General features: G+C 36.0%; 3 protein-coding genes across 7 annotated transcripts in view; 1 reads left to right on the top strand and 2 right to left on the bottom strand.

The window, feature by feature from the left end:
• Positions 1-1030: 1030 nt before the first annotated feature.
• Positions 1031-87830, bottom strand: LOC148949578 (cyclic AMP-dependent transcription factor ATF-1-like). 3 transcript variants are annotated; one of them, XM_089093609.1, is made up of 8 exons: positions 87701-87830; positions 36139-36263; positions 24747-24878; positions 21259-21373; positions 14409-14546; positions 6353-6499; positions 3134-3272; positions 1031-1511 (listed from the first exon to the last, which is right to left on the bottom strand). In XM_089093609.1, the coding sequence occupies exons 2-8, from the start codon at positions 36241-36243 to the stop codon at positions 1274-1276; spliced, it is 1014 nt and encodes a 337-aa protein (XP_088949735.1). In that variant the 5' UTR covers positions 36244-36263; positions 87701-87830; the 3' UTR covers positions 1031-1273. The 3 variants fall into 3 exon arrangements, with proteins under 3 accessions (XP_088949735.1, XP_088949733.1, XP_088949734.1); XM_089093607.1 differs by having other exon boundaries at positions 21235-21373; XM_089093608.1 differs by lacking the exons at positions 36139-36263; positions 87701-87830 and adding an exon at positions 29024-29149 and having other exon boundaries at positions 21235-21373.
• CSN4 (COP9 signalosome subunit 4) lies at positions 37913-114599 on the top strand. 2 transcript variants are annotated; one of them, XM_089093606.1, is made up of 2 exons: positions 37913-38045; positions 113283-114599. In XM_089093606.1, the coding sequence occupies exon 2, from the start codon at positions 113283-113285 to the stop codon at positions 114480-114482; it is 1200 nt and encodes a 399-aa protein (XP_088949732.1). In that variant the 5' UTR covers positions 37913-38045; the 3' UTR covers positions 114483-114599. The 2 variants fall into 2 exon arrangements, with proteins under 2 accessions (XP_088949732.1, XP_088949731.1); XM_089093605.1 differs by lacking the exon at positions 37913-38045 and adding an exon at positions 103464-103527.
• Positions 114600-120505: 5906 nt separating this feature from the next.
• The window catches only part of LOC148949580 (neprilysin-4-like), a 122570-nt gene continuing 98896 nt past the window's right edge, over positions 120506-144179 (bottom strand). For both annotated transcript variants that reach the window (XM_089093611.1, XM_089093610.1), the window contains 3 exons: positions 129802-129908; positions 129150-129334; positions 120506-122713 (listed from right to left, as the gene is read on the bottom strand). In XM_089093611.1, coding sequence (XP_088949737.1) covers positions 122614-122713; positions 129150-129334; positions 129802-129908 — 392 coding nt within the window. In that variant the 3' untranslated portion in view covers positions 120506-122613. The remainder of the gene's footprint in view (positions 122714-129149; positions 129335-129801; positions 129909-144179) is intronic.

The following is a 144179-nucleotide window of genomic DNA, read 5'->3' on the forward strand; positions in this document are numbered from 1 at the left end:
CGAAAGTCAACTAGGGGTTTAAGCTTTTATAATTAACTTGATGATTTGGTTGGATTTTTGTAGATGGTGCTGGTGATTTTTCAAGGCAAAAAAGTTGGGTCATTATCAGTTTCCCATACTCTTTAATCAAAGCAAACTAGAAAAAAAAAATTAAAAAAAAGTACAAAACCAATGGGCGTTATATTTTCTTTTTCGAGCCATTAAGGGGCTGAATGGTTACTTTTAAAAGAGATTAAAACTTTGTTTTCTTGGAAAAAATCTTGTTTGAAATAATTTTCATTTCTTTGTTTTTGTGATGTAAAGGCAGGGTAGTCTTCCCATGGGCGTAGCTCGAGATTTTGATTAAAAAAATTATGAGAAGCAAAACATAAAATACTTGTTCGGAATAATGTGCATTCTCTTATCTGAGGCATCTTAAGGCAGGGTGGTCTTGCCATGGGCGTAGCTCGATATTTTCATTGAGAAAATGACAAGATACGAAACCTGAAAATTACTGGCATAAACATTCTTTTTTTTAGCCACTGCGGCATTTCACTAGCCACTGAATAAGCCGTTTTATAGTGACATCTGTGGAACTTAGTTTTGTTTTGTCCTCATTTTCATTAAGACAATCGCATTGTTCAATTCTTACGATAATTCAAAACCACCTGAATATTACTAAAAATTAAACAAATTTAAATTAAAAACTAAAAATTATGAGGAAAAAGTACAACAAGCATAAAAATAGATCAGTACAAAATAAAGTCAAGTTTAAATCACGAAGTTTCACTGGCTTAAATTACACGTCCGCCACTAAAGTCAACCACTTAAAAGTCAGCCACTGACCACTGGGGCATTTCAATGTTTACTTCCAAGGGGGACTAAAACTTTTATTATGTTATTGTTCAAAATAATGTTCATTTCATGATTTGAGTGATGCTACGGAAGTATGGTCATGGGCGTAGTTAGAAATTTTCACTAAGATATTTAGAGAATGAAACAAACACGAAAACGATTATTCTTGGTTATTTCTAACAACTGATACAAAATATTTATCTTAGTTATTTATTTTGTTGTACAAAATATATATTACTTATAATAATGATGCAAATTGCATATCCATGCAACAATAAAATCCAGTGACACAAAAGATGACACGAAACAAGTCAAAATTTATGTTCACACTAATACCATAACAAGTTTGAACACGTTTAAAAGAAACACAAAAGTTCTGATAACACAATGAACCAGGGAAATTTTCAAATCGATAGTTAATAAAAAGGCACAGCCAGGATCAATGCATTTCTTCTTTCTGTGAACAATAAAGCTCTTTTAGGGATTTCAGTTCTTCAATTAAGGTTTTGTTTTGGTTTTCTAGAACAGCAACACGATTTTCTAAACACTTAATATACTCTTTTTTCTTTCGGCGGCATTCTCTGGCAGCTTCTCTGTTTTTCAAAAGGCGAAGCTCTCTCTTTTGTAGCAATGGCTCAGCAACGTCTGACCACTCCCCGTCTGTGCTACCAGGGTTCCTAGAAGAAAGCAAATTCTTAAATACCAAGTCACTCATTACCTGAATATAATTTCAACATAATAAAAAAGACCCTTATTTTATCCCAGAATAGGGCGGGAGGAGGTAAGAGAGAATTTATATTAGGATTCTTGAAAGGGTATAAATAGGGAGGCTTTGAATAGATTGGGATAGTGGAGGGGTGTGCGCAGTTGTGTATGCCTCAGGTGGCTTGATGCTGCAGTGAGTTGTTAGTAGTAGAAATACCCCTAACTCAAAAATTAGGTAAAAAAAAAAAAATTGCGGAACATATGCCAAATTCAAGCCATATTGTTAATCAATATACTGTAACATCCTCAGATTTATATTTATATTATTTATATTTATATTTTGTTATAATTATAATATCTGATTTATAAAACCATCTTTAAGAAAAGCTTAGACGAAAAAGATGATTTTCAATATCTTTTAAACCTATTGAAATAAAAGATATGCTCTTCCATATAGGGTTGCTTAACTTAACGGTGGTTACTGATCATAATAGCGTTCAGGAAGAAAAACAAGATTCCTACCGTCCAGTTTCATCCAACTTGAACGCTACTGACTCATTATGACTAAGATAGTCAAATAAATGTACATTAAAACAGTTTTGAAAATTAAATAGTATGAGATTGCTTAGGTTATGTTTCCTGTAAGCCCCTAAAATTAAATCTAAATAACATGTAAAACTTTTAATAAAGAAAGGGAAAAATTAGGATAAAGAAAAACTAGGATTAAGAGCTAAAACAAACAAGAAAATGGCATAGCTAGAAATAAAAAATCGCTTAGCGTTAGAAAAAAAGCAAAAACAGAAGGAAAAAATGAGGTGATTCGGGTGCCCAACACAGTGGGCAATGAGGGCACTGGAATATCTATATTTTCCAGACATTTTTCTTTTCAAGAAAAAGTAAACAGTATTTTACATCACAAGTTTCATAAGTAAAATTGATCTCTGAAAAGCTGAAAAGGCAAAAAAACGATATACGTCAGAAAAAAAAAGAAAAACAGAAGAACAAATCAGGTGATTCGGGTGCCGAAGACAGTGGGCAATGAGGGCACTGCAATATCTATATTTTTCGGAATTTTTTTTTTTCAAGAAAGAGTAAAGATCATTTTACATCGCAATTTTCTTAAGGAAAATTAAACTCTGAAAAGGTGAAACACAAAACAAACTTGAGAGAAGAGAAGCAAATAAATCCAAAGTATCAGGAGAGCTTTATCTTTTATTTTACTCAGTTTTACTTATTAGATCATGAAAGAATGAAACTAAAATATCTATAACCCTATTCAAATTTTCAACTTTGTCTATACCATCGCACAACGATTTTGGTTTTACTACATCTGCTATGAGCAGGGTTGCCACCTCTAGGGATTTATAACTATCTCTAGGGATTTTTATATTGCCTAAAAAAATATCACTAAATCAGCCCATAAATCACTAAATTATTGAAGAAAATCAGTAAATCAACCCAAACATCACTGAAATTCAGTGATTTTTTTCCAGTTGGCAACACTGGTTATCAGTGAACCATTTTGCAAAAATAAGAAAAAACATAGCCGTGTAAAATCTATAAGGAGAAAGAAGGGTGCAATAAAAAATAATACCGTTTAACATCATTAGTCGTTATTGGCCTCTTTCGATCGTCAGGTGACGCTGAAGAGGCAACAACCAGACTAGGGGGCATACTCGCAGACGAGTTCACTGGGCGCAATGTGTAAGCTTGGAGGTCTCCACTCACGCCAACTGTAAAATAAATTTACTATAATTTTAGAATTGATAAAATATCGACTGGAGGCTTAAGGTTTTTTTAAGATTTGAAAAAACTGCAGCAGTACAATCCCTAAAATAGCAAAGGACTTCGGAGTCTTATAACAAAAACATGGTTAGTGAAGATGGAAGTATTGATTGGTGAAGTGTGCGAGCTAGCTAAACATCTCATTTTTCTTTACTCTTTTTTAAAACTATAAGTTTGGCATTTATGCACCATGTATGATCATCCAGTCCGCTGCAGCGATTGGGGACATATGTGAAAATACTGCATATCTCCTCATTCATTGTATATTAGTGTATACAACGAAAATTAAAAAATTCTAGTGCCCTTTTTAAGAGACCAAAAAACTAGAGGACAACCAGGCTCCCTTCTACGCTCCTTTTTTCTCAAAATCGTCTGATCAAATTTTTAAGATAGCCGTTTTGTTCAGCATAGTCGAAATACCAGATAAATATGCCTTTGTAGATATCAGGGCCCCCCACAGCCCCTGGGGGAAGGTTAAAATCGCAGCAGCGATTGGGGACATATGTGAAAAAACTGCATATTTCCCACACTGCCAAGAGCAAAGGAATGGATAAAAAAGAAATGCCAGGGGAGATGTAGCCAGGAATTAATGGGAGGGGGTTAACAGTGTAATAGGGGACGTAAGTTCCGTTCAAAACGCCAGAGGATAGATTTCGACCTAATTTTAACATCAGACATTAGCGCTTTAGTTTTTCCTATAAAAAGTATGCTTCACTTTTAAAATTTTTTCCAAAAGTATCAAATATCATTATGGCCCTTCAATACGGAAATTTCTTAAGGTCCTAAATTATGGACTTTTTGCATTTTAGCGTGTCATTCAAAGAAAATTTTCGGCCAAGACAGACCCTTGGTATTTCTTAGTTGGAGGACTTTACCTTGTCCATAAAAAGAGGGACTTCACCTTAATATCTTAATTATTTTAGACAAAATTTAGAGACAAATAATAGATCACAATAAATGTTCTGATGCCACAGAGAAATCTGGCCCGCCACGTCTCTTAGGATGGCGTCAAAGAAGAAACTGAACGGTGCCGTGATTAAACAATCGTATGCATTTTGCTTCACTTAACCTTTTAATCAGGGTTGCCACCGTCAGTAGGATTTTACTAGATCTAGTAAAAAAAAAAATCTAGTAAATTTCCCGAAATCTAGTAAAAACTAGTAAAAAGTCATGATTTATAGTAAACAAAACTTTTTTTATTTTCCATGAATTGGTTTCCGGAATTTTCAATCATACTATGAAAACAAAAGAAAAGAGGAAAAGAGAAAAAAAAAAGAAAAAAAAGGAAAAAAGATTGTGAAAATCGTATTGATTATCCTCCTATAGTAAAAATCGATGCTTGATGGTGCGCAAAAAAAGTTTTTTTGAGCATTTAGTAAAAACAGATGCGATCTAGTAAATTTTTCCTCTCCGAGTTAGTAAATTCTTCCAGGTCAGGGTGACAACCCTGCTTTTAATTACTGAACTTGTAAGAAAAAATCACAGTATTTTGACGTTTACTAGTATGCTAAAACTTATTAATAACGAAGAGAAGGAATTACATTTCATAATTCTTTCAAAAAGTGAATGTGAGCTACAGTTCCTCTGCCATAGCAAGATTATTAAAGCAAAAACTAGGTTTCTATTTGTTATTCAAAAGAAATATATTTCAACTGACAATATTTTTGGTCTAAGCAGGCCAATTCCAATACTCATATAAGATTGATTTACATAAAACTTCCCAAGTACTGAAAATCAACATCAATTGATGTTAACATCAATTCTTAAAAAGATTCTGTTAAAAACTTATGTTAAAAACAGAACAATAAAAATCACTAAATAAAACCAACAGTAGTAATATAATGAACAAAATACATGACTAAACGAAGAAAAACAGTAAAAAAAAAAAAAAAAAAAAAAAACAATGCTTCCCTCACAACTTGCCTAATCTACCCAGAGCTGTTCAAATGAGGGGGGGAGCAACCAGGGCAGGTGCCTCGGGTGCAGTGGCTGGGGTAGGGCACAGAAGGGGGGGTTGCACACCTTGATCAAACTTTACATTTTGATTCGGCTTTTTTGCTTATATTTGAGTCAGAAGAGAGCCGCTGTAATTTATTTTGCCCAGGACACCACCAACCCTAGCTTTGACCACCCTAATTACTTTGCCTACTTCTCTTCTTAATGAAAATTAAGCTTCAGCGAAAAAAAATATTTCACGTCTTAAACATGTTTTTTTTTTGCCAATATCGATGCACCCCTGACAGTATCCACCTCGAAGGATCACCCATTTTCCACAACCTTGAGTGAACCTCGCAGCACCACATGTGCCGGACAGCTCCACCACACATGGTGAAGTCTCCCCAACGCTTGGCACAGTTCCACCGCAATTGGCACACTTTCGCCACACTTGGCACCGGCCACCTGGTGTAGATAGTTTCGGAAAGTCATTGTCCCTTCGGTGCACCTATGCACGACTGATGGATGTACATTCCCAAAACCACGGGAAAGATTAAGAACAATTGCCCAGGGAGAGGTAGCAAGGAGCTAACAATGGGCTAACAGGGCAACAAGGGGTATATATTCTGCTCAAAACATCAGAAGAAGATTTGGGCTCAAATCTAACGTCAAAACTAGTACCTGAAAGTACTAGACTGAAAAATGATATGTTTTCGATGGAATTTCACCAAAATGAGACCACTATGAAAGTAATCTATGCTATACTGTAATATAATTTCTTTTAATTCCTTCGTTTTTGACAAAACAGGCTTCAGCTTCGGGATAAGGCATTGTACTACCCTTAGAATAAAGAAGTTTTCTTCCTTGGTAAGATTCCAAATTCATGACCAATAAAAATATCAAACTTGTTAAACAACCTTGTTAAAATGTGTTGATACACTAGTAAAAATGTGCCTATTGGCAATCCTTTTTAGACAAGTTTTCAGTTTTTTTTATTTTAGACCCTCTACGGACTCTTCAGACACTAAGAGTTTTCCGTTTTTTCAAAAAAAAAAAATAATTAAAAGAGAAAAAAAAGGAAAGAGACACGTACCAGGAACAAAAAATTGTTGAGAGCCATCTTGTCCCTGCGAGTACTGAACTAAAGTTGGATGATTATCATTAGAAGAAGATGTCATCGTAATTGCCTGCAGTCCGTTTGTTTGGGCGCCAGAAATATGGATAGCACTTGCAGGAATGACTAAAATTAAGACAAGATCCAGTAATATAAAGTTACTTCAATTCAATTACAAGATCTGCATTATACTATAGTGGAAAAAAGAAATACACATATCAGTGACAATCCTTCTCAAAATTTTTTTTTCAGAATTTCGCATTTATTAAGATGGGGGATTGAATTGTTCTCTGATATGCTGAATTTTATGGTATAATTTTCATCAAGATCAAGTCCCATTTGAGGTTTTTTTCCCTTTTTTCTTAATTTATGGAATTTTCCCTGGTTAATAACTTTTGATATGCTATTCCAAAACTGATGAATTTTACATATTTGGAACCCCATCCAAAAATTAAATTAATTTATATGCAATTAGTTTGGAAAATCACAACTTTTAGAGTTTCAGTTACTACTAGCACGAGCCAGAGCTGCATTCGGTTATTCTAAGAGCTGCATTCATTCGGTAATTAAGAATTACCAAATACTGCATTCGGTAATTCTAAGAACTGCTGTGCAAAGTTGCCTAATGCAAAGCCTTCTCGCTCAAGGAGTGGCAGCCCCTTAGGTATATATAGCCAAGAGCTAAACACGGCTTTTTCATGTATTGATCTCAGACGGATTAATACTGCAGCGAGTTGTTAGTAGGAGTAGCTAAAAAATCACTTATTAATGCAAAACCATATATCATTTCGTAAAAAGTCAGGTAAACGTATACCTTTCCATAAAATCGTCATAAAAACAAATGGCTTTTTAAGTGATCCCCACTCTTAATGCTAAAGTGTTACTTCTGCTCGCCTGAAAGCTTTTCAGAGTGCACAAAAATGTAACTGTTTAGTAATTGCGAGGAACCCTGCTTTTCTTTCTGTTCGATTCCGGACCAAAGAGTATGGGTAACTTACAAGTGAAAACTGGCGCTAGTGTAAAAAAAAGCCCTCAGTGCCATCTAGGCGACACCTGGCATTTCCCAAAAGTTAGATGACATTAATCATTTTTTCGGCACTAGCACCAATTTCCACGCTTATAAGTTACATATAGTCTTTGTTCCAGGCTTCAATATTTTTACCCGAATTATTTAATGAATATCACTTATGAGCCGATAACTCAAAGAACCAAGAACCGTCAAAATAAAATACTATTGTTTGAGTTGCTCATAAGTAGAGCCCATGCTCCTTAGCGCTTAGTTAATTTAAGCAATATAATTGTAGACCTTTTTGCAATAAAAACATAACCCTATATACCTTAAACAAATAGTAAAAATCAGAAATTCAATTGATTTCCGCATGTAGTCTTTGGTAGTAGCGGGCACTAAGTTTAAAAGAAATGCGTGGGCGCAAAAACCAGCAAAAAAAAGCTAAAACACAAGTAACCAAACCAACCTTTTCTTTAAAGGTGCAGATTGTCTTTGGGAATCAATAGATTATTAATATTTGGATTTTTACACATGAAAAGCGCTGTAAAGTTTAACTAATTAGTTTTTCTTATTGATTTCCATGTTTGTATGTGGCAACACTGACAAAAATATAGTATTGCCATGCAAACTTCCTCCTTTCAGAAATAAATATGGATACAAAGAACTTATTTGAAAAATTGTAAAAAGAAATTCTTTAGAGCACCACTCTAGCTTTTCTTTTTTTTTAGCAAACCTGCTCTCGTCATCGGTATCTCCGAGAACAATTCCCGCCTTGTCTTAATTCATGTATACCTGGCTCTTCTTAGCATTCTTATTGCCTCTCCTTTCCTGCCTATTCTTTCCTTTATTATTTTTTCCTTGTCTCTTCTTTCTCCTAAGAATGGTCCTGGAGGCAAAACTTCTTTTATTTTGATGTCCTTAGTGCTAAATTTGTCCTTGGTACTATGGTGCTACTGATATGGTGCTATTGGTGTCATTGGTTCTATTTTGATGTCCTTTTCACTAAATTTGTCTTTGACCCTATGGTGCTATTAATGTCCTTGGTGCTGTGGTGCTATTGATATGGTGCTATTTTGACATCCTTGGTACTATTTTGATGTGCTTGCTACTTTACTTTTTTAATTTAAGATTTTTTTTCAATCAATTATACTCCGTTTGTGCTTTTCTCTTCTTTAGTGATGGTACTTTTGTGTTTCAAAAGGAACAACACAAGTACAACTTCATAAGAAAAAGTCATTGATTTTTTACCTCGGCACTACTTCTGTACCATTTAGAGTAGGCTACCATTAAGAATGGTACCATTGTAAAAAAAAAAAAGTACTAGAAGAATGTACACTTGCACCAAAAAGTATCGTTGGCAGTGGTGATTCTAGGCCTGGGTGGGTGGGGGGTATTTCTCCCCCCCCCCTCCCCAACCCAGTTTTTCTGACTATGTCATTAAATTAGTTTTATTTTATATTTTTACACTCTTATGGTATAGCTTGCCTCCCAGATTATGAGGCCTGAAACCACAACCGCTTTTGTGAAAATGGTACCAAAGGTACTATTTTCCACCATTAAGAATCAGTAACTTTTTGGAAATATTAACTGGAACTATTTCAAGAAGCCTACATTGTTATACCGGAGATGTTTCTTAAAAAACCGTTTATGATGGATATTTTCAGATCCAGAAATTCAAGGAAATGGAGCATAGGCCCCAAGAAAACCTATGCGGTATAGGCTGTATCATACAGCCAGAGATAAGGAATTCAAAACTGAGTTTCTGAACTGATTACTGCGCTTCTCAACTTACAGGTTACATGGTAACAAAACAGGGTGATGAAGATCATTGGTCTGAGGATTTGCCACAGCGTATTAACGACAACTTATCACTTAACTCATATCAGTTTCTTAATACATTGACTAAAATCCCGAATACAAACTAAAATCCTGAAATGACATTCACCAAAATAACATTCACTAAAATCCCGAATACAAACTAAAATCATACAAACTAAAATCCCGAAATGACATTCACCAAAACAACATTCACTAAAATCCCGAATACAAACTAAAATCATAAACTAAAATCCCAAAATGACATTGACCAAAATAACATTCACTAAAATCCCGAATACAGACTAAAATCATAAAAACTAAACTCCCGAAATAACATTGACCAAAATAACATTCACTAAAATCCCGAATACAAACTAAAATCATACAAGCTAAAATCTCGAAACGACATTCACCCAAAATAACATTCACTAAAATCCCGAATACAAACTAAAATCGTACAAATTAAAATCCCGAAATGACATTCACCAAAATAACATTCACTAAAATCCCGTATACAAACTAAAATCATACATACAAACTAAAATCCCGAAATGATTAAGAATCGTTCGATATAAATGACTTACTTCAAATTTTAAGTTGTAGGCTTAAAAAAGGTGTTTTTTTTAAAACTCTTGAATCGATTAAGTATTCTCCTATGCATGCCATATTTCCGCGGTTGAATCCTTTTATTGGATATTCTAAGCTCCATTGTTTCGCCACCAGAAAAAAGAGGTTTATATCGGAAAAGTGGTGTAATCCCAATTAATATGCGTATCATAGGTGGCTTAGGCGGATACGACATGTGTTGCCTTAACCAAGACCCAATCTCTAGGAAAATTCTACTTTTTGGCCCGTCCCATCTCACACATAACTAACCTATCTCTTTCTTCTGGTGTTTTTCCTCATTTATTTAAAGTTGCTAATGTTGTACCTTTGTTTAAAAAAGGTGATTCATCTCTAATTTCAAATTATAGACCTATTTCTCTTCTTCCCGTAATCTCTAAAGTTCTTGAAAAAGTAGTGTATTGTAGACTCTCTTCATTTGTATTTAGTACTAATACGACTGCAGGAAATTCTCTCCTAACTAACCATTAGTATGGCTTTCGTCCCAGTTTTTCTAACTTGCATGCACTTTCAGATGCAACAGAGTTTGTGCGTGTTAATCTTGACAAGGGCTTGTGTGTTTTGGGTCTATTTCTTGACTTTTCAAAGGCATTTGATATGGTCGTTCACTCTGAACTTTTGTCTAAATTATCTTCATTTGGAGTGCATGGAGTCCCACTTGTATGGTTTAGGTCTAACCTCTCAAGGAGATCTCAGTATTTTTCGGTTAATGGTACTTCTTTCTCTTCCTTGCCTGTTTTGAAAGGTGTCCCACAGGGCTCTGTGCTTGGACCACTTTTGTTTTTATTTTATATTAATGATCTTGTTGATGGTCTTCATCCCCTTGTGCACCCTATTCTTTTTGCTGACGACAGTAACTTTTCCATTGCTGCAGAGGACCTGCCATCTGCCAATTCCGTAGCTCAAGATGTTCTTGATAAAGTAAAAGATTGGTGCTGGTCAAATGGTATGGCTCTCAACAGCCAAAAAAGTGCCATTGTACAATTCAGGACCCCTTATCGTATGAGAGACGCAAGGGAGCCAACCATCCTGAAGTATGGGAATGATATTATACTGCAAGTTACTATAGTTAAATTTCTTGATGTGTACCTTGACTGTTTTCTTTCTTTTAAACCCCATATAACTCATACCCGTTCCCTTGTCCTCCGCCAATCTTCAATGTTATACAGGGTTAACTCATTTCTTCCACCAGATGTTATGCTTTCTCATTATTTTGCTTTTGTTTTCCCTTACCTGTTTAATCGCTGTTCTGTCTGGGGTAGTGCTAATAAATCGCTTCTTTGCTCACTTCAAAGACCCCAAAATCGAGCAATGAAGGCCAATTTTGTTCTACTATGGTTCCACCCTTCCTCTGATCTTTATAATTATACTAGAATAGCTCCACTGGATCGTATTGTGGGTAAAAGTTACCTTTATTTAGTGCATTTTGCTTTTCTAGGTACACTTCCACCGCCTCTGCAGCAGTTTTTCTTTCTGTCAGGCTTAGGTAGGTACTCTTCTTTTCTACGTAGCTCTTATCGCAGATTCATTTTACCTAGACGATCATCAACAGTAGCTCAGAGGTCTCCTGTTTATCAATCAATTCTACTATGGAACTCCATCCCTCCTGATGTCCCTCTATCTCTTTCTTCAAAGGTAGTTTCTCGCTGGATATTTCCAGTATAGTATTTTTTTCCCTTTTTTCTTTTTTTGAATTCCATCCTAATTTATATGTCTCTCTTTTCTTCATTTAATTTATTTTTCTGATTTTAATTTTTTTTTTTTTTTTATTCAATCCTAATTTTTAATCTCTTTTCTTCGTTTAAATATTTTGTTTTTCATCTATATTTTAATTTTCATTATAAATCCCATATTTCATATATTTCCTTGTATTGATCCAGTTTTTTTTTTTTTTTTTTTTTTTATATGTATGTGTTTTTTTATGTGCTTTATACTAGTGTCTTATTTTGTTTTGTTGGCCCTTTACAAGCTGAGCTTCTTGGGCATGTAAAAACCTTATGTTTGTAATTGTTTTTTTTTAGTATTAATAAATTGATTGATTGATTGATTGATTAATAGGCAAGAAAACGGTTGATCATCTCGGGTTAGGGTTGGACGAGATGACAAACATAAGCTAACAAATCGATAGTTGTTTTTTTTTTAGAGTGGTCAAAGGAGGAGCTGTAAACAGATTGGGACGGAGGTGGAGCGTAATCCGGAATGGTGCCAATAAGATGAAAGACTCCTTGTTTTCAAGTACATTTCAGCACGTAGGCTATAAGTTTTTAATACTTCTCTTTAATTTCATGAGAAAAACTTGGTTTGTATTCGATAGTCAAAAGTAATTAGGTTGTAGGGCCGTATCTAGGATTTTTTTTTTTTTGGGGGGGGGGGGGGGGGTTCCAAAAAAAACTTTTAAAAAAGGCATCAAAATTTTTTTTATATGCATTTCGTTACGTTTTTACGACTCGAACAAACATTTAGGGGAGAGGGTTCAACCCCACTAGCCCCTCTTCCCTGGACGGCCTTAATAGTTTGTGCAGACATACAGATTTTTTTTGTTTGTTTTTCATGTATGTTTGTTTTTGTACATAACCACTGGCTTTGAATACATGCATGTATATATGCATATGCATATTTACTGAATGATCAAAATGTATTCGTTACTGATTATTCCTATTATTATATTATAGGAATAACCAAATAGGTGTGCCAATATTGACAGTTTATCCATCAATTTTCCCTTTCGCTGACATTTTGACATCTTTTGCTGATTTTGTAAATTAAAATTAAGTAAAACAAAGTTGCAGCCATTTCAACTTTGATTAGTTTCAATCACAAAACAAATTTATAAAAACCATGTAAATTACGAGCAGTAGCTTTTAAGCAAGACACCAAACATCTCTCTATGACTTTATGGTAACCTGGTAAAAACCATGTAAACCGTGTAAATTACGAGCAGTAGCTTTTAAGCAAGACACCAAACATCTCTCTATGACTTTATGGTAACCTGGTAAAAACCATGTAAACCGTGTAAATCACGAGGAGTACCTTTTAAGCAAGACACCAAACATTTCTCTACGACTTTATGGTAACCTGGTAAAAACATGTAAACCGTGTAAATTACGAGCAGTAGCTTTTAAGCAAGACACCAAACATCTCTCTATGACTTTATGGTAACCTGGTAAAAACCATGTAAACCGCGTAAATTACGAGCAGTAGCTTTTAAGCAAGACACCAAACATCTCTCTATGACTTTATGGTAACCTGGTAAAAACCATGTAACCGTGTAAATTACGAGCAGTAGCTTTTAAGCAAGACACCAAACATCTCTCTACGACTTTATGGTAACCTGGTAGCCCTGTTAAAAAAAAAGGGACACGTCACTGCTACCCATGTATAAAAGCAATTTTCATTGTTTCTCAAGAGGGGAGCTTAAAACCTGCGAGTAGGGTTTTCAACCATGAAAATTCCAATCTTGCACTTTTTACTTCGATCTACCGCAATTTTCGAAAGGTGTCAAGGTCTTTTTGCAAAATTCTTCAAAATATGTTTTCGCAATAAAATTTTACTGTGAAGATAAATTTATATAGTAATTACCATTCCTGAATCATATTTAAACGAAAAATTATTCTTACAAGACAATTTTTTTTCTATTATGTGTACTCAAACCTTCGGTTACTATGCGCCGTGGATCGCTGTTTACTTTACTTTACAACTACTGCTGCAACCATGATCAGAAAAAGCTTCACAACTCGCAAGACATAGCGTCGTGCAAAAAATGAGAGGATGCACCTCATGTTTTTTATAATTCTGGACAAAATTGAAGTTTTTTAAACTTTTCGCGGGAATTGACTTTTTGCGAAATTTAAATAAAGTCAGTACGAATTACTTTGTAGCTCAATATTACGACTTCATTTTGGCATATAGTAGATAAGACCCAGCTAATTCGTAAGTTAAATAAATTATATTAATTTGTATAAAATTAAATTAATTTACAAAAAATAAATAGTCCTGCAGCTAGAGGTGTAGAAACATTCCAACAGTGGCTTCAATTCACGACAATGTTAGGTGGACAAAATGTTTTTTTCAAAACCTAGAGGGGGGGGGGGTCTTTTTTTCCATATGAAAAATACTAAAAAATTGTATAATTATAATGACAATGCAAAAAAAGATATTTTTCTAAATTGGGTGAAGGGTACAAAAAATCTAGAGGAGGGGCGAAGTCCTAACCATGGTCAATCTCTTTAACCATGAATGAAGTAAATATGGATCATCAAATACAGCTCTGGATACGAGTCTGCAAGAAGAATCTTTCTCAAAGTGTGGCTAAATAGTCACACGTGTCTGTTTAGGTAAATAGCTAATTAGCTAATTTATCTAAAAAGCTAAAATGTGTGGCTAAATAGCTAAATAGCCACAAATAATCACGCTTTTTAAAATGTGGCTAAAGTGTGGCAACATCCTTTCGTTGTAGGCACAATTTTGTTATTTTTTAAGATATTTTTGTTTAAACTAGATTTGATTCATCTGTGGCCCTTCTTTTAACTGGATATTCGGGTTTTATTTCATAGAAAACTTAAAGATAAAAGTTAAAAAACATACCTTTCAAAAGGCCAGAAGAAGTAGCGTATTGAGATCCACTGATCGTAGTCATTCCACTTCGACTGGAGGGGGCAATGGAGGCCAGATTGATTACAGCGCTGTTGTCTTCTTCTTCATCATTTTGCAGTGATTCCTTTTCTTTAAACAAGAAAAGCAGACATTAAATTCACCTGTTCGTATGTATACATCAGTTTTAAGTCTGTCATATTATTTAGGACGAATTACCATCAACACTGGGATCTGCAGCATAAATATTACACAGTATGGAAAATTTCGTTCAGAAATGGGACACATCACAGCGCGCAGAAAGGTACGTTTCCCTTTGCGTCACAGCAGTAGCTTCAGTTGCTACTTGGCATTCCCTATGCAATATGCTAAAAACTTGTCATTGCGCGCGCGCGAAGGCGGAGTCATGAGAAACGTACGAGACTGATCTGTTCCAAAAATCTTTAACGGAGAAGATAGGAATTTTCCATACTGTGTAATATTTATGCTGTTTTGGCATCCATACAATTTTTATTATCATAATTTTATAAACTGAGCCTTTTCAGGGCGAATTGGATAAGTGCACTTTCTACATAGTTGATGTTTAACTCAACAAGAATAAGGGCTTTTCGAGTGGAAGAATGTAATTTAATTGATCTAATATATCAACCACCAAAATCGGTGAGAAAGATTTACAGAATTTAACAAATGAAAATATAGCGAAAATGGGTATAATATTTTAAACAAAGCAGTGGACAAAAAAAACTTTAAAAAATGAAGAAATCTGAATTTTTCAACTTCAAGTCCGGAAGCCTTTATCAAAATAAAAAAATAATAATAAATTGAGCTAAATTAAAAGAAAAAACATGCAAAGAAAAGGAGTAAAAAAGGCCTTTATCAAAGTAAAAAAAGAAAGAAAAATGAAAAAAGGAAGAAAAAACTTCTTAATAGCCTCCAATATCACCATATAGTTGTGCGTATTCGTGCTATTTGCATGGTGATTTTGGAAGTTATTAAGATGCGTGTTTTGTTTATTGTTTTTATTTTTCTTTTTCTTTTATGTTTCGTTTAATTTAAATTAATTCACTTTTTTGTTGTTGTTTCTTTCCGTTGATAAAGGCTTACGGACGTGAAGTCAAAATATTCGGATTTCTTTATTACTCAAAGTTTTTTGTGGTTTTTGTTTTGTCCACAGCTTTGTTGAGAATATTATACCCGTTTTCACTATATTTTCATTTGTTAAATTCTTTAAATGGAAAGAGTGCGGTCTAAGAAATTATTTAAAGATTTAAACGACAATCTTTTGGGTAAAACTTGTGCAAACAACTTTAACTAATAATTACACTCCTTTTTCTATCGTTTTATTACGACACTATTAGTTATGGGTTTATATCACAACTCAAACATACTAAATGTAACAAAAATTAACAACACACACAAAATGTAACAAAAAATTAACAATAAACACCTTTTATCAAACTATCTACAAGTTAAGATTAGAAACTAATACACTAATAATATAATCGTCACCGTCAGGTGGGGTTTGTCAGACCCCACCATGGGTGGGTTGGAAAGAGAATGTATTTCTTATTTTGATTATTCATCTTATTACACGAGGCTTTAAGAAATCAATTCGACCAAGTCCACAATAGAATATTTAGGTTTTCGCGTCAAAACACTTGTTTGACTCTTACTTTATGTAATATTGACCAAAATAAGGATTTAGTACCAAAAAAATGGAGAAAAGCTACTTTTTGTTCGAGCATTGTCATTTTTATATTATAGTCGTTTCATATTTTAGTTATTTAACATTAAGTAATTTTTTTAGAGCTTGATTCACTACTGATTAAAATTAACTTTTTCGAACCCTTCAAATCAGGGGTTTCTCTTCTAGATAATTGGCACATTAAAAAGAAAATCAGCAATGAATTTTTTTTAAGTTTTGCCTTTCCTTATTATATGAACTTAATCAAATCAACCTATGAACTGTTCATTTATTTGTCTTCAAGCACGAACACGAAGATTTGCATTCTACTCATAATTTCGCTACTAGATATTCAGATTATGGCTAACAAATATACGCATAGGTACAACCAGATTCAGGCCTTAGGGGGGGGGGATTAAATGTCATAAAAATTTGCCTTTATTATATTTTCATCGCATTTGGATTGAAAAAAATAGATAATGTAGCTCAAACAATATACGCCTTCAGGCCGTCTGAAGACATGGGGAACTACAACGGGGGAACTACATGGGGAACTACAATGGGGAACTTGAAGTAGCGCAAAAAGGAGCAAAATTCGACTGGAATCATTTTAGTTGTTCTAATCAGGTATGAAATTTTGAAATCCTAAGTAAAAAGAAAGGAGTTTTTCGAAATTTTTAGGAGGAGCAAAACTAAAATTCTAAGCTTTTCACAAGAACAGGTTTTCTTTTGAAGATTTTTATAGGAAAGAATTTGAAAAATTGATTGTGCAGATCAATAATATGGCTTATTTAATATATAGCATATTGTATATGTTATAATGTATTTATTATATGCTATATATAATATATTGTATTTATTATATTATAATCCAATTTATTTAATGCATTATTTTGGCAACAAAATAGGTTACTGAACTCCTACGACGAAAATATTTTGCCCAAAAGACACTCCCCCTCAGAATCCGCCATCCCAGGGTGTTTCTCAGCCTATATTCTGTTGCAGTACCTCGGGTTATAAAAACACATTTACCCCCGTTATCCTTTTATCTGTTTTTATAACCTGTTTTTAAAACATAACGGAAAAAAACTAAGAAACTATCCGCATGGTTTTCATAGTATTTTTCCACATTTCTCGCTTACTTTGTCTTTATTCTAACTTTTTTGCTTTGTTTTTTTATGTCTTTTATTATTTTGTTTTTTTCTATCTATATTTCGTACGTTTTTTTCCTTTTTATCTGTTGACATTGCCAATAAGATGAAAGACCCCTTGTTTTCAAGTACATTTCAGCACGTATACGTTTTTAATACTTCTCTTTAATTTCATGAGAAACTATCTATTTCTTTATCTACGATGGCGGCCTGATTTTTAAATATTTCATTTTGATGTGACTCAAATATGCCAAATCAGTCCCATAGGCTCGTCACGGTTAACTTTTCTGCAATAAAATCTTTATCTTATACACTACATGAACCTTGTGTTTATTTTTGGTGTTTTTGCGATTTTTGGTGTTCAATGGACTATTACAATAATTAAATTGTGTTCTAAAGCACTTAAAACCTATTGTAATTAATTATTTGTTTATTGTGCCCAATAAGCAGTAATTCGTTCTTTTACAGATAGAGAATTCTTGGTATATCGATGAATATAAGCTGACAATTTTTTGCTTGTCGTCAAAGGCTCTAAGGGTAAGCAGTTTCTTTTACAAAAAAAAAAAAATCATTTTGATGTTCAAACCACTTTCGATACAGCAAAATAACTACGCTTATTCAGTAAATTATTGCAAGTATTTGCAACAAGCTCTGTTGAACGCAGGGGAATCTGTTGAACGCGGGAAACAAGAGCGATATTCGGGATGTGGCGACAAAGGTAGGCCTTGCTTTCTTTACTTTCGCAGGAAACTGTCAAGCATGGGAATTCATAAGGGGGGATGGGCCGGGAGGCACCCCCCCCCCCGGTCACTTACATTTTTAAAGGAGAAATCGTGTAAATAAAGTATATACGGATATTCAAAGATAAAAAGTATTTTTATAGCCCCCTCCCTCAAAAATTCAGCTTATGGGCGCCCATGCTGTTAAGCAGACAAGCAAAATATTGTCAGGCTGATATTGGTGAGCTAGCGCGCATTAGCTCGACATGAAACGCGAATTCAGGACGATAGCGGAAAGCATTTTTTACTATTGGTTTTTAGCGCAAGTCAAATTATAACCTTCATGGCTTTAAAACAACAACGATTTTCTCTGTTTTCTTCATTTTGCAAATCAGTAACTCCGTGAAATGAATAATATTTTTGAAAATATTGCAAAACCCTAACTGAGACCCAATTTCTATTGCCCTTTTATAGAGATACGTTGATTAGGACTATAAAAATAAGGTCAAACTTCAGATAATGTACTTTTGAAGTTGATCTTTGCGATAGTTTTCTCTCGGCAAGCTTATAGGCCAACTTCACGGTCTATTGAACCGGTTTCACCAGTTCCTTCAAGCTCATCCAGTTTCCTTTAATACAATTTTTCATGGAATAAAATCGATTGCCCCCCTAAATTTTTTACCCTCCCCCCTTCCCCTAGATTTTGAAAAATACATTCTTTGGGTATTTGTTTGAAAATTATCTTTATTGGTATTTTCATATAAAAATTGAAAAAAACTAATTTTACACCCTCACCTAGTTTCTGAAAATTCTAGGGGGAAAATGTGAAAATTCCAGTTTCATATTGAATAGAACTGGATGAGCTGGGAGTAAATGCCCAGCTTCACGGATTATGGCTCACTTGCAGTTGGCTTAGAATCCTAAAGCCAATTTTGCGGTTTTCTGATTCCTGCAATATTTATGCACCTTTTCATCATTGATGCATCCTTTCACAAAATAGTGATTTCAATTACTTCAGCCAATATTATCTCTCGTTAGAAATAACATTATTATATCGCCAAATAGTTTTTATCACTGTTAAAAATTTTAGAAACGTTGTGTATCCCCAAGAACGTAGGCTGGGAGGGGCCTTTGTACATACAGAAAAGAGACAAACAGAATTCTGAATATTTTGATTCTATGCTTGAAAATTGTTGTCAGCGGACAAATCTCAAACCGTGGAAAGACTCGTATCCTAAAATATACACAAGCATATTTTAATAACGAAATAATGTACATTTTATACAGAGGTTAAGAAGGCGCAGGTATTGGCGAAAGATTCCGCTATTTCCTCCTTCCAAATTGGGGGAATTGCTGTTTTAAGATCAGCAGAATAAGACTGACACTCTTGGTAGGGCAATTCCTTTTCTGTTCTTGTAGAGTTCACTTCAAAAGGTTAGATTTTGTTTTTTTTGTTTTTTTTTTCTTATTAGCACTGAGGACGACTTGGCGGAGGTCCTTGTCGAAATATTTGCTTCTTTTTCGTCTTCATATTTGAGATACTGGCTGACAAAATCCTCGTTTTTCTCACATATTTGATTTTGATTTTCATTTATTATATCCTTTCTTTTCTTTGTTTCATACGTAAGGCAATTCCTAAATTTTCTAATTTTAATAAAGATGACAAATTGCCCAAACATACGTATGAACTTAATGCTGAGGTTAAGAAGGGGCTGCTAATGGCGAAAGGCTATGCAATTTCCTCCTTCCAAGTTGGAGGAAGTGTTGTTGCAAGACCCAAAGGCTAAGGCTCTTGGTAAGGCATTTCCCTAAATTTTCAAACTTTGATAACGATGGCAAAAGGGTACCCAAATAACCGAATAGGTAATTCCATCCCCGAGATCTTCCGTATGCGATAAAGCCATGTGACCAAATGCTCTTTCCCCCAAACCATCCCGGACATTGATTCCCCAAACATTGATGGGCTAAGCTAGCCGAACTCTGCTTTCGCTCTAGATTCCTCGAACGGGAAAAACTGCCCCTTATCTCTGTCATCAAACCAGATAGCGCTACAGAAAACATTACAGGCTTGTTTAGCCACACAATTCCTATTTCGTACACTTGGGAAGTCTTTTGAGGATTTATTTTACAACACTTTACAAATATCTTGAATAAAACAGGCTACAAAGTGATCGAAGCCATGAATTCCTAGAGAGACGGTCTACCCTAGATTACCTTGTACCTCGGCATCAGAAGTGGATCGAGCTTCTGGTTAAGGTATATGACCGTTACATACCGTTATACGACCGTTACTGACCGATATACGACCGTTACTGACTTTTGATATTCCAAAGGTCTTCAACAGAGTTAGCCATAAAGGTCTTTTAAAGCTTAAATCATCCGAATCAGTAGTCACTAAATGGTGGGGTTGAAATTGTCTTCTCTAATCATTCTAGAAAGGTTATCCTTGACAATATCGCATCCAAAGATCACCTGGTGAAATTTGGGGTTTCCCAGGGTATTACCCTGGGTAGCACCCTTTTCCTCATGTATATCAATGACATGGAGACCCTTAACAACACTTTCCTAACCACATACTTGCCCATTTGGCTGTGTAAAAGAACGGAGACAAAATAAATGCTTCCCCATCCCTTTAAGCTATTTCAATATAATTGGGAAAAAATACCAGTCAGTAGGCTTGCCGAAAACATTTTTTAAGGTTAAAATGGCCAAACATTGCGGATAATAAAAACCTCGAGAAAAATATAAATTTTTAAACATAGAACCACGAAAGATATGAAGAGAGATTACTTTCTTATACTTCCGAGATAAAAAGGGTGCATTAGTTCCACTGGCCTGTTTCTGTAACGAATTTTCAACCCCAGCCCTTTTAAAGTCATACTTAGATGTATCAAATAGTCTGATAGCTAAGCCTGGCACTATTATCAGCCAGCAAAAAGACCGCAAGACAAAATTGGTTGTAAAAGAAAGAACAAGTTTTAAGTCACAGCATTTTTACAAATCTCTGCTTCCCTGTTGAGTAGGGAATAAGGTCAATATAACGGAAGAACATAACAGACATTCCGGAACGATTCCAAGAACATGGAGGGATGTACACGAAGGCCTACTGTACGGCTTGCTAAAATTTCTAATATTCTTCTTACGATTTCGTAAAACGTCTTTATTTTTTGAATAATTAAACCGATTTTTTGCGCTTTTAACTTAGCTCTCTTCCCTACACATAAACACAGAATTAAACTACTAAGAAACGATATTTGATGTCTTACCCCACGAAATAGAGTATTCCTTACCGTCCCCAGCTAAATCATTTAAGATTTTTCTGTAAGATGGACGCCTTGCTAAAATTTCTCTTCTTTTCTTCGTTGCGTCGTCCTCATAAAAATCGTTCTCTGAATCACCAACAACCTAACATTAAAAAAAAGAATCAATAGCGTAACCTTTTTTATAGGACTAGAGCTAAACAAAATTTTCTCTAAATATAGAAGCAAAAATAAGCTAAATAATTACCAATAAACTTAGAAAGGCACTTAAACAAAATATGAATTATTACCATGGGAACTGTTTCTGCTATTTTTAGGGGACCGGGGCTCTTCGTATGGATTTTAACCTTTCTATAATGGATTTTTATACGATCCTTTGGAATGTAGTCAAACTTTTATACAATGACCGAGCCCCATTTTGTGGTTACTTTTACGCCCAAGCCCCTCCCCCCCCCTCTAGCGTTTGTGCCTATGGTTGCAACAGAAAAATCACTTAAAGAAGATGTGCAGAAGACACTAGTTTATTGCGTGGATACTCAGAGGAAAAATTGATTTTAAGTAAATAGAAGTAAAAAAGCTTGATATTTTGGCTTCATTTCGGGGGGGGGGGGGGTAGATAAATATGATTTAATACAATAAAATAAAAATAAAAATTGAGCAAAAAGGGCACACACATTCAGGTAAAAGCAAATGGAAAAAATAGACAATACAATTCTGTTTATTTAGAAGAAAATACGATGTCGAAGAAATGAATTTTCGAATCACTGTTTTGTCAGTTTCGCCACTTTACTACTACTACTAACAACAACTCACCGCAGCATCAAGCCGCCTGAGGCCAACACAGCTATGCACGCTCCTCCTTCATCCCGACCTATTCACAGCCTCCCCCCCTCTTTAGCCCTCCCAGGAAGTTCCCATTTCCCTTAAATCTTTCCTTATGACATCCTCCCACCCAAACTGAGGACGACCTGCTTTTCGTTTAGTCCTAGACAGTGGGCTGAAAAGGATAATCTTCAGCAGTCTGTCATCCTTCATCTACAGAACTTGCATTTGTTAGCTCAACCTTTCTCTCATTATAGCCCTAGAAAGCGGGATTGAACCACACTTTTCGCAAAGCCTACTGTTTGAAATACGGTCAGTCAGTTGGGTAAAAAACAATCCATAGACAATTTCTCTGAAAAACGTCTAGCAAATCTTCCGCCGTTTTTCTTAGCGCCCACGCTTCAGAACCACGTTTGATCACTGGCGCCACTGTAACTTCCAATATGCCAACCTTGGTTCTCAGATTCATCTTCCAATTCTTCCAAACTTTTTCAACTGTGAAAAAACACCCTGAGCCTTGGCTATTTTAATTTTAACCGTCTTTACTAATAATACTACCAAGGTAGGTGAAGTATTCCACTTGATCGATCTTTTCGTTATCCAACGTCACCTTTGGCTTTGATAATTTGGCTGAGTCATTAAACAAACAGGCTCAGACACCGCCCCCCCCCCCCCCGACGTTTGGCCACTTCTGATTTGATAATTAGGCTGAGTCTGTAAATAATAAGGCTCAGAGATCCCCCTCGAGGTTTGGTCACTTTGGACTTGATGATTTCGTTGCTTCTGTAATATAAACAGACTCAGCTGTACAATGCAGAACCTACAAGAATGTGAGCAAGTAGATTACAGCCCTTCCCTGTTGAAGCCCTAACTCCAGCTAGTCCACTTTCAAATTGCGTATATCATACCTACTTCTCTTAAACACCTGAAGCAAGAAGCCTGCTGGATTCGTGTCCGAACAACTTGAGGGTAACCTGTCGTTAAAACCTTAAGGGCTTGAAAAAAAAGTTCCACTGAGCATATGAGCATGAGCTTTGAGGGACAAGTTTTTTATAATTTCCAAAGTCTGTAACTTGTTTAATACACATATTTTCTATGTAATGCTCGAGCCACACTGTAGCTAAAACCTGTCGTAAAATAGCGACAATCTATGGTTCGTGATCCGTATTCTTTGTTCATTTTAACGTTACACTTGCACCATGGATGCCGGACAATTTAAACTGCGAAACCCTGCTTTGAAAAGCTTACATCCACACTAATTCACTCCTTATTATTTTCTAGGAGTACTTTGTCACTTTTTATTGGTTTTTCTTACCGTCTATTTTTTTTTTTTTTTTTTTTTTGAAAAAGTTGAGTGATTTTTCACTTTTATTAGTAGTTTTTCTTAGAATTCCGTAATAGCCCAGGTATTCAGTAGAGAAAAGCACATAAACGCTTGATCCGGAATAAAATTGGTGTTGGTATTTTAGTTTCGAGGAGACCGAGAGGGCACCCACTTCTTGCCACCTGGTTTAAATCTCATAACGCCACGTCTGCCACACAGTTTCACCACGCTTGGCCCAATTCCACCAAACTTAGAATAGTTTTTGCCACGCATGGCGCATTTCCGCCAAGATTGGCACCCGCCACCTGGTGTTCACGATTTGTGGAAAAGGCAGAGAAGAAAGTCTACAAGCAAGCAGCATAGATGGCCGTAGAAGATGCAATGCGCTTATGTTTCCATTCCTGCAACTTTTTCCTTCAATGCCTAATACATCTGCTTCCTTACTAATGCAACCTTTTAGCTGATCCGTACGACGAGATTATTCAGCCAGGTCAAAAGGGATGTGATAGAATACCCTATAATACGACCCATTTTTGATCCAGCCATGTTCACTTGAACTATCAGCTCTAAGCGATCTCGATCTAAGCCATGGAGCCAGGGTTGTCACACAAGAGGGGGTGCTGCCCTCAGTGTTTTGGGTGATTCGGTAAATAAAAACAATTCGGTAAAATTGTGCCGCAAAGCGCTATAGTTTTAGTAACTCATTATTTAAATTCAATAAACAAGAAGGACAAAATTACAACGGTGACAAGACGAATTAAAGAAGATGAAAATGCTTACTGACATGACAAACACTGAAATCTAGACCAGCCAAAATCCAGTTCCCATTTGGTAAATGCAGCGATTTTACCTAAATACACAGGCCAACGTGTTCCTCAATTACATTGGCTATCTAACAAAATTAGCCCGTCTGCGCAATGTCATTGGATTGTATGACGCTCCACCCGCGCTAGGGCTGGATTGGATAACGCTCCGCCCGCTCATCGTCAACCATTAAGAAGCCAAATCATCTGATCTTATGACTTTTGAGGTTTGCAAAAATATTGAAGCGAGAAATCTGTTTAAGCATCAAAAATCTGTGATTCGGTAGCAACTGGTTGGGAAACAGACGAGTGTAATCTCGAAGTCACTTTAACTAATAATTGTAAAAAAGACCAAATTAACTACAGAAAACATTAATATCAATTTCATGGACGAGTCAAGTTACCTCAATTGATGTGAAGTTACCTCAGATCTTTTTATTTGGATCAGAATGGAAACGCTTTCGCATAATCTCGCGGAATCAAATTCCAAACCCTGCAGCGTGTTGCTGCAGCAGAGGGGCCATTTATTAAATTCACAATAACAATTTAATATAATCGACAATACATACTTGCAAGGTGTGACCTCCGGCCGTCTGAATAACGGAATTAGATTTTCCGACAAGAATAAGATTGCCCTTTCCAATATGATTCGGACTTTGAATGACTGACTGTTGATTGGCAGCTTGAATCACGCTTTGGCTCTAAAAAAAATGTAGAACGTCATACCTATACCCTTTTTCGACGGTGTTGCAACTAAAGCTTTACATTCCAAAAGAAAATTTTTCTCGTCCGTCTCTTTATTTATTTTTTTTTCTGGTAGTAACACATAATAAAACCGGTTTATTTAAAATGCTAAGTGACCAATAAAAGGTAATTAATAAAACAAAACTAAGATGAGTCTAGATACATTAGTATATTTAAATACCTCAGGCATTAATGGCTTAATTCAACACATAATTACACTAAGTACAGAACGCATATACTTAAGCTCCGAACTGTGCTTTCCGCGAAATTATATATTCCTAACTCACAACTTTAATAAGGTCATCATCATAGTTCTAGCAGTAGCTCCAATCATCATTGCAGTAGGAGCTGCAACCTAATAAAGAGTAAACCATTGCCCATGGTGGCCGGAATTAAAAAGAGATGTTAAGGAAACTGTCTAGTGACCAGAGGCAGTTTTAGGGTAGGGACAGAGGGGGCACTTGTCCCTGGCGCAAAATTTTAGGGGCGCAAAATTGTAAATAGATAATCCAACAGTTATAATGATCATGGAACTTTATTAATAAAGTAGTAGGCACAGTTAATAAATGAAAATAATTATTAATTAGTTAATAAAAATAGAAAAAAGTTAAAAAATAAAATCAATTAAATATAATAATAATAATTAAATATTTAGCTAATTTAAATAATAAAATAAAAAATACTTAAAAATAAATTATTAACCAATTAATAAATTGAAAATAATTCTGTTTGTGAACGAAAATTTTGTTAAAATTTGGCCTGAGAATTTTGTGAGAGATAGAAGGAAGGCAGTAATCAAGATTTCGCCCCGGGCGAAAGAGAAGCCAAAACCGCCGCTGCTAGTGACCAAAGTTTCTCACGTTGCATTATTTTGAACAGTGATTCTTACACAGATTCCCTAGTACTGAAATTTTTAAGCGTACTTTTTTTTACCAAAAAAGTACGCCACTGAACTCGTTATTCTCGAGGACCAATGATTGGAGGTTTGCAGTCTCCCACCTTGAACTTCAATGAAATCACAAAAAAATCACCTTTCATCATGGGTAGCACTGTAGTCTCCCTTTTTTTTCATTCTCTCCAGGGATGATCGTACCGAGCCGGCTTAGTTGAACGGAAATTAAAATATCTAGGGCTTTTAATAAACAACAAAAATTAAAACGTCTGTTTCTGGCACCAAAAATCAACTTTGGCCCAAATAGGGCCATAATGCCGTAGAGTGCGAGGTGTGAGATAGCCAATCAACAGTTTCGGGTGATAAACATGACATTAAACATTTAATGAGCCAACTTAAATTTGAATCCAAAATTTCCAAACTCAGTGAATCACTCCAATAATTCCAGAGGAAGTAAATATATAATTATAGTGCGATAGTATATAGTCAGGCAGGTATACTATAATTTTTTGTCGGGAGGGGGGGGTTGACATTCAGTGGAAAACAACAGGCTGATGACAGAATACATTGGAGTTATATAATTTGGGCTATATGTTTTGCATATTAGGGGGGGGGGGTTAGGTTACCCCCCCCTAATGTGCAAATATATAGCCCATTTTTTTAAAGTATGTTTTCATCATGTTTTGGTGTTTTTCATTAGTATTAACCTAACTTGTTGAGTGTTGGCGGTACAATACATAAGTACCCGTCTTCCTGTCCGTCAGACTGATCATTGCGGAGGAAATTCCTACATTTTCCTTGTGGGCAGGTAAATCATTCTTTGTGCATAGCCCTGTGATAATCCGGTACAACCTTTTCTGAAGAAGAACGTTTCTTAGAAATTTCATTATTCCAAAAAATCACGGTTCGTGAGTTCATAGTAGCTTATATATATAGATATATACAGTTTGTGTTGGGATTACTGTGTATCCTTCTAGTTCTTCAAATAAATCTGAAAGCCGAAAAAGAAGTGATAGTCTTTAACATACATCGTAGAATCCTTAAATATTCGGTACTTACGTATTATACCAACCACATTCAAGAAGTGAAGTAAGGTTAATCATAATGATATATACTAAAAAATGATGAAAATATAATATTTTAGAAAGAAAATTATGGAAACTACAACAGAGAATTATGGGAAGCAGGCCGTCCAGAACGCATTATATTAAATACCTAACCAGCTCCATATATTAAATATTTGATTAAAATATTTAATCTAATTTATTAGAGTATATATAATTTTAAGGTAAATTTCTAGTGGGCCTTATAATTTAGCTAAAATGAAAGTGATAACGTCACTGGATGCCTATTTTCATGCTCTTTCATAATCCAATAATCGCTTCTGGGGCTAATTGTATCTTGAGCCCTTAAAGGGGCCTCAAAAGGTATTTGATTTTTGTAACCACAAAAAGAAGTTATCAACACTAGTTAAGTTATTGAAAAGCAGTTAAAAACATATCACTAGTTTATAAATAGGTTGTTGAAAAGTAATATATTACAAAAATACTTATTTATAACAATTTAAACCTCATTTATTAGGCAACTCAAATATAAACCGTTTTCCTACCGTTTCAAGTTTTTCAAATGCCGTCGACAAAAATAGCGCTGAATTTTGCGATTCGAATTTTTACCGTCGACAGTTCAGGGTATATTCCAATTCAGGATATATATTTGCACATTAGGGGGTGGGTGGGGGGTGGTTAAATTTCATGGTAAATTTACAGGGGGCCATATAATTTAGCTAGGATGAAAGTGAAAACATCATTTGATGTTTTTTTTAATTCTCTTTCATTATTCATATAAAATACCTTCGGTTCCCTTTAAGGGCTCAAGATGCAATTAGCCTCAAAGTAATTCTTGAATTATGAAAGAAGATCAAAAAGGGCATCAAATGACATCTTCACTTTCATCTTAGCTAAATTACACGGCCCACTAGAAATTTACCAATTTTAATAAATATATAAATTTAATAAACAAAATATATGCTATATAGAGAAATATTGGTACTTGTTTAGAATCCAGTAACCACACGAGAAGTTAAGTTTGGTTAATACTAATGAAATAAAACAAAGTATGATAAAAAATATACCGTAATAGTTAAGAAACAAATTTGGGCTATATATTTGCACATTAGGCGGGGTGGGGGTAAAGCATAGCATATATTAAATACGCGTACTTGGTTAGAATCCGGGCAACATGCGAGAAAGACCGCATCGAAATCTCAAAGATGCTATATGAAAAACGGGTTTTCGCTGCCTAGTGAGGTATTGCTCCCTCAGTGACAAAGATTTAAACTTTAGTTTTTGTGGTTGAAGGGGCCAAAAATGGTACCTAGGTTAGGTTAGGTTACGTATTTAATATATGTTATGCTTTAGCGTCCCCCGCCCTCACCCCCTAATGTGCAAATATATAGCCCAAATCTGTTTCTAAACTGTTATATTTTAATCCTAATTTGTTTTATTTCATTAGCATTAACGAAACTTCACTTCTCACGTGCTGCCCGGATTCTAAACAGGTACCTAAATACGTAACCTAACCTAGGTACCTTTTTTGCCCCTTCAAACCGAAAAACTAAAGGTTATTTCTTTGTCACGGAATGAGCAATACCTCACTAGGCAGCGAAGACCTGTTTCATATAGCATCTTTGATATTTCGATGCGGTCTTTCTCGCGTGTTTACTGGATACTAAACAAGTACTAAATATAATTGGATTCCTTCAATATTCACGTCGATGTATATACGGTACTTCATCTACTGAAAGATTGACAAAATTTACTAAACACACAGTTTAGCCATATATTACTTTTACCAATAGCTGGAATAGGTCCCTACCGGCACATGGGGGTAAAAATCCTACCCTTCCCCAAAAAAATTTGACTACATGCTCCTACATATCATATGGCTTAGACAATAGATCTGAAAAATATACGAAATTATTATATTTTGGAGGCCCTTGCCCCCACCCACCTAAGCATGTGCTTATGTCCTCCTATACCGTACATCATTTGGCTTAAACTTACTCATTCAATTAGGCCTATGACGATGACAATAACCAATAAAAGTAGCAAAAATGCGTTAGGAGTATGAATCTCTAGCTATAGACGGCTGAATAAGTCTAACTATTTGAAAAAAAAAAAAGAAATCGGCCTTCAAAAACAGCTGACTTACTCTTTTTCTTTTCCGATAATCACAAAGATCAACGGGCATAGATTTCACATCAATACGTTCATCAATACTAATCATTTTCATCACGAATTAGAACAACTATTATCATAGAATTTTTGAATGTTAAGTTACATCTTGACTGGTCCTGGCGTGAGTATTTTTCTCATGGGTTGACGTCATTTGATGACGCAAATTGTCGAAATTATCTATTCCCTTCTAGCTCATTTAGCCTGCTTCTCTTTTGAATAAGAATAATCAAAATAAATTCTGAGATAAAGAACCATTCTTGAGTTGGCATTATATTGAGTTTATAGCGCAAAAGACCGGTAAAAATGGGGGAATATGAGGAAATTTTGACTTAAATTATGGTTAACGAGACCCACCCCCCCAAAAAAAAGGTACTTATGTATTATACCAAACACAGTCGAGAAGTTTGCTCAGTATAAGATCTGAGAGGGTGTATCCCATTTGAGCGCTTTCCCATTTGAGCGCCATGGCGCGCAAATGGGCAGTTGCCAGTTGCGCGCCGTATTTTAATTAGTTAAGTTGTGTGCCATTTGAGCGCCAGATAATATTTTGCGTATGTTAGGTGATATAGCTAGGTGATCAGGTAAATTTTTCGCAAATCATATTATTGACTTACGAATAAAGTAAACACACCACTCGATGCCTTTTTAGGCTCTTTCCAAATATAATAATCATTTTTGTCGGAAATGAATTTTACCCCCACCCCTATGTATACCAATCCAGGGTATATATTTGCACATTAGGGGGGTGGGGGTAAATTTTAAACTTACCTCCCATTAACATCAGAAATAAAATTTACCCCCCCCCCCTAATTTTCAAATAAATAACCGGTATTGGGTTATTTTGGGGTGGGGGTAAAATTAAAATCAGAAAAAATTATTATTATATTTTGAAAGAGCATAAAAAAGGTATCGAGTGGTATGTTTAATTTATTCTTATGTCAATAATATCAACTGCGAAAAATTTACCGACGGGTCTTCATGTCTGTTTTCCTCATACAGTATATAGCGGTGGATACCGCATAATGCATAAGTACCTGTATATACCTTTAGTAGTAAATATATATGGTATACATAAATACTATATATATTTACTTAGTTTATAATACTATAAATGGAAGTTATTTTCACAACCATTGACCCAATAAAATCCTCAGTTTTGTTCGTTGTCTTCGTGGCAATAAATATTTCTACAGGTCAATGTGGCAGCAAACCACGCTTCATCCACCGCAAAATCACAATTTTGGGTTTGGCGCTCAAATGGTACTCCGTGGCGCTCAAATGGGAACAAAATTCCATGGCGCTCAAATGGAACAAAATTCCGTGGCGCTCAAATGGGAAAGCGCTCAAATGGGAACACCCCATCTGAGAGACTGGTTTCATAGCTACAAAGACAAATGACTGGTGACAGAACGCATTGGACTTGTATAATTTAGGCTATAAATTTGCACATTAGGGGGGGGGGGGGTAGGTTAAGTTACTTTAACCCCACGCGCTTCCCATAATGTGCAAATATATAGCCCAAATTATATTATTATATATACTAAAGTATTGTATTTTCATCATTTTTGGTATATTTCATTATGATTAACCTCACTTCACTTCTTGAGTGTGTTTGGTATAATACAAAAGTATCAAAAAAAATATGATAGTAAAACAAATGCATGTATTTTGTAACTTCCCCCGGAAAAAGCATAAATACCCCCATCCCCCCACACGACGGCTAACCCCTGTATAAGCCTGCGTCTTCTTTTTTTATTCTTAAATTCGCGGCGCCAGGTATAATTAAATATCTGATTTGCCGCTAGTCTTTTATAGAGTTTTTTATATTCTGTATATCATTTTCTCTCTAAATTATTGAGTAAGTGAATCGTGTGTCTCCCCCCTCCTTTACAGGTCAAATAGCCTTCAGGAGGATGAGTTAAGCGTATTAGTGTGTGTTGGTTTCATTAAGAACGAATCTTTTCTAATGACTATAAAATTAAGCGGATACAACCAAAATTTAAGGGTGGATCTCAGAATATTTTCTGGTGTTCGAGGGCCCATGAACGGTCAAAAAGCCTTATTCTATGTCACTGTTTTCTGGGGCTGAGTTTTCCTTCATTTGGAGGGCGTGGAGGGTAAATCTCTCTATCGTGCAGGTATTTAGTGGGGAGCATATTTTCTAATGAATTTGACATAAAGATGTTAATGCCTCGATGGCTAAATCTTAAACGTGACCTGCAATAGCATTCGATTCTGAGTCTTTTTTTTCTGTTCTTTTTCTTTTTTTGTTATCAATCGTTCTTATCTTCAATACGAGATGGTACAGATTATCTCAGTTGTTGTTGTGAGATACTGGCGCGTGTGTAATTCTGTTTGTTTTGTACTTTTTTCAGCCATTTTACTAATAGTAGTTCCAGTTGTAATAACGTCCATGTAAATAGATGTGACTAATGGAAAACAGCACATGAAAATGATCTTTTTTGGAAGCACAGGGTGCGCAAGACGTTTCTTAAGGAGAGTCCTTAGGACATTCCTAGTCCAGGACCTTAAGACAAAGAGGACACAGACCCTTTAAACTCTTTCCTTTCAGTACACCTGATATTCTATGTCTCAAACTTTTCCTGGTCTGTACCCCTTTTAAAATTAACTTTACCCTGATAAGAACAAGCTTGGATTTCCCTGAAACAGTACGATTTATATGTATCATATTAAGCGATTGTACATATAATTTCCGAAAAATCGATCTTCTCATGCACACACAGCTCCAGTTGGGAAACAGCAGAAATATAACAGACTAGCAGCAGAGAAATTCAGATACCTGCTTATCCTACTGGTTTCATCTGAGATGAAAAACCAAAGTAGCATACAAAAAAAAACAACAACAAACACAACTTGAATCCCACATCTGTAGGTTATCTGCTATAACAAATACCCGAGTCGCAACGTTGTCGCATCTGCTTACAAAATCCCAGGATTTATGAATCTCAGGATTTATAGGCCCGCCCACTAGCCCAAAACGGGGCTACCGGGTTTGGACCCCTCCCCCGAAATTTTGTCGAAGGAGTAACGAAAAAGTAACTAAAGTCGTAAAAAAAAGTAACTAAAATGCATATAAGCCAATTCCTGGTCCGTTTTGTTGTTCTCTTTTGCAAAACACTCCCGGAAAAATACCCCCCGAAACAAAAATCCTGATATGCTCTCGATTTTAACGTCACACTTTTACAGCAGAAGTCTAAAACCCAAATGACAATAAATTGGTTTGAAAGGTCTTTACAAATTTAAAGTTATACTCTAGTATTGTCTTCTAGCGCAATGGTTTTGAGTCATCATATAGATAGGAAACTAATGTTTTGAGCTTCTATCTTTCCTAATTAAATGAAAATCATGCCTCAGGTTAGGTACGCGTCCGGATTTTTTTTGGGGGGAGGGGGAAGGTAGTAGGCAATATTAAAAAAGATCATTGACAATTTAAATAAGAAGTTGAGAAATTCGATAAAATTTAGGAAAATGGAGGGCCTAGGACCCGAGATCCTCTACCTGCGTTTTATGTTAACTCGGAATGGTAAATCAAAGAAATTACGCTTGGAAGTTGAACATAGCCCAGCTCCCCAAATTACGCGTAGGGCAATGACAAGAAAAAAATTCATCGACGTTTTGAATAAGAAATGCCAAGAAATTCGATTCAATTTAGATATTGGGGGCGCTGCCCTAGGGTCCTTCCCCAGCGTTATATCTTCCCTCGGATGGATCAATCATACAAATTAGGTTTGGAATCTGAACATAGCCAAACTCACCAAAAGGATTGAATACATCAATGGTGCAGAGGTCGTGCGGAATTTGGTTTTATCCACAGCAATGACCATAATGTGACTAAGGCGCTAATTTCCTGAGGCGCTAGCACCAACTTTTTTCTGAGCAGTGTTTTCACTCAAGGATTTCAAAAATTGAGTAAAAGAGACAAGAAAATCAAGCTGTTCTGGTAAATTTTCATTTTAAAATCTGTTACTTTTTGGTTAATCTGACATGAAGGATTCCTTTTCTATAAGCTTTTAGAATACGTTTCATAAAATTTAATTTTGCTTTTAATTTAGCACGGGTCTTTCTAATCGGCACTAAGGGCGGCAACCCTGGTCGGACTGCGGCCTGGCCATATTATTGCTCAGCACGGTCACGGAGATGCAATTTTGTCAGTCTCCTTTTTTCTCGCCGTCATCACTGGTTTTACAACTTTCATGACTAATTCATGCGACCAACGTTTAAAACACAAACCAATGATTTGTCGTGAAAAAAAATCTTTTTTTTCTCATTATTTGTCATAAAATAAAAAAAAATAAATACAAGTATTTTGGAACTTCTCGTGGTGGTGACGAGACTAATGTGCTGAGTAGTAATGTGTCGAGACTACTGTGCAAGCACTAATAGGCTAGTAGGGCTGAACTCATCAAGGGTGAATTGAGATAAGAATCGACAATCCATTCCTTATTACAATCTTTATGTTTTTAGGACTTTTAATTTGGTATTTGTGAAGACTCGATTTATCTTTTGAAACTACATGTATTTCAAGTTGTACAATCCTCAAAAGATGCAAAAAAATCGAAACAATCTCAGAAGAAGTTTTCATGCCTCTCTAAAATTTATTATTCGAGAGGCTTGACTTTTTAGATATTTGTCTTTAAGGGAGGTTTAAGACTGTCAAGTTAGTCAGGGAAGTACCACATTGGAACCGATCCATTTCCCTGTTTTTCCACACTCAAGTTTAGAACCGATCTTATGCCACATGGCAGGTGAGGTGTCGTTGGTGGGTATATACAGCCTATCAACCATTGCTATTTCATGTTGAATATCCGTTCCCAAGAGCAATATAAGCAAAACAGGCAAGGTCCATTGTTCCTGTGTCCAAAGCCATATCAAAGGTAAACCCGAATTGGCAACCCCCTTTTCCCCTTAAGCATTAATAATTCCTAAAGTACACACTTCTTTGGTTATTCATGGGCAAGACATTTTTTATTACTGCCCCCACCCCATTCTCGAATAAAAATCATGGTTACTGGTCAACCATTCTTTTCCATGACTATCTGATAAAGACAGCAGGATGAACAAGAAATCCTCCTCCCTCTCCCTCGCACAGAACGTCACAATTCTTCGGCATAGAAGAGAATAGTCATAACTGATTTATAATAGACGACGTAGATATGTAACAGCCAGGGTTTTCGCGAGCTGCATGCGACTTTTTCTTCCATGCCAACAAGAAAAGGTTGTCTACGTTTTATTTTTCAGAAATTCCTCGATTATTTTACATTTCCTAGGATAATTCGAAAATTCCTGTCAGTGGCTCGGTGGCAGTTTATCTGCTCACGTACACGTATTGCAGCGCATCTGATATCTATTCAAGTAAAAAATCTATGGAAATATTTGAATTTGGTCAAAGAGAAGAACAGCAACATTCCGTTGTCTCAAATAGTTGTCTAGGTGAAATAAATTTTCAGCTTGAGACCTTAGGACAGGGATTTACGCAGGGGAAGAAATCTTATTTTTTTTTGATTTATGTGCACTTCTATTTCAAATTATTAAACACAATTTGCTTTTAATGCTCCCCCCCCCCAAACAAAAAATTAATATTGAGTCCATAGTCGTTCATAACTTACATGTAAGGAAGTAGTGGGGTTAGGTAATTCAAAATCCCTACCCGGACCCTAACTCCTGCTTGGAATCACTTCCTGAAAGTTCCAGTCGTAGCATTCTTTTACCTATCATGTTTTGCCTTGTTTCACAAATAGTTTTGACATGACAATTAGATAAGATGATGATTAATTAAGACGATTATTAATTAAGATGATCAACACTAGGCTTACAATGATCCCAGTTAATAGTTTTTTTTAGGCAGTTAGCATTTTTATTGCTCACTGAACTCTAACTGTGGCTATGCTTAATTAAAAACATAATTCCGCCGAGGCTGGGCAAAAAAAATATTATGATATGGCGTTTATGTGACGGATTAGGAGTCACGAATGGTATTACGAATCTTGACCGTGGAAAACAACAATCTTTAGTTAAAGGATCGACACCCTTCTGAATGGATTTATCACAGATAAGTAGGCTATATCTGAAATTTGTAAATGACAGATCACGAGATGAGCAGCACTAGAAAACTCCTTCGGGAGAATTTCTATAGATTTTCTCATTCAGATTATTCGGGTAAAATTGGAAAAAATCGGATGGAGAAATTCGGGTAATATCTTTCTAACTAGCCTAAGTTTTGCACACTAATTTAGTCCTAATTATCGGAAATCAATTGAAAAGTTTCAGGGCAAAAATAGGCTGCCAACTTTCTGAAAATTTAGGGTTCTCTCCAGATAAATTTTGACCTTTAACTGAAAAGCATGTTTCAATAAATTCAAATTCGGCTTGTTTTGAATTTTCTTGTTCTGTTGGGTATTATTGCACTCATGACCATATCCAGGGAGTTACCTGGCCACATCCAGGGATTTTCCCCCCCCCCCTCCAAAAAAAAACCTGACTTATACAAAAGTCAAAGATGCATGTAAAACAAATTGCACACATAAACTTTATTCACTGATTACTGATTATCAGTAATCAGTGACAATCATCAAACTTTGGTAATCAAACTTTGATAATCAGTAATCTTTTTGTAACCCCCCCCCCGGATTAAAACCCCAGATATGCTTCTTATTGCACTGTCAGTGGCGCTACTAGTTTTTATTCCATGTAAAACCCATGTTAAAGCAGCAAAGATTCCTATTACGAGTTTTCTATACTCTTCGCTTGTAAGCCAGAAAAATCTTCTTATGGGATGCTACCCAGGGAGAGGGTTCGGTTAAACACCCTTCCTCTACCAAATTCTCAAGTCAGTTATGATTTGTTATTAGCTTAATCGTAAAAACTGCCTATTTTTACTTCTTTTTTTCGAATCCCATCTCGACGATGCGAGATCTCCATACCTGCTTTAGATTTTGCAAATACGGGTCATTATATAAGGGCCTTAATAATTTATAGTACACATTCTTCCCTCCCTGTATAATATAAGTAGCCTATGTTAATTTAACACTTTTTGAAATACCGCAATTAAGTGAATAATAAGGAGATCACCTGTAAACTTGACACGTGAACAATATTTATATTTTGACTTTGGGAAGATGGTGGATCATTTGCCAAGGGATCATTTAGACGATCGTTTTCTTCTACCATTTCCATAGTTGTTTCCTTAATACGATCTGAAACAAAATAACATCAGTTTACAACATATAGTTATAATACAAACAAAATCAACATTCATAAGAAGTCCAAAGCGCTTAGATTTCAATAGAATAGCTCTGCATTCCGAACCCGGAAAACACAGACCCTTTGACCAAGTGTCAAAGGGAAACAGAGTCCGCCAGGAACGGCGCAGATTCTAGGATAGAAGACTTAGCGAGGTCTGGCCCTCTTTTTATCTCTTTTTTACTATCTCTACATGCATTCAGAGACATAAAACATACTTTTCTCTCAATCCCAAGTGTGACATTAAAAATAACCGAAGTTATTCCCAAAAACTAGGTTGCTGCACAACCACACTCAGAGGAAAAATCAGCAGGGCATGCTTGTTCAATCACACATTGATCCTGCAGATCTATAATATCATGCTAATCCTCCCTTTGAGAACAGCTTAGCAACTGTTTTGGCAATTATCTCAGATGCGTCAAACCGTTACATACGACCATAAGTTGTAACAGCGATGACTTCTGTAGCTAAATCTAGCTAAAAATTCTAAATGTACCAATTCAGTTACCTAGTAACACAGAGGGAGGGGTTCAGTAACCTAGTAGCCCATTTAAAGTGCCTTAATTTATTATCACCACACCTGTTCATTAACACCCCTCCCTGGCAAAATTTACTGGTAGCGACTTGGGAAGGAGAGAGGACAGAGAGAAACAATTTTCAGGTAATAGGCTTTAATCGACGAGTTAATTAGCAGGGTTCCGAACGCCATAACCTGTATCATGTTTTCAAGGCATTTTCATATGTACTTTTTTTTTCAAGGAATATTGTGCTTTATTTTGCCAGGGTATTGTCATGAATATTCGTACTTTTGCCACAGATTTTCAACTCTTTTCCTTGGATGTCTATATCGATCCCTTAGTAAATGTCAGTGGTAACTGAATCATTAATCGCAGAAAGAGGACATATCAGAAGAGCAATTTTACACCAAAATAACAAATAAAAACTAAAATCTTGTGTCCGTAATGTTTAGGATCCCCACTTTTCGGCGTAACCGCTTCGGACTGCAAAGAATATCGGTGTTACCTTGAATGTCCGAAATACCCTTTTTTTCTCCTTGGATTTAGTCAGCGTTGCCAGTCGACTTTTTCAATTCAATGCAAGGTTTGACGATGACAGGTTGGGTTAGATTAAGTTAAGTTAGGTTAGCATAGGTTATTAACCCATTTCTGATATTTATAACCAAATTTAACTTAGCCTAACATAAACTAACATAATCTACCTAACTTAGCTTTAACTTTTACCATTATAGCTTGCATAAGACTAAAAAAGCTGAGTCGCAAAGCTAATTGAATCCAAGAAGAGAAGAAGGAATTTCGAACCACCGGTGAATGTCGACATTAACCAGATTTCGGACATTCACAGTAGCATTGGTTTTGTTTTTTATGACAGAACAACATATCGGACGACGTGACAGATGAGCTCCAGGCGTGATTGTGAGTTAGATGAGAATTCGAATTTCGAATAGTGTCTACTGTCTAAGCAAGTTTTAAAGGTACATGATTCTACTCCATTTAGGTTTGATAAAGGGATGTAAAAAGGTTGGAAAAATGATGGAGGTTGTATAGTTGAATGAAAACAAGCTTTTAAGGAAAAAAAGTTTGTATATGTTATTAAGACATTTCCGCGGTTGAGGACAACAGAACAACATATCGGACGACGTGACAGATGAGCTCCAGGCGTGATAGTGAGTTAGATGAGAATTCGAATAGTGTCTACTGTCTAAGCAAGTTTTAAAGGTACATGATTCTACTCCATTTAGGTTTGATAAAGGGATGTAAAAAGGTTGGAAAAATGATGGAGGTTGTATAGTTGAATGAAAATAAGCTTTTAAGGAAAAAAATTTTGTGTATATATTATTAACACATTTCCGCGGTGGAGGGGGTTGTCTATGGTAAAAGGGCACCCTACAAAACTGGGAAGGGTTTCCTTTATGGTTTGGTAATTTGTAATCATTCTACACTAGGGTCAATAAGCTAAGAAAGAATTGAAATAATTTCTATTTCTGAAAAAAACATATTTTAGTTTACTACTTGAGTTTCATTGAATTTCCAAGGAAGTAGTTCCTGAAATTCAACAGTAAACTCAGTAAAACTCATATTGCAGGCCTTGTGCGCCAGATTCTTCCTTATGTGGACATATTCTCTTTCATTAGCTATTGCTATCTTTGGTATATATAAAAACTGAAAAATATTAAGCTAACAGTTTTAAATTACAAAAAGCTATAAATTTTATTGACTCACTACTTGAGAGTCAACTATTAATGTTTGTCCTAGAAATAATCATTTTGAATGTGGACGATGTTCACAATGCAGCCATTAGGGATATAATCTCTTTGGTGTGAGTGTAACTCAAACCCAATTTAATTCAACCTCATTGAGCTCAACCCCCTTCAATTCAACCCCTGTACATAAACTCTCATTTAACTCAACCCCTTTCAACTCAACCCTCGTTAATTCCAACCCTCACTCAGTCCAATTCCATGCAACTCAACGCCATTAACTTAGCCCATTTAACTCAACCCCTGTGCAACGCCTTTTTCCGTCCAACCGTTTTTCAACTACTTAAATTCTTGGCCCGTTCTTGTGGGCTACATCTTTCAATGCAAAATTTTATTATTCGTAGTAAAACTCAGGGAAGGGGGGCAGGCAACACATTTTCATTCCCACCGGACGACCAAAAGGCGAAGAATTTAAAAAAGATTTGATAGAAATATGCAAAATTTCAGGGGGGTCGGGGTAAATTTTTCATGTCAGCCTGAAATGCCTGGAAAACCACATTAAAAGCACCCTTTTTCAGTATATTTAACAAAATATGAAAGAGACTTTTCAATAACTGAGCCCTCTTGAGCCGCATCCCTCAATATAGTTAGCATAGCGATCAGTATCCCCAAAGAAAACCTGCCAAATTGAAAATTTCCTAAGAAAAATCGAGTAATGGCAGCAGATTGCAAATTACCTCTCCCCTCCTACCAATTGTCTTCCTAGGAAAAATCAGTACATACACCCATGATCCCACTTCCAGTGAATTAGAATACTGGGTACGGTTCTGCATTGTACAACTACAGTCGTTTATTATAATCCCCGCAAATTTTCGAGTTCCCAAAGAACGAATTAAATAATGGTCGCACATGAGTGATTTGAATATGCATGAGTATGTGCAACAAATTTGAATTGCGGGGCTTTTATTTTATATTGCTTTCAGATAATATTGCCCATTGGGTTTGGAATTTGAGTACACGAGGAAATTGAGTGTTGAATCTTCCATCAAAGATTTGTATGATTCAATTTACAGCATTGCCTAAAACACCAGCCAAGGAGTTATAAAAAAAACTGGTAAATTAGGCGATGAAAGAAAAAATATTTGTATATGTTTTCTAAAGCGCTCAGAGTTTTTTATGGGGTCTAGAATCTATTGGGAAGAGGAAAAGAATTAACATATAGCTTTCGTAAATTTTGAACACACTCTGCCATTGTAGTTAAACAAAAAAAAGGATTCGAAGATAGCCACACAAAGACTGATGTGCCCTTCCGCTCCCCCGGGGCAGTTCATGATTTTCAAGACATTTCCACATTGTTGAGTAGTTTTGGTATAATTTGTATATTGGTTTATGTTCTGACAAAATTGACCACCCACGCCACTGTATATAAATGTAAGATGTATAGAAATATATGTACATTATATTATCTATATACAGTGACCCACGCCGAAGTATATTCTACTGGCACTATCTTATTCGCGTCATTTATTATAGTGATTAAATAAAAAAACATATTTTTTCAACTGAAAGTAAGGAGCAACATTAAAACTCAAAACGAACCGAAGTTATTATTATATGAGGGGGTTCGCCCCGTCGTCAATACCTCGTTCTTTATGCTAAAGTTCGAATTTTGTTCATCAAAATCACAAAGACCGTTTAATTAGAATAAATAGCTCTTTTGAAAGTACTAAAAAAAAACTTAAGCGTAGAGAGCGAGGTATTGACAAGGGGGCAAACCACCTCATATACGTAATAATTTCTGTTTGTTTTAAGTTTTAATGTTGCTCCTTATTTTCAGTTGAAAAAACTTGTTTTTTTATTTAATTTCTGATCGTTTCAGGAAAAATGGAAAGATCATCCCACGTAACCCCCTCCCTCTCCCGACCCCCACCACCAGAAAAAATCCCATCTGAAAATGCCTGTATACTTCCCAATAACCAATACTAAATGTAAACAATGCGCAAAGTTCATATCCTGCAGCCCTTCCCCCGGGGACAGTGGGGGATCAAGTCGTCCTCAAAGACACAGTTTATAGATTTTTCGACTGTGCTGAGCAAAATGGCTATCTAAAAGTTTTTATGACTTTGGGGAAAATGAGCGTTGGAGGGGACCCAGTTGCCCTCCAATGTTTCTGGTTAATTAAAAAGGCCACTAGAACTTTTAATTTCCTTTCGAACGAGCTCTCTCGCGATATTCTAGGACCACTGGGTCGAAACGATCACCCCTGAAAAAAAAAGATGAATGAACACGCATCCGTGATCTTTCTTCTGGCAAAAAATACAAAATTTCGCATTTTTGCAGATAGGAGTTTGAAACCTCTACAATAGGGTTCTTTGATAGGCTGAATCTGATGGTGTGATTTTCATCAAGATTCTATGACTTTTAGGGGGTGTTTCTCTCCTTTTTTGAAAATAAGGGAAATGTTCTCAAGCTCGTAACTTTTGATGGGTAATACTAAACTCGATGAAACTGATGTATTTGAAATCAGCATAAAATTCTTTTGATGTATCTAATGGTATAAAATTTCGTTTTTAGAGTTTCAATTACTATTGAGCCGGGTCGCTCCTTACTTACAGTTCGTTGCCACGACGTGTTTAATTTATTTTTAAATTTTCTTCGATGTCTTGAAACACAGAGCACACTGTTCAATATACAAAAAAAGTTTTCAATAAAACGCACCATAAAATGTTAATATCGTTTAAAAAAAACGATATTTCTATAAAATACCGTTTTGGTGTCTTTTTTTTGGTGTCTTTTTTTTTCAGGTGTCTTTTTTTAGGCAGTTCAAAGAATAGTTCCCATTTGATCTTTTACTTTGTTTCAGAAGATATTTTGTAAGTTCCTAACGCCACAGTAACTAAACAGTATTTCGAATATAAATGAAGGTTCAACTTAAATATAGCAACAAAGTATTCTTACACACAATGAACAACGCTAGTCATAAATGCTTCAAGAACGATAATCGTCTCCTAGTAAGTCAGGGCTGGTTATTGTTACTGTTTGATTTTAGTGATATTGATTTTATAGTTAATTAATTTTTATTTTTTACTGGCTGAGACTGATCTTCTTTCATTGACTGATTTCCCAAATATGATCCAGAATGTCATCAGGGACATCATTTCAATAGTATTGAAAATAATCTAGTTTATTGTCTGGACACAGGACTTACCCCTAGGAGAGGGGGGATGTCTGCACAGAAGTGCAGACGTGTTCAATTTTCAGGGGAGGAATCAGAGGATTTTTTCCCCGGGATTATGATTATATGGATTCAGAGTAAGATTATATTTACCGCCAATATTTCAAATTGAGCGGTAAAGCTGTACTAAAATTACTTTTATTAAAATTGCTTTATTGATTTACCAGGTATGTGAGTACGAGGAGGGGGGAGATTCTTATTATTTTCGATATAATATCGATATAATATAATAACATCGATATAATATCGATATTTAATTTCGATATAATATCGATATAGTATTCGATATAATATAATAATCCATATAATATCCTCACCAGTGAAATGCAATAATGTAAACAGAAGGCCTGAAATGGTCCGACTACGAAATCTGGCCGCCTCAACCCGTGAAAATTATTGCTGCAAAATACTTACTGATCCTGCAATGACTGCATTAACTTAATTGTCTTCTAAAAAGAGCTTTTTTAAAACAGTATCCTTTTTTTTCTATTTCTCCTTTTTTCAATAACTTGAATGCATTAAATGGCATTTCAATTATAACAGTTGCGACTGATTGTTTGCAAAACTTTATCTGTCTTTAAGAAGTGCACGATTATCCCTTTCTTGTTCTTCTTCTCGATTATGTGGAACGATAAGCTCAAAAGCATTAAATGACATTTCAGTTATAATTGTTTTAACTCATTGTTATCAATACTTATCTGTCTTTCAAATTTCATATGTTTTACAACCTGCCAAAACAGAAAAATTCCAGATGGAAAAATCCGTGCACCTGGAAAGGAATGTTATCTTTTCCATGTTAATCGCAATATTAACCCGTGTTAATCGCAATATTAGTTGCTGTTAGCCGTTTTCTTTAATACCTCAAAATCACTCCTATTTTGTAAAATCAAATTGTGCATGCCTGTGCAGAGTTGAGAGTTAAGCCCACACCTTAAAGATTCACCCCATATCTTCCATTATAAAGCTTTTTAGTTTGTGTGGCCAAACTATTTAGAATTTAGTGGGCGCTCTTGCAAAACTTGCGGAGCTTGGAGAATTTCCAGAAAACCATAAGTCGACATCTACTTTATCGGAAATCTTAGAAAATCATTTAAATTACCCAGTTTTTTGCCGGAGATAGAGATGTTCAGTTGTATTGAAACTTACATGTATTTTTTTTATTATTATTATTGTTAAATGGAGCAGAGTTTTCTTTCTGAAGTTCAGGAAAGGGTAGTCCCTAAAAATGTTCTTGCATGCCTATTCAGAAAAGGCTAAAAGTAAGTTCAAAGGGATTATCATTTGAGTAATTTGGCTACTTTGGGAATTCCCTGTGGGGCCACCTGCTTTGATTGACAAACTCGCAGACAAAAGATAAATAAATTTCACTATTTTTTTGGTAAAATTCCACAATCAAACCATAAATTCTCGAAAGCATTCGATGATAGCTACTCCCCTGGTAGAATTCGTTAATGGACCCTACTATGTTTGAGACGGTCAGCCAATACTGAGCACAGTTCATATAATTATCCAGTATGATCATTCCCTATCTTACCCATTATAAAAACCCGGACCGGGGTGCGAGTGCTCCGGAGAACGTTTTTGCAGATAGAAACATAGGCGGTATCACATCTTTTCACGGGTAGACAAGTCAGATTTCTCTTGGACGCGAAACTTGGCTTCAACGTTGGAACACTAATTTTGAAGAAACTAATTTTAAATTAATTTATTCCAATACATACATGAAAATCGGTAGTTAGTAGTGTAATGTTATTATTAGATGTTTTCAAAATGATTTTTTTGGTAGCGTATCGCCTTAAAGCAAAATCTATGCTAAATCTCGCAACAAAGATAAGAGATGTTCAAGTATGGAATGGAAACAATTGACCCGAAACTGTGTACACAATTCAGTAGTTGATATCTTATTCTCTTTTTTGCCCAACGTGTGTTTGTACTTATTGAGCGCTGTACTTAATGATTCGCCAAAACAGCAAAAAAAATCGTATGGAATCTATAAGCAATTATAAAGTAATATCAGCAACTTTTCTAGGGGGGGGGGGGCTCTTGCTCAGGCAAGATCTTACGCAGCTTGGGAATTCAACCTTCGCCAATAGATCACGACACACATAGCCAATGGATTCCGTCCTTCCGATGAGGATTTTAATAATTTTTCCTTTATACGGTATTTTGTTTGAAAAAAAAATAATTTATCCAAATTTGTTGTGGTGTAAACTGCAGTGTATGTACAAAATGTCATATTGTTTGCCCCATTAGTGCTGGAGTGCATCCAACATACAAGCCCGCACAAACAGATGTATATATTACCGCGTGAATGTCCGAAATTCCTTTTTCTCAGCTTGGATTAAATTAGTCTTATCCAAGCTATGGCGGTAAAAGTTAGGTTAGATTGTTAGTTTAGGTTAAATTGGGTTATAAATATCAAAGATGGGTTAAAAACCTGATCTAACCTATCATTAAATAAAAAAAACAAGTTTAAGTAAGGAGCGACATTAAAACTTAAAACGAACAAAAATTATTCCGTATATGAAAGGGGCTGTCCCCTCCTCAGCGCCTCGCTCTTTATGCTAAAGTTTTTTATTGTTTTAAAAAATAAAGTTGTGAGACAGAGTCAAACTTTAGCGTAAAGAGTGGGACATTGAGGAGGGGAGAGCCCCTTTCATATACGGAATAATTTCTGTTCGTTTTAAGTTTCAATGTCGCTCCTTACTTTCAGTTTAAAAAAATTGTTTTTTTTATATTTAATTTCTGATCGTTTTTTAGTTAATGAAGCTTTTATTTTGGCTCACCATCATTGAATAAGTAAACAAAATTTGCATAAAAATTTTACTTTTCTTTTGCTAAATGGCTGTCAGTAGAGAGGCCTCAGGAGGTCCGGGACGAACCACGTGGTTTATGGATTTTGTCAGTGAGAATTTGAAAAACAGGAATTTTCTCACATTTTTGTCTGTTTTTATGGTTTGTTGTCAGTGATAATTTGAAAAAACAGGAACTTTGTCACATTTATGTCTGTTTTTATGGTCTTTGTCAGTGAGAATTTGAAAAAACAGGAACTTTGTCACATTTTTGTATGTTTTTATGGATTTTGTCAGTGAGAATGAAAAAACAGAAATTTTCTCACATTTATGGATGGATGGATGGATGGATGGATGGATGGATGGATGGATGAATGGATGAATGAGACCACTTGGTTAATGGGGTCAATGGTCTCTTTCTCCAGGTGTGTTTTTGGCACGCTCTCAGCTAAGGCTATGATCCGAGTATTTGTTGTTGTTGTTGTTTTTGGCACGCTCTCAGCGAATGTTATAATCCAGAAATAGGAAATAGATTGTTTCCGGGCAAAGTTAATTAATGTCTGACAGATGACGTCAAGTTAATTAATGTCTTTGGATTTCGAACAGAAATGTTTCCGAGGCAAAGTTTAGATCACACATGACAGATGATGTCATGATTGATTGAATTGTCTCCGGCGCAAAGTTTATTAATGCCTGGAGTTCTTCCAGAAGAATCGTTTCCGAGGCAAAGTTTAGATCTTAGCGATGAATGGTTTTAGCGCGGGAATCAGGTTTCCAAATAATTGAAATGCGCCAGCGCAGGGATGCCAAACAAAAGGAACATGCTGAAATTCCGTTTAGGGATAATTTTGGCGAAACCGTTTTAGCTATTTTATGGAATTATTTCGACGAAACAGTTAGAGACATTATAAAATATGATTTTTGAAGAGATTTTGAAGAGAGAATTCGAAAGAGGACCCTTGCAATAATGATGTGAAATGCGCACTATGCAGTTCTGCGGACCATCCTTGCTTTAGTATCAAATGCCCAGTAGCAATGAAAATCATGGCTAGTAAATGATTGCTCCCCAACTAAAGGTTTGCTCGTGGAACATTAACGGAAATGTTATTGAAAAGCTACCGTTTCTCGAAAGTGCGCTATGTTGCAACGATGTGCTCTGTTTGCAGGAGCACTTTCTGTCGACATCCTCGGTTTCTCTTCTGAAGTTCAGTGACAATATTCAAGTATTTTCGGTGCCTGCTGTGGCTTCGGGTCGAGGAAGACCATCAGGTGGCGTTGCCATACTCGTTAATTCTCACCTGGCTGTCCAGCTGTTTAGTCAAAATGAATGTTTTGTGGCTGTAAAAATCGGTGAAGCTTACGTATTCTCTGTTTATCTCCCAACCGATTACCGCGACATTGCTTCAGAGGAGAGATTCAGTGTTGCATGCTCCCAACTGGTGCGTTCCGTTCAGGACTGTCATGATAAGCATGGGCAGGTGATTGTTGTGGGAGATTTCAACTGTGACTTAAACGATAGTAATAGCGCAAGGTCTCAAATCCTGTTGCCCGCTCTTGTCGACATGCACCCCGTACCAAATGACTGCTGTTTCACATATGTGCACAATTCAGGCTCAACAAGCTCTTTGGATTTCTTCGTCTGCTCGAACAGTGTGAAATCACTTAGTGTTAGCCGTGTCGATACTGGCTTATCGGTATCCGATCATTTCCCTATAACCTGCTCATTTGAAATTGCTATGCCTGAAATCAGCTACCCAAGGAAAAGGAAGTGGTATTTTAAATCTGAATGGAATAAAGTCAACCCTAGTGCATATTCTAGTGTTCTTGATAGCGTGTTGGCGAAAATCAAGATACCGGTCCAGTTACTACAGCAGAACGCTAAAATATCAGTCAGTGAAAAGCAGATTCTTCTAAACATATATTGCTCTGAGCTTACCCATGCGATGCGGTGTGCCGAAACAGCTGCTGTACCCAAACGCAAAGTGCGCGTGGGGTCTGAAGTTCCTAAGTGGTCTCTTAATCCAGAGCTGGCTCACGCGTGCGAGTCTTCCAAATTTTGGTACCGTTTGTGGAATAGCTGTGGTAGACCCCGTTCTGGCGTTGTGAATGATGTAAGACTCTACACCAAGCGTCAGTTTTCTAAAATTCTTACTAAACACAAAAGAGCTGTGATTGATGGATATAGTGAAAGATTGTCAGGAAATCCCAATGAAATATGGAAGTTCATTTCAAAAAAGAAAGGTGATTGCGAGTCAAGTGATCAAAAGATACCATCAGAGCAAGAATGGGTTAAATATTATACTTGTGAATTTTCACCCCCAGATACCGTTTTGGAAGAAGATTTCTCTACGCAGCTTGTTGCGACTCTGGGTGATTGTGTTTCGGGTCCCAGTTTCACGGTTAGTCTGGAAAAAATTAAACAGTGCATTCTAAAACTGAAAAAGAAATTGTCATGTGGAATCGATCAGTTATGCGGTATGCACCTCGTGCACGGAAGTATAAATCTGTTGCACCACTTGGGTCTACTATTCCAAACTATATTCAACTGTGGGTTAGTCCCCGATGTGTTCTGTGCTGGTGTTGTAACCCCGGTGGTTAAGAAAGGAAAGGATAAAAGTAAATGCAGTTCATATCGGCCAATCACGGTTTCCTCGGTAATGTGTAAATTGCTAGAGCTGATAGTTATTGATGAGATAATAGAAGTCTGTTCGACACCAGAAAATCAGTTCGGTTTTAAAAATGGTTACAGTCGTGAACATGTACATAGAGTTATTGCTAATGTTTTAGTTGATGTTGAAGAGAAAGACGATATTCTTCTTATGGCCGGTCACGACGTTTAGCGTGCGTTTGACTCGGGAATTCATCCTCAGCTTTTAATCAGCGCTAAGGATCGTGGTCTTGATCGCTCAATTTTACGTGTTTACAGGAATATGTACAGCAAACTGTATGCTGTTATTAAAGTGCCGACACGAGATGGCTTTGCAATTTCGAAGTGTGTAATACGTGTATGGAAAGGTATTAGGCAGGGGGGTGTATCTTCACCCCCACTATATAATAACAGTGTCCTGGAGGCCCAGAAGAAAGTTCGCACGACATTTATCTACCGAGGCCTTGATATGTCGCTTCTGAACTACGCTGACGATATATTGAATCTCAGCAGGACTGTCTCGTGTATAGAGGAAAATTTTGATATTTTATGTATTGAGTATAGGAAAATCGGATTGAAGTTTAATGCTGAGAAGAGTGAGGTTGTCGCATTTGGTAAATCGCGTAACCGGCCCTCCCCGAATAATGTTTGTCTAGATGGTCATCCGATACCTCTATCGCCAAGTATCAGTTACCTTGGACTTCCGATTGGGAGTGATCTGAGGCATACCCGATCGCTTTTGCTAGAATATGTTGGTTCGAAGCTTCGTAAGACATATGGTATGCTTGTTCCCTGTAAAGCTCGATACAAAAGAAGTATATTATCAAAAATTTACAATGCATTTGCTATGCCCCTTTTGCTTGCTTTATCACCCTTTTGGAGTATATTAACTATCTCGGATAAGAAGACGCTACGAACGTTGTTTTTTTCGGTATGCCAAGTTCCTCCTTGGCATACCTCTTTGGGCCAGAAACCGGTGCCTGGTTTCTGTATATGGGGTCACAGATCCTCTTAAAGCAATCGCGGAACGGAGACTGCGATTTGAGAAGTCGCTGGATCCGACGAATACCTTGTTTAGTGCCTTTATGTAATTTGTTACCGTCTAATGTTTTACTCCGAGTTTACATAATGTGTTTATTTCGGGAAATAAATTTATTGATTGATTGATTGATTGATAATTGCCCCTATTTGTATTTTTTTTTTTTTTTTTTTTTTTTTGTCGGTTGTGGTGTGTTTTGGTTTTGTTTGTTTTTTTCAGAATTTATTTGTTTTTTTTTTTTTTTTTTACATTTTCTTTCTTTATACTCCATCAGTGTTGTATTTTACATTTATGATGGGAAATAAATTTATACATACATTTTAGAAGAGAATTTAATGGTGAAACTCTGTGGTCGTTATAATACACAAGTTCCATTTGAACAGTGTTGTGAGGTCCTCTACCACAACCCCAAAGGGCTCCGACCCCCCTACCCCAACCCCAAAGGGTTCGAATCCCCCTACCCCAACCCCAAAGGGTTTCAATCTCCCTACCTCAACCCCGAAGGAAGCCCCCGGTCCTCAAGGGTCCCCCCAAGCTCCCAAAGGGCCCCCAGACCCCCAAAGGCTCTCCCCGGGCCCCCAAAGGCTCTCCCCGGGCCCCCAAAGGCCCTCCCCCGGTCCCAAAAGGTCCACCGGGACTCCCAAAGGACCATTCGACCCTCAAGGGCCCCCCAGACCCCCAAAGGCCCTCCCCCAGTCCCCAAAGGTCCCCCGGACCCCCAAAGGCCCTCTCCGATCCTCAAAGGCCCCCCCAGGCTCCCAAAGGGCCCCCGAACCCCCAAAGACCCTCCCCCGGTCCCCAAAGGTCCACCGGGCTCCCAAAGGGCCCCCGGACCCCCAAAGACTCCTAACCCCAAATTATAATACTTTTTTAAGGCTTTATTATATCTTTTCAGAACAAATTATTATTTTAGGGAATTATTTCGGCGAAACAGTTAGAGACATTGTTAAAATATGATTTTTGAAGAGATTTTAGAAGAGGATTTGAGAGTCAAACTCCGTGGTCGTCATAATACACAAGTTCCATTGAACAGTGTCGTGAGGTCCTCTACCCCAACCCCAAAGGGTTCCGATCCCTCTACCTCAACCCCAAAGGAAGCCCCCGATCCTCAAAGCCCCCCAAGCTCCCAAAGGACCACCCGGCCCTCAAGGACCCCCCCCTCCCGACACCCTCAAAGGCCCTCCCCGGGCCACGTCTTTCGTTGATGTGTGTTGTCTGAAACTTATGATTTGGGGTGTATGGGTTCCTATTTTTGACTTTTCTGAGCTCGATTTCTTAGTCTTTCATAGGTACGTGTTGTCTGAAACCTATGATTTGGGATGGGTGGTTTGCTATTTTTGACTTTTCAGAGCTAAAGTTTCTTAGCCTTTCGTTGGTGTGTGTTGTGTGAAACTTATGATTTGAGGTGTGTAATTTGCTATTTCCGACTTTTCTTAACCAGATTTTTTAGTCATTGGTAGGTGTGTGGTGTCTTAAACCTATGATTTGGGATGTGTGGGTTGCTATTTTTGACTTTTCTGAGCTAGGTTTCTTAGCCTTTCATAGGTGTGTACGGTCAGAAAATTATGATTTGGGATTTGTAGTTAGCTTTTTGGACTTTTCAGAGCTAGGATTCTTAGTCCCACATAGGTGTTTGTTGTCTGAAACTTCTAGTTTGGGATGAATAGTTGACTATTTCAGGCTTTTATGAGCTAGGCTTCTTAGTATTTCGTAGGTGAATGTTGTCCGAAACTTACGATTTGGGATATGTAAAATACTATTTCGGGCTTTTCTGAGCTAGATATCTTAGTCTTTCGTTGGTGTGTGTTGTCTGAAACCTATGATTTGGGATGGGTGGATTGCTATTTTTCACTTTTCTGAGCTGGATTTCTTAGCAATTCATAGGTGTGTGCTGTCAGAAAATTATGATTTGGGATGGTTAATTTGCTATTTCAAGCTTTTCTGAGCTAGGTTTCTTAGCCTTTCATAGTTGTGTGCTGTCAGAAAATTATGATTTGGGATGTCTAGTTTGCTCTTGGGACTTTTCAGAACTAGGATTCTTAGTCCATCACAGGTGTTTGTTGTCTGAAACTTCTTGTTTGGGATGTGTAGTTTTCTATTTCAGTCTTTTATGAGCTAGGTTTCCTAGTATTTCGTAGGTGTGTGTTGTCTGAAACTTATGATTTGAGGTGCGTAATTTGCTATTTCCGACTTTTAATAGCCAGATTTCTTAGTCTCTCGTTGGTGTGTGTTGTCTGAAACCGATGATTTGGGATGGTTATTTTGCTATTTTTGACTTTTCTGAGCTGGATTTCTTAGCCTTTCATAGGTGTGTGTTGACTGAAACCTATAGTTTAGGATGAGTGGTTTGCTATTTTTGACTTTTCTGAGCTAGATTTTTTATCCTTTCATAGGTGTATTGTCTGAAACTTATGATTTGAGGTGTGTAATTTGCTAGTTGGACTTTTCAGAGCTAGGATTCTTAGTCTCTCATAGGTGTTTGTTGACTGAAACCTATAGTTTAGGATGAGTGGTTTGATATTTTTGACTTTTCTGAGCTAGATTTCTTAGCCTTTCATTTGTGTGTGTTGTCTGAAACTTATGATTTGAGGTGTTTAATTTGCTATTTTTTGACTTTTCAGAGCTATGATTTTTAGTCTCTCATAGGCGTTTGTTGTCTGAAACTTCTAGTTTGGGATGAATAGTTTGCTATTTCAGGCTTTTCTGAGCTAAGGTTTCCTAGTATTTCGTATGTTTGTGTTATCTGAAACTTATGATTTGGGATATGTAAATTACTATTTCGGCTTTTCTAAGCTAGATTTCTTAGTCTTTAGTTGGTGTATGTCGTCTGAAACCTATGATTTGGGATGGGTGGATTGCTATTTTTGACTTTTCTGAGATGGATTTCTTAGCCTTTCATAGGTGTGTGTTGTCTGAAACCTATGATTTGGGATGCTTAATTTGCTTTTTCGACTATTCAGAGCAAGGATTCTTAGTCCCTCATAGATGTTTGTTGTCTGGAACTTCTAGTTTGGGACGAGTAGTTTGCCAATTCAGACTTTTCTGAGCTAAGGCTTCTTAGTATTTTGTAGGTGAATGTTGTCTGAAACTTATGAATTGGGATATGTAAATTACTATTTCAGGCTTTTCTAAGCTAGATTTCTTAGTCTTTCATAGGTGTGAGTTGTCTGAAACCCATGATTTGGGATGTGTGGGTTGCTGTTTTTTGACTTTTCTGAGCTGGATTTCTTAGCCTTTCATAGGTGTGTGTTGTCTGAAACCTATCGTTTGGGATGAGAGGTTTGCTATTTTGACTTTTCTGAGCTAGAGTTCACAGCCTTTTGTAGGTGTATTTTGACTGAAACTTATGATTTGGGATTTGTAGTTTGCTTTTTGGACTTTTCATAACCAGATTTCTTAGTCTTTCGTTGGTGTGTGTTGTCTGAAACCTATGATTTGGGATGTGTGGCTTGCTATTTTTTACTTTTTTGAGCTAGATTTCTTAGCCTTTCATAGGTGTGTGTTGTCTGAAACCTATGATTTGGGATGTGTGGGTTGCTATTTTTGACTTGTCTGAGCTAGATTTCCTAGTCTTTTGCTGGTGTGTTTTGTCTGAAACTTATGATTTGGGATTTGTAGTTAGGTTTTTGGACTTTTCAGAGCTAGGATTCTTAGCCTTTCATAGGTGTGTGTTGTCTGAAACCTATGATTTGGGATGGTTAATTTGCTATTTTTGACTTTTCAGAGCTAGGTTTCTTTGGCATTCATAGGTGTGTGTTGTTTGAAACTTATGATTTGAGGTGTGTAATTTGCTATTTTTGACTTTTCAGAGCTAGGATTCTTAGTCCATCATAGGTATTTGTGGTCCGAAACCTATAGTTTGGGATGAGTAGTTTGCTATTTCAGGCTTTTCTGAGCTAAGGTTTGTTAGTATTTCATAGGTATGTATTGTCTGAAACTTATGATTTGAGGTTTGTAATTTGCTATTTCCGACTTTTCTTAGCCAGATTTCATAGTCTTCCGTAGGTGTGTATTGTCTGAAACCTATGATTTGGGATGTGTGGCTTGCTATTTTTTGACTTTTCTGAGCTGCATTTCTTAGCCTTTAATAGGTGTGTGTTGACTGAAACCTATGATTTGAGATGAGTGGTTTGCTATTTTTGACTTTTCTGAGCTAGATTTCGTAGCCATTCATAGGTGTGTGTTGTCAAAAAATTGATTTGGGAGGTGTAGTTTGCTTTTTGGACTTTTCAGAGCTAGGATTCTTAGTCCCTCATAGGTGTTCGTTGTCTGAAACTTCTAGTTTGGGATGAGTAGTTGGCTATTTCAGGCTTTTCTGAGCTAAGGTTTCTTAGTATTTCGTAGGTGAATGTTGTCTGAAACTTATGAATTGGGATATGTAAATTACTATTTCGGGCTTTTCTAAGCTAGATTTCTTAGTCTTTCGTTTGTGTGTGTTGTCTGAAACCTATGATTTGGGATGTGTGGGTTGCCATTTTTTTACTTTTCTGAGCTGGGTTTCTTAGCCTTTCATAGGTGTGTGTTGACTGAAACATATGATCTGGGATGAGTGGTTTGCTATTTTTCACTTTTCTGAGCTGGATTTCATAGCCTTTCATAGGTGTGTGCTGTCAGAAAATTATGATTTGGGATGGTTAATTTGCTATTTCCATCTTTTCTGAGCTAGGTTTCTTAGCCTTTCATAGTTGTGTGTTGTCAGAAAATTATGATCTGGGATGTCTAGTTTGCTATTAGGACTATTCATAGATAGGATTATTAGTCTATCAGAGGTGTTTGTTGTCTGAAATTTCTTGTTTGGGATGTGTAGTTTTCTACTTCAGACTTTTATGAGCTAGGTTTCCTAGTCTTTCATAGGTGTGTGTTGTCTGAAACTTATGATTTGAGATGCATAATTTACTATTTCCGACTTTTCATAGCCAGATTTCTTAGTCTCTCGTTGGTGTGTGTTGTCTGAAACCGATGATTTTGGATGGTTAGTTTGCTATTCTTGACTTTTCTGAGCTGGATTTCTTAGCCTTTCATAGGTGTGTGTTGACTGAAACCTATAGTTTAGGATGAGTGGTTTGCTATTTTTGACTTTTCTGAGCTAGGTTTTTTAGCCTTTCATAGGTGTGTGTTGTCTGAAACTTATGATTGGAGGTGTGTAATTTGCTAGTTGGACTTTTCAGAGATAGGATTCTTAGTCTCTCATAGGTGTGTGTTTACTGAAACCTATAGTTTAGGGTGAGTGGTTTGCTATTTTTGACTTTTCTGAGCTAGATTTCTTAGCCTTTCATAGGTGTGTGTTGTCTGAAACTTATGATTTGAGGTGTGTAATTTGCTATTTTTGACTTTTCATAGCTAGGATTCTTATTCTCTCATAGGCGTTTGTTGTCTGAAACTTCTAGTTTGGGATGAATAGTTTGCTATTTCAGGCTCTTCTGATCTAAGGTTTCCTAGTATTTCGTAGGTTTGTGCTATCTGAAACTTATGATTTGAGATATGTAAATTACTATTTTTGCTTTTCTAAGCTAGATTTCTTAGTCTTTCGTTGGTGTATGTCGTCTGAAACCTATGATTTAGGATGGGTGGATTACTGTTTTCGACTTTTCTGAGATGGATTTCTTAGCCTTTCATAGGTGTGTGTTGTCTGAAACCTATGATTTGGGGTGCTTAATTTGCTTTTTGGACTTTTCAGAGCTAGGATTCTTAGTCCCTCATAGGTGTTTGTTGTCTGGAACTTCTAGTTTGGGACGAGTAGTTTGCTAATTCAGACTTTTCTGAGCTAAGGCTTCTTAGCATTTTGTAGGTGAATGTTGTCTGAAACTTATGAATTGGGATATGTAAATTACTATTTCGGGCTTTTCTAAGCTAGATTTCTTAGTCTTTCATAGGTGTGTGTTGTCTGAAACCTATGATTTGGGAGGTGTGGGTTGCTGTTTTTTGACTTTTATGAGCTGGATTTCTTAGCCTTTCATAGGTGTGTGTTGTCTGAAACCTATAGTTTAGGATGAGTGGTTTGCTATTTTTTGACTTTTCTGAGCTAGATTTCATAGCCTTTCGTAGGTGTGTGTTGACTGAAACTTATGATTTGGGATTTGTAGTTTGCTTTTTGGACTTTTCATAACCAGATTTCTTAGTCTTTCGTTGGTGTGTGTTGTCTGAAACCTATGATTTGGGATGTGTGGCTTGCTATTTTTGACTTTTCTGAGCTGGATTTCTTAGACTTACATAGGTGTGTGATGTCTGAAACCTATGATTTGGGATGTGTGGTTTGCTATTTTTGACTTGTCTGAGCTAGATTTCCTAGTCTTCCGTTGGTGTGTGTTGTCTTAAACTTATGATTTGGGATTTTTAGTTTGCTATTTTGGACTTTTCAGAGCTAGGATTCTTAGCCTTTCATAGGTGTGCATTGTCTGAAACCTATGATTTGGGATGGTTAATTTTCTATTTTTGACTTTTCTGAGCTAGGTTTCTTTGGCATTCATAGGTGTGTGTTGTCTGAAACTTATGATTTGAGGTGTGTAATTTTCTATTTTTGACTTTTCAGAGCTAGGATTCTTAGTCCATCATATGTATTTGTTGTCTGAAACCTATAGTTTGGGATGAGTAGTTTGCTATTTCAGGCTTTTCTGAGCTAAGGTTTCTTAGTATTTCGTAGGTATGTATTCTCTGAAACTTATGATTTGAGGTTGGTAATTTTCTTTTTCCGACTTTTCTTAGCCAGATTTCATAGTCTTTCGTAGGTGTGTATTGTCTGAAACCTATGATTCGGGATGTGTGGCTCGCTATTTTTTGACTTTTCTGAGCTGCGTTTCTTAGCCTTTAATAGGTGTGGGTTGACTGAAACCTATGATTTGAGATGAGTGGTTTGCTATTTTTGACTTTTCTGAGCTAGATTTCGTAGCCATTCATAGGTGTGTGTTGTCAAAAAATTGATTTGGGAGGTGTAGTTTGCTTTTTGGACTTTTCAGAGCTAGGATTCTTAGTCCCTCATAGGTGTTCGTTGTCTGAAACTTCTAGTTTGGGATGAGTAGTTGGCTATTTCAGGCTTTTCTGAGCTAAGGCTTCTTAGTATTTCGTAGGTGTATGTTGTCTGAAACTTATGATTTGGGGTATTTAAATTACGATTTCGTGCTTTTCTAAGCCAGGTTTCTTAGTCTTTCGTTTGTGTATCCTCTCTTAAATTAAGGAGTCGAGATTGGGGGGCTGCTATTTTTTTACTGTTATGTAATGGATGTCATAGACTTTCGTAGGTGTGTTGACTAAAAACTGTGATTTGGGATGAGTGGTTTGCTATTTTTGACTTGTCTGAGCTAGATTTCATTGCCTTTCATAGGTGTGTGCTGTCAGAAAATTATGATTGGGATTTGTAGTTTGCTTTTTTGGACTTTTCAGAGCTAGGATTCTTAGTCCCTCATAGGTGTTTGTTGTATGAAACCTACAGTTTGGGATGAGTATTTGGCTATTTCAGGCTTTTCTGAGCTAAGGTTTCTTAGTATTTTGTAGGTGTGTGCTGTCTGAAACTTTTGATTTGAGGTGTGTAATTTGCTATTTCCGACATGATCAATTCTATTTCTCCAAAATAATATAAAAAGTTTCCACTTCAGTTCAGATTTTTTCTCAAGGAGATGAAAAAATTTAAAGTTCTGTTCCAAATTTTTCAAAGAAGATAGAAAAGTTCAAGCTCTCTTCTGAATTTTACCAAAGAACAAAATTCAATTCTAATTTCTCCAGAGAAAATAAAAAGCTTCCACTTCAGTTTTAAGCTCACTAAGATAAAAAAAGTTTAAAATTTAGTTAGAAATTTTTCGTAGAATATAGGAAAAGTTATGGTATGATTTGTGATTATTTTCCATAAAGATAAAAAGTTTCACTTTAATTCTAAATTTTGTTAAATTCACTTCTGACTTTTCTCAAAGAGATGAAAAAATTTAAAATACTGTTCCAAATTATTCATAGAAGATAGAAAAGTTCAAGTTCTCTTTTGAATTTTACCAAAGAACACAATTCAATTCTAATTTCTCTAGAGAAAATAAGAATCTTTCACTTCAGTTTCAAGTTCACCAAGACATGAAAAATTTAATGTTCACTTCTAAATTTTTCCGTAGAAGATAGGAAAACTTATACTATGATTGTGATTATTTTCCATGAAGATAAAAAATTTCACTTTAATTCTTAATTTTCTTAAATTCAATTCCGACTTTTCTCAAAGAGATGAAAAAATTTAAAGTTCTGTTCCAAATATTTTCTCAGAAGAAGAAAAGTTCAACTTCGATTCTGAATTTTCGCAATGAAAATGAAATAAGTTATTGATCTAATCTATTTTCCCAAAAGTAACATAAAAATTTCCACTTCAGTTAAGATTTTTTTTTCTCAAGAAGAAGAAGAAATTTCAAGCTCTGTTCCAAATTTTTCTTAGAAGATATGGAAAGTTATACTTTGATCATGAGTATTCAAGTTCTATTCTGAATTTTACCAAAGAACACAATTCAATTCTAATTTCCCCAATAAAAAATTTAAAGTTCAGTTCTAAATTTTTCCGTAGAAGACAGGAAAAGTTATATTATGATTGTGATTATTTTCCATGAAGATAAAAAGTTTCACTTTAATTATAAATTTTCTTAAATTCAATTCTGACCATTCTCAAAGATATGAAAAAATTTCGAGTTCTGTTCCAAATATTTTCTCGGAAGAAGAAAAGTTCAACTTCGATTCTGAATTTTCTCAATGAAAATGAAATAAGTTATTGATCAAATCTATTTTCCCGAAATAACATAAAAATTTCCACTTCAGTTCAGATTTTTCTCAAGGAGATGAAGAAATTTAAAGTTCTGTTCCAAATTTTTCATAGAAGATAGGAAAAGTTATACTTTGATCGTGAATATTCAAATTCTATTCTGAATTTTACCAAAGAACACAATTCAACTCTAATTTCCCCAATAAAAAGTTTTAAGTTCAGTTCTAAATTTTTTCGCAGAAAATATGAAAAGTTATATTATGATTGTGATTATTTTCCATGAAGATAAAAAGTTTCACTTTAATTATAAATTTTCTTAAATTCAGTTCCGACTTTTCTGAAAGAGATGAAAAAATTTAAAGTTCTGTTCAAAATTTTTCATAGAAGATAGGAAAAGTTATACTTTGATTGTGAATATTCTTCATGAAGATATGGAGCTCCACTTTAATTCTGGCTCCACTTTAATTCTGGGTTTTCTCGAAGAACTACAAAATTTACAAGTTCTCTTCTGAATTCTCTTAGAGAAGAGAAAAAAAGTATGCTCAGTTCTGAAATTTACCAATTAAAATGAAAAAGCTGTCATTTCAGTTCCTATTTTCTAAAAAACATAAGAAATTTTAAGTTCAATTATAAAATTTGCCATAGAAGATAGGAATTGCTATACTATGATTGTGATTATTTACCATGAAGGTAAAAATTTTCACTTTATTTCTAATTTTTGTTAAATTCAGTTCATTCATCTAACCGCCAAAAACAATAGGCTAGGTTAGGTTGGATTAATTTAGGTTAGGTTAAGTTAGGTTAGGTTAGGTTAACTTATCATGAGCGTTATGATAAGTTAACCTAACCTAACTTAACCTAACCTAACTTAATCCAACCTAACCTAACCTAGCCTATTGTTTTGGGGCCGATCCCCGGGCCCCAAAGGCCCTCCCCCGGTCCCCAAAGGTCCACCGGGACTCCCAAAGGACCATTCGACCCTCAAGGGCCCCCCAGACCCCCAAAGGCCCTCCCCCAGTCCCCAAAGGTCCCCCGGACCCCCAAAGGCCCTCCCCGATCCTCAAAGGCCCCCCAGGCTCCCAAAGGGCCCCCGGACCCCCAAAGACTCCTGAGCCCCACATTATAATACTTTTTTAAGGCTTTATTATATCTTTTCAGAACAAATTATTATTTTAGGGAATTATTTCGGCGAAACAGTTAGAGACATTTTTAAAATATGATTTTTGAAGAGATTTTAGAAGAGGATTTGAGAGTCAAACTCCGTGGTCGTTATAATACACAAGTTCCATTGAACAGTGTCGTGAGGTCCTCTACCCCAACCCCAAAGGGTTCCGATCCCCCTACCCCAACCCCAAAGGAAGCCCCCGATCCTCAAAGCCCCCCCCCAAGCTCCCAAAGGACCACCCGGCCCTCAAGGACCCCCCCCCACTCTCACAGGCCCTCCCCGGGCCACATGTTTCGTTGATGTGTGTTGTCTGAAACTTATGATTTGGGGTGTATGGGTTCCTATTTTTGACTTTTCTGAGCTAGATTTCTTAGTCTTTCATAGGTATGTGTTGTCTGAAACCTCCGATTTGGGATGGCTGGGTTGCTATTTTTGACTTTTCTGAGCTAAAGTTTCTTAGCCTTTCGTTGGTGTTTGTCTGAAACTTATGATTTGAGGTGTGTAATTTGCTATTTCCGACTTTTCTTAACCAGATTTCTTAGTCATTGGTAGGTGTGTGGTGTCTGAAACCTATGATTTGGGATGTGTGGGTTGCTATTTTTGACTTTTCTGAGCTAGGTTTTTTAGCCTTTCATAGGTGTGTGCGGTCAGAAAATTATGATTTGGGATTTGTAGTTAGCTTTTTGGACTTTTCAGAGCTAGGATTCTTAGTCCCTCATAGGTGTTTGTTGTCTGAAACTTCTAGTTTGGGACGAATAGTTGACTATTTCAGGCTTTGATGAGCTAGGCTTCTTAGTATTTCGTAGGTGAATGTTGTCCGAAACTTACGATTTGGGATATGTAAAATACTATTTCGGGGTTTTCTGAGCTAGATATCTTAGTCTTTCGTTGGTATGTGTTGTCTGAAACCTATGATTTGGGATGGGTGGATTGCTATTTTTGACTTTTCTGAGCTGGATTTCTTAGCCATTCATAGGTGTGTGCTGTCAGAAAATTATGATTTGGGTTGGTTAATTTGCTATTTCCGGCTTTTCTGAGCTAGGTTTCTTAGCCTTTCATAGGTGTGTGCTGTCAGAAAATTATGATTTGGGATGTCTAGTTTGCTATTAGGACTTTTCAGAGCCTGGATTCTTAGTCCATCACAGGTGTTTGTTGTCTGAAACTTCTAGTTTGGGATGAGTAGTTTGCTATTTCAGACTTTTATGAGCTAGGTTTTCCTAGTATATCGTAGGTGTGTGTTGTCTGAAGCTTATGATTTGAGGTGCATAATTTGCTATTTCCGACTTTTCATAGCCAGATTTCTTAGTCTCTCGTTGGTGTGTGTTGTCTGAAACCGATGATTTGGGATGGTTAGTTTGCTATTTTTGACTTTTCTGAGCTGGATTTCTTAGCCTTTCATAGGTGTGTGTTGACTGAAACCTATAGTTTAGGATGAGTGGTTTGCTATTTTTTACTTTTCTGAGCTAGATTTCTTATCTTTTCATAGGTGTGTGTTGTCTGAAACTTATGATTTGAGGTGTGTAATTTGCTAGTTGGACTTTTCAGAGCTAGGATTCTTAGTCTCTCATAGGTGTGTGTTGACTGAAACCTATAGTTTAGGGTGAGTGGTTTGCTATTTTTGACTTGTCTGAGCTAGTTTTCATAGCCTTTCATAGGTTTGTGTTGTCTGAAACTTATGATTTGAGGTGTGTAATTTGCTATTTTTGACTTTTCAGAGCTAGGATTCTTAGTCTCTCATATGCGTTTGTTGTCTGAAACTTCTAGTTTGGGATGAATAGTTTGCTATTTCAGGCTCTTCTGAGCTAAGGTTTCCTAGTATTTCATAGGTGTGTGCTGTCTGAAACTTATGATTTTAGATATGTAAATTACTATTTAGGCTTTTCTAAGCTAGATTTCTTAGTCTTTCGTTGGTGTGTGTTGTCTGAAACCTATGATTTGGGATGGGTGGATTGCTATTTTTGACTTTTCTGAGCTGGATTTCTTAGCCTTTCATAGGTGTGTGTTGTCTGAAACCTATGATTTGGGGTGCTTAATTTGCTTTTTGGACTTTTCAGAGCTAGGATTCTTAGTCCCTCATAGGTGTTTGTTGTCTGAAACTTCTAGTTTGGGATGAGTAGTTTGCTATTTCAGTCTTTTCTGAGCTAAGGCTTCTTAGTATTTCGTAGGTGAATGTTGTCTGAAACTTATGAATTGGGATATGTAACTTACTATTTCGGGCTTTTCTAAGCTAGATTTCTTAGTCTTTCATAGGTGTGTGTTGTCTGAAACCTATGATTTGGGATGTGTGGGTTGCTTTTTTTTTAATTTTATGAGCTGGATTTCTTAGCCTTTCATGGGTGTTTGTTGTCTGAAACCTATATTTTGGGATGAGTGGTTTGCTATTTTTGACTTTTCTGAGCTAGATTTCATAGCCATTCGTAGGTGTGTGTTGACGGAAACTTATTATTTGGGATGTGGGGTTTGCTATTTGGACTTTTCATAACAAGATTTATTTGTCTTTTATTGGTGTGTGTTGTCTGAAACCTATGATTTGGGATGTGTGGGTTGCTATTTTTTACTTTTCTGAGCTGGATTTCTTAGCCTTTCATAGGTGTGTGATGTCTGAAACCTATGATATGGGATGTGTGGGTTGCTATTTTTGACTTGTCTGAGCTAGATTTCCTAGTCTTTCGCTGGTGTGTGTTGTCTGAAACTTATGATTTTGGATTTTGAGTTTGGTTTTTGGACTTTTCAGAGCTAGGATTCTTAGTCTTTCTTAGGTGTGTGTTGTCTGAAACCTAGGATTTGGGATGGTTAATTTGCTATTTTTGACTTTTCTGAGCTAGGTTTCTTTCGCATTCATAGGTGTGTGTTGTCTGAAACTTATGATTTGAGGTGTGTAATTTGCTATTTTTGACTTTTCAGAGCTAGGATTCTTAGTCCATCATAGGTATTGTTGTCTGAAACTTCTTGTTTGGGACGAGTAGTTTGCTATTTCAGGCTTTTCTGAGCTAAGGTTTCTTAGTATTTCATAGGTATGTCTTGTCTGAAACTTATGATTTGAGGTTTGTAATGTGCTTTTTCCGACTTTTCTTAGCCAGATTTCATAGTCTTTCATAGGTGTGTATTGTCTGAAACCTATGATTTGGGATGTGTGGCTTGCTATTTTTTGACTTTTCTGAGCTGCGTTTCTTAGCCTTTCATAGGTGTGGGTTGACTGAAGCCTATGATCTGAGATGAGTGGTTTGCTATTTTTGAATTTTCTGAACTATATGTCGTACCCATTCATAGGTTTATGTTGTCAGAAAACTATGATTTGGGAAGTGTAGCTTGCTTTTTGGACTTTTCAGAGCTACGATTCTTAGTCTCTCATAGGTTTTTATTGTCTAAAACTACTAGTTTGGGATGAGTAGTTGGCTATTTCAGGCTTTTCTGAGCTAAGGCTTCTTAGTATTTCGTAGGTGAATGTTGTCTGAAACTTATGAATTGGGATACGTAAATTACTATTTCGGGCTTTTCTAAGCTAGATTGTTTTTGGGGTTGGGGGAGCGTAACCCTTGGGGTTTGGGCTAGGGGGATCGGAGTCCTTTGGGGTTGTTGTAGAGGACCTCACAACACTGTTCAAATGGAACTTGTGTATTATAACAACCGCAGAGTTTCACGATTAAATTCTCTTCTAAAATCTCTTCAAAAATCAAATTTTATAATGTCTCTAACTGTTTCGCCGAAATAATTCCATAAAATAGCTAAAACGGTTTCGCAAAAATTATCCCTAAACGGAATTTCAGCATGTTCCTTTTGTTTGGCATCCCTGCGCTGGCGCATTTCAATTATTTGGAAACCTGATTCCCGCGCTAAAACAATTCATCGCTAAGATCTAAACTTTGCCTCGGAAACGATTCTTCTGAAAGAACTCCAGGCATTAATAAACTTTGCGCCGGAGACAATTCAATCAATCATGACATCATCTGTCATGTGTGATCTAAACTTTGCCTCGGAAACATTTCTGTTCGAAATCCAAAGACATTAATTAACTTGACGTCATCTGTCAGACATTAATTAACTTTGCCCGGAAACAATCTATTTCCTATTTCTGGATTATAACATTCGCTGAGAGCGTGCCAAAAACAACAACAACAACAAATACTCGGATCATAACATTAGCTGAGAGCGTGCCAAAAACACACCTGGAGAAAGAGACCATTGACCCCATTAACCACGTGATCTCATTCATCCATTCATCCATCCATCCATCCATCCATAAAAGTGAGAAAATTTCTGTTTTTTTCATTCTCACTGACAAAATCCATAAAAACATACAAAAATGTGAGAAAGTTCCTGTTTTTTCAAATTCTCACTGACAAAGTCAATATGAACAGACATAAATGTTAGAAATTTACTGTTTTTTAAAAATCTCACTGAAAAAATCCATAAAAACAGACAAAAATGTGACACAATTCCTGTTTTTCCAATTCTCACTGACAAAAACCATAAACCATGTGGGTCGTCCCGGACCTCCTGAGGCCTCTCTACTTCTGTCTCTAAATTTGGTTCTGACGTATTTTACAAATTCACTTACGTAACGAACTTCTATATTCGTATATTTTTCTTCTGGCAAAAAATACAAAGTTGCAGATTTTTGCAGATATGAGCTTGAAACCTATGTACTAGGGTTTTCTGATACGCTGAATCTGACGGTGTGATTTTCATTAAAATTCTTTCACTTGTAGGGGATGTTTCCCCCTCTTTTTAAAAAAATCACGTAAATTTTCTCAGGCTCGTAGCCTTTGATGAGTAATACTAAACTTAATAAAATTTATATATTTAGAATATTTAGAATCATTCTTTTGATACATTTATTGACATCAAAATTCCGTTTTTAAAAGTTTCGATTACTATTGAGCCGTATCGCTTGTTTTTTTTTATTGTTTTTTTTTTATTACGTATATGAGGGGGTTCTCCCCTTAGTCAATACCACGCTCTTTACGTTAAAAGTTAAAAAAAAATTTAATTCACAAACCCCTGAATCACAAAGGCCGTTTAATTAGAATAGATAGCTCTTTTGAAAGCACTAAAAAAAAAACTGTAGCGTAAAGAGCGAGGTATTGACTTGGGGGAGAACCCCCTCATATAAGTAATAATTTCTGTTCGTTTTAATTTCTAATGTTGCTTATTACTTTCAGTTGAAAAAATTTGTTTTTTTTAATTAATTTCTGATCGTTTTCACGGAAAGATTCTCCCGAGTAACCCCCTCATCCAGCCCCCCCCCCCGGCCAGAAAAAAATTCTTCCTGAAAATGTCTGTATACTTCCCAATAACCAAAACAATATGTAAGCAATGGGCAAAGTTCACAACTTGCAGCCCTTCCCCTGGGAGCTGTGGGGGATTAAGTCATCCTAAAAGACATATTTATTAGATTTTTGACTATGCTAAACAAAATGGCTATCTCAACATTTTAATTGGGTGATTTTGAGAAAAATATAAGCGTGGGAGGAGGCATAGTTGCCCTCCATTTTTTTTTGGTTACTTAAAAAGGGCACTAGAACTTTTAACTTCCGTTCCAATAAACCCTTTTAAGATATTCTAGGACCACTGGGTCAATACGATTACCCCTGGGAAAAAGGAAAAAAGAAACAAATAAACACGCATCCGTGATCTTTCTTCTGGCAAAAAAGGAAAATTCCACATTTTTGTAGATAGGAGCTTGAAAACTCTACAGTAGGGTTCTCTGATACGCTGAATATGATGGTGTGATTTACATGAAGGTTCTATAACTTTTAGGGGGTCTTTCCACCTTTTTTTGAAGATCGGCCAAATTTTCTCAGGCGCGTAACTTTTGATGGGTAAGATTAGACTTAATGAAACTCATATATTTGAAATCAGAATTAAAATATAATTCTTTTGATGTATCTATTGGTATCAAAATTCCGTTTTTTAGAGTTTCGGTTACCATTGAGCTGGGTCGCTCCTTGCTTACAGTTCTTTACCACGAACTGTTTGATCATTAAACCTTGCATTAGATTTAAAAAGTTGTTGGTAATGCTGACTAAATTCAGGGAGATAAAAAGGTATTTCGGACATTCACCGGTGAAGTCACCATTCACGAATTTTGAACATTCACGGTAACATATACGCATTAAATGTATTTTCCGCTCCCTTGTGAGATTTAAGACGTGTAACGTACCACCTTTAGAATTAACGCTGCTGGCCTACAAGCAGTTAGAAGAACGCAAGAACTAATTGACCGACAAGCTTCATTTAATATAGGTCAAGGACAGAAGCCACACGGTCCTAAAGATGTATTCTTCTCACGAGTAGAAATGATTATAAAGGTCCGAACAGTACATAATTCGGTTATCAAAAGAACGTATCTCCGATCAGTACACCTAATATGGGCATAGAGTCCCTAGGGAGAAAGATTGCGTAATCGGTCAATGACCTCTTTTTCCAAGGTCGATTTATTTGATGTTTCTATGTGTAATAACTCCGGAACGAAGGTTGCACATGCGCATTGAATTCTAACGGGAACAATGTTATTGATCTAGGACTCGAGGGGGAAGTGAATTTCCGAGAACTTGATTACGTAATCGAAGAGGAAGTGGATTTCCGAGAACTTGATTACGTAATCGAAGGGGAAGTGAATTTCCGAGAAATTGATTGCATAATCGAGGAGGAAGTGGATTTCCGTGAAATTTATTGCGTAATCGAAGGGGGAGTGGATTTCCGAGAACCTGATTGCGTAATCGATTGGGAATTTTATTGATCCGATAACGGGAAACAGTTAGATTACGTGTTTCCTTCTCAGCCAATCAGCGAGTCGGATACATCTTCCTTCTCAGCCAATCATAGGGCTGGTTACATATTAGCAGCGGAGGGAATATGAGGAAAGGATTTTTGCTATAGTTTTATTAGTCTGTGAATAGAATTCAAAGGAGTGAGAAATTATCTCTTAAACGCAGGATATTCTTTTGTCGGGGAACACTTGACAATATAATGAGGAGTGATTCTCCCCCATTGGACTATTGTATGAAACTTTTAAAATGTGATTCAAATGCTTATAGTCAATTTATTGATTTATTAATTGGAACAAACCAGAATCATATTGTTGATATACTTTTGAAGATATTGCCAATGGATTTAATGTAGATGGCTCACCCGTTAATTGAAAGAAGTAACGTCACAGAGTTACTTCTCTTCTCCATTCCTCCACCTTGAATTTATGGAGTGAGGACGCTTAGTTTCGTTTTTGCTGTGAGTGAGTCAAGTGACATTGGAAACCAAAAAAAAAAAAATGTTCTATATATGCCCATTGTGCATGTACACTCTTGGCAGTTGGAATCAATGTGAGAATTGTACAATTATTGATGACTATAGTGAAAAGTGCAAATTATGTAATCCTTGTAAATTACATAGAGGCTATGCAGTACAAATTAAAGGATGTAATTCATGTCTTGAAGAGGTGTGACTCTCACCCTAGAGGGCACCTGCGCTCCAATTGTCACTATGATAAATGTGATCAGTGGGAGAATACTTACCCCGCTATGATTGGACAGAATCCCAAACGTGATTTTAGTTTATTTCTACGAGATTAGTATCATCGTGGATTTAAATTATTCAGGGAAGAGGAATCTGGTCTACGATTCAACTGTTGGGCTAACAAGACAATTTGGTTTCTACATCATCGTTGTGACGACACTGCCTACTATGACTATAAACCAAGTTATTTTTATTTGGCAGTTACCGAATGCGATTCACCATTTGAAAACACTGTATGTGATATTGCTTCAAATAGACAGATTGAAATTTGTGAATTTCATAATATGAGTATAAAAAGCATCATTGACTATACAAAGAGATATGAGAAGAGTGCAGTTACATTATACCGTAGAAAATGTGACCCCGACTTTGCAGCCTATCAACATCAATATACAGTGAATACGAATGATTTACCGACATTAGTGGTTCACGACAGTTGCCTATACATCGATGAAGAAATCTAAAGTGAAGATTTAAAGACATTGTTGTATATACATGCATTTTATTAATGAAAAAATTCACAAACATTTTTTTAGCACTTTACACTTAGGGCACTGAAATCAATACTGAATAGGTCCGAGAGGATATTTTCCACTAGAAAGTCGTTCAGACGAGGATTTTCACTATAAATGTGGAGAAACTGCTTGTAAGTATATTCGCGACATTGGAACACAAAATATAGTACTGCATGGAAGCCGCAGCTTTTAGTCGTTAAATCCTGTACCCTCTTCCAATTTTGAATAATAGTTTTCCCACTGCTCTCTATATAGTTGTTGATGTATGGTGTGTAGAATGTGTAGGGTAGGCCAAGAGAATCAAAAAATTAAATCGTCTTCTTTGTTTGATAGATACACACCCAATGACCCGTCAACACAGTCGACGGACTGCTATTAACAATAATCAAAGTATTGTTAACACTTTGAATTTTTCCAAGAAAGTCCGAGGGCAGACAATAGGATGTGTACTGGGACATGTAGGGGTCTCTATTAAATACAATGGTTATTTACTGGTGTTCATGGCGCCAAGTCTAGTAAAACACTGCTTTCAGTAGTGATTTCCCTATAGGTTTCACATTGATTTAGTGAGAATAGGGCAATACTCTCAGCTAACGGGTCGACAAATGTACACTCTAAACGCACACTCCCCGTACGTACTATACTCATATCCTGTGTACCAGACAAATCCAGTACAATGATACCATGTGTTTTAGCAAACACATCTTCGGTTATACCATTTTCAAATAGTTGCGAATCATGATCTAGGGTTTGCATGGTCAACTCATACAATGTTCTATAGGATTTATCAAAAGATAAATTGTAGAGTGAGATGCCGTTTACTTTGCACACAAGAGATGAAAGTCCAAACATCTCGAATTTTTGTGGGCATCCAGTCCACGAACCTCTTGCACTGGCGCTTTTCACAAATGTCACAGTGAATTTTGAAGGAATTTCGTTATTGATAAATTATGAATCGGTGACGGTGCGTGAGCCCATGGCACTATAACGTTGAGTTGTGATTGTATGAGTAACAAGTAGTTTAATATTATTTCCATTGGCTCTCAGTTTTTCCACGGCCAAAGCAACAGAACTCATGACCTGTTGTTTGCGTACATGAAGTATTGCCAAGGTGAGGGAGAGACTCACATCAGGATTGACAGCAAGTTCTTTTCTCAATATGAAATTGGAGGGTTCAAGCGTTAGTTTTATATCCACTTTAACATTGGGTGGTAGCCATTGGTGTATATTAAATATTTCATGATATATTTTTACAACTAGATGTAATTCACTAGATGTAGCATTTTTAAGTGCATGTGTACTATCAGTATTAGTAATATATTCATATCAATTGGAGGTGCCTCTCAATTCCTTGAATGACTTGGGTGTCATCAGCATGAATTGAATATAGCTTGTATAATTTGAGAGATTGTTGCTTGTGCTCACCAGCATGCCATTGATGTAGACAATGATTTGACGAAATAGACTATGTAATATACAATTTTCATAGGATATTCCATCGGCCCGAATTGGCATTGTTTTATCGGATTTCCGGACTTTCATTTGTAAATCTATAAATGTTGAAGACATGTCAATAAAGTAGTCTTCATTGGAATAAATTTGAAAGTGGATATTATGCTTGACACTGATATAAACATTTTCGGCATTGAATAGATTCAATGAGGCGGTGATTGAAGGTTGAGAATCCGTATGCGGTAGGTAGGACATTTTAGGAGAAGAAATCTAGTTTCGATCTAACAATTTTCTTCCTGGGACTTCTTCTTCTGTTTACAGCACGTGTCGGCTTTTTCCTTCTTTTCTTTGACAAGAGGGATGATGTATTTCGTTTCCGACCTGAGTGGAGACTGATGAGTGATGCATTGTTTCTCGATCTTTTCAAGCTTCTACCATTCTGTTTTAATCTTTCGCCAAGGGTTCGCGCACTGGATCTAAGACTTTCCGTAGCACTTTTTTGAAAATCCTTGCCAGAGCCCCAATCGTATAGTGTAGAGGATGCAAAATCCGTCGCAGCCGGTACAAGATATTTTCTAGCCAGTGGTAGTGAAAAGCAAAACAGCTTAGCAAACCAACTGCCAAGGCCAAATCCAGACATTGACAAACGACCCTTGTAATAGTCCATTTCATTGCCCTGTTGTCTTGGGCCAAGAGTATTAACATAGCAGTCAATATCAGGACAAGTGAATACCACTTTTTTATTAGACATCTTGCTTTTGAACGATGGGACGAAAATGATATGTAATCACAGCGAAACATTTTGTAAGTGCTATGGGATCGCCCAATTCAGTTCGTAGTGTTAACAGACAGGGTTCCAAATAGGAAGTGTTTACGGGAATATACTGAAGATGTTTTATATTGTAGTGATGAATATGTTCTTGATTGGTTTTTCGTTCAAGAACGCGTAGGAGGGGAACATTTGAATTACGAACCCGAGATGTTTCCACAAATGAAGCGTAGAGAAATATACAAGTGTCTGTGGAGAAGGCAGGCGGAAAGTCAGCAAAAATGAAATTAGTGTTTCCGGCACTTTTACCATTGATTTTATTGAGCTTAAAGCCAAGAACATCCTTTACGTTATCATTGAGAATAACCTTTTCACTGGCAATAGGTGAACTAATGTAGATCTTACCCTCCTCCTTTGAATAGTTGAAATGAAAAGCTCCCTTTTTACGAGCGGAAATTCTTTTATTAATAGAACGAAATAAATCATTCATACAGGTGAGTTCCTCGTAGGGTAATTCAATATATGGATAATCCATCCAATTAATTTTTTGAATTTGTTCTTAATCACTTGAGGATGGTGGCGGCCAATCATAGGGTCTAATTTTTATTTCATATTTACGATCCTTTCTCAGGATGTCATAAGTATTTTTGAGAATACAGTCGACAAGAGCCACTTCATACTTTCTATTGTCTTCGAATTTGATGGTGGGGGAGAGTTTGGTCCAAAAATCACTTGTTCTATTCAAGTCACTGTAGAGAGGATCAGAAACATTGGACATGAAAGTCACATAGAAATCATTGGGCATTGTTGATATCTTCAGTACTGACCCAAGAATCAAAATCTGAGTTGTATCCTAGCCAGCAAACAAGCAACTGTCTCTTGCCCCTACGAGTACGTCTCTTTAATATCTTTTCAACTTGATACATTTCACTAGTGTTTCTAACTTTTTGCAGTTCATATTCATAAAAACCGCCGAGAATCTCATCATCATCTTTGGCGTCTCGCAGTCGATAAGTCGTGGGCTCGGTTTCCAGGATTTTGGACACTTTGAAAATTTTGGTGCTCCATAAATAATTCTCCTTTTCAAAAATATTGGTGGTTCTATTAATTAGAACAGTATCACCAACAGTGAATTTCTTCACATTTTTTTTTCCTTTTTCACCATTGGAATATTGCTTTAGAAAAGCATCGAATGTATTTTCATTGTAGTGAACATCCCGAGGGCTTGAGTTGGACAGCGATCGATGGGGTCGATGGTTGTATAACTGCATGATTTTATCTAAATCATGAATAAAAGCCGGTGTATTTTTCAGTGTACAATATCTTGAAATTAATAGACGAATCGTTCTTATTAATCGTTCAGCCAATGCAGCCTTTATCGGGCTGTGACTATGATAAAGTGTTGATTATATTTCAAAAGAACCTTTTGCACATGGGGATTAACAAATTCACTGCCACGATCCGATTGAATTTTGCTATACGAATCCTGCTCAAGAATACTTTCAATGTCCCGTGCAACTTCAACACCTCTCTTTGACCGTAGTGGAATGGCATAGGCATAGCGACTAAAAACACTGATTGCCACCAGAATATATTTGTAGGATACATTGTGACGCCGTTGAATTGCGTCTAAAGTTAAAAGATCCGTTTGTATTATATGCAGAGGGAAAAAGGCTTTAGTTTGTCGATATTGTTTGCCGCGCAGACTGTGATTTTTATGCTCTGTGTAAATCGGCTAATTCTCTAGATATTCTTTAACTGTTTTCAATGTGGTGGTGCCGGGTACAGCTTTAGAATGCGTGTTGGGAGAACTTAAAATCCCCGCTTCACCAACATTTTAATAGACACCTTTCAGAACTTCATCCATTTTGAGCGTAAACACGTGGTGTAATGTCCGCTCCCCTTTTGCACACTGGAGGGTGAATCAATTCGTCTTCACTTTTGACTAGCAGCCACAGGGGTTGTAAAATCCGTAGCGCTGATAGTATTTTCAAATATTGAGTCTTCTTCTTTTTTAAATGATGTTGGTGTTGGAGGAGGACTATATTCTCTTAGTTTCTTTAGAATTTGCTTATTGCCAATAAGACTTTTGGGGAAGTTTGATACACTTAGAAAGGTACATAGATTATTGTCAAAGGATAATAGTCCTTTACGATTTGTCACCATATCACAAATTAAATCAACTAGATTATAACTTTTTCCCTGAATTATAATTCGTTTCCCTGTGCTATTGACTTGAACTTGATGTTCATCAGCAGTTTCCAACATGAGATATGATAATACTCTTTTACTCTGTTCTCGATAGGTGAGTGGCAATAGGTTTCCAATTTTTGATACACTTGAATTCAATTCCTTCTCCTTTGATTGCAGTGCTGCAGAATCTTGAGGAGATGTTTCCTGTTTAGAGGGATCGGTGGCGGTGACGGCGACGGTGGGTCTCTCACGATAAGGTTTATGTTTGTCCACACGTCGCAATGCATCTTGAAGTAAAAGCAGTTTTTTGTCATCGGCAATATTCTCATCATTAATGAATTTGCTTAGATTGTCTTCAAAATGTTCGACGGGCAAGAGGACAAGTTCAAATGGTGTCAATTTATAGGGTTTTGCCATTCTCTAGAGAAAACTGTTTACAAGTCCTGCAATTATTGGCAGTAAAAGTGTGAAAAAGCTACCGCCCGCTTGAAGGAGTCGTTGTCTTTTAAAATATTTTACCTTGTTTTTTAAAACCAAGGCGCGTACAGTGGTACGATGTTGGTTTGTCTGTTGTCTAACACCTTGTGGCAGTTGAACATTGCCCTCAGTTAAATTTAAACAAAGTTCAGATATTAGATTAATGAAATCATGGTCAACACCATGTTTGAGTATGGCCTTCCTAAGCAAGGGTTTTGAAGTGCTTAAAACAGAAAATAAATGCCGTTGTTCGTATAGTTTCTTCAGTGTCATAATGGCAACTAATTGCCTTTTCTACTGTTCACCGGAAGATATACTGTAATTTAATTGTTGAAAATGTCGGTGACTACACGTAGATCCTCGTGTGTGCTCTGATTAAGATCCAGCAAAATGTAACCGTAGGGCTTGTTAGTCACCTGAGTGTAAGCTGACAACAGAAATTTAGGGGCGCCGGGGTATATCTGTTTATTGAGAGTTATGAGCGAGCTAGAATCACGAACAACTCGATAGATAATATAGATGGAGCAATTCAAAGCAAAGGTTTGCATACATTTGCTCTGATGAAACAGATTGTGTAGAACTAGGGTTATGGAAATGTGTCCATGGTGGGAGCGAACGGTGAACAGTTGTAGCATTTCCTGTGAGAACTGTTCAATGGATTCAGCCAAATCATCAATACTCAGCCACGATTTCAAATCAATACTATTGAAAACATCAGGCCCCCTTAGGAATTTTACTGGAATGGCTGCGGTAATTGACTTTATTTGATAATAGGACAACTATCAAATGATACTGCAACAGTAGATTTTTTTCGGCTTTTCCGAAAACATTTTTTCGCAATTTTGAATTATTTTAGCTAAGATTGTTGTTTTCCCCGACATTGAGGGACCACACAGAAACGATCTGAAGGGTGTTGTAAATTGATACATGTTGCTGCTGCTGCTGCTGCTGACAACAGTTGAACTACAACTAACTGTAAATCACACGTGTCCAATGAATAAGTAGTAGTAATAATTTTCCCGTAGATCTATCTAGTACTGGTTAACAACAACAAAAAACAATATTTCATGTCAGTATTTATTTCGGCAACATGAAAGCAAATATTTGTTCAACGTGAACTGCAATGATATGAATAACACTTGTTCAACAAGAAAAACAACAATATTTCATGTCAGCATTTATTTCGGCACTGTATGAAAGCTTTATTTGTTCAACGTGAACTGCAACGATATGAATAACACTTTATGTTCAACAAGAACAGTTGACAATATTTCATGGCAGTATTTATTTCAACACTGCATGAAAACTCTATTTGTTCAACATGAACTGCAATGATAAAAATGACACTTATTGTCTTTAAAAATACTTTTTGTGCATGAAGAGCAACACTTATTGTCAACTTAAAAACACTGTCCATCAACAACAGCAGCACTTTATTTACATTAGTAGCAAACACACACTTTTCTGTACAAAACATGAGCACTTGAAAAAACAACACTGGAAAAAAAGCACTTGGAACATGAAAAGCACAGTTGAACATTACAGTGAATTTAAAGGTGGGGTCCCCCCCCAGGGCTGTGGGGTCGAAGGCCGGCCGCAGGCGGGGACCCCCACCCCCCCACCCCGGGGAGCGGCGAGGGTGGAAAAAACTGTACAATAGTTTTCGTCACTGCTGCTACAGGTTAGGTTGGGGTTGGGTTAGTTGAGGTTAGTTAATTAATGAACGGGTTGGTGATGGTTAGTTAATTTATGAATGGGTTGGTAATGGTTAGTGGTTGGGTTAGTCAAGTTAGGTTAATTTATCCAGACCAAGTTGATTGCGATAGTCTATGCATTCAACTCGGTCTGAAATACGGTAGTGGCCATGAGGTAGGACACTCACACCATTCTCGAGCACATAGACTTTGTCGGATATACACGACATTGCATTCTTTTCCACTCTCACAGTATAATTTCTATACTGTAGAGAGCGAATTGCAAGCACTTGTGCTCTCGGCACTAGGCTACTTTCTACACAGTCTCTGTACACGCTCATGCTGAAATCGCTCTTTACAAAGTGTGTAGGCACCCCTTTACACGCCTTCTTTTCATCCCCACTATGAGTTTCAATGCAATAAACTTTGGGGCCCGGGAACACCCCCCTGGATATCAACTCACTCCCCGTCTCTGATTTTAATATTAATAGTTGGTTGGGGGCTTGACGTTTCACCAGCTCGGGGTAGAGAGATGGATTCCAGTTGGTGAAATCCATCCGCGAGCTGATGTGCTCCCTATTTTCCAGATCACCCAACAAATCTTCAGTACCATTTACCTTTAACAGCAGAGAATCTGTATCCCCATAGTAAACTTGAACCTCCCCCTCCCGCGGCCATTGAACCTTGCACACATTGTAAAAGAACGACAACATGAGCTTTTTGGAAATTTCCAGGACTGAACTACCACCTACTATGTTCTTGATCACAACCACATTTCGCTTTTACATGTTTAGAAGAACCGTGCCGATCACTATGCTTGTGAACAAGGTAAAATTGTGTTTAGCAATGATTCGCAGCCCCTCTAATCGGTCAGTCCCAACGTCACAGTGAGATCTGTTACGTACGCTTTCACACATTTTGCCAAACGCTGAATTTAGAATGAGCTTATACATTTCCTTTTCCAAATTTGAGTTTGCCCTAGAGCGTTTATCGACAAAAGTGTTGATAAACGTTTTTAAGTAAGGTCGCTGATTGAACTGCAGGACCCTGTGTATTTTGGTGATTTTGAAACCATTGCTCACCATCCAGTGCAAAAGCACATGGTGAACAACGATATTCTCCTTAGGGTCCAAATCAGCAATCAGTTTTTGTTTAGAGGGAGTCCAGTGCATCCCCATATCCTCAACAAATGATCGAGTGTAGGGACTCAGAGAGTCCCTGCTCACGGGTCGATTGATGCAGGGAAAGACAAAATCTTTGACTGAGTCGTGAAGCGCCAGCGGAATGTGACCGTCAATTTCGAAGAACCATCCTTGTGGCCCATTGTCCTCGACGGTGGTAATGTCGGGGAACTCACAAGGATTCTCAAGCCATTGATAGTTCCCAAACGGCAAAGAGTAGTGAGACATTGCCGAGGGGTACAATGAGTTCATGTCCAAGAACACTGCATTTGACTTTACACCGGTGCTTTGTCCGCTCGGATCGATTGATAAGACGCGGTCCCCATGAAAAACATACACTCCCCTCATTGAACGCTCTAAAAAAAGGTGTTGATCTACATCGGTGATTAGGCCTATTTCCTCCCTACTAATTTTTAAAATCAAATCCATCACTAAATGGGGTGTGGAAAAATAGTAGCCTATATCTAACCCGAAATCTGAATAGATTTGGTCTGTGTTCTTAAAGACTATATCCAACAGAGTTAGAACGTCACTGGCCAAGTCCATTCTACAATAATCCCACCCATTTTTACATTCCCCCCTAGACCAAACCTTCTTCGCAAACCCATACTCCTCGGTTGTGCATTCACTGCTGGTCGGTGAATTGTAAAAAACTTCAATTGGAGGTAGTTTCACCTCCCTTAAGCGAGCGCCAGAACAGTAATAGTCGTATGTGTATACACCTTTCAGGTCAACAGCTCATACATTTCACCGTCTGGAAAGTGCTGTTTAAGCAAGGGAAAGCTATCAAAATTGTCGCTTTTCTGCACTTGAATCAATTGACTCAATGCCTTGGGAAAAAAACTAAAAGAATCTAAAAACCTGATTTTATTCCAACACGTATGCCCATTATCCACTGCCTGCCATTTCAGCTCGAGAAGCAACAACTTCTCGGCCGATTGGGAATAATGTTATAGGTAAATGAACTATTGACCCATGGACTATCTACTCCCCCTCCCTCCCTATGCATACGTGCCAGTGCCGGTAAAATAAATTTTAAGTTATAATTAGAGTTGTGGATAAAAACAGGAATAAAAAACTGCTGACTAACATTTAAATTACACGATTGATGCGCAACCCCCCTAAAATTACTACCCCCAGAGGATATTACCTGCCACAAGTGATTATGGTCTCTAATTGTCCTCCTCCCCCCTCTTGTTCCTGTAGCCCCCTTATCCCCCTCAACAAACTCTTCGTGACCCTCCCACCATATTTTTTGATCTTTAATTGCTACATAATACTCGGCAGACAGAACCATTGTGTAAAGGGTATTTCTCAAACGACAAATTGCGCCAGTAACCTTGCCAATTAGTTTAGTTAAAGCTTTGACCATGTACTTGTTCTCATCCAATGTCTCTACTATTTCTAACAACCGCATGATGTTAGAACTGTCTCTTTCCGCGTGAGTATAGGACACAGCAATAGCCTGGTGTTCTTTGATTCGATTTGGAGATCGGGGGTCATTCAACTCCACCAGCTTAGGTTCATAATCTAAATATATTATGTTGCACCGGAGAAGTGTGTTTTGGAAATTTTTAAATCGTAAAAAGGTCTTATACCCTCAAACTGTTTCCACTGTTTGATAGCCATACCGGCTACAATGCCTCATATGATTTTGCAATTTTAATTTAGTCCAAAATCTAGAGAGACATGTTGGACAGTAGAAACGTATCCCCCTCATGCTTTCCCTCCCCCAGAACTCTACTAATGTCATTGATCGGATTAAAATTACTAATTGCATTCGGTTGACTATGCGGTGTGTATAACAATTAAACCCAGTGTCTGACCAAATCAACTGACGGGCCCGCTACGGGGAAGACCACCCCCATCTTTTTAGAACGAGCCCCATCTTCAAATTCAGTTTCATACTGAACCACAGTAACGCCGATATTTAAATGGGCATTAGCCATTTCAAAAATATCAATGGTTCGAAGCGTTACTGGCTATTTTCCTTCTAAACACGAGAAATCTACACTGGGAAAAATGGACCCGTCCTTCCCATGCACAGCATAATCTTCTAAATTCGTCTTGGTAGCGTCACGTGCTAGAGGCTCGAATGCTGATATGAGGAAAGATTACCTGAAAAATTTTTGATCTGTTTCAAAACAGATCTTCTGGAAACTTTGACAACCTACTAGATCTGGATTATATTTTAATTCAATTGCCCCTGGTCCACTCCCACCTCTTAAAATAAAATCTTTCTTAAATTTACAAATATTTATACTTAAATTTTCAACACAAAGAACTCGAGACCCGCTCCCATTTTCGTTATAGTTCTCGAGATGCACAATAATTTAATCTACCCAATCCATGAAAACACCCTCAAAATTATCAAAATTCGAGTAAATTACGCGCATCTCGGAGTGTACATAATGATAATAAACTTAACTTTTCCCCTCATTTAAATAAAAAACCTTTAAAACAATAGAAACCTCAATTGAATCCCTCCCCCGAAATTGAATTTGAGTTTCCAGAAGCGCACGAATTTTATCTACATAGTCATGCACAATTTCTACGGGGTCAAACACAAATTTTCCCCCCATTAGTGTATTAAAAGGGTCACCAAACGTTGCAGTGTAAACAACTATTGCATTTAAAATTGTGTTGGTCAATTGAAACTCGGGGGAAGTTGTACCCCCTCCCCCTCTTGTATATCATCCCCGCCCCCAGGTTGTTCAACAATATTTGGAGTATTCTCCACTTCAGTTGTTTTTAGTGGACACGGTAGGATATCGGAGGCTGGAGGAGGAGAAGGGTTCCCCGTTAATTCGTTTGTGAAATCCTCCAAAAGCTGTAGTGTATTTGGGCTCAAGTCCCCCCCCTGCCCAACTGTGCTATTATCTACATTAAAAAGAAAATTGTTTATAAAATCATCAATATTTAACGGTATTTCCAGTAGAGAGTCGCTCCATGGTGAATTGCTCTTTAAGTCCACCGATGCGTCCTCTCCTTCACCAGCTGATGAGGACGATGGTGAATATTGGACCAATGATCGTCCAACCTATAAATGAAAAATAGCTTATTTTCAAAGTGTTCAATCATCCCTACTGTTTTTAAAATTTGGATTATTATTTAAAGTCAGCGCTTAGTAGTAGCATTTGGTTAATTCAACTGAAAGTTCCAAAATATCAAACTTAATATAAGATATTTACAATCTAAAACATCACTTTACAGAGAAGGCGGCAATTTGATTTTGTTCAAAAAAAAGAGAGTCAAGTATTTAAACTACTAAAACTAAATAATTATGTGCTATTTTTTTTGCGGAACTTTCCGGGCCCGTGGCGCTCCCCGCAGCGCTTCTCGGGGTCCGCGGCGCACCCCGCCAGCGCTTCCCCGCGGTGCTTCTTGGGCCCGCAACGCTCCCCGGCCCCCCCCCTTTACCTAATGCCCGTCAAAAGTTGAAATATTCACTTGGACTACATAAGTCGCTATTTTCTTACATTCCACACCGATTCAGTGAACTTATGAGGTTAATTATGGTAACCTATCGTGCGTGAGTCATCAGATTTCCAAGATTGAACTTCAGACGAGGAAAATGCCGGGAACCGTTAGCTTGGTTTCCCCTCGCTAAAATCTATGCAATGGTTTGTAAGCTATTTTCAGTGCAAATTAGAACGCCAATATGTGCAATAGATAAAAGGAATAATCTCTCTCTTAAAACTATGTGAAGAATAGCATTCACAGAGTTTCAAAGGTACCTAAAAATATTCGCTTATGAGATGGCGGCGAAGAGATATGGGGGAATGTATTTAAAATAGTAAAGATTAGAAAAAATAGCATTTTGAGTTTCAAAGGCGGTGATTATTAATTGACTAGAAATTACATAAAAATATTCGCTTATGATATATCGAAGCGATAGCAACAGATAAAATAGCAAAGCTTTGATAAAAGAGTGGTTTCTTTGCAAAAAAAATTACATTAGATATCTCCGAGGGAGGGGGGATACACCAATGTTTGGGGGGCGAGGGGTTAAGATTTTAAGATCTCGCTGAGATAAGTTTATAGTGGGTAGAAAAATAGTGAAAAGAAAAAAACGTTAGATGAAATAAATATATATATTTTTATAATATGGGTATGAAAAAAATGCTCATATTTCCAAATCCTGGCTGCACTTGGGGGCCGGAGGGTCCAGGTAGTAGATGCTGGATGCTGGACGGAGTGGCAGTGCTATATTCTTGCGCATCTGTGCCAGCAATGTCACGGGCTTGCATAGATGAGCCCGCGAGGTTCACCATCCTTATGGCCCATTCTCTTTTTGGTTTATGCCCAGACTGTATGGGGGCTGGCACTGATGGGGCTGCCTCACCCTCTCTTGCTCTCTGACTGGGTGGCGGCGACGGACATTCTTCACAATTTGCCTTAAAAAGAGAAAAAAGTTAGTAATAATTTCCCACGTTTTACAGAAAGAAAGTTAGTATCCTCATCCATATAATTTTGTCTAAAAATGCACTTATCACTAAGAAAGGCTCCCCTTCATTAGGATTTTCAGTAAAGCAAAAATTAAAAACATACTCAACTCAGAAATCAAATGATAATTTAATTAATTAAAAAAGGCCTATTCATAGACATCTCAACCTAACCTTACTTTTCATGCAAACACTGTTTTCATTTTACAATATTGGCGATAGAATTGAGGCATGTCAACCCCCCCCCCTTTCATTAATGTCCTAAATATATTGTTAGTAATTATTTTTGGAAATAATCCCGTTTCACCGGTTCTCCGGCAAATACAGGTTACGAATCCACAAGCTTAATATACAGCAATCTCTTTTTGCTTAAAACCGTTTTAATTTGAGAAAGAGGGAAACAAATCCTTTTTATCATTGAAACCTTTTGGTTAAGTCACTAACGTAAAGGATTAACAAGCAGGAAGTGCAATTGTGGGGTGTCAGCTAATTATCACCTTTTTAAATCATTGCGGAAAAATGTTTTTCATTAAATTAAACGACTGTGGTGGCTTAAATGGAAACGGTTTATTAATAGCTATTATGGGATAGACAGAAGTTGATTGTCACTTTTTGATAGGCTTACAGAAAGAATAAATTTATTGAAAAAAGAGAAATATTTCTATTGGCAAGAATTATACTTGTAAAAACAGTGGGGGGGGGGCGGTTGAGGGGGTTTAGGTAATAACAAGAACATATTTTATGTTTCCTAGTGACTATAAGGATTGCATGGTGGTTAGGTTTGTGGGGGGAGGGGGTACTTACCTAAATATACTAGATGGTAACCAAGGAAAATAATTTTATTTTGAAAATAAAAAATGTACTAAATCAGAACTTACATTGCTAATTGTGGCTAGTTGATTGTCACTTTTTGATAGGCTTACAGAAAGAATAAATTTATTGAAAAAAGAGAAATGTTTCTATTGGCAAGAATTATACTTGTTAAAACAGTGGGGGGGGTTTAGGTGTTTTAGGTAATATAAAGAACATATTTTATGTTTCCTTGGGACTATAAGTGATGCATGGTGGTTAGGTTTGTGGGGGGAGGGGGTACTTACCTAAATATACTAGAGGGTGACCAAGGAAAATAATTTTATTTTGAAAATAAAAAATGTACTAAATCAGAACTTACATTGCTAATTTTGGCTGTCAAGGCTTCTAATTCATCAAATTTATCCATTGTTGTTTGAACTATGTCAAAATACTTTCTGAAAATTTAATCACATTGCATGCCCGTTATATACAAAATATCAATGGGTGAATTGTTATGTAACTGGGGGGAAACCCATATGTAAGAAAGTCTCTGATTGGCTGAGAAAGGATATGTATCCGACTCGCTGATTGGCTGAGAAGGAAACGCGTGATCTAACTGTTTCCCGTTATCAGATCAATAAAATTCCCAATCGATTACGCAATCAAGTTCTCGGAAATTCACTTCCCATTCGATTACGCAATCAAGTTCTCGGAAATCCACTTCCTCTTCGATTACGCAATCAAGTTCTTGGAAATTCACTTCCCCCTCGATTACGCAATCAAGTTCTCGGAAATCCAGTGCCTCTTCGATTACGCAATCAAGTCCTCGGAAATTCACTTCCCCCTCGAGTCCTAGATCAATAACATTGTTCCCGTTAGAATTCAATGCGCAGGTGCAACCTTCGTCCCGGAGTTATTACACATAGAAACAACAAATAACTCGACCTTGGAAAAAGAGGTCATTGACCGATTACGCAATCTTTCTCCCTAGGGACTCTATGCCCATATTAGGTGTACTGATCGGAGATACGTTCTTTTGATAACCGAATTATGTACTGTTCGGACCTTTATAATCATTTCTACTCTCACGGTTTCGATCCCCCCCCCCTTGCAAACTGGAAAAATACCCTGATACCCCCTTAAGGGCCAGATATTTAATCAATTAATAACAGATCAGGTCATTCATATGTCTCCTGTTAAAAATACTGTTTAATTATGATTCATCTCATCACATTAGGACCACCTCTAGACCCTGAAGAGTTTTTATACGAGAAGGGTTTTACACCGCCAACTTTAGAATGATTCAAAAGTTGTTTTTTCTTCCTCTTTTTTTCCCAGGGGTAATCCTTTTGAATCATTAATCGTAGAATATTGGGCGCTGGCTCATAAATTACAGCATCTCACGCCCTGTGCCCTTTTCAAGCAAAACAAAAAACATTGTGCCGCATCAAAAAGGCGTTCTCAGCCATTCTGTCACGGAACAACAATTTTGGAAAAGGGGGATCAAAACGCCGGGGATTCCATATTCTAATACAGCTAATCAGTTTGCCAGACTAGAAAAATCGCTTTTTGCATAGTTTAAATGCATCTCATTATTTATTTCTAATTCTTCGTTCTGCCAGGGCTAGCAGATTACTGCATGATCGCAGAGATGTTTCATGGCACATTTAAGAGCTACTGTGCTTTTCTTTAAGTGACTAATAAATTCAGCTTAATAAATTCACCATACAGTGCCCCATAGCACCTTCTGGAGTGGAAAGACTGAGAAGCATAATAAAGGTACCATTATAATCTCCCTGTTTGTAAACCCTTAACCAGGGGCTTGCAATCACCCCCCCCCCCGGTTGTATTTTCCATCTCTTAGCCTCTTAACAGAGAACAAAAATTTGAGAACAGAGAAAAATGCAGTGGGCCTTATAATTAAGCTAAGATGAAAGTAAAAACGTCATTTAATGCCTTTTTTATGCTCTTTCATAATTCAAAAATCGCTTCTGGGGCTAATTGCATCTTAAGCTCTTTAAGGGGCCCAAAAGGTATTTCATTTTTGTAACCACACAAAGAAGTTCGGCTGTCCTCTGCCAAAACCAAGTATCTAAAAAAAAAGCGATTTCGAGTTAAGGATGGATCTCCCCTAATCTTAACACGGCGAATCCAGGGGTGAAGTCAGAATTTTCCTATCTGCTATAGTTGCTGAGATACCACTTAGTATCTACATTCATAGAAACGGATTTTATAGGTTTTTCACAGCCAAAACCTAGTATGCACATACTAGAATTTTAAAACCTAGCATCTACATCCCGCAGGAAAATGGATGACAAAACCTAGTATCTGCGGCGAAAACCGAGCAGACGAAACCAAGTTTCTACGGCTTTCGCGGATCAACAGCAAAATTGGATCATAATCATCACTTTCTTCTCTTTAATTTTTAGAAAGAACAATAGCGAAGCCTGAAGAATAATGAAGGGTTTCACTAATAGTAGAGGAGAATTACTTGCAAGACTCGCGGTGCAAACTGCAAAGCAAAGAGCTGAAAACAGAAATACAGAGTAAGTAGAACTTGTAGTTTTGCGTCTGTGAATACGGATCAACCCTCGAAGAAAAAGAAACAGAAGTGAAGAGGCAAAAAAAGAAAATGCAAAGTGCAAGCATCCTTTTATTGAAAACTACTGTGATATTACATATAAAAAAAAAATGTAAGGAGCTTGACACTGGGACCAGAAAATACATCTGGGAAAGTTTTTGGAAAGAAAGCTATGCATCAAGAACCAGATTTCTGGCCGGCTGTGTGAGACTGGAGTGCATAAGAAGACGGACGGTAGAAAGTGACCCTCAATCGGTTAAAGTCTGCCGAAAAAATGAAACTATACACTTCTACTTTCCGCAGAAACATAACACTGTGGTAGTGAGAAGGTTTGTAAGAAACAGAGGAAAAGGGGGCTAGTTGGTGAGCGCATTATGGGGTTCAGGGGTAGGCAGAGTCCTTACAACAAGCTACCATCAGAAGTAGTTGAAAATGTGAAAAATCATGTCATTTCTTTTAGACCCTCTACGCCACATTATCGTTTCAAAAATGCACCATAACTCAGATATCTGTTATCTTCTTTGACGGTTGATCTGATGCATCAGGACTTTGTTACTAAGAATCCAGTACCAGTTGTGTCGCACGAGACTTACAGACGTGAGTTGAAAGAAATGAACATTTCGCTAAAGATGCCAGCATCTGATGTTTGTCCTGAGTGTGTGCAATCTCATGAAGAACGATGATAGCAGCAAAGAAAACAGCAGCGATGAAGGTGTTAATGGAGAATTTGAACCTTTTTTTTCTGCAGCAGATAGGACTCACGATGTTTTTGTTTCCAGGCAACACTTGCAAGAACATATTGAACAAGCACGGAAGGCTGCACATGCTTACCAACGTGACGCAACTAAAAGTGGAGAAATTGGAACATGTGTATTCGCAGTTGACTTTCAAAAAGTGATTCTGTTACCCGACTTGTCAGGGAACGAAGAAGCAATATTCCTTAGTCGTCTTGTTGTCTTCAATGAAAATTTACACGTGTCGACCAGTATGATGCAGCGTCTGTAGGAGATGGCCGTTTTTTTTGTGCGATGTGGCACGAAGCTTTCGGGGACAGGGGTGCCGAAAACATAGTGGACTCTATTCATACTGCAGTTAAAGCAGAGAAGGATGTCCAGGAATTCATATTCTGGATGGACAATTAGTCAAGTAAGAATAAAAGATGTCTGTTTTAAATCTCTCTTGTGATGATGGTCAACAGAGAAGAAGGGCCCAAGAGGATAACTCTAAATTATACGACAAAAGGTCACACACACAATGCAGCAGACGGCATACCCGGCAACAATGAAACGAAAACGAGAAAAAAGAGGAAATACTATGACTTTCCTGACTTTGTTGAGTGTGTTGCAAACTGCAGGAAGGAAGTTTCTGCAATAGAATTGAAGGATTTCAGGGATTGGAAATCCAAGAAAAGAACTCCTGGAAAAAAGGATTCACCCCTACCAAAGTTAAAGTCAGTTTTAGCAGCTACCTTTCAAAAGGGGTTCCGCGGCATGAAATTCCTCCAAGATTTCGACGGAGAGGAAAAGCAATGCTTGTTTCTTCAGAAGAAATTCAATATCAAGAAGCTTCCCGAGCCCAACTCTGTTCCGAGGGGTGTTCAAAGCCAGAAGAAATTTTCAATTGTTAACAAATTGTGTCTGATGATACCGGCAAATCGAAGAAAATTTTGGAAGGATCTTCTGGTTTCCGATGAAAGTCTAGATCTCATCGAGGATGAAGACGACCAATATGAAGAATAAACCTCTCTGATAAGCTATGGGCTCAGTTCTTCTTTTTTTTTATTTGAAGTAGCAGTTTATCTTCATTGTTACTTGAAGATCTTTTTTAAAATAAAATTTGGTGTAGATACTAGGTTTTGGCGGTGGAATATTCAGTTTATTAGCAAAGAAAACCACTGCCAAAACCTAGTATCTACATTTACTGAAGTTTAAAAAAAAATATTGCGAAAAAAATGCTTCTCCCTACTAGGCGGACTCTGGAATACCTATTGACGAAGTTTTGTATCGTCATCAGCTATTCCAGCTTAGAAAATGAAAAAAAATCACTATTTTACGATTTTCTCGGAAACTTGAAAAATGTAGATGCTTGTTTTGGCAGAGGACAGCCGAGTTATCAACACTAGTTAAGTTATTGCAAAGTGGTCAAAAAAATATCACTAGTTTATAAATAGGTTGTTCAAGAGTAATATATTCCATAAATACTTATTTATAACAATTCAAATTTCAATTATTAGGCAACTCAAATATAAACCGTTTTGGGTACTGTTCTATTTGCTGGAAGACACGTGACATTTCATATAGCGAAGATGATAAAAGAAACGATTCAAACAGGTTCTTTCAACGGAAAATTCATGCCGAGCCTTGCAAACATTGGTTTATCTCTCCGTTTACAATATCTAAACTTTTTTTTTTTTTGGTTTAGGGGGAAATAAGGTAACTAGGTTAGGTTGCGTATTCAATATATGCTATGCTTTACCCCCACCCCGCTAATGTGCAAATATGTAGCCGAAATTTGTTTCTAAACTATTATAGTTTCATTTTATTTCATTAGCATTAACCAAACTTTACTTCTCGTGTGTCTTTCAGCCAATAGAACAATACCCCGCTTTCCTACCGTTTATAAGTTTTTCGAATGCCGTCGACAAAAACAGCGCTGTATTTGGCGATTCGAAACTTGGTCGTCGACAATTCAGGGTATATATTTGCACATTAGAGGGGTGGTGGTAGGTAACTTTCATGGTAAATTTGCAGTGGGCCATATGATTTAGCTAGGATGAAAGTAAAAACATCATATGATGTTTTTGTATGCTCTTTCATTATTCATATAAAATACCTTCGGGGCCCCTTTAAGGGCTCAAGATGCAACTAGACCCAGAAGAAATTATTGAATTTTGAAAAATCATAAAAAAGGCATCAATTGACGTTTTCACTTTCATATTAGATAAATTATACGGCCCACTGCAATTGACCCATTTTTGTCGGAAATGAGCTTTACCCACACCCCTATATATACCAATTCGAGATATTTCCAATTCAGGGTATGTATTTGCACATTAGGGGGGGGGGGTAAAGTTCATTTCTGACTCAAACGAATGTTAAATTTGGATCCAGGTTGCAATTCTGACTATAGGGGTAAGTTTGAACTTTACCCCCCCCCCCTAATGTGCAAATATATTCGGTAAATTTGAAGGTGGCACAATAGTTTAGCTTCTGACTATTGACTGACTATAGTCAGTTGCTATACTATGTTACAATTCTGACTATAGAGGTAAGTTTGAACTTCACCCCCCCTAATGTGCAAATATATTCGGTAAATTTGCAGGTGGCACAATAGTTTAGCTTCTGACTATTGACTGACTATAGTCAGTTGCTATACTATGTTACAATTCTGACTATAGAGGTAAGTTTGAACTTTACCCCCCCCCCTAATGTGCAAATATATTCAGTAAATTTGCAGGTGGCACAATAGTTTAGCTTCTGACTATTGACTGACTATAGTCAGTTGCTATACTATGTTACAATTCTGACTATAGAGGTAAGTTTGAACTTTACCCCCCCCCCCTAATGTGCAAATATATTCAGTAAATTTGCAGGTGGCACAATAGTTTAGCTTCTGACTATTGACTGACTATAGTCATTTGCTATACTTTGTTACAATTCTGACTATAGAGGTAATTTTTAACTTTACCCCCCCCCCCCTAATGTGCAAATATATTCGGTAAATTTGCAGGTGGCACAATAGTTTAGCTTCTGACTATTGACTGACTATAGTCAGTTGCTATACTATGTTACAATTCTGACTATAGAGGTAAGTTTGAACTTTACCCCCCCCCCCCTAATGTGCAAATATATTCGGTAAATTTGCAGGTGGCACAATAGTCTAGCTTCTGACTATTGACTGACTATAGTCAGTTGCTATACTATGTTACAATTCTGACTATAGTGGTAAGTTTGAACTTTACCCCCCCCCCCCCCTTATGTGCAAATATATTCGGTAAATTTGCAGGTGGCACAATAGTTTAGCTTCTGACTATTGACTGACTATAGTCAGTTGCTATACTATGTTACAATTCTGACTCTAGAGGTAAGTTTGAACTTTACCCCCCCCCCCTAATGTGCAAATATATTCGGTAAATTTGCAGGTGGCACAATAGTTTAAATTCTGACTATTGACTGACTATAGTCAGTTGCTATACTATGTTACAATTCTGACTATAGAGGTAAGTTTGAACTTTACCCCCCCCCCCTAATGTGCAAATATATTCGGTAAATTTGCAGGTGGCACAATAGTTTAGCTTCTGACTATTGACTGACTATAGTCAGTTGCTATACTATGTTACAATTCTGACTATAGAGGTAAGTTTGAACTTCACCCCCCCCCCTAATGTGCAAATATATTCGGTAAATTTGCAGGTGGCACAATAGTTTAGCTTCTGACTATTGACTGACTATAGTCAGTTGCTATACTATGTTACAATTCTGACTATAGAGGTAAGTTTGAATTTTACCCCCCCCCCCTAATGTGCAAATATATTCGGTAAATTTGCAGGTGGCACAATAGTTTAGCTTCTGACTATTGACTGACTATAGTCAGTTGCTATACTATGTTACAATTCTGACTATAGAGGTAAGTTTGAACTTTACCCCCCCCCCCCTAATGTGCAAATATATTCGGTAAATTTGCAGGTGGCACAATAGTTTAGCTTCTGACTATTGACTGACTATAGTCAGTTGCTATACTATGTTACAATTCTGACTATCGAGGTAAGTTTGAACTTTACCCCCCCCCCCCTAATGTGCAAATATATTCGGTAAATTTGCAGGTGGCACTATAGTTTAGCTAGGATGAAAGTGAATACATCATTTAATGCCTTTTTTATGCTCTTTCATAATTAAATAGTCACTTCTGTCGCAAATTACACCTTGAGCCCTTAAAGGGGCCCCGAAGGTATTTTATTTGAATTATGAAAGAGCATAAAAAAGGCATCAAATGGTGTTTTCACATTCATTCTAGCTAAATTATTGTGCCACCTGCAAATTTATCATATCTTCAAGGAGAAGTATTCACCTGGGAGAAAGGTGAATTTCAGCGGGGGGGGGGGGTCGAATTCGATAAATAATGTCAAAAAGAAATCATAGGCAAATTATAGCCAGCGAAAGCTGAGAGGAAATGACAAGAAGCATGACATTTGTGGGGGGGGGGGGGGTGATGATAATACCTTATTACGAGTTGTTTGTTTCTGTCTTTTAGACATAATTTATCGAATTTGACCCCCTCCCACCAAAATTCACCTGCCTCCTAAGTGAATACTTCTCCGCGAACCTGTCTGTTTATGACGTTTTTCTACTACTCACACTGAATTGAGAAACGTTTATTTTTAGTTACTATTTGTATTCGTTTTACATTTCGCTATTACATCTAGGCTAGCCCATTACCATAGGTGAGGCACATATGCGGAAAGGGGGGGGGGGGGCTCAGGTCCCATCGGATTCCTAAATTTCTGTGTAGTTTTTATTAATACTGTCAAACAAAGTATTTTTTTTAATAATCCCGTATAACCTGGCTTCCATAGGTACACACAGTCAACTGAGGAGGGGAGGGGCTGGATTTTTTTGGTTCGATGATGCAAGTGCTTTTTTAGGTTCAATTATCTTGATTTTTTTTTCTGCTAAATATATCAGGCTAGCTTAGGCCTAGGCTATGTGCAAAAATAGAAGACAATTCCTGAAATGGCGTAAAGCTACCCTGCAAAGCGTCTTGCCTTTTGGCCACTCAAAGGAGAATTAGCCTATAGCCTTTTCCAACCCATCCCTTTAATCTTTTGCCAAGGCAGAGAAACAAAACTAAAATGTTTATTCAATTACTGTTCATAAACATACTAAAGGATCAACACAAACAGTCAATAAACCATAACCCTCCCCCACGGCCTAAGCGTAATTGAAAGAAAACAGGGTAGACTTACCAAAACTACGTAAAATTCGTCACAATTTTAATGGAAACCTACTGGATATACGTAGACAAACGTCAAAAGACTCGCTTCGATTTCGTCACCACAGAGAATAGCTTTAGGTCTTCGTTGTCATGACAACCGCGAAATCAGCTCTAAACTGGATACAAATCAATTGGAACCGTGCCTGGTTTTTCTGGATTTTAGCAGCGTTGTCACAAATTTGATCATTTTGATTTCGGGTTCGGATATATTACATTTCTTAGAGAAAATATTTGCTTTATTTTGTGTCAAAAATCGTGAAACACATGAATCAATGCATAGTATCTTAATTTAGATGCTAGAGGAAACGAATTTTCGTTTTATGGACCTGACTAGTGTCTAACAATTTTTTTTAGCTTAAATTGGTTTTGTTATGAAATAAAGCTATGGCGACCCTGCTAAAAATTGCTACTCTTTTTTCATTAAATACACATACGTAATAAATGCAACCAAGACTAAGACATATCTGTGAGAGAAGGTTTATTGGCTAAAATATAGAAAGATAATGGAATGGATAATACAAATAAAAAATGAGTTCAAATACTAGTATGCAGTAGGCAGAGCCGTTCCTAGGGGTGGTGGTGCCTGGCAGGGGCGCCGTTTGGGAGGGGCAGGGGGGGCATTTGCCCCTCCAATAATGTGAAGAAAAATCTATTATATAGACCATGCCAATTGAATATCCGGATCTTGACTCCTCTTGCCCCCCCCCAATGAAATACTGTAGATTCGCTCCTGGTGCCCGGGGGAAATTGATTGCCCTCGTTGCCCCAACCCCCCTTAGGGACGGCTCAGGTGGTAGGGGAGCAACATTTGGGCAAGGTCAATGCCAAGGTCAACATTTGGGAAAGTTTTCAAAAAGAAAATTTTCCTGAGAACTTAGTGAAATCAACGGTCTTTTTGGTACTTGTTAATTAGCTGGTACACACGCAAGATAGGTGATAGAAGAAACTAGTCAAACGGGTATCTGTCAATAGAGAAATGGAATGCAAAGCAGGATTTTTCACTGCGTTTACAATATCTAAACTATTGTTTTTTGGGGTTTAGGGGGAATAAAGGTACCCAGGTTAGGTTACGTCAAGGCCGTACCCGGGAGGGTTAGGGGGGTTTGAACCCCTCCTGAAATGTTATTTTGACTCGTAAAAAAGTAACAAAAATGGATATAATGAAATTTTGTATGCGTTTTTGAGTTTTTTCCGTGTAACCCCCCCCCCCTCCCCCGAAGAAAAATCTTTGAGTAAACCCCCTCCGAAAAAAAATCCTGGGTACGTCCTTGGGTTACGTATTTAATATAAGCTATACTTTACCCCCCCCCCCCAAATGTGCAAATATATAGCCCAAAATTGTTTATAAACTATTATATTTTCATCATATTTTGTTTGATTTCATTAGAATGAATCAAACTTGACTTCTTGCGTGTGTACCAGCTAATTGAAAAGTACTGTCTTTTTGCTACCTTTTCGGACGAGCTTAGGAAATGTATGACCTAACAAAAGTTGAATTGGTATCTATGGAGGAGGAGTGTCATGTAGGAGCTCAGCCGAAATTAAACCAGTGGGATGAAGAGCCATGATTTTTGCAAAGGATATGAAAGGAACGGATGTGCTATTAAACAGTTGTGTAAGTTTCTTCGTTTAGGGATTAAACATAGGAATCATGTTTGAGGGGATAGCCTGTTACTATTTTTAGGATTTGAATTTTATTATATTGTGTTTGTTGGTTAAAATGTTGAAACTTGTCGGGTTTCTTTTTTTTGTCGTTTTGTTGTTCTTTTTTCTTTTTTTTTTTTTATTATCTAGGGTTGTATTTTGTTCCTGAGCTTTGTTCTTAGACTGTATTATGTGTTGCTATGGCCCACAGGCTTTTTGCAATAAATCTTATCTTATCTATACCCTGCTCATGCTTAAAATCAAAATCACGCCTGAAAATATTAGGTGTCACTGAACCTGACCTGCCACCGTCAGTATCATACAAATCCCCCCCCCCTGCTAAATTTGAATTTTGTTCTTTACATCCATCTGCATGACCTTTTTTGTATTTTAAGAGAAAATATTTTTGACCTATTAAGACTAAAAAAGCCCCAATATAAACTGTATCATTGTTAAGAATATCAAGCTTATCAAGGAGACACTGTAGTAACTTCTAAAAGAGGTAATAAACGACAATCATTGCAAAATTTGGGTCACAGAGGGATTCGAAAAATCCCCACCCTAGATTTTGAAAAGTGCCTTTTTTGTATCTTCACAGAAAAATCGAAGAAAAACTTGCCCTCAAAACCCCCCCACCCCGACTCTCCCCCCGTAAATTATCGTGAATTGACGTCCCTTTCTACGCGGGTAAAGTCGAGCCATACGTTTTGACCCACAAGCCTCGTTCCCTGCTATAAAATTTGGTACTTGTTTGGAATCTAGTACACACGCGAAATGTAAAGCTTGGTTAATGCTAATGAAATAAAACAAAATAAGATAAAAATATAATAGTTTAGAAACAAATTTAAGCTATATATTTGCACATTAAGGGGGGGGGGGTAAAGCATAGCATATATTAAATACGTAACCTAACCTAGGTATTTTTTTTGCCCCTTCAACCCTGAAGAACTCAATATTAAATAGTTGCCACGAAGTGAAAAACGACTCACTAGCTAGCAGAAACTCAGTTTTGAATAGCATCTTTGACATTCTATATGCGTTTCTCTTCGTGTGTGTGCTAGATTCCATACAAGGTCCTAAAGTTTACAGCTGTTTCACGGCCAAGCGCAGGATTCTTAGAAGAGGAGGGTAAATGAAACCTCTTAACAAAGTTACGAATCTATTTAGAATATTAGGTTGTCTGCTATCACTTCTTTTTTCTTAACTGCCACTCAACACATTGACGTCAATTGGGGACAGCGGGGCCATTGCTACCTCAAAAGTGTTTCTACTGCCTAGATTTTGAGAAATACATTTTTCTTTGGGGGGGGGAGAGTAGTTCCCTAGATATTTAATTCGAAAAAGAAGAAGAATCCGCCTATTTAACTCGAAGCTATAAAGTATTTAATGTTAACAAACCCATTTTTTGTTTGTTTTTTAAGCTTTAAGTCAGAATTTAAGAAAACTTTCAATACAATTTTGCATGTCTTCGAAATGAATGTCTTCTCACCATCTCAGTCTCAGAATATCTTAATTAATTTTTGATCAATTAATTTTTTTTAACATACGCATTAAATCTTATAAGAATTTACGCACCTTAACTAGAGAAGTAAATTTTTTTTTATTATTAAAATGTTATTATTATTAAAATAGTATATCAAATATAGATATTAATTTCTACCTCCCTTAACCATTCCCACAAAGTATGTGTGACTTTGAAACGTAACTAAAATGTCCAAGGGATAGGTTGTCACCGATATCTTTGTGAACTTCCCGCAAGAAATGCAGTTATTTTCATAAAAATGAAAATAAATAAATATTTATTTGCCAAGTTTTTTATTCAAAACACGTTTTTTAGATTTGTAAATATTCAGTTAGCAATTTTTTTTTATTCGAAAAGGTTTTTTTAGTTTTACTTGCTTGGGGGGCGGGGGAGGGGCTGGAAGGAGAGTATATAAGAGGGGAGATTAAAGCTTTTGATTCTTTGACTCATCAGATTCTTCTTTGGAAATTATCGCATATTGGTATAAGATCAAATGTTTTCTCTTGGTTTGAATTATATCTTTCTGGTAGACTTATTTCAATTGATCCGCTTTTCCAGAGCCCTTCTGAAGTAGAATATGGTGTCCCCCAGGGATCTGTTCTTGGCCCCGTTTTATTTCTGATTTATGTCAATGATCTTATTTCAGCAGTCAAGAACACCAGTCCTCTAGTATGCTGCAATCTTTGTCATCCGGATGGTCCTTTGTTTCCCAATGCTACTTCTAATGAAGATTGCCTCGTTGCTTTTGCTGACGACAGCACTTTTGGGACTTTAGGGAGGACGGAATGTGATGTCAGATCTAATCTGGTGGCAATATTTGAGAGAGTAGTTTCATGGTTTGAGGCGAATTACTTGGCCTTGAATGTTACCAAGTCACATTTTCTTATTTTTTCTCGAATTGGTGTAGCTTTCCCTCAACTGACACAGCTTCAGGTGTCACAAGGCTCTTTGTGTAGACCAAAGAATCAGTTGGTCCGGTTTCTTGGTATCCTGCTTGATGAGAACCTTTCGTTTAGACACCATATAGCCATGATTAGGGTTAAGGTCTCACGAAGTTTGGGTGTCATTCGAAAACTCAAACACACCTTTCCTGGATCTATTCTGAAGCTTCTTTTTTTCTGCCTTGTCCAGTCATATGTCTCTTATTGCCCCATAGTATGGATGTCTACTTTTCCTTCTACACTGCGGTCGCTTTTTTTCATTTATAATAAAACACCGCGTCTGGTTATTGACACCAACTGTTATTAAACAAGACCGCTTCTAAATATAAAGTCTATCTACATTCTTTCTTGTGCTTCTTTTGATTTTCATCAGCTTCATGGCAATCTTCCAAAATCTCTTCAAAAAACTCCTCAGTTTATTTCTGATTCAGCTCCATATAACCTTCGTTCGTCACATAATATCTGCATTCCTCCTACTCCCACTGTGCGGTCAGATTTCAATCCGCTCATCGCTTGTCATCAGGTTTGGAACTCCCTGCCTTCTTCAGTACAGAAATGCCACTCGTTTGGCACTTTCAAGAGGATTCTTAAGGAGCATTTAGTTAACAATCAAACTGAATAATTTTTTTTTTTTTTTTTTTTTTTTTTTTTTTTTTTTTTTTTTGTGGAGTTTATGTCCCCTGAATGTTTATTTTTGTTTTATGGTGGTCTTCTCTGCGCTATTACTCCCTGACCTCAGGTATGACTATCAATATTTATTGCTGAAACTTGTATAGTTCACTAAGGAGTAGCATTCATGAAGACGGGTTAAATTTTATTGCTTTCGCACCATTTTATTACAGTCCAATAATTATAAGCCTTATGACTGAATTAACCCATAAACCTCAATTTTGCTACCTAGCCTTAGAAATAAGCAGAGTTGATTGAATTGGAATTTATATAGTTTTAAATACAAGCTAAAAGGGCTGTACATGGCTTAAGTTTTGATTTTTAATATTTTGGATAAGAGTTATGAATAATATCGTAACAGCTATTATGATGTTAGTTTTACCTGACAATACACATAATTCTGTTTCGACGATAGGGATTCGCTTATAGTAATAATAATATAATTTTTTTTTTTTTTTTTTTTTTTTTTTTTTTTTTTTTTGTGAGTCTATTTAATATAATTAATAAATTTGGTTTATTTATTCTAATTTTTTCTATAGTTTCCAGTTTATCTATATTTTCTTTTCTTCTCCTTCATATGTGAGTAAGTGATCATTTTAAATTTTCTTTTGTTTTTTATCTCTGAGTATGTAATTCATATGTCGTCCCTCTTTGTACAGGCCAATGAGCCTTTGAGGGATTAATAACATGTAATATTATATGTGTATTTAATGAAGAATAAATCTTATCTTATCTTATCTTATCTTATAAAAATAGGTTACTCTTTCTTCCGCTCTAGAAATGACAACAAAAAGTTTCATTTTTGGTGTCATATGGCACTCTACGAAGGAATTAAAAAGAATTAGAAATAAAAATGAAATGCATGCTAGTCATACATAAAAGCTATTTTTCTTGTTTTTCAAGATGGGAGGGGGATCAAACTCTCCAGTTGAGGTTTTTATACCTTGACAAATCGATTGAATTTCCGACGGTTTGTATCCAGTGGGATTTTGACGGTCTTTGGGCAAAAATTGATGTTTCGTGCCACAAAATGACAGAAAATGCCACTATGTTGTGGCACTATATCTTTTGTTACGTAAAAAGGGCGCTAGATATTGTAATTTAATTTTAAATGGGCCCTCTCTCATTATTTTATGATAATTGGTTCGATCCAATCACCCCTGGGATTAAAAAAGAGACACATCAGTACCTCCCACGTAAAAAAGTGATTTTCCTTGTTGTTCAAGTTGGTGGGGGGCTGAAATTCACCCTTCAGGGGTTTCTGAGCATGTTGGCTCCATTAGTGCTTTTTTTCATCCCAACGCTATTTTCAAGGCGCTTAGGGCCCTTTTTATAAAATCCCGCTAATGTGTTTTCACAAGGAACTTTTCAGTTACATATAATCAAAATAATAGTTATTATTCCTAAATTAACTTCAAATGGCCACTGTTTCTCACCAGACAGTTGAACTTTCAGTTACTATGGGCCGTGATTCGTTCTTTACTAGACTGCGGCTATCGCTGCAACTCGCTGCATTATGTATGCTCAGCTTACGAAGGCATCCTAAGTGGCTAAAACCACTTTCTCAGGCTTGATCGATCTGTTTATGGTGCTATGCTTTTCAAAGGGCTCTATGCATTTCTGAATTTTAATCTCGAAAAGGGACTTGTCAGACTCATTCTGATGCATGAAATCACCTTTCATTTTATTTAACGAGGCTCTCATGTAGTAGTCATTCAGACAGTATTAACGTTTAGGTACTTACATGTTATGCAACCACACCAAAGAGGTGAGGTTAGGTTAATCCTAATGAAATATACCAAAATTTAATGAAAATATAATACTTTAGTAACAAAATTATGGAAACTACAACAGAGAATTATGGAAAGCAAGCCCCCCAGAACGCATCATATTGAATACCTAACCACCTCAATATATTAAACATTTAATTAAAATATACCTGCATAGTACTTTATCTCGCTCAGGTTAAGCTGATTATCTCCGAGTGGACATAGAAAATCGGTTTCATTTCGGATCAAGGACAAAATGAGGTCACTATAACACGTAAGTACCAGGCTTAAGCTAAAGTGTATCTCTTCTGTATTAAACACCATTGCTTCTACCATGTCATCTAAAAGAGAGGTGATAAATGGCTGAATGAAGGAATTAGTGCTTCCATTCCTAGTGATACATCGTGAGATATCGTGATTTTTTCTTAATATCACGATCGTAAGTCCAGTGACAGATCCAAGGGGGGGGGGGGGTGAGGGGGGCGCGCGTCCCTCTAACGTAGTCTAAAGTAATGTAATTTACTTAATTAACGCAAGTTTGCGTTAATTTAGCTTGATCCTAACACAAGTTTATCGGATCAGCTTATCCCCCCCCCCCAAAAAAAAAGTCCTGGATCCGCCCTTGTGGAATTCAGATCTCCCCGCCTACCGATTGTTAATTCTGAGCTAATTTTGGTCAATGAAATCCATAAAACTTTACGTCTTTTCTATTTTAGGCTTTCGAAAATTTGCTCAGGCTTATATAGCGTAAATTGCAAACCTTAAACTGTAAAATACTAGTTTTTCAAGTGATAGCAAAGACCGAAATTAAATTTCAAAACAATAATAAATTATTTTGTATATGAGAGGATCTGCCAGCCCTAGCCTTCCTCAAACTCTTTCCGCTAAACTTTTATTATCTTTTTACTGAAAGCCAATTTGAGCACAATAAATATAAATATTAGAAAATTGTATTTAACTTAAATTTTGTACCTATATTTTCTTTGATTGAACCAAAAATCTAGTGATTTTATGTGACATCTGCCCACTTTTTGAGAAAGAGAAACGGAAACACTGGAAAGAGGTACCACAGCAAGTTTGTTCTGTTTTCTACATTCTGATTCCCCCTCTACATACATCATAATTTAAATAAAAACGAGTGACCCAATTGGAACAAATTGTCTCATGATTGTTATGAATCAAACAGTTCGTGAAAACGAACTATAAATAGTGACCCGGCTAAATAGTAACCGAAAATCTAAGAAACGGAATTTTGATACCAATAAGATACATCAAAAGAATCAAATTTTTATGCTGATTTCAAATATAGTTTTGTCAAGTTTATAAGTTTTGTCAAGTTTAGTCTTACCTATCAAAAGTTACGTTCATGAGAAAATTTGTCTTTTTTTCTAAAAAAGGGGGAAACAACCATGGGCGCCCATATGGGGGGGCAGGGGGGGCTCTTGCCCCCCCTGGCAAAATGATGCTGCCTTATTTTTATATTTTTGTTCTGAGATGTCTATTATATAGCATTAAAAGTAGCAATTAGACGAGGTTTGCCCCCCCCCTGGAATTCAGCTTATGGGCGCCCATGGAAACAACCCCTAAAGGACTAGAGCCTTAATGAAAATCACACCATCAGATTCAGCGTATCAGAGAAGCCTACTGTAGAGGTTTCAAGCTCCTATCTTCAAAAATGTGGAATTTTGTATTTTTTGCCAGAAGAAAGATCACGGATACGATTTTATTTTATTTTTTTTCCAAGGGTGATCGTATGTGGTCCTAGAATATCGCAAGAGGGCTCATTCGAACGGGAATTAAAAGTTTTAGTGCCCCTTTTAAGTGACCAAAAAAATGGAGGGCAACTAGGCCCCCTCTTTTTTTCCCAAAGTCACCCCTGCAAAATTTTGAGATAGCCATTTTGTTCAGCATGGTCGAAAATATATAATAACTAAGTCTTTGAGAATGAATTAATCCCCCACAGTCCCCGGGGGAAGGGCTGCAAGGTATGAACTTTGCCGAATGTCTACATACAGTATTGTTTATTGGGAAGACCAGGAACTATACAGACGTTTTCACGGGGATTTTTTTCTGGTACTGGGGGGGGGGGGAGGGGGGTCGGTTGTTACGTGGGAAGATATTTTCTTTCAATGGAGGAAGTTTTAAGGGGGGAAGGGATATTGTTATGAAGGAAGCGCTGGATTTCCCATCATTATTTAAAAAAGATCAGAAATTAAATAAGAAAAACAAGTTTTTTCAACTGAAAGTAAGGAACAACATCAAAACTTAAAATGAACAGAAATTATTACGCATATGAAGGGGTTTGCCCCCTAGTCAATGCCTTGCTCTTTACTCTAAAGCTTTTTAGTACTTTCATAAGTTATATTTATTCTAATTAAACGGCCTTTGTGATTAGGGGGTCATTCTTAAAGAATTGGAACAAAATTTGAACTTTAGCGTAAAGAGCGAAGTATGTACAAGGGGAAGAATGCTCTAATATACGTAATAAAACATACGAATATTGAAGTTCGTTACGTAAGTTAATTCGTAAGATATGTATTACTAATAAAAACGTTCATAAATAAAATTAAAAATTCTAGTGCCCTTTTTAAGTGACCAAAAAATTGGAGGGCAACTAGCCCTGCTCTGCCTTTTTTCTCAAAATCGTCCGATCAAAATTTTGAGAAATCTATTTAGCCAAAAAAAAAGTACAATTAATATGAAAATTTCCTTTTAATTATTCATGTACGGTGAGCCAAAATCAAAACCTGCATTAATTCAAAAATGTTGAGAAATTAAATAAGAAAAGCAAGTTTTTCTACCCTTTTTTTGCCATGTCCATTAGTAACACTTACTCCGTTCTTTTTTGTATGATGTCACATCATGTTCCAGTTATGACTTACATCATTCTTCTAGTATATTCTCATGACGTAAAAGGTAAATTACTGAACGTATCAGTTAAAAATAGAAAATTTTGATGCAAAAGTGGTTTTATTAAAACAAAAAAAAACTAGTTGTTTTAAAAATAATATTTGTGTTATTCATTAATGGTTTTGAGGTTTGACAAAATTCTCAGAGACAATAAATACAATTGTGTTCATCAGTAAGCTTGTTCTATTATAAATGGTGAATACAATAATAGAGAAATGAATCATAGTGATCTTGAAATTCAGGAAAGGCTTGCAGAAATTGAACAGATCGTAGAAAGGCTTGAACGTATCAGGGCTGATTTCTATATTTCACCTAACCATACACAAGAAGAACGTGAAGAAAAGCTTGCAGAGCTTGAAGAGCTTGAAGAAAGGCTTCAACGTATCAGTGCTGATTCCTGTATCGACTTTGATACCATAGATAACATTTCTGATTCATTCGATAGTCTAAATATATCTATAGCAAGAATTGACAGTCAAGATTCTGAAAATGAAACAGAAAGTGGGAACTCTGAAGACAGGCGAGAAGAAAATGTATTCCAAGAAAACCGTGATATCATCATTTTAAGCAGAGAAAATAACTCTGATGCATCGATGATGCGATTGGTTGAAGGGATAGTAAATATGTCCCCGACAGCAGCTGAGGGTCAGGAATATGAAAATGGTGCGGAAAATGATAATTCTGAAAACCTGCAAAAAGTAAGTGAATCCCAGACAGACCCATCTAACATAAACAGACACAGGCCCCGGCTTTTTCAGAACCCAGAATCTGAAAATGATGCAGAAAATGGAGATGTTGGTGTCATGGCTAGATATTTATTTTTTTTATTTCTACTTATCACCGATGAATTAGAATCTGGAGATTTTATGGAGGAAAATGACGAAGAAGAAGACGAGCAACAATTATTGAAGATAACATTAATTTATGTAAGCTAAAAATGTATCAGGTGTTGTGGTGAAATTTGAAAAATATGATGAAATGGGGAGAAATGTGTAATGAAATGTGGAAAAATGTGGCGAAATGTATCAGTCACCACAGATAGAACAGACACACAAAAGCAGTCCGTGAGCAGACAGAGTTGAATTTAAAACTTCAGGGTTGGTGTGCATTTTTTTTTTTTTTTTTTTTTATTTTTCAACAAATATCAGGCAGTTCTTAATGAATTATAAGTAAAGAGCGACCCGACCCTTTAAAATGCGAAGTAAGAATACTTGCATTTTCTGTGATTTTTAAAATGTCAAATCTATTCAGTTAAACATATCCATTAAACTTAACAGCATATGCATTGTAATAGTTTCAGAAAAAGATGAGAAATATCTCTTAAAAGAGATTCAACCTGGGTGATGATTGCTTTTTCAATTTCGGGACGCCTAGGAAGCTTCTGCCAGAACTTTCAAGCTTTAACTATGCAAAATTTCGTGGTTTTGTGTCATGGGTGCTCGTTTATATATTTGTTTTTGGCTTTTCTTTTGTTATTGTTTCATATCGAACCAATGGTAGCAGATTTTCGGGAGGTGTCAGATTCAAAAGAATACTACTACTTCTAGCTCCCTTATAGAAAGCTTAGAGTTATCAGCAATTAGGCCTCCTTCCATCACATTTTCATCCCTTAAAGCCCTCATAGCAGTGAAAAACTTTGATGTATATAAATTTCAGTGAAGGTGAAAATACAAAAAAAGAAGAAAATATGATTTTCCTCGGTCTTTAATACGGGGAACTTCAAACCGCTAGGTAAGGGTTTTAGACCATAGAAAATCAATTGCCTCCTTCAGATTTTGGTTTTTCTTGCCTTTTTGCCATATTTAGACAAAAGCCTTTTTTCTACTGAAAGTGGTAGGTTACTTTGACAAATTACAGCACTAAAAACGTTATTATTTATAGCTTAACATTTCAATTTGGCTCGTTTTGTGTGGTTTCAGGTTCTTTTTTTTAGAAATTATCAAAAATAACAACAAACAAGTGACATCGGTTGAGAGGGGGTCATTTACCCCCCTCCCCTTTCTCTCTAGGCTTTTTGAGCCCTGGATTTTGAAAAATATATGTTAATAGTATTTTCATTGAAAAATACAATCTTTTTTGTTTTTATTGAAACTAATCTTTTTTGGCATTTTCTTTGGAAAAAAACAGCTGCTGCCCTCCTAGATTTTGAAAAATTCAGGTGATTTGAGTGGCCTAGATCAAAACGTCAGCAAAATGAATGAATTTTTGAGGTTTTGAGCTCACAGGGCAAGAATTGGCTTGGAAATCAATCAAGTGCCCCCAGTTGGGGGCACTCAGAAAAAACTGTGTGACTGGTGTGGCACCAAAACAGCGGATACAGTGATGTAAGAAAATAGAATAACCAAGGTCAGGGGTGTTTTTTCGTAGTTGAAAGTTCTTTTAGAAGAACAGGAAGATAAATCTATGAACCAAGACTATGATGCTAGTAACCCCAGTAATGACACTGGTGAAATACGACTCTCAAACTTAGGAGTTTCAAAACGCAGGGGAAAATTTGTCAAATAATTTCTAGAAAAAGTGTCTAAGGATAACTTTAGGTAACCGTTTGTCTGAAGTTATGTCAAACATACTTTCTAGGGCTATAGTAAAAGAAAGGTTGAGTGGAGAAGGACTCGTTTTCTGGATGAAGGATGACAAATTGCCCAAGATTGTGCCTCAATCTGGAGACAAACAAAAATCAGGTTGTCCCCAAATGGGATAAGGAGACGTCCTAAGAAAGGATATAAAAAAATTAGAACTTCATGGAAGGGGGTGAAGAATGAAGCTTTGAACAGACTGGGGTGGAGGAAAAGTGTGCACAGCTGTGGCCTCAGGTGGATCAGTACTGCAGTGAGTTGTTAGTAGTAGTAGTATTTAGAAAGAAAAGAAAAAGTATTCTCTCACCATTTTTCCAGGAAATGCTGAGCTTATGGTGGATAAATGATTTAGGGTTCGGTGGCCGAATCTGGCACAGATTTTAAAAATACATTTTTGGGTTATATTCATTGAAAAATCCTTTTTTAACATTGAAAAAAAAAACATGAAAAAGATAAAAACTTACCCACCCCCAGAATCAGAAAAAAACGTTTGCCTCCCCCTCCACTAAATTTTCGTGAATTAACGCCAGTGTTTGGTGGTAGTTTAACTGGAAGAAGTTTACTATTAATCTTCTATCGTTATTAAATAGAAAGCAGCTTTCACTACAATTCACAAACCGGATACAAGAAAACCATTAGTAATTAAAGCATATCGTCAATACAAGTTGTTCAAATTGAAATGAGAAAGCCATATATGGGCTCAAATGGTGGCAGTCAGTGGAGAAAATTTTCTGGTAGAGGCTTCAAACGAGTTAACCAAGCAAATAGCTTCTAAGACCACACCGGCTACATGTGATAGATGAAAAAAAGAAGAAAAATAGAAAGAAAAATCAACAACGAAAACAATTTGTTTTTCTAAGGGTTTTTGTTCTTGAATACTTCAAAAGGGTAGCTGGTTTTTTATGTTCATCTCTCTTTCCTTAAAAAAGAAAATGCGACAATAAAGTAAGTCTATACTTTTTAATTGAAGAAGAATCTAAAAAGGAGAAGAAGCGTCGCCTTTATTGATTAATTTAAAAAAAACAAGTTTTTTCAACTGAAAGTAAGGAGCGACATTAAAACTTAAGACGAACAGAAATTATTACATAAATGAGGGGGTCGCCCTCTCCTCAATACCTTGCTCTTTACGCTAAAATTTGATCTTTTTTTTCAGTTATTTAAGAATGACTCCTGAATCACAAAGGCTGTTTGATTAGAATAATAAGCTCTTTTACAAATTTTTCCAAAGATATTTAAAGAGCGAGGTATTGAGGAGAGAGCGACTCCCCTCATTGATGTAATAATTTCTGTTCCTTTTAAGTTTTAATGTTGTTCCTTAAGTTTTAATGTTGTTCGGGCATAATAAGCAAAATTCCAAATTTTTGTACATAGGAGTTTGAAACCTCTACAGTAGGGTTCTCTGGTATGTTGAAACTGATGGTGTTATTTTCATTAAGATCACTTGATGTCTTAGGGGTGTTTCCCCCTTTTTCAAAATTGGCCAAATTTTCTCAGGCTCTTAACTTTTGAAGGGTAACATCAAATTTGATGAATTTTACATATTCTGGATAAATATCAAAATTCGATTCATTTTTGCTATCAAGACTCTGTTTCTTAGTGTTTTGGCTACTATTGATCCGCTTCGCTCCTTACTTACAGTTCGTTACCACGAACTGTTTGAAAATCACTTTTTGCATGGGTGGCACTGATATGTTCTTGTGCTTTCTGCTGTATTTATCATAGTTTACCTCTGTTATAGTGTTGACGTTGCCATGTGAAACTGAGCCTTATTTTCTTCTCAACCGATGAAGCTAAGAAGCTGAAAAGAAAAATGAGGCTCTAGTAGCTATGCAAAAGGTGATTTCTTAAAGCTCATAAAAATTATTTTGATCTGGTTCCTAGTCTTGAGTCAGACCTGATACTGGTAAACACCATTCGGGGTTGTCACCTTTAGAAAAGTTTGGTTTTAAGGGCTGGTTTAACTGTCCTTAAGTTGATCATACAATAGAAAACTGTTTGATTTCAACAATTATTGAATAGTTGGAATAACAACCAAATTGTTAAGTGCCAGTGCCTGATCAACATTTTTTTTTTTACTCTGCTAAGAGGAACCGTGTGGGAACGTAAGTATCCCTGCTGAAACCTTAAGAACCTGCGAAAACTAGTCAGTTTCCAAAGACAGACTCCAAATTTAGCATGGGAACTGCTGTTGAATGTTTTTTTTTGCAGCTTGTTGCCTTTACAACTTCGACATGATTAAGCAAACTAAATGTTCACGATAAAAAAAAAATAAGAAGGAAAGAACAATTTTCCTAATAAAAAAAAAAAAAAAAAAAAAAAAAATGTTTTTGCCTTTATTTCTCGGCTTTTTGTTTTTTTTGTGAAAATACAATGTTGTTCCTCCCACTAGTGAGAAGAACTGTCATTTCTTTTGGTCAAATATTCATTTTCAACACTACTTGTAATGTTTGCTTCATTGAAAACAGAAAGTAATCCTAAAACGAAATATTTGTCACTTAGCATTTTAATGTCAAGGACTACAATAAGAAATGCTGCCTAATTAGTCTGATTATCTCATAACACTAGAGGATCTTGCAACTTCTTGAAAGAAAATTTGCCTGTATTTCACGTCTTCTCTTTCGTGGAATATGCAGCGTAAAAATTTCTCTGGTAAAGTATAATTGTTAAGTTGAAAATACTAAACCGACGAAATGTTGTCGTCCAGCATCTTGTGAGAGCGTCTATGGGCATTCTTCAATAACTTCTAGTTCAGCTGGCATTAAATATCAACACATTTAATAAAATACGGCTGTTTTTAGCTTGAAAACAGAACGTTATCTAAGGGGTTTTTCCGCCGTCCAACAGAAAACTGTTAGCTAACATTTTTCCCAACAATCGTTTTTCCACCGTCCAACTAAAAATTGTTAGCTAACATTGTTAGAAGATTTCTCTAACAAATCGAATGCTTGTTGAAGGAAATTGTTGGGGAATTTAAAGCAAAATATTCAAAAATGAGCAGGACGGGTATTTCTTTTGTTTACAATATTGATAGAGAATCAAAGACTGCTACTATTTCTTATTTTTTTTCTATCCCTTTTTAGTTTCTTAGAAATATCTTTTCTGGTAATCTTATTGAAAAAAAAAAATCAATTCCTCCGTTGAAACAATAGGAAAACAACGAGATTGTCACGTAGTCATAGCAATTTGATATGATCAAAAATCGTTTTGATATGATCAAAACGATTTCACTTATGCAATCAAATTATATTTTTTATTAGGTTGATCCACTCCTTCCATACATGGGATAATTTATGTAAATGCACTAAACAGTTACTTTAGGAAAGCTTAAGGACTGGTATTTTAATTTCGCCTAAAATCAATGTACTTTGCCAATTAATAAAATGTTTTGTGTCTTTGTTTCACTTGCTCGCATTAATAGTTATGTTTTTTTTTTTCTATAAGATATGAACAATTTGAAATATTCTATTAATTGAATTTACAAGCTTTGGTATCAGTTTGGTATTATCAAGCTGAGATAAACTCACAGCAACACTATCTTGGTCAGAATTTTCTTTGAATTTCCTGCCCAATATCATGTTTCTGCGAATTGTGAGCTAACCATTTCTGTTAGCTAACAATTCTGTTTCTGCCGTCTAAACAAATTTTTGTTAGCTAACAATGTTAGCCGGCGGAAAAGCCCTCTAGTTCCTCTCAGATATTAGTTTTAGATGACGTTCTAAGAGGCAAATTAGTTCAAAAAGCTTTCTAAGTCTTAGTTAGGATTTAGAGTAAGTTTAAGAAGTCAGTTTGTCATTTTACACCTTCTCAACTAATCTTAAAACTCCACAATCTTTTATGGGATCAACTGTGTTCAATATTTAAATCATAAGAGCTTATAGATGCCCAATGTGCCCTGGAATTCCTCTAGGCCTACTGCTTTAGCCTAGCTAGTTGTTTTATTGGAATTGCTTTTTATAATGTAGTCTAGCCTACTAGTTTATGTGTTGTGGTAGTTAGAGTTGGAATCAGAGTAAGATATGCACATTATCAGATGCCATTGTGACAAACTTCAAATTTACTACCAAGTTACCCAGTCACCCTAGGCTATGGGATACCACCAGATGGCTAATTTGACAGTGTATATATATACAAATCTTTAAATTAACCAACCAGTTTTGGTAAATTTCTACCAAATCATATTATTGAGTTAGGAATAAAGTGAATACACCATTTGATGCCTTTTTGGTAAAGTTCTAGGAAATCATATTATTTAGTTAGTACTAAAGTGAATACACCATTCAATGCCTTTTTTTATGCTGATTAAAAATATAATAATCATTTCTATTGGAAATTAATTTCAGCCCCCCCCCCCCATATAAAGGCCAATTCAGGGTTAGGTTAGGTTAGGTTTAGCCTATATAGGGGGGGGGGGCTGAAATTCATTTCCGATAGAAATTCTTATTAAATTCGTAATCAGCATAAAAAAAGGCATCAAATGGTGTATTCACTTTATTCCTAACTCAATAATATGATTTCATAGAACTTTACCACCTTTTTTTATGCTGATTACAAATATAATGATCATTTCTATCTGAAATGAATTTCAGCCACCCTCCCCCCCCTATATATGCCAATTCAGGGTTAGGTTAAGTTAGGTTGTAGAAATATAGGCCCTGAATTGGCATAAATGGGGGGGGGGGAGCTGAAATTCATTTCCTATAGAAATGATTACTATATTTGTAATCAGTGTAAAAAAGGCATTGAGTGGTATATTCACTTTATGCATAAGTCAATAATATGATTTGGTAGCAATTTACCCCAGTTTTTTCAGTTTAGGAGTCAAGCTGGACAAAAGGAAACATGTTAAGGAAACAATTCTCACTCCATAATATGTAGAATAATCCTAGTTAACACATTTTGCAGGGGAGAGCCTTTATCTTCACTTCTTTCCGTGTTTTTCCAGTTTTTCTAAGAAATTCATGAATTTCTTAGAGCCTATATATTCACTGAATATACACCCCAACCCTCCTAATGCACAAATATATACCTAGAATTGCATCCTCAATCTAAATATAACATCCATTTGCATCACAAATGAACTTTACTCCCATATTAGCAATGTGGTGGATGTCCCTAGGCTATTTGTCCCCTAGGCCTTTTTTTCATCATTTATGAAAAATGTCATTTTTCAGGTCAAACTAGACTTCAGGCAAATTATTTTAATTTCAACAGTTCTTTAGTGGTTACTCTCTTCAGAATTAAAGACTATACAAATTGGGAAATTACTTTGAGGCATTCTAAAATGCTTATTTGTACTATGCCATTACTAACAACTCATTGTAGCACCAAGCTACCTATGTAAAACACAGGTATGTATGCTCCTCACCCAGTCCATTCTCCTTAAAACCTCCCTCTTTATACTGTCCTAAGAAGTTCTATTCTGCCCTAAATTCTTCCTTACAACCTTCAGTAAATGTGCAGTTTTCAACATGATTCAATTAGGATAGAAGTAGATACATTGCTTGGTAACTTTTCTAATGTTCTTTCATAGTTCAATAATTGTTTCTGGAGAGTGTTTCATTTGGGCTCTTAATGGGGCCTCAAAATGAAAAAATAGTCCATAGTAGCCAAAAGTTTAAAAATATGTTTCTAAAAAACTGACTAGTGAGAAAGACTTGCTGTTTATAGCTGATTTGGGAATGGTAATTATTATTTTTTTTAGTCTTAAAAGTAAAATGTTATCTGAAAAACAGATTTATAGTTTTTTTTAAAGAGCCTGAAACCCCTTTAAAATGATGTCACAGCAAAACTGGTGTCATTTTCAGAGGTTTCCAGGTCTTCAAAAATTCCTACAAATTTGTTTACACAATAGAATTTTACTATTAAGACTAAGGATAATAATTATCATTCCTGATTTAGCTACAAATAGTAGTTCTCTCTCAGTAGCCAGTTTTTTAGGAGCTTGTTTTTAAACTTTTGGTTAAAATGGGCTGTTATGAGCCCTTTTGTACAACTTATTTTCAGGGAAATAATTTGCTATAGGGTAGGTGGGAAGGGGTAACTGCTCCCCAAGCTGAAATTTAGCATCTTAAAATATCTTGTCAAAACTAAGATAAGCCTACATAATTCAAGCATCCACAGTTTTCTTTAGTATACCTTTTCCTTTATGGTACTATATAGCATATTTTTCATTTGGGTCATTTCACTTGACTTGTGAAAATCATCTCCAAAATTGGCCCCCTCCCCCCTGAGATTTTGATGAAATTACACCCCTGCTTACTGTTTAAAATACAGTAAGTCAAATCAGTACCAAAGACAATTCCTCTGGAAACCATCTAATAAATCCTCCTTCATCTTTTAGAGCACACACATTTCAAAACCATACTTTATTACTGTCATCACTATAGCTTCATATGTTATAATCTTTGTTTCATCTTCCTATTCTTCCAAACTTTTCCCAGCTGTGGAGAAAACACAGTGGTCCTTGGCTATTTTACTTTTAACATCTTCACTACATCCACAATCTTTACTAATAATTCTACCTAAGTAAATGAGGCTGTACACTGGATTGATCTTGTTGTGACCCAACATTGCCTCTTCACCTTCACTAAAGCAACTTGGTCTTCTTAACATTAATTTTCAAACCTATTCTTGCAACCTGAGCTCTCAAAACATCCAAAAAATCATTTGTTTGCTAACACTCATCTAGGATGCTCAAACCATTATCATAATCTAAGTCTAGGAGAGTTTTACTTTCCCACTTGATTTCATACACTCACATAGACTTTGCTGTTTCCTTAGTGCAAAATAAGTGGGGATAGAATACAACCCTGCTTAACTCCTGACTCAATACAAAACCAGCTACTAACCCCATTTCTTACCTTAACTGCCGCAATATTGTTCTTGTACACAGTACTAATCCCTTTAGTGTATTTATCCAGTATGCCATTCAAGGATAGGAACTTTGCTAAAGCTCTTCTATTGGCTGAATGAGATGCTTGCTCAATATCTATAAAGCTAAGGACTAAAGGAGTCTGATGACTTGGGACTTGTCAATTATATCAATTAAAGAGTGAAAATTTGTCTTGACATGTCCTCTCCCCTTCCTAAAACAACACTGTTTTCTCTTAAAACTATATCTACAGCATCTCTAAGTCTAAAAAGTATCATTGTACTAAGTAATTTGCTTCCTATAGAAATCAAGCCTATATTATGCCTATATAATTACCACACTCACTCTTATCACCTTTGTTATAAATGGGTTAAATTAAAGTTTCCCTAAAATTACTAGGTATTTCATGCTTCTCAAAAATCATTCTCACAATTTTCAGTAGTTAATCTCTAATTTTACAACCATTATATTTTAAAAATTCATTAACATACTTTTAGCATCTATGACCTTATTATTTCTAATCCTTTTAGTACTGTCTCTAATTCTTCTTTGAAAGAAATCTTTCTTCACTTCCAAAGTGTCTCAAATTTTTTCATTCTATTTTATATGATTTCCTGTAACTTTATTGTAGTGTGTCCCATTCTCAAAGTTTTTTGCACATCTCTCTTAAATCTATCCTTATCCCTAATTGTGGCCCTGTTTCTATCTTTAATAGAGACAAGTCCAGATTGACTATTCCTTTTCGTTTTATAACATACTCAATATAATATTCATTATTATGCAGTCTGGTTGCATCTTCTAGATCTTCAGCAATTTTATCCATAGCCTCCACTTCACACCTCCTTAATTCATATTTTAGTATTTTCCTTACATGCCTCTTAGTTTCATATGGTCTATCACTCAATCACTTCTTGTACAATCCTCTCATCTTCTCTTCAAAACTTAAAGCATTTTCACTAATATTTGTATCTGTGTTGCTAATTTTGCCCTTCATAAGAAAACATCTGCCACTTCCCAAACTGTTTTCCTAAAATTATTCCATTCACCTTCCACATTGTCCAACTTTGGGCTCCTTAGCTTCATATTCAACCGTTCCTGGAAGGTTTCTCTCAAATTCTCATCCTGAAGTCTACCAACATTAGAACTTCCTGGGAGGTTCTTACCCTTCTTAAATTTCAGCTTTACATTAACCCTAGACACTACTAGATTGTGATCTTTACTTTTAACATCAATAACAGTACTCCTAGGCTATATACCCTAGTATCTTGTGTCAATCCTGCCAGTCTTCTGTTTACAATAGCATAATATCAATAAGGTTGGTTATCTTACCATCATGTGAGTACCATGTTAACTTATGGGCCATCTTATTATCAAATAATGTGTTGGTTATAACTATACTGTTATGCCTAAAAAATACAGAAGTTTATAACCATTACTATTTTTTTTTTCAAGGATACCATCTATCCATATTTCTACCATTAGAAGGCACATTTTTCAGTAATATTTGAGTAAAAGAAAAAATGCTTGTATTTTTTTTTGTATATTCTTTAAGAAGGCTGTACTGACAGCCTTATTTGTAGATGTGCTTATACTATCTTAAAAATTAAAAAAAAAACTTTTTTTTGCAAGTAGATCAATGGTCTGTGTAGTGAAGGAACTGATCTCCTGATTCTCTTCCTCTGGCCCACTTGGAGCTGCATGAACTCTAGCTGAGCTGACAGAGTCACACTGCTGACCCTCATACCAAACCAAATAATTGGTGACACCAGGAGGTGAACCCCTGTCCTAAAGGATGTAGGATTACAAATAGAGCAGACCAACTACTTGGCCAGGCTACAAGATATATAAAAGAAAATAAGAATTTATAATTTTGAAAATTGTATTAGTTTTTTTTTATTTTGCTTTATGCTTATGTTGATTTTTTAGCAATTTTGAATGATCTGGATTTTATATATAATACATAATAATGGCTCAACTTGACATTTTGACTTCATACTTAAACCAAGATCAATTATAGCTTCCTCCAGCTCAAATGTTGATAGTCAGAAACATATATGAGTGTTCCTGACTGCTTCCCTGTTTTGTCTTGAAGTCTTGCAGCAACCAGAAAATATAGTTTCTATTAATAGTAAAAGCCAGACATTGAAGAATGGCAATGAGAATATTGACCTATTAGTCAATATCTGACTCTGTACCATCAAAACTAAAATCTTCTATCACCTTTTTCAGACTAGATCTAACCAAGAACAGAGATAAATAGTTTTTATTAAATTTGTACTGCACTGAAATTGTTCTTGCCTTGAGATTTGCTGAGGTTGCTACCATGCCTAGATAAAAGATATAAATTGGTATTGAGGTGCCAATATGGAATATGAATCCTGAGCTTATTGATGCCTGTTGTGTTTCTGAGATTGGCTCAAAGGTCATATGTTTGCTTTGCAAAAATTTCAAACCAGCTACAAAAGCATAAATCTTGTCTTGTAAAAGAAACCAGTGCTTGTATTGATAACAGCCCAAATGAAATCTTGAGTTGGGTATGTAGTAAGACATGTGGTTTCTGAGTTTTCTCTTTCTAGCTAATAGATTGAAGCTAAATAGGAATCTGGATTTGATATGAAACTACAAGAAGCTATTGAAAATTTGGCTTTTGTTGTATCCTTGTCCAGTGTCTGAGGAGCTGTTCTAAATTGAAAAAAAAATAATATAAAGCTGATGACAATACTTGTGGAATGCATTTGTTAATGGTTACCAAAATTTTGTGGTATTCAACTTTACTTTATCAAGGGATAGCTGCTACTAGTTTAGTGCCAGATTCTTATCACTCTTATTTGCCTATTTGCTATATGATAGGCAATAAATAAGCCTATTGGGGTTATCACCCTTGTTCTCAAGAAGGGAAAGATACCTTGCAGTGTGTTTCATGCCAACTGATTGTTGTGGCTCCTATATCATGTAAGACGTCTGAACTGCTAGTTATAGATAAAGTTAATTGAGTTTACTATACTCCTGATAATCAGTTTGGGCAAATGACAGTTAGTAGCAGAGAAGATGCACACACCCTAATGTGTAATATCTTAGTTGGGTTTGATGGTGATGTATTGATTGCTGCAGTTTTAGATGCCATACTGGCATTTGATGAAAGTATGCATAGCCAGTTGTTGTTTGACACTCATAACTATGGCCTTTATAAGATTCCAGTGGAAAATCTAATTTGTATGGAAAATTGAATGTTAAAGTTAAGTTAAAGTTGAACATTATTAATTTCAAAGATTGTTCTTTGTAGCTCTGTGGAAAAAATTTCTAATGTAGTTATGCATGTAAGAAAAGGGAGCTACCCCCCCCCCCCCTTTTTCATAGTAATTGTGTAGTTGTGACCAAAAGAGTTATAAAGCAAAATTTTATAAATTTAGGGGTTACTGTTTTGGTTTTGAATTATGCAGATGATATATTTACTTTAAGTTGATCTTTTGCTACAAGGGAAGATAGTTTTTCATCCCTTTTGATTTTTTACGCGAATATTGGTCTTCTTTTTCTAATGGAAATTAACTGGGCTCATTATTCTTGATCATAAGGCAAATACCTCTTTTCATGATTCAAAGTTTGATGATCATACTGTTAAGCCAACCTCTAGTTTCGTTTACCTTGGTCTTCCATCTGGCTTTGATGTGAAGTAAACGTGTTTTTATTATTTGATATTTTCTTGGTTAAAGTTTGCAGGGTATATAGGATGCTTATGTATTCAAAATTTTTTTTTAAATTGTCATGTGGGAGCAAAGTTGTATTCTTCCCTTGTTATGCCTCATGCTCTTGCTCTTCCTCTTTTTTGGCATCTATTATTGGGTAAAAATAACTGCATAGTTCAGTCTTACTTTTACTGTTTCTTGAAGTTTTTGTTATGTTTCTTTGGAAAGTTTCTTATTATAAGTGAAAATTGATGTATTCCAGATTCATATACAGATAAACGGAAAGGCATTATTTAGTTTTAGCATAGCCTGATAACAGCATTTGTTGGCTGAAAATTCTGGTTAAAAACAAATATTTGTGCATAGTGATTGTTCCCATTAGTAAAAAAGAATATAAAATTTAGAAGACTAGTATACTAGCATAAGACAGAAAGAACACAAATTTAAATATGTTGCTTTTTACATTTCTAGTGCCAAAAAAGAGAATGACAACAGTGTTACAATGCGTCCTCACGCCACTGCACCCCTGTTGCTAAGAAAATCCAAACTTTTCCAAATAGAGGCTTTTCTAAGGAGTCCAATCGCTGATTGGACATCTTAATTTTCAAATCTGTAAAATTAAGATGTATATTTACAAAAAAATAAAATAAAGTGTAGCTCTTACCAAATCCAAGAGTGGCTTTGGAACCCTGATTTTGGAAACTTGTATCTTTATGTCATGTTATTTCATCTCCAATCGATTTTTATAGTCCAAAGCAAAGTAAGGTGAATTTTCTATTGAATAGGAATGATGGTTTGTTTTTTATAATCTTTTTTCCAGAGGGGATTGACAGCTCTAACCCCTCCCTGGGCTGGTGGGGCAAACCAAAATAGGTACTTGCATGATATATGCCCTACCACTCAAGTTGTTCATTCATTGACGCATTATTGAATAGAACTGTTTTTTTTTCATTAGTTTCTTTCAGCTTAGCGTGAGACAAGACAAAGAGAAGTGACAGAATAGATGGAAAATATGTAATTTGGGCTATATATTTGCACATTAGGAGGGGGGTAAAGTATTTGGACAGTGTGAAGTTAGAAAACAATTCTTACTACATAATATGCAGAATAATTGTACCTAACACATTAAGCATGCAGACCCGCTATACCTCAGCCCCATACTCCCTAATGTGCAAATATATAGCCTAAATTAGTTTTTAAAGTATTATATTTTATCTTACTTTGGCATATTATGTTATGATTGAGCATCAAAGAAACATATTAGAAGAACATTATTTAGGGCGTTTATCATACAAGTACCCCAAAATATCTTACAAAAACACAACATCATGCCCAGTGGAAAAGATGAAATGATAGAAGTAGACAAGAAGAGATTATTTTAGATAAAGTCAACAAATTCTGTATTTGTCTTCACCTTTGCAGTGAATCTGACATCCTAAAAGGAAGAGTAACTGGGTACAACCTTCCAGAATGGTGATTAGTTTGATAATGGATGGTATTTTATTTACTGATTTAGGTCATTGTAAAAGTCAAGCATTAGTCCTTTTAGACGCCTCTATTTTTCTTTGCAAGTAAACATTTCTTTTTATTGCCAAGGATATTTTTTAAGGATTTGTCTCTTTAAGTTGAAGATTTTAGTTTTCCAACTATCATTTCTTGGTCCTCAGACAACCATTCCTTCTTTCATTATTGTTAGTCTCAGCCTTGTTCGTTACATTGATGGCATTTTGAAATGGAGCAGTAATATCCAACATAATAACTAGGTCCTTGCCCCCCCCCCCTATAATTTGACTATACAAGGCTTGATTTTGAATTTGGAGCTGGAACGTCCTTATTCTTCAACAGGAAGCAAGAGCTAAAGGTGGATCTAGAGAAATATCTTGGTAAGGGGGGCGTGGCCCCCAACCCCCGTGAATCCGCCTGTGGCAAGGGCCTCTGGAAAGTATTTTTTTAGGAATAGCATGGCCAAACCAATCAGCATGCTCCAAAGCATTTGGTACTTCTTTTTGAATCTGGAATCGAGTTTAACAATGCACCTGCTTTTTTTTGAATTTTTGTTGTTGCTTTTCTTGTACAAATAAGCTATGTTTTAAACCCACCTTAATTGGTACAATGGCCTCTCTTTATTTAAAAATGATTATAATAAAGGTCTTTCTCATTAAGCAATAACATGAATAAGAAAAATAGTGCTAATAATCTCGAAGTTGAGACCATTCTATTTTCTTGTTTATGTTAGTATTGAAGCAATTATCAGCAACAAATATGAAATGGATATGGCCTCAGAAAAACTGAGGATAGTAGGGTTCCCTCTAATCTGCCTTATATAAACTAATACGTAGACTAATAAAAGAAAGGAAGGCATTATCCTACCCATTGTATACAGGAATGAATACAAGGCAGAATCTACTTTTCACAAATTGTGCATAAGCTACTTAATGTATAACATCATTCTGATCCATGTTGCACCAATTAGGATGGAGTATTAACCACTGTCTCTGCTCAAAACTTTTCAACTTGGTAGCTCTAGTACAAATATTTGTATTTTGCTGCGTTTTAGATGTGGCTTATAAGTTTTGATAATTTAAAGTTGCTCAGTTTCTTGTCTTGTGACAAAATATATTATTGCTGACCCTGTTATTTCTGTACAGAAAAGAATCAAAACAACAGTATCTGTTTGTAATGCACACTTATCTAAGCTGAACAGTCCAGAGACTTGAGTACTTACCCAGTATTGTTTTTTTAATTAGTCTTTACTGTAGGGGTTTATGGTGTTAGTGCTTGTTCTTATATAAGTGTGTATTGTTCTCCTGTCTCTATAACATCAAATAAATTTTATTTTGCTACTATTCTTGTGTCCCCTATAACCCCTTCATAACGCCCCCTTCCTACCCAAAATTTTCTATGCCACTGTTGTTTTTTAATGTCTCTTCATGACAGTATTTGTACACTCATGATAGTTTCTTTTTAGATGGCACAGCAAGTCCGCATTCAGCTCAGCCAAATCAGTGGAAATCACCGTGAAATCAGTGACAAGTATAAAGAGATACTCGGTTTTGTTAAGTGCCTGGATCCTGATAACCAGTTAGATTGTATGAAAGCTATTGTTGATTCACTTTTAAATGATAGCGTTAGCCTAGTTGTCAGTAGGCCAATTTTGGGAGATGTTCAGGCCATCATTTCAGAAATGCCTGATGAATCTGCAAAAATTCTATCTCATTATATTCTTGAAAAAGCTTCATCACGTACAATTTCCTTTGAGGATCAGATAGCTAGTCTGAGACAGAATTTAGCTGAAATATATGAGCGAGAACAAAATTGGAAAGAATCTGCCAATATTTTGGTTGGAATTCCATTAGAAAGCGGGCAGAGAGCTTATGGTGTCGATTATAAGTTGGAAACATATCTAAAAATTGCAAGACTTTTTCTTGAAGATGAAGACCCTATTCAAGCAGAAGCTTATATTAACAGAGCCTCCCTCTTACAAGCGGAGACTCAGAAGCCGCAGCTTCAGATTCATTATAAGGTTTGTTACGCACGCGTATTGGACTTCAGAAGGAAATTTTTGGAAGCAGCTCAGCGTTACAATGAACTATCATATAAAGTGATTGTTCACGAAGCTGAAAGGATGACGGCTCTCCAAAAAGCCGTCATTTGTACCATTTTGGCATCAGCAGGGCAGCAACGTAGCCGTATGTTGGCTAATCTTTACAAAGATGAACGCTGCCAGCAGCTACCCTTCTATAACGTCCTTGAGAAAATGTATTTGGAACGGTTGATTCGACTATCTGAGCTTGCAGATTTTGAGGTCCTCTTACAGCCACATCAGAAAGCAGTCAGTTCTGATGGTTCTTCAATCTTAGACAGAGCTGTTATGGAACATAATCTGCTTGCAATTTCTAAGTTGTATTATAGTATTAGACTTGATGAGCTTGGTGCTTTGTTAGATGTTGATCCTAATAGAGCCGAAAAAATTGCATCTCACATGATCAGTGAAGGGCGAATGAATGGATCTATTGACCAAATTGATTCTGTTGTATATTTTGAAAGGAAGAAAACATTGCCAACTTGGGATAAACAAATTCAAAGACTCTGTGATCAGGTTAATAAAGTCGTGGACCTTATTGGAACAGTCTCTCCAGAGTGGATGGAGAAAAAAATGGAGTTTTAAACTCATAAATCCATTAATAACTCCATTTCTTCCTCTGCTCTTGCTGTCCCTGAATTTCAGTTATTGCTTTTGTATATGTCCCTTATTTGATTGATAAATAAATGAAGTAGATGTCTATGGTGGTTTTAAAAGCTTCAGTAAAAAAGAAAAATCAGTAGGCCAAGTTAAGTATAAAAAGATAAGAAAAAGATAAGAATTAAAATCAAGTATTTTGCAGGCATCAAGACATGGCTAATTGTAGAAAAAGCCAAGACAGATAGTCCGAGTGATTGAGAAGCAAATCTGGGATAAGCCCTTTTTAGGACTCTATAAAAATGCTGTCATTTCATTTGTTAACAGATAAGTCCATCTATCATCCGTCCCTATGCCATTCCTTGGGCAGAACTAAGGTAGATAGTCGTAGAATTAAGGGATGAAAGATTAGATTAATTTTGGGATGACGCGTGACTGACAATGTCCACTGGACTTGTATGCAAAATCTGGGTATAACCGCAGGCACTTATATTTTTTATGTGCACGAGTTCTAGTGAATACTGCTGCTTTTTTTTTGTTGCAACAAAAGATTTAAGATATACCCATACCATTTTATGTGTTGCTACTTATCCAAAAAAATTGTTGTATTATTTCTTGAATTTTGTTATTTTCTCCATTGTTATTTTGAATCGTATTTTTTTTACGTACTCAGACCCATTTGGCATTTGGCATACTCTTTAGAGCCGTCTTGACATGAGTCGCACTTAGACTACAAGGTTTTATTTTATTTTTTTATAATTGCTTGAATGGTTGTTGATTAGCTCTAAGAGCTCGACTTCAGTATTTAAAAATCTTTGTGTTATACAAAACAAAATTTTATAGGAAAGGTGAAAATTTAAAAAATGTGATTTTTTTTATTATTAGGCTAGTCCTTTGTACAAGGAAAGTATTTCTGTACATTTAGAGTGCAGCAGAAATAATATTTGCACTAAAAGATCTAATTTCTAGCCCTTTTTGTGATTGAGAAAGGTTTAATGTATTTTGGAAAGAACAGAAACTTGTAAGCATTAAGAGCAACATTTTTCTTTTATTACTATTTTTATTGTTGTATTATGTTATGAATTTTGCTTTTGCATTGTTGTCGTTTTCTTTATTTCCTTTTTTTATACTATATCCTGTTTATCGCTGCACTCACAGAGGGTCATAGGTAAATTTAATACCCTAAAAATACGTGTCATTATCGATGATTGTGAGGGAATAGCTGGAATAATTAGTTAGTGGCACTAATTTAATTTAAATCACCTAGCAAGCTCCAATTCAAATAAAGAGATATTTATATTCCGATCTGACATGTTGTTTCAAATTCCCATTGTTTTGATATCATGGGTTGGGAAGTGCCTCTACGAAATCGCTAGGGTTGAAGTTCTCTGTTTTGTTCTTGAAAGTTTTTTGAAGCTACAAAAAGTCACTTTCTGGTATACATTTTTTTTTAAACTGAATTAGAATACCTCTTTGAAGAAGGTGGTCGATATACTTTTACTCGGATGGGTGAGCTACAAGTTGGGCCAACCAATAAATGAATTTTTACGACCCTGCTTGAATAATATTGACGTGTCTGATGCTTGTTTCATCTAAGAATTCGCTGAATACCAGAGAACTCGTGGAAATCTTGCGTTTTTCCGATCAAAATTTATCAACGTGAATTTTAACGAAATTGACCTACCATGTCTTAGGACTTCATTCCATTAGATTCATTTGTGATTATTATCTTATTTTGAGAAAACGAATGAATACTAACAATATAGAAATTTTAAAGGGTAATTATTTTGTTTTGAGAAAACGAATAAATTCTCACATAGCTAATTTCGGAGACCACACTGCCTCTCCATTTCGATAAATAAAAGTTCAAATAGGGAAAAAATCCTTTTAATAGACAGTTATAACTTTCACAAACAGTGATTTCACCAAAAATACTTGATATTTCGGTCATATATGCAGTGACCGTTATCAGTATAAACTGAATGCTGAATGTTTAGTTTTACTACTAATGACAGTCACTGCATATGTGATCGAAATATCTAGTATTTTTTGTGAAATTTAATCACTGTTTGTGAAAGTTATCACTGTCTATTAAAAGGATTTTATAATGCCATTACTGGCATTAATGGCCACCCACTAAAAACAGCCCACAGAAGAAAATTGAAATACAGTGTTGACACACAAGTCTAACAATTATTCATGTTTGGACAGCCAATCATGGTAGAATTTAAAAGGTAAATAAAAAATAGAACTAAGAACACGGGTTTAATGCCAGTGGATTTCATTAAAAAAGGAACAAAAAAAAAAAAAAACTGTAGATATTATTCTTGTAGCTTATAATCAACATTGGGTCTTCAGAACAAATTAATGAGAAAAATAAAAATTAAAACATTGGCAGACTAAATTAATGCGGACTTTAAATGAATATAAGCAAATAAAGTAAATTAAAAAGGCAAATTAAGATTAAAAAAAATCAAAATAAATAAAACAAGCAATTACTCCTTTTTAGCTCAGAAAGCAACCAGAATAATGTAAGATTCAAAATGCAGTTAACGTACTCCAGTGCAATCTTGAACGTAACTGAAAATCAAACGGAAGAAAAACGCATTATATTGATACAGCTTACTATCATCCAAAAAAAATTATATTAAGCATGAAGTAGAAACAAAAAGAAAACAAAAATAAGAGGATCGTCATCCTCATTGCTTTTCATAGCAAGAGCAAACCAAATCCATTTGGGTTTGTTTCGATTTATTCGTCTCAGCCTTTACTATAGAGTTATAGTTCTCTGCACAAATTGGTCTTGCAATTGTTTGCTGACCCAACAAAAGTACAGCTTTGAGGAATGTATGCAATTTGAAATATTTAGCTTCGAGAACCAATGTGTCGAAAGAATCTTTTTTTCTGGACTTGGTCCACTTTGATCCTGAACCTTCGACTCAACGTGTTCGTGAGCTGCTCCTTATAAATGCATTTAAAGTAGCTTTTGTATGTCTGTTGTACTTAATTGCCTCTACTAGAGATTTTGCATAACCGAGCTATTTGCTTTAACCATGTGCTAATTTTTCATAGTGTTACTTACTTTTACTCTTGACGCTGCTCCTCCTTGCCCGGCATCCATAATGTATCAAATAGAAGTTTTACATGAGGCTCGGTTATGTGCAACGGATTCGACATGGTACAGCCAATCAGGGTCCCAGAGCTGACCGAAGAGGCGGGAGCCTTCAAGCGGCTCTATGACGTTTTTTTTTTATCTCTGACCACCAATCTTTCTTCTGGCCTCCAGTTCGATGTTTCCAATTATTGTCATAAACTGAATCAATATGGAGTTACCTGTATCTGCATTTGTTGAAAAATCGAATTGTATTTGTTGGCCTCCCTTGCCCTTTCCGTAAAACCATTATCGCTGGAAATAATTGTGGCTTTTCAGGATGAACAAAATTGTTGGGTGACTGAACAAAAATAGCCAGCCAAAAGCAGAATCGAAATCTGAGTTTTTGTTCAACTTCAGAGCTTTTAATGGAAGTTTGGTGTTTAATAAATTCTCATTCACAGTGAAACTTAGCGAATGCTGAGGTTTACCCAAACACGGTGATTTAGCCAACATCAATATTTTAGCTAACATAAGTCCAAGTTGTGATAATTTTGTGTGATGGGCTAGCTCAGACTGGCTAAGAAAAAAATTGTAACTATATGGTTCTTCTGCTTCTTGTCTGATTATTTGGAGACGTTAATGCATAATTTCCATGCAATTCCTAAATAGTTTTCTTCAATACTGCTAAGGATTGATAATGAAGCTCTTAAATTGGCTGCCCTTAGCCAAATTCCAAAAAAAGTTCAGATAAATTGAACTTCCGTGCAGGCTGTAGCTAGCTCGCAGAAATAAACTAAATCTTGTTTTGAATGGGCCCAGCTTTAGCTAAAATCCTAGCTTTAGCTAATAATCCGCATTAGCTAAAGCTCACTGTGAATGGGTCTTAAGCCGTCCCTGGAATTGCTGATGAGTGCAACCATTAGTGCTACACACAGTATATACATAATAGCCATGTATGATCGTTCCCTATCTCACCCGTTATAAAAACCCGGACCGAGGTGCGAGTGCTCCGAAGAACGTAGAAATATAAGCGACATTAGATCTTTTCACGGGTAGACAAGTCAGATTTCTGTTGAACGCAAAACTTGGCTTCAACGTTATAATACTCAATTTTAAAGAATCTAATTTTAAATTAATTTATTCCAGTACATTTAGGAAAATCGGTAATTAGAAGCGCAATGTTATTATTAGATGTTTTTAGGAATTACAAATATGTTTCGAAGTCTCGAGTTGGTTTCAAAGGCATTTTGAGAAAGTTTCTGCCAAAATACGTTTTCCAGGGTAATTGGACCGCTGATGGCAGATCAAATGAGAGGAGCTGTTTGTACGCGCCGATATATATATATATATATATATATATATATATATATATATATATATATATATATATATATATATATATATATATATATATATATATATATATATATATATATATATATATATATATATATATATATATATATATATTCACAAAGTGCTAATATTTTCAAACAGAGGTGTTTATTCTTTAAAGTTCAGCAAAGGTCTAAGAATTTCATACAAAAACTTTCGTACACACCGGAACTAGCTCTTATCTCGGCTCTCCGTCAAAACGGGTAATTACCCTTTTTCAAGTCACTCACGAACTATAATCTGAGAAAATATATATCACGACGTGAAAAAAAAAAAATGATAAACCATGACAGCTATTCCACCATTTATTAGAAGAAAAACAAAGATCCTCTATCAAATTTTGAATGACATTTCTATGGCCCAAAAAAGAACATAAACGAGGAAAAATTAAATGAAAATTAAAAGGAAAACAAAATAAAATGGAAATTAAAGGGAACATTTTTCCTTACCAATAAAAAAAAAAACAATAAGAAAAAGTTTTGACGCTCCATGGTACAATATTACTATCTAAAACCACAGACGATTGTGAAACCTAATAGATAATCTGTGCCAAAACTGTTAGGTTACTCCAAGTTTCTTTCTGCTTTCGCAATTACGAACAATACAATTTCAAACTATTTCTCATTGATTGACGCATACATACTAATCCATTAATGCAAGAGGAAGCAGGAGGAGCTGTTAGTGTGCACCGAGAATGAAGCACCAGAAATCATCTGCGGTGAACTTACTGTTATATTATCTTTATAGTGGTGCTACATGAGCATGGAATGCTATAAAAACTACTACCTTAATTTTAACGAGACTAATCTATTCCAGAATACAGAAAATTCGATGAAGGTTTTAGATGTTTACAGCAAATTGCAATGTTGTGTTTTTGCAATTTTTTTTTTCCAATTTCTCTGTCAGAACGGCATATAGGATGAAATGGTAATATATTTTACTACTTTTTCAAATGGGCAGGAATAATTATTATGTGTATTTACTCAATTTTACGCGTAAAGGTCGTATGTGATATTTTCATACGTCTGAGATTATTAACAGGAACTGTTTGCTAAGCTGCTCTCAAAGGTAGTGTTAGCTGGGCAATGTAGGTCAAGAGAATCAAAATATGATTAAACATATATTGTTCTGATTACCCCCCTCTAATATATCAGATATCATATCAAAGATTTTGTTTATTTATTTATATTTTTTACCTCTATTTTAATTTTTCTTATTTTTTCCCCATTTTTATTTTCTTGATATGTTTTTTTTTTACTATTTTTAGCTTCTGGTGTTTTAATTTTTCTTTTTCTTATTCATTAGCGCCGACAGCGCATTGTGATTCTACAGGGGAAAAAAAGTGGTTTATTTTTCTTCTGTGAATTCCTCTAGCCTAGGACCTTTTTTCTCAGTATTTCTTTTTTTTAGAACCTCGACCGTCGCAGAAAAAAAGTTCCATGTACTTTTTGTTTATTGAAAAGAAACATCTTATGCTACCTTTGATGACCTTCAAATATAACATTAAAACTAAACATTGAATTATTTCATAACTTTTATTACCACTTCCAAAAATAAAAAGCACAATAATAAAACAAAATATCCACCGGGAGACTAAATATTTTTAAAATATATTGACTAGAATAAAAAAATATAGTAACCAAATTAGTTGCGCCTTTTTAAATGCTTTTTAAGAGGCATACGTTTGTAAGACGTAAGCAATGCATAAGTTTTACTAAAATCGCAACTGTGGATGAAAACAAATTACCCACGATTACAGGGTCAGTAAAAGGTATCCCGCGCGTAAATTGGTGAGCTCGGCAGTGTTCAGTTTTCAAGCGTAGTTTTTAGGATTGACCAATCACAGTAGAGATTTGAGGCATAGTTTTTTAAATTAAAAAAGATGGGGTACCTGGAGTCTAGTTCTTCTGTCTGTATGATGAACTTGACAATAGATACAAATACATAATACTATTAGTCAATACTTGGAAAAAAATTAGCGGGGATATGTGATTTTCAAGTTCTTGCGATTTCAAATTCCTACTTTTATAGTACAAGTGTGACTTCAAAATTAAAGAGGAACAGGGAGTATTCATAGATATTGTCTTCTTTATTGACTTGTTCGATAAAAATAATAAACACATTTTGAAACAAAATTCGGGATCATCCAGACACTGCTACTCCCAAAGCAGTTAACATACCCTGTTTCAAGCAATTTTAAAACAGAGCAATATTATGCCTAAGTTGCCAATCTAATTTTATATAAGTAACAACGCTGAAATTGGAAAGACCAATGTAACTTGATATAGATTATGTGAATTTGTGGACTTAGCCAGATAGAAAACTGAAAATCAGAAATGACTAAATATTCCTTCTCTTTCCAAAATTGCCATTTGCATCTGGATATAGTTATAAAACAGCATTTTTGAATAATCAATTCTATTTACTTTTTATTGTTTTAAGTCATAATTTATGCGTGAACTGGAAAAATATGACTACTTGGCCTATTAGCTATACTAACATTATCTTCTGTGTCGTTTTTCTCGGTGGTTTCTACGACTTGGCAGTTGTTTTTTTTTTTAACTAACTATGAATTCAATTTTTTTTGTCTTGTCCAACTCTATTTTCGTAGGCATTTCGGGGATATAAAGGAACACACTTCGTCAAAGAGATTCCCCCCCCCCTCAGCGGAGTAATTTTCCTTGAAGTATTACAAATTCAAATCTTTACTGACCATTTCAACTCTTTTCAACCTCTTTTTCGGTAATAACCAAAACAGTACTAACAGTAAAAAAACACATAAGACTACTCATCTGTCGGAATAAGTTCCAACTTATTACCTTACTATAATGCACAATTTAGTGAAATTCAATTACACCATTACCAGCTTCTTCTTTAAGGTCATTATTGATTTCAACTACAAATTAGAATTTCGGTAAAGTCAGTTCGAGCTTGGTGGTGATCTCACTCCTTAGAATAGTTCATACACCAAGAAAGGGTATATTAGGCGATTTCTCGGCGTCTTTTCTTTGTAAGAAGAATACGGTTTAGGTGTGTTAATAGCTGTTAATATGAGCTAGGGTTCAAGCTCAACAGTAGTAAGACTGTTAGACAAGGGTCAACTACTCTGCGCCTATTCGAGTTGGGTTCTGTGCTGAGGGGTTTCTGAGCTTTTTACCAAAATTCTTTGATAATTTTCAAGGTACTGTTTCACTATTCTGCCTATTGAATGAATTTGATAATCTTATTTGTAATTTAATTATGTCTTTGATCAGTCATTAAATAGTAATTTCATTTACTCTAAGCAATGTGAATTTGACTTTTACATTAAAATCAGTTATTTGAATTTATTTTTAATTCACTGTTTTGAATAATTTTATTTTATATAAGTTCAGTTATTTTTTCTTTTTAAATTTTCATATTCATTATGGTAATATTCTGAACTGTTATTTAAATAATACGATGATAGAGTGAAGACAAGAGAGTGCAATTGTAAATTACAAGAATAACGAAATAGTATCAAAATCTCCAGATTTTGAAAAAAAAATATTTATGAGGGTGGCGTCAAAATCGGATTGTTTTAGTGCTAGTCACGACACTAAAGCGGAAATAAACTACATAAACTAGGATGGATTTCAATTTTCATTTTTGTTACCAAACAGTGCAACGCTTTGGTGGGCTCATCTTGTCACATATCCTGCAGCCATATACTTTAGAAAATTCCTCTAAGTTTTGCAGAGAACCAAGTACTCTAGAAAAAAGAAACAGGATATAGCATTCTGTAGACTGGATAATATGTGATAACTGAAACTTTTCATTTTTATAATTTTTATTTTTCAATTTTCATGGTTGACATTTAAATAGTGCTTATTAGAATAAGTACGGTTTATGCATCATGTAAGAAACTTTTTGAAAACTTATATCATGTTATTAATGATTGTACGTCATTCGTCCTTATCCATCAGGTTGTCATCCACCTGTATAGGCGGGATAGCTACTGTATTTTTACTGCTTAGTTCTATTTTTAATCTCGTCCTTTTTCTGTCTAAACTCTGTGCCAGTGTTGCCAGTTGCTTGGTCTACAGTTACACCGCCTAAAAGTGAAAATGCGCCGAAAGTTCAATTTTTCTAGTGAAAATGACCCGGATGAAAGAATTTCCTTCTAAAAAAATGCACCGATTAGAAAAATTCAATGCACATAAAAGAAGCGCCAACGGCGCAAGTGCGCCCCATCTGGCCACTCTGCTCTGCGCGAGACAGCTGACGTACTTAACGTACCATGAGAGTAAGAGTCCTTACTCTCATGGATCTGGGGGGAAGAAACTTGATGATGGCTGAAGAAGCTTGTGAACTATTAACTAAAAAAAAACAAGTTTTTTTTAACTGAAAGTAAGAAGCGACATTAAAACTTAAAACGAACAGAAATTAATCCGTATATGAAAGGGGCCGTCCCCTCCTCAACGCCTCGCTCTTTACGCTAATTTTTTTTTTATTTTTAAAAAATAAAATTGTGAGACAGAGTCAAACTTTAGCGTAAAGAGCGAGGCGTCGAGGAGGGGACAGCCCCTTTCATATACGGAATAATTTCTGTTCGTTTTAAGTTTTAATGTCGCTTCTTACTTTCAGTTAAAAAAACTTCTTTTCTTTGCTAATTTCTGAACATTTTTGAATTAATGCAGCTTTGATTTTGACTCGCAGTACATGAATAATTAAAATAAAATTCGCACATTAATTTTCCTTTTTTTGGCTAGATTGCTTTCTCGAAATTTTGTTCTGCCGTAACTTATGAGTTAAACTTAAGGAACGAATTTCTATATTCGTATGTTTTTATTACGTATATTAGGAAGTTCGCTCCCTATTCAATACCTCGCTCTTTACGCTAAAGTTCGAATTTTGTTCGAATCACGAACCCCTGAATTACAAAGGCCGGTTAATCAGAATAGATAACTCTTTTGAAAGTACTAAAAAAAAACTTTAGCGTAAAGAGCGAGGTATTGACTAGGGGGCGAACATCCTCACATACCTAATAATTTTTGTTCGTTTTAAGTTTTGATCTTGCTCCTTACTTTCAGTTGAAAAAAATTGTTTTTTTATTTAATTTCTGATCGTTTTTTAAATAATACTGGGAAATCTGGCCCTTCATAGAAATGTCGCTTCCCCCAAGGAAATATCCTCCATGGAAAGATCCTCCCCCGTAACCCCTGCTCTGACCCCGACCCCCACTAGAAGAAAATTCCTCCTGAAAACACCTTGATACTTCCCAACACAGTATATATAATTAGCAGTATGATCTTTCCCTATCTCACCCATTATATAAACCCGGACCGAGGTGCGAGTGCTCCAGAGAACGTATAAACATAAGCGACATTAGATCTTTTCACTGGTAGACAAGTCAGATCTCTCTTGAACGCGAAACTTGGCTTCAACGTTGGAACACTAATTTTGAAGAAACTAATTTTAAATTAATTTATTCCCATACATACATGAAAATCGGTAATTAGTAGTGCAATGTTATTATTAGATGTTTTTAGGAATTAAAAATAGGTTTCGAAGTCTCAAGTTGGTTTCAAAGGTATTTTGAGAAAGTTTCTGCCAAAATACGTGTTCCAGGGTAATTGGACCGCTGATGGCAGATCAAGTTGTTGTTCAGCAGATCAAGCAGCTGTTTGTACGCGCCGATATATATATATATATATATATATATATATATATATATATATATATATATATATATATATATATATATATATATATATATATATATATATATATATATATATCCAGGGCCGTATCCAGGATTTTTGTTCAGGGTTTTTTTTTTACTAATTTTTGAATTTTTTTTTTGGGGGGGGGGGGGTTTACTAATTTTTGACTCAGTTTTCGACTAATTTTACTGATTTTTACCTAAGTTTTACTAATTTTCGACTTATTTTCGAGTCGGTCATAAATTTCGGGGGGGGGGGGGTTCAAACCGGTAACCCCCTCCCCTGGATACAGCCTTGATATATATATATATATATATATATATATATATATATATATATATATATATATATATATATATATATATATATATATATATATATTATATATATATATATATATATATATATATATAAAATTAGTTCAGATGTTTATAGGAATTACAAGTAGGTTTCGAAGTCTCGATTTGGTTTTAAAGGCATTTTGAGAAAGTTTCTGCCAAAATACGTGTTCCAGGGTAATTGGACCGCTAATAGCAGATCAAATGAGAGGAGCTGTTTGTACGCGCTGATATATATATATATATATATATATATATATATATATATATATATATATATATATATATATATATATATATATATATTCCAGGGCCGTATCCAGGATTTTTGTTCAGGGTTTTTTTTTTACTAATTTTTGAATTTTTTTTTTTGGGGGGGGGGGGTTTACTAATTTTTGACTCAGTTTTCGACTAATTTTACTGATTTTTACCTAAGTTTTACTAATTTTCGACTTATTTTCGAGTCGGTCATAAATTTCGGGGGGGGGGGGGTTCAAACCGGTAACCCCCTCCCCTGGATACAGCCTTGATATATATATATATATATATATATATATATATATATATATATATATATATATATATATATATATATATAAAATTAGTTCAGATGTTTATAGGAATTACAAGTAGGTTTCGAAGTCTCGATTTGGTTTTAAAGGCATTTTGAGAAAGTTTCTGCCAAAATACGTGTTCCAGGGTAATTGGACCGCTAATAGCAGATCAAATGAGAGGAGCTGTTTGTACGCGCTGATATATATATATATATATATATATATATATATATATATATATATATATATATATATATATATATATATATATATATATATATATATATATATATATATATATATATATATATATATATATATATATATATATATATATATATATATATATATATATATATATATATATATATATATATATATATATATATATATATATATATATATATATATATATATATATATATATATATAGTAGGAAAACTTTACGAAAAATAAAGTTTTTTTTAAAGAAAAGTAAAGGCCAAATTAAACTTAAGATGAGTAGAGATAGAAGCCTACAATAACTCAAACTCAAAACGACCAGAAATTATTATTAAAGAATAAAAAAGGAAAGGAGAATAATTGGTATGGCTGTACCACTGCATATAAATTTATATAAATGTATATATAGTGGGCTGTAATAATGCAAAAGGTAAATATAACATTGGTTTAAGAATGGAAAGAAAGACAAAGAATGAATTTACAACGATAATCAAGTTAAAAATAAGTTTTATTTGAACAATGCAATAAAGCGATGACATTTGATTATGATATTTGGTGATTCGCATTGATATTTCAGTTTTAAAAGTTTTATCAATTTTTTATACAGACTGAGCAGATTATATACAGATTATACAGACTCAGCAGTAAGAAATGCATTTTATTTATTTTCTAGTAAACAAACTTGAAGAATATTCTATAATAGGAGCTTTTCTAGCGTAAAGCATCGTAAAATTTTGGATCTGCCACTAAAATGTGTGATGTCCTTCAATTTTCTGAAAACTCCTTAAGAATTTTACGAAAAACACTTCTTAACGGACGTTTGGTATTTTCTTGGATAGGGCTATTGTGGCAACTTTTAACACAGCAGCCAATAATTAGAACCAAAGTCTTAAAATTTGTCTCAATCAGGAACCCTTATCGCTATCTAAATTCACAAAGTGCAAAGATTTCCAAACAGAGGTGTTTATTGCTTAAAGTTCAGGAAAGGTCTGCCCATTTCATACGAAAACATTTTTTGAAAACGAAACTAGTCTTATCTCGGCTCTCCGCCAAAACAGGTAATTAGCCTTTTCAAGTTTCACAGGAACTACAATCTGAGAAAATAAATATCACGACGTGAAAAAAAAAATTATAACCCATCCAGTGGCGAATACAGTGAGGGGGGGGGGCGAGGGGCGCCCCACTAAAGTAGTGTAATTTTCCTAATTAACCCAAGTTTGCATTCACTAAGCTTGCTTCTAACGTTAGTTTATCGGATCAACTTATTTTGCGCCCCCCTTAAAAAATCCTGGATCCACCCCTGAAACCATCACACCTATTCCCCCAGTTATTAGAAGAAAAAAAAATTCCTTATTTTCACAAATTTCATCAACCCCCCGCCCCCGTTTTTATAAAAACCTAAATAGGCCAATCAGTTGAGTCCACGGTATTTAAATAATAGATTAAGTTCTAATTTGTATATAAATTAAGTCATACCTGTGAGATGGGACAGTTGCAAACCACTTGGCCGGCTCACCCAGTTTTTTTCTGCTTTCGCAATTACGAATAATGCTATTTCTAATCATTTCTCATTGATTAACGTATACACACTAACCCGCTAATGCATAAATAAGTGGGAGGAGCTTTTTGTTCGCACCGAGAATGAAGAGCCAGAAATCATCTGCGGTAAACTTACTGCCTAATTATATAAACTGTGCTTCCCAATAACCAATACTATATGTAAACAATGGGCAAAGTTTATGACTTGCAGCCTTTCCCCTGGGAACTGTGGGGGATTAAGTCATCCTCAAAGACATATTAATTAGATTTTCGACTGTGCTGAACAAATTGGCTATCTCAAAATTTTGATTGGGTGATTTTGGGGAAAAATGAGCGTGGGAGGGGGCCAAGTTGCCCTCCAATTTTTTGGTCATTCAAAAAGGGAACTAGAGCTTTTAATTTCCGTTCGAATGAGCCCTCTCGTGATCTTCTAGGACTACTGGTTCGATACGATCACCCCTGGAAAAAAAACAAAAAAACACGCATCCGTGATCTTTCTTCTGGCAAAAATACGAAATTCCACATTTTTGCATATAGGAGCTTGAAACCTCTATCGGAAGGTTCTCTGATACGCTGGATCTGATGGTGTGATTTTCATTAAAGTTCTATGACTTTTATGGGTTGTTTCCCCCCTTTTTCGAAAATAAGGAACATTTTCTCAGGCGCGTAACTTTTGATGGGTGAGACTAAACCTGATAAAACTTATATATTTGAAATCAGCACAAAAGTCTGATTCTTCTGATGTATCTATTGGTATCAAAATTCCGTTTTTAGAGTTTCTGTTAGTATTGAGCCGGGTCGCTCCTAACTTACAGTTTGTTACCACGGACTGTTTGATCAACTTAGTTATCTGATGAGTTTAAAGGTTTCTTTCTTTGTTTTTAGTAGAAAAAGTAAGATCTTGATCTATCAAATAGATTAGCATTTTAAGATGGAACGGATGGCAACCATAAGATTTTTTTTTCTTTTCTTGCAAATGTTTTTCTTTTCTTGCAAATGTTGTAAACTTGGAAAAACAAGACACTCAAAGAAGAAAATTTGTTAGGTCAAGCCGTCATCAAAATGCGAAACGAAACTGGCGACATTGAATCTCTAAAGCAAGTATTTATACAAATTGAGTATTACAGGTGTATACTCATATCCTAATAAGTCTAAATCATAAGTCAAGAGCGATTGGGGGCAACTAGTCACAATCAACAGGAAGAATTCTTTTGTACATTCTATAGATTACTAGAAATAGTTAATTTCATTATTTTGAAAATTATGCACCACAGAAAAACAGAGAGTTGATTCGTAAATATGTTGTGATTCCCAAAATTTTTCATTGTTTCTGCCAATGGGGGGAGTGTACGGGGTTTGATTCCTCCTCCCGAAATTTTTTTCCGACTCTTAAAAAACATAAAAAGGCATATAAACAGATTTTTGAGGCGCTTTTTGAAATTTTTACTTTTTCCCCCTCGGAAAAAATTTTCCCCCGAACAAAAATTCTAGATACGTTCTTGATTTCTACTAGTTTGTATGTCTCAGATAATATTGAATTAGATTATAAAAAATGGAGTAATTGTGTCTCTCTTAGAAAAGGAATTTCTTTGTCAGTCTAGATTTGTTGCTCAAAATAGTTAACCCGTTGCCTTAGCTAGCCCGCTATTGAAAAGGCGGGGCTATTTTGCTCTCCAGAAATAAGGATTAGTTTGATAGGTTTGCGAAAAAAAGCCGAAAAATAAACCAATTGACTTAAAGCATACTTTTTAATACAGAAATATAGGACCGCAATATCTCCTTTTCTCTTTGTGGACCTTCTGATAAAAAAAATAAAAGAGAAATCGAACCTAAACTTCCCTGGAGAATGGACAGCAGATTTAATTTTTGACATTGCCATTTCAGGACGCAATGAGCCACATGACATCTGAGCAAAATTGAGGAAAAAAAGCTGGAAAGGTGAAAGGTCTTCTAGTCCTGGTAAAACCTCGTTCATCGCTTCTTCTGGATTTTCTTTCACCCAAGTTTCATACGCCTGGAAAATCAATCAAGGATTAATAACAAGGGTAATAAAAGATGGCTAGAAAAGTATCTTAGAAGAGATGGGGTTCCAAAAATACCCTAGGCTTTAAGGAGACACTATGAATCTTAAAACAGGGATTCAAAAATGAGATCTCCAAAATTGTTAAAGTTGCTAAAAATGTTTGTATATGTCGCTGTCAAAACAAACCCAGAGGACGGGGCATCCTGCTTCTTTTTAAAAATAAGCTATTGTCTCCATCGAAAAAAATCAATTAGAATATTTCTCTTTTTATAAGATTTGCTTCTCTGCAGAAATTCAATTGAGTGTAAATTACACCTCTCCGTGATTCTTTAAATATTTATGTTGAAATTTATCATTACTTTGTCATTTTATCATTGTTATCAGCTTATTCTTGAAGGTTACCGTCAGTTTGGATTAAAAATCAAAATTTTTGGAAAAGTAAACAGTGAAAAACGTACCCTGAAAGCAATTTTGATCCCTCCATTGTCTGCAATGTTTTCTCCTTGCGTGTTAATTCCGTTTATATTTTGCCAAATTTGGTCGATTGTATAGTTTCCATACTGATCTAAAATTAAGAATAATCAGGGAAATAGCTATATCTGAAAGCCAATGGGTAATAGTACTTGGTAGGGATCAAAGAAAAATTTTTACAATTTCTTTTTTGAATCTTCCCCCGTGCATCCTCCAAGTCATCAATGTTAGACCGAGTCGTCATTAAGTATGGTAAATGAGATTAAATGAAATGGAACTTACATAGTGATTTGAACCAGAAGCTTAAACCATGACTTTAGGCTTCTATAATAAGGATCTCCCATCCTACCTATAGACAGGGTTGCAGGCTTAAAAGAGGAGTCCCGCTGATATTGCACCGAAGTGCCCCTAAGGAAAAATAAAAAACACAAGGACCTTAGAATTAATTTTTTTTTATCTAGGCCCCCACTCACATCGCACAAAGTAAAATTGCTCTTGTATTATTTCCATATTAATGCTTGTAAATAGTTTCAGAATAGTTTCAGGAACTAAAGTTGAGAATGATGTATTTGAAAGTCGAAGGGGGATAATACCCGCTACGTATTAAAGGGCTACTTTAGCTATTTAGTCACGTCTTTTTTGTAAGACATTGCTGAGTTCAAATACCAAAGGGAAGTGAATTCATCTCTGAACATGATGTCGCTAGCCAAGTCCTTTCTCCAGTACTGACTACATAGCTGCATTTTTAGGTACGTTAGATTTCATTTGTTTTTGATGCTAGTTCATGTGTCATAACGTTATAAGGGTTTCATTGAAATATTTCAACAGGATCGTCGAAAAACGTCTCCGTTAAAAATATATTTTCCACTAAATTTTGTGTTCAAATTTTCCTACTTAGGTACTGTGCCTGAGGAGTTTACCGTCAGAAAAAAAACCGCACATTATTGGTCTCAGTGTAAGCCCCAGTTCTGGTCTTGTAGTTTTTGAGCGAGCTCGAAAGAGACTGATATATTGATATTAACATTTGTGAGAAAAATATTGGTGAGAACAAGATCTTAAGGTGGTTTTATTTATTTACTTGGAAATGCTGAATAAGGATCGCGCGATACTTCGAACCCTATTGTGGCAGGATTGGTCAGGTTTGAGAGAATTTAGTATCATGGTTTCAGAGGATCCAACATTTCGATACCTATAAGTAAAATAAAACATTGGAGTCTTTGGGCCTGTTGATTTAGGCCCCCACCCCACATCGTACAAAGTAAAAATGCTCTTGTCTAAATTCCAGATTAGATCCGACATTTCCTTAAGTATCGATTTTTTTAAAGGAATAAACGATGATCCATTGCATTGAAATTCTTTCAAGTTCTTTTGGGCCACAGATGTATAGTAAACCAAAAAGCTCCCCCTTCCAAAACAACAAAACAAGTATGAGTTTATTGGTGAGATACTGACACAGGGCAGCTCGGCTAGATGTCTTCCTCTTTGAAGTCTCAGTGTCTGAATATATAATCTTCATGACCACTATCAAATGCACTCGCCATTCTACCGCATTCTACGCATCCAGGGTCGTGATCATACATTTAGTAAGGAGATTAACGATCACTGTAAGCACCAACACCCAGATTCGGAAATTGTGATGAGATAACGGCTCATATGGCTTGGTTGTGTTCTACGCCATGTTGACCACCGTTGTACCTCCTGGTTAATTTTCATCCGTTTGAAAACTCGATATGAAAACTCAGGCATTAGCTTGAAAACTCGAAATGCATCGTGGTAGGCCAGACACAAAAAAAATGATGGTTAAGAGCATGGAGCAGCTCAAGAGCTCCCCTTCTTTTGGTTGGATATGGGATGGAGATTCGATGTACCGTCTCGAAACTGTTGCTCCGAATAGTGCCTCGTTGAAAATTTATGTTGATGAAGTTATGGTAGAAGGAGAGGCGGAACGACGTCAAGTTCCCCCCAAAAGTCAAATAAAGTAAGTGCTATCACATGTAAACTAACCTTTGCATCAATATAGTGTTCTAACTAGTGTAATGGGATCAATTTTCAAAAACCTCAAAATTTTACAACTAAAGTTACCCAAGTAAAAGTAAAACCACCCAAAATATGAACTTGAAGAATTCAAATGACCTACAGATCGAGCAAGACTCAACTGTCCAATTTAACATAGTGAAACAAATGTATCTAATTTAAACATACATTGTAATAATCTTTCCCACAGAAAATCTAATAAATAAATCGGCCTTTGTGTGGCCAATGTATGCAATAAATATCAGTTTGACCAAGTTTTATATGACAGGTGACTAACAATGTAATTTAAATCTCAAGATCTTGAATTACCAAACCATCAAGAGATAGTAGAATTTATTATCCTCATTAGCAAAAAGCTACAGTGTAAAAACCTCGTTTGCTCTGAAAATATCAGAATAAACATCTCAATGTAATTAAATCCTATTGTCCTTTAAGATTTATTATCCTCATTAGCAAAAAACTACAGTGTAAAACTTTGTTCGTTCTGCAAATATCAGAATGAACATCTCAATGTAATTAAATCCTATTGTCCTTTAAGAATTTTCACAGAAATAAATCATCAGCCTTCTAGGAACTAAGTGACACCTTACAAGCAAAAAGATACAGTGTATAACTTTGTTTGTTCTGAAGAATTCCAAAGTGATGTCTTAAAAGTAATAAATCTTAATTAAACCCAAGTAGCTCATTGGTTCATCATTACCCAATAGAAATATAGGCCATATAATAGAACCAATAGAATCCGTAAAATATACTTGCTGGTAACGCCCGGACGTAACCCCTGGCGAAATTGGGAAAAGTAGATAGCTAGAACTTAGCAATTTGGAGTCAGTCTGATTGGAGTATTATCTTCAGTCTTGTCTAAGTCTAACCTAGGAGAGACTACTATGAATTTCTTATGATTTGTGTTATGTGAGATTATTTGCAGTCTATTCAAAATAAACTTTTGAGAAAACTTTTTATCAGTGCATTAACTTTTGCGTTGCATCGCTCCAGATGACAATTTTGTATTAGTGTCTTATATTGCAAGTGTGTCGTTATCACCGAACTCTGCGACGATTATGTGAGTAAAAATAAACACATTACTTTCTTATTTTATTCTCTCTATGTTAATATTTCTCAAGTTTGTTAGTCCTTGTGGCTCCAATCGCTCCTAAGGGAAACTGAAACTTTTCAGTCTGATTTCGACTCAGTATGGCCGTTAATATAAGCTCCCTATTTGTACTACTAGTTTAAGCTCCCCACTCTAGAAGTTCCGCCTCCACTCAGGTAAGCCACTCGCAAACCGTCAGCTAAGAGCTTGACTAAAATTCCCCTTTGAATTATTAATTGGAATTTCCGTATTAGGAAGCATCAGAAGATATAAGAACAATTTATTTTTATTTAAACCCCCCCATTAGAATTGGCGCGGCCTGTTTAAAGGAGCAAAACACAAGGACAAAATTTTCTAAAAAAAAAAAGATTATTGAGAAATATTACACATAGGGAAAGTGTAATATTTAACGTATGCTTGAAGTGCAATTTATGCATGGCTTGAAGTGCAATATTTTATTAGGCCTAAAAATATTACCTAAGTCCCCTCAATATAGTAACAAAAAAATATATAATTTGGAAGTATCAAACTTGTGTTATATCAAAAAATAATAAAACCACTGCTGGATTTTAATTTGATTTGAAATAAAAAATGTTAGATCAAAACCAGCAATTGTTAAAGAAAAAAAACATTGCCAAAACAGTGGAGATTTCAAAATCCCTCCCATCATATAAAGGTGATTAAGATGTAGATGAATGTATTATACAATTAAACCAATTCGTAGAAGTAGCTCAAATAGACTTAAAATCATTAGTAGGCATGTTGTTAATGAGACTTTAGGGGCAAGCACTAGCATTTCTAAAGCAAATAGAAAATACGATAGGGGAAGATAACAATCTTCCAATAAACTCAGTTGAAAAATTGCTAAAAGTGTTCCAAGAAATATTTACTGAAACCAGTTCAACACATAAACTAAAGCATGGTATGGTTTTTTTTAACAAAACACAAAATGTTAGAGAGTATTTGCACAAGGTAATGGTATCTATTGAAACCAAGTATTGAGAGTAATTTGGTTCCTTATAAGATCTAGTTTTAATAAATTATTTCATGCACAGGTTAAACCCAAATTTATACCGAACGTCTACATAATAAAAGATCGCCACATTATAGCTAGCTGTCGACGAAGTAGAGATACTAATAGAAATTGACTCTATTGAGGCAATCCACAACAAGTCAAGAAAAAATAAAGTAAAAAATCCACCTCTGGGGTGATCACGAGCAATTTCCCCAGGATTCTTTTCGAGAGATAATTCACCCAAACTGAACCAAAATAGATCTCCAACCCCTATGAGGCAAAGAATGGTACGTTTTGTACCCACGAATACGAAAAACAACGTACAGAACCCCCCAATTATATGCTACGCATGGAATAAACAAGGACATATTACCAGGGAATGCCGTACTAGAAGTAACTTTACACCAGCAACCCCAGTTTTAATAAGCGTTTGTTCGGGAGAACAAACTTAAATGCCAATGGGTCAGGAAGCTATAGAAATAACCCCCCACGCCTCCCGTCGTTCCGCAACCCACACTAACAAGGATTTGTATACGCGAATCCTTCCCAATATACGCCTCCCCAACCCTATACAAATCCTTTCCCCAACCGACAAAATAGTTATCAGTTCCCCAACCCAAATACGCAACAAAACATGTACCAATATAATTCAAGAACAGTATATCCAACTAGATTTAACAGGAATACAGGCAATGACAGAAGATATTTTTTCCCAACGGGAAATGAAAGAAATTTTTCGGGAAACGAAAGAAATTTTTCGTCAATACAAAATAAACAAATGCCGCGAGCTGTCGGCACAAAAAATCCTAACCCACGCAATTATACTTGGCGACCAAGACAATCAAATGTCAATCAACTTGAAACTTCACTAGCAAGTGAAATTCCCGCCGAACCCCAATGTCAAACCCCAACTTATCAAATAAGCACACAGGGAAACGAATTAGGCCCTTAAGAAAATTAGCCGGGACCCTGGAGGCCAGTATTTTTTATAAGTCCCATCCAGTAATTGTACCTTCTTTTAGTGATAATAATGATATACTACCTATATTAAATAATTTTAGTGTTGCAAGTATTAACTTCAAAGCGTTAATAGATTCCGGTGCATCAGTTAACATAATAAACTCGAATGTATTTAATAAACTACCAGTGCATATTAAGCGACGGAAAAACCGCACTATTCCCAGTTTAACAAGTGCCACGTGTCATAGGCTGGAAGCCATAGGCTCCAAATACCTAGATGTAATAAAATATAATAGGACTTTTCCTATAAATTTCCTAATCTGCAAAAATTTCCCATACGAGGCTATAATTGGTGCTAATTTTCAAAAAACTAATAAAGTGTTATTGGATATAGCAAATAATAGATTCGTGTATCTATACGATCCTATTCTCCAACGCGTGGAGAGAGGAAAAGCAACAGTGAACAGAATCAAGTCTTTTGTACCTCACTTCACGTCATTTCCGCCCACAGGACGAAAAAGAAATTCAAGCAGCAAATGGATTGAGTCGATAAAAGCAAAAATAGGGAAAATGCAGGAGTATGGACAAACAGAAATAAAGAAAATAGCTTAATTATGGAAAGAAACAATAAATCTAAGTACCACTGCAAGGGGACAGGGCTTGGACTTACCCTTACAATCAACCCCACAAGCGGAAGACTTAACGCAGCCAAGCGCCAATCTTAACTTAATAGAAAATGACTCGGAAGAAAAATACTATGGATTTGCGGTACGTAAAACAAAAATCCCCCCAAAAACGATTCAAAGAGTACAAATCTCACAAATGGTCACCCCCGTGAATGACAATTCCGAAATTTGGTTTGCATCCCCGTGTAAAGAAATTCCAGAAAATCTGTTCTGTGAAGAACAGATTATTTCATATGAAAAAGGCGAAGGTTTTATTTGGTTGACTAACACACATGAAAACGATACGATCACATTAACAAAGGGAACATGTCTCGTTGAAATACAAGTGATTTCTGAACACGAGCTAAACAAGTGGAAAAACTCCAGGAAAACACTAGTTAATGGCATTGATGTCAGTAACCCAAAGGAAATATACCCACTAAGAAGATCCCAATTTTTGGAAAAATTTAAATTAGACCATATCCATGATACACAATTGAAAGAGAAATTGTGTGAATTGCTCTGGAATTTTAGAGATATTTTTTCTACATGTGAGGAAGATATTGGATTGATACCATTCTATGAACATTCTATCCAAACCACAGGGTTGCCTATAGCTAAACAGCCCTATCGTATCCCTCATCCCTACAAAAATTGGTTAAAACATAAAATCCACGAATTAGAAAGAAACAATATTATACGGCCAAGTATAAGCCCGTATTCAGCCCCCATTATACTAGTACCAAAAAAGAACAAGGACCTTAGGCTTGTAGTAGATTATAGAGCCTTAAATAAGTAGGTTGTTAGTGACAAATTTCCCCTACCCCGCATTGATGAAATCCTTGACTCTATTTCAACCAAAAATAAAATTTTTACATCGCTTGACCTCACACAAGGTTATCACCAGGTTAAAATAGCGGATAATGACGTTCATAAAACGCCTTTTTCAACAACGGAATGTGGTTCTTATGAATATTTGAGGGTACCCTTCGGACTCAAAACTAGTTCAAGTGCATTATGTAGACCTCTATTATACTTACTAAGAGGTATAGAAAATATTATCCATTTTGTGGATGATGTGATATGCGTGGGAGAAACACCAGAGGACCATTTAAACACATTAACCAAAGTTTTCGAAAAATTCAGAGAGGGTAATTTAAAATGTAGACCTGAAAAAGTAAATTTACTCCAACCCGAAATAAAATTTTTAGGAATGATAGTGACCCAAGGCCAAATATCACCAGACCCCGAAAAAATAAAATGTGTAGAAAATCTCAAACCACCAAAAACGATGAAACAACTAAGAGGCATCATTGGTTTAACAAGTTATTTTAGGAAATTTATTCGCAACTACGCACAAATCGCAAAACCACTAACTGACCTAACTAAAGGGGACGGCAAAACTATCACCTGGTCGAACGAAGCTCAGACTTCATTAGATACTCTCAAGAAGGCTCTTACTTTTGAACCAATTTTGTCGCTACCAGATTTTGAAAAGGGACAATTTGTGGTTATCACTGAAGCTTCAGCTTTAGGCATCGGTGCAATCCTTTCCCAATTAATTCCCGTGGAAAACTACCCTGAACCCCTACAAGAACCCCCTCGGTATATAGAGAAAGTCATATGCTATTCAAGCAGAACTCTAACTAAAGGCGAAAGTAGTTATTCAGCAACGCAATTGGAACTACTATCTATAATTTACCATTTAGATAAATTCAGACATTATTTAGTAGGACGAAAATTTAAACTGCGCTCGGACCATAAAAGCTTACAGTACCTGAGCACATTCAAAAATCCAACTGGAATCTTAGCGAGATGGATAATAAAAATCCAAGATATAGATTATGAATTTGAACATGTGACCGGTAAACAAAATGCCCTTGTGATTACTTGAGTAGACACCCTGAGAACACCTCTTCAGATACTGAAACTAAACACATAAATACCATCAATCCCAGCAAACGAAAACACAAGAACAATAAACCTAAAATCCTAACAGAAGAATACAAAATTATCCGTAGCCCCTTATCCCTAGCTAACATTAAAAGAAACCAAGTTAAGGATGAAATGTGTTTGACTCTAATTGGTTATTTTGTGAATTCTGATAATCTCCCTGATAAGTTCAAAGCCCTGAGACGGGAAATAGACAATTTTTATTATGACTTGGACGATAGAATCCTTTGCAGGATAGTAACTGGCGAAACAAATAGAAGCCAAATACAAATAATCCCAGTACGACCCCAGAGCTAAATAATACCTGCCTTTGAATAATTTCATTTTAAAATCCATTAGGTGGACACTTAGGAATAACCAAAACATTTCACAAGCTAAAACACTATTTTTATGTTCCTACGGCGTTAACAAAACTCAAAAATTTTATAAGTACATGTGAAGCGTGTAACTTAAGAAAAAATCTCCAAACGTACCCTAATCCCCCGATGGGAAGAGTGCCAGTAGAAAGGTTTCCTTTCGATATTGTTTCATTCGACCTATATGGTACGAGTGGAGGACTACCTGTTTCTAATAGAGGACATACTTGCGTTCTCTCGGTAATAGACCATTTTACCGGCTTCACTTTTGACAAAGCATTGAAAAATCAAGGTGCATACGCCACCAGTAAAACGTTGGCAAAAATATTTTTAAAATTTGGTGTTCCTCACCAGGTTATTAGTGACAACGGAACTAACTTCGTTTCTAAAGTAACAAAAGATTTAATGAGTTTCCTCAAAATTGAAAAACTATTAACCTCTCCCTACCATCCCCAAGCTAATGGAAAAATAGAAAATTGGCTCACGATGTTTTCCAATGTTTTGAGTATTTATACAAATGACAACCGAAACGATTGGGATCTATATTTACCTTACCTAACCAATGTAATTAATACCGCTTATTCAGAAACGACTAAAGAGAATCCATTTTTTCTTTTGTTCGGACGCGATTTTAAAATACCTTATCAGTAAATTATAGATTCCAGAGAATATTACAGTAATACCGATGAATACAATCAAGATTTTACAAATAAGATGAGAAAAACCTATAAAATAGTTAGACAAGTGTTATAAAAATATAAAATGAACCAAGAGCTGAAAAACGAGTCCAAAATCAAAGGGAATATAAATTTTAAGGTAGGCGACTGTGTCTATCTAAAAAAGGAAGCTAAGCTGGAAGGCAAGAAACTTTCCAATAAATATTCGGGACCCTACAGAATAATAAAAAAATACGACAATGATTTTACTTTTAAAATGATAAATCCAGAAAACGGGAGAACATACAAGGCACATGTTAGCCGTATGAAAGGCGCCAAATACCCCGTTCAGTGGGCACCCGAACCCTCATCTTCAGATTCATCAAACGCGGAAAATGAATTTCCTAAGTCAAGGCTATCCGAATTAAAACCCTTTAATTTCAAACAAAACTACTTTGAAAACAATAGCGAAGAGGAAGATTTTGAAGAATTCTTGGCCATGAAAAACCTAATCATCCCTAAAAGAAAACCCTTAATACCCATGCCTGCAAGAACCCCAAAAAGTCCAGAGAGTTCATCTTTAGAAAGCTCAAAGGAAGAATTAGATTATACGCTGTCGCCAAAAACCCAAGTTTTCCCGGATATAATTTCGACCCCATTTCCCCCTAAAAGATTTCCTGACGACATGGTATCCCCAGGAACCCCGATAGAAAGACCCCTATCGTTACAGGAGGAATTAAACAGAGCTATGGAAACCCCAGGTGCAAAAAGGGGGAAGACTCCCCCTAGGGATACAAATACAAAAAGCTTGAGAGAGGCCATGGACATTATAAATTATCCGATAAAAACAAGGCAAAGTACCCTGCCTTGGACACAGGAACACCCTGAAGATGAAAACTTGGGACAATACCATCACATAACGGTGTCAAAAGTAAAACCCAAGGAATCTCATTCCTGGAAACAGACCATGCTATGAAATACGCCTCACCCCCCAGAAGATATGGCATTCAAGCAGTGGAGACATTCTCCAAAGGTATTTGACTCCTCCCAGAGTTCCCAAGAATCTTTAACTCCCCCGAAACAGGACTTCAGCGTGAGGAAATAAAAAATAAACCCTCCACCTCCAGAGGAGATGAGATATATGAAGCAAGAGCAAGTGATACTCCAAAATCTCAAAGGACAACCCCAGAAAGCCCTAATGATGAATCCTCAGGAACTAGTTCTACTGAATCCGACGATGAGCCCCAAGACGTACAAAAACAAAAAACTACTTTGGCTACCGCCCATGCGAAACAGGCTAAGACAAAAGGCCAGAAATTCATTATAAGACAGTACAAGAAATTTGACCTAATCTCTATGGGAAAGCCAAAAAAGAATAAAGAGCCGGAAACGGAACAGGAAGTCACCACGAAATCTGACAGAATTAGTAGAAAACCAGATAAATGGAAATACATATAGGAATCAAGTACCCAAAAAATTTATAAGTAAATAGTAAATCGAAATGAGCAGTTTGAAAAAAAAATGGAGACCTATAAACAAGACATTACAATGAAAGCGACCCTTAAAAAGTCGAAAAAGTAATAGTTAAATTTTTCCAGATGAACTGAATTCCGGCTTGATAAAAAAAATCCTGAGGATAGAAGAAGAATAAGAATTGTTCAACCCCTCCTACAAAAAGAGGTATAACTAGTGCAACCCTTTTACAGACAGAACAAATATTGATCAGCTATTTCAAATACGATCAAAACTCCTAGAAGCATCGCCCCAATTGATAACAGAAAAATTAAAAATTGAAAATATGATAGAAACCATACTTAAATCCCTTAGTGAGGTTAAGGCATCTCAAGAAAAAATGAACAAGAAAATAAATGATGGTCTAGTTACTAAACAAATAGATAAATTAATTGAGGCCCAGTTCATGGAAGTGAAAGAACAAACCGCCAAAATCCAGAATGAAATTGAATCAATAAGTGACGCCACGCTTATCGAAGGATATAATTATCCTCAACAGATCCTAAGATTACAAGTATTATACGATAAAATTCAGAAAATTAGTAAAAAAGTACAAGATTACAAAAATAGTACTATCCTATCCGCGACAATGGCAATACAGGAATTCCTGGCACCCCAAAGAGCAAAAATCCTAGACATGCAGTATAAGTACGACACACTTGCAATACAAGACACTAATACAAAATTGTCATCTGGAGCGATGCAACGCAAAAGTTAATGCACTGATAAAAAGTTTTCTCAAAAATTTATTTTGAATAGATTGCAAATAATCTCACATAGTACAAATCATAAGAAATTCATAGAAGTCTCTCCTAGGTTAGACTGAGACAAGACTGAAGATAATAATCCAATAAGACTGACTCCAAATTACTAAGTTCTAGCTATCTACTTTTCCCAATTTCGCCAGGGGTTACGTCCGGGCGTTACCAGCAAGTATATTTTACGGATTCTATTGGTTCTATTATATGGCCTATATTTCTATTGGGTAATGATGAACCAATGAGCTACTTGGGTTTAATTAAGATTTATGATTTTTAAGACATCACTTTGGAATTCTTCAGAACAAACAAAGTTATACACTGTATCTTTTTGCTTGTAAGGTGTCACTTAGTTCCTAGAAGGCTGATGATTTATTTCTGTGAAAATTCTTAAAGAACAATAGGATTTAATTACATTGAGATGTTTATTCTGATATTTTCAGAACGAGCAAGGTTTTACACTGTAGCTTTTTGCTAATGAGGATAATAAATCTTAAAGGACAATAGGATTTAATAACATTGAGATGTTTATTCTGATATTTTCAGAACGAACAAGGTTTTACACTGTAGCTCAGTGGCGCCAATACACGAAAATTTAGGGGGGGGGCAAGGATTTTTTTTCGATTTTTTTAAAAATTAAGATGCAAAAAAAGAACAACATTTAGCAAACATACCTAAAACAAGGAGTAGTGGCGAGGTCGCTGCTTGGCAAAATCGTCGACTAATCTATCCAAATCCAGGTTCTTTACCTCTTCTTTTTCAACGGCCATTATCATGAGATCACTGAGTCTGTCGTTTCCCATCGTCGATCGCAGATAGTCTTTCACTCGCCCTAATGCCGAGAAGAATAGTTCATTACTGGCAGTGGTCACAGGCAAAGTAGTAACTAGCTTCATCAGTTTTAGCACTGCAGAATAGGAAACTGGGAGGTCGGATAAGATTTCGATAGCTCGAAGAAGATCCATTTTTGAAATATCACTTTTTGACAGATGCAGCTTTGCGAGAGAAAGCTGGGATTCTATGGCATGGTCGTCGACACCGAGAATCTCTTAATAATGACACATAACTCTTTCCACTTTCAAAAGTTCGAGAAAATTGGAACTTGAGGGGTCGAAGGCAGATAAAGCGTCGAGCAGAGGCATATTCTGCATGAAACGTTGGTCCATCTCACTCGTGAAACGGTCTATTACCTCAAAGTACAGAAGTTCACCGCAGTCTGATTCAACTGGCTGACTGATATTGCGTTTACCGGTTGTTGAGTTTGAAAGAAAGGCTTTGAGACGAATGGAAATGGCTTGACTTCTCTTGTTTCGAGCACTGGTTTTAGATTGTGGAGATTTCGATTCCTGGATATCGTTTAAAGCTAAGAATTCAGATATGTTTTTGCTTAAGTTGTTCCAATCGTTATCATTTCTCAGCTTTTTGAGTGTCTCATATGTCCCAGAAATCAGTGCAAGTGTCTTATAAATCAACAAACTTCCGGATTGAAGTTGCTCTGATAAACAATTTACAATGACTAATACTTTTTCCATTATGTGTAAAGTTGAAACAAAAGAGGCAGAGTTGCTTTTGTCCAGTAGTCCTTTTGCTTTACACGCTGCCTCGCCGTTGGAACTATCAGAGACTGCGGCAAGCACAGCAGCAATACAATCAAATCTGGCCTTCACCTTCGAAATAGAGCGGACTGCGTAAAACCAGCGAGCCTGGACAGTCCTCTCTAGCTCCAAGACTTTTTGCCCGCTAATACGCTGGGATTCCACAAATAGCTCGTGACGAGTATTGCTGCACGATATAAATGCGTAACAGAGAAACCACAGAGAAAAAACAAAACCTCTGTGACACCACAGAGAAAAATTCAGAAAGTTCGCTGATATTTTTTAGGCAGTCAGTCAAAACCAAGTTTAATCTGTGGGCGTGACAGTGTACATAAACTGCATGAGGCACCTTCTCCCTAAACTTTGCTTGAACTCCGTTAAATTCCCCACTCATAACGGATGCGCCATCATGACATTGGGCAATACATAGAATCGAAGCTACACCCAGCTTTTCTATAGTCTCGCAAATCAAGGTCGATAAGCTATCGGTTTCTAATTTGTGCATGTGAAAGCAGCCGATTGGTCGCTCCACTACTGTTCCATTTGATATGTACCTGAGTAGGATCGCTAATTCTTCTTCTCCAGAGACGTCTTTTGTCTCGTCGACAAGAATAGCAAAGTAATTAGCTGATTTTACTTCTGAAATAATATCTTGGCGCAAGGCATTTCCTATCAGTGTAACTGCGTCATTTTGGTACTGATGACTGCAATAGTGACCATATCGGCGCTGTAACTTGGTCTTCAGCTTTTCGTCGCCTTTAGACATTTCCTCCATCAATTCAACCAAATTACCCCGGTTTGCAGATGTTTCTGATTCTTCATGACCCCTCAAAGCAAGACCCTGGCGGCCAAGAAAGCAAATAGCGCGAAAAATGTACTTCACATGATCTCTATTTTCCTGAACCTCTTGAGATCTGGATTGAACTAAGGCATTCGCTATAGATTTCGAAGTATCAGTATTCATTATCTTAAATTCCGTCCATGCTGACATACAATGTCTGTGTCTTTCAGAACCATCATGTTGCTTTAAAAGAGCAGAACTGTCTTTCCACTTGCAAAATCCTGACTCAATGAAAGCCCTTTTTCCAGCAGTTTCTCCAGCCCTTAGCATCACCATAGAAAAATGGCGGCAAGCAAAACAAAACACGGAATTTAAGTTTTTTGAGTATTCAATCCATTCATAAGTCTTATTGTAATGTGCACTGAATTTCCTTTCCGTTAGAAGTGGAAGCCGGATATCTCTCAAGAATAGGTTGAGCTGGTTTGTCGTGACGCGTCCTAGAGATATCTGAGAGAGTTTCTTGACTGCTACTGGAACCCGCAAGGGGTTCAGCGATGCAGACCGAACTCTCATGTTGATCTGAGCTATTTATTGTTCCGCTTCTTTCCGAAATTCTGTCACAGGTGGGGGAATTTATCTCAACTAACCCGAGACTTTGGGCGCTGACACTATTGCCAGTTTCTTGCACTAAAGTTTCTTCATTTTTCTTCCGCATTTTCACCGAAAAAAAATCCAAAGTTTGTTGTCGCTTTTACTCATAGTTAAACGAGTAGTAGACAATGACTTCACTCAGACACGGCAAGAGAAGAACTGAAGAAACACGTAGAAAATCACTCCCCTACTCCACGGTGAAACTACCCCGCTTAGAAACCCCATAAACCAATCACTTACATTTCCTGTTCTCGACAGTCCCATACACTCCACTGGGACTAGTCATCCCATAAACTATTCAACAACGTCACGAATCTGCTGACCAAAACCCCTTGAAAC

Source organism: Artemia sp. Qi Xiang Cuo, chromosome 8, assembly GCF_049724085.1.
Source record: "Artemia sp. Qi Xiang Cuo chromosome 8, ASM4972408v1, whole genome shotgun sequence".
Taxonomy (NCBI): Eukaryota; Metazoa; Arthropoda; class Branchiopoda; order Anostraca; family Artemiidae; genus Artemia; species Artemia sp. Qi Xiang Cuo.

Bases quoted from the DNA above. Each gene is read 5' to 3' on its own strand.
- LOC148949578 (XM_089093607.1), bottom strand. From the start codon at position 36,243: ATGGAAATGGTAGAAGAAAACGATCGTCTAAATGATCCCTTGGCAAAT. The intron at 14,547-21,234 runs GTAAGACATCAA...TCTTGTTTAAAG, and splicing joins GGAATACTCTATTTCGTGGG to AAAAGGAATCACTGCAAAAT. The intron at 3,273-6,352 runs GTACGTGTCTCT...TTTATTTTACAG, and splicing joins TCAACAATTTTTTGTTCCTG to TTGGCGTGAGTGGAGACCTC.
- CSN4 (XM_089093606.1), top strand. From the start codon at position 113,283: ATGGCACAGCAAGTCCGCATTCAGCTCAGCCAAATCAGTGGAAATCAC.